Source organism: Falco cherrug, chromosome 4 (genome assembly GCF_023634085.1).
Source record: "Falco cherrug isolate bFalChe1 chromosome 4, bFalChe1.pri, whole genome shotgun sequence".
Lineage (NCBI taxonomy): Eukaryota > Metazoa > Chordata > Aves > Falconiformes > Falconidae > Falco > Falco cherrug.
This window is the reverse complement of record NC_073700.1, coordinates 47,342,365-47,480,433: the sequence shown is the minus strand read 5'-3', so window position 1 is coordinate 47,480,433 and position 138,069 is coordinate 47,342,365. Positions and strand designations below refer to the sequence as shown.

General features: G+C 53.7%; 4 protein-coding genes across 25 annotated transcripts; all 4 read left to right on the top strand.

Annotated features, from left to right (window-relative positions):
- Positions 1-25,542: 25,542 nt before the first annotated feature.
- TCF3 (transcription factor 3) lies at positions 25,543-105,702 on the top strand. Of its 17 annotated transcripts, none has more exons than XM_055707335.1 (20): positions 25,545-25,901; positions 28,156-28,257; positions 35,353-35,425; positions 66,880-66,953; positions 67,996-68,089; positions 76,433-76,500; positions 79,780-79,909; positions 81,586-81,635; positions 86,212-86,314; positions 86,597-86,736; positions 86,930-87,056; positions 87,935-87,993; positions 88,714-88,792; positions 89,543-89,616; positions 90,059-90,262; positions 91,616-91,739; positions 92,207-92,369; positions 93,172-93,410; positions 97,231-97,375; positions 98,177-105,702. In XM_055707335.1, exons 2-19 carry the CDS (start codon positions 28,183-28,185, stop codon positions 97,371-97,373), a joined length of 2,019 nt encoding a protein of 672 aa, XP_055563310.1. In that variant the 5' UTR covers positions 25,545-25,901; positions 28,156-28,182; the 3' UTR covers positions 97,374-97,375; positions 98,177-105,702. The 17 variants fall into 17 exon arrangements, with proteins under 17 accessions (XP_055563309.1, XP_055563308.1, XP_055563310.1 ...); XM_055707323.1 differs by having other exon boundaries at positions 25,546-25,901; positions 92,204-92,369; XM_055707328.1 differs by having other exon boundaries at positions 25,546-25,901; positions 67,993-68,089; positions 92,207-92,354.
- On the top strand, positions 98,999-105,702 carry LOC114014485 (uncharacterized). Its single transcript, XM_027798309.2, has one exon. The coding sequence runs from the start codon at positions 98,999-99,001 to the stop codon at positions 100,187-100,189; it is 1,191 nt and encodes a 396-aa protein (XP_027654110.2). The 3' UTR covers positions 100,190-105,702.
- Positions 105,703-108,274: 2,572 nt separating this feature from the next.
- LOC129736048 (cytochrome b-c1 complex subunit 10) lies at positions 108,275-110,901 on the top strand. Its single transcript, XM_055710017.1, has 3 exons — positions 108,275-108,378; positions 109,069-109,203; positions 110,632-110,901. The coding sequence occupies exons 1-2, from the start codon at positions 108,329-108,331 to the stop codon at positions 109,187-109,189; spliced, it is 171 nt and encodes a 56-aa protein (XP_055565992.1). The 5' UTR covers positions 108,275-108,328; the 3' UTR covers positions 109,190-109,203; positions 110,632-110,901.
- Positions 110,902-116,171: 5,270 nt separating this feature from the next.
- On the top strand, positions 116,172-134,246 carry MBD3 (methyl-CpG binding domain protein 3). 6 transcript variants are annotated; one of them, XM_055708871.1, is made up of 9 exons: positions 116,373-116,609; positions 117,581-117,695; positions 121,170-121,226; positions 123,932-124,091; positions 125,842-125,979; positions 128,462-128,552; positions 129,046-129,223; positions 130,485-130,682; positions 132,323-134,246. In XM_055708871.1, exons 4-8 carry the CDS (start codon positions 123,990-123,992, stop codon positions 130,675-130,677), a joined length of 702 nt encoding a protein of 233 aa, XP_055564846.1. In that variant the 5' UTR covers positions 116,373-116,609; positions 117,581-117,695; positions 121,170-121,226; positions 123,932-123,989; the 3' UTR covers positions 130,678-130,682; positions 132,323-134,246. The 6 variants fall into 6 exon arrangements, 5 of the variants coding, with proteins under 5 accessions (XP_055564849.1, XP_055564846.1, XP_055564848.1 ...); XM_055708873.1 differs by having other exon boundaries at positions 117,581-117,728; XM_055708874.1 differs by lacking the exons at positions 116,373-116,609; positions 117,581-117,695 and adding an exon at positions 116,172-116,191.
- The last annotated feature ends 3,823 nt before the right edge of the window (positions 134,247-138,069 follow it).

The window sequence follows — 138,069 nt, the reverse complement described above, 5'->3', positions numbered from 1 at the left end:
CCAGAGCTCCCCACGACCTCAGGACCAGCCTGGAGCTCCTGCCCATGGACCAAAGACAAGCAGCTCCTGGGACAGCACGGGGCTCCCTGGCTCTGACTCAAAGCCCGAGTTGGCAGCCTCATCCCTGCCTGTCCCCCCGAGAGCTGGGAGGTGCCATCGGGATGGAGATGGCGCAGCCGCTTCAGCCGCTGGCATTTTGGGCAGCCCCAGCGACTAAATCTGTCTCCCTCCCATCGCACGCATGCTCGGAGCACCCAGCTGAGTGATCGATAGGTTTTAATGTTACATTGGGAGGAAGAAAGGGGGTGGGGGGAGGGAAGGAAGGCGATGGAGGAGAAGACAGTGTATTTAGCACTGGAGCAAATGCTGATAACTGCTTGGAGTGCAATGGCTCAGTACCTGATGGCCGCAGGACCAGAGAACCCCGTCTCAGCGCCGAGTCGCCGGCTGTGAGCACTGGCACCAGACGCAGAAGGCAGCCCTGCAAGGTGCCAGAAAAAGCCTTGTTTCCCCCCTCCAGCCCCCTTGCCCCATCCCCAGCCAGCGTCCCACTGCCCCAGCACTCCACACCAACACCAACCCCTGCCCCAAGGGTTCTGTCCCCTTCCCTTTGCTCACTGTCCCCAGCACTTCCCTGTCTTTGGGCACAGCAGCTGTGGGTCACAGGACCACAGTGGGGATGGCTGGGGACCCTCACGCTGGCAGGGCCCCCCATGCAACAGCCGCTGCCCTGGGTCCAACTGCACCAGGAGCTGGGGTGGCCCCAGAGCAAAGGGGTGTCTTTAGGGCAGCTGGGAGTGGAAAAAAAGAGGGGAGCAAGGCACAGGTCCCACCCAAACACCAGGGCTGCTGCGGGGGCACCCCGAAGTACATCCCACCCCCCAGCAGCTCCACAATGTTCCCCTGGGCTGACGCCCCCTTCCCTTGGCTCCTCGGGCAGCTGCTTCTCCTCATCACCTTCCCCTCCCTCCCCACTTTTAAATGATTGCAAAGCCTCTCATTTTCCAAGCCCAATTACTCCGGCACAATAACCCCGACTGCGCTCTGAGCAGGGCGGCACGGTCCGCTGCCTTGCCAAGCTGCCCCGCGGCTGAGCCATGGTCAGCACCAAAAGGTGATGGTGAGAGGCCGGGATCAATGTGGCACCTTCATCCCTGCACACCTCTGGGATCTCCCTCGGAAAGTGCCCATCCAGCGGGAGCAGGATGAGCCCTGTCCTCTCCAACCAACCGGCTGGCGATGGAATGGGCACCGAGGGCTTTTACTGGGATTTGGGAGCTTTACCCCCCCCAAACAGGAGCTGCTCCCTCACGGCATTCCCAAGGGAGAGGTGTGGGTTGATCCACAGCTCCTCGCCTTGCTCCCATGGCTCTGCCCAGAGGCGTGGGGTGGGTCTGGAAGGAGCCCCCCCTGCAAACCTGGGGGATGCACCTGAGATGTGGAGCTGCAGAGCCTGGGCTCGCTGAGCAGCCTGGCTTGCGGGCAGCAGCTGGCTGGCAAAGGAGGGTTTTTGAGAAGCCCCCTTCCCTGGCAGCCCACCTCCCCGCTCTGTGCCCCAGCAATAGGAAAAATAATTGAGTTTTGCTAGCTCGTGCTAATAACCCAAAGCATAAAAATAAATAAACCTGGCAGACGGGCTGGAGAGGCTGGGCTGAACCCGAGCATCGTCCCCGGACTGTGTCAACGGGGCTGGGTCCTTCCCTGGGAGTTTCATCTTTCCCAAGGAAAACGGGAGGTGGGAGTCACTGGCAGCTGCTTTGGAAGGAAAGGGCCAGGCTGCGGGAATTTCCCATTTTTGACCAATTCCACAGGTACTCCCATCCATCTGACAATGCCCTTTTCAACACAAACTCTTCAGCATCCATCCCTGCGACCCAAAGCTGCCCCGGCCATGCCCCAGAGCAGCAGATCCCACGCTCCCACACGTGCACCGAGCGCTGCCCGTCCTCAGCTCCAGCTGAGCTGATGCGCTGCAGACCCTTCCCAACCCAAGCCCTCTGCAGGGAGCTGGTTTACAAGAAGAAGAGTGCTGGCTTCCCAAACAAGCCTCCCAGTCCACAACACATTTCCAGCCATACATAATCTAATATACGTTACCATAGCGCCAATCAATAACTCAGTAGGCCAGCTCCGAAATTATTCTCTTAAAGGGCCAGCACACCACTTTCTCCCCTTCCCCAGGTCCATCTGCCTTGTGCTATCCAGCGCTGGGGCCAGGGATGCCACTTGCCAGCAGGTCTCACATGCCAGGGCAGGACACACCGCCGGGCTGATAGTGACATCCTTCTTCACCCATCACACCCCCTTTGCAGCCCATCGCTGTTGGGAGCTTGGGATGGACACGGGGCACCCACCTCCAGGGCATGGCTCTGCCTTCGCCGCTCGGCAGCATCTACCCTGCTCTGCAGCTGCACCACCAACACAGCTTCTCCTTCCTCAGCGTGACCACAGCAGCCTCGAGAGCAGCCTCCCCACGTGCACACACGCGCTCGCACTAGCAGCGGTCAAAGCGTGCAAAAAGCGGGTCACGCTCTGCCAGTCCACCTGCTCCCCAGGATTTGATTTTCCCACCGCTCCAGTTCCTGGGAGCTGACAGCGTCCAGGCTGCGACTGCAGCACAGGATCAGGCAGCACCTAGAGCCACTCCAGCCCCTGCCCAGTGGCTCCCCGTGGCTGTCACCGTGGGCACGCTGCCCTGCAGGTATGGCAGGGGGGACCTCAGCACCCTACTGGCCACTGCCCGCAGGCAACCCCCTGGGTAGCTGCCCCTCTTGTGCCAAAGCACCTGAGACCCCCAGGTAGCACAGAAAGCCCCAGGGCAGGTGCCAGCATCACTAGCAATAGCTTTTTCTCTTGCTCCAACATCAAGGGGGGGAAAAAAAAAAAATAAGTTCCAAACACCCCAGAAATGACAAGTGCCCCCCCGCTCAGCCCCTGTTGGCTTTAATCCACCCCTGGGGAAAAGCCTCCCGAGAGCAGCCTTGCACTGGACTGCAACACAGGCATCGCCATAATGGGCCTCATCCTGCACCACAAACTACCAGACCCAACACTGCATCCTCAAGGCACCATCCTCCACCTCCTGCCAAAGCAGGTTTCCAGGCAGGTGCTGCTTTGCTCCCACTATAAAAGCGGAAAAAAAGAAGCAGCAGCAGCTGGACACAATTTCTCAGGTGGCCACGGTGCCTCCCCCAGGCCCTCACCACGCAGCCTGAGCAAAACAAGCCAGGCACCTCCTCCCTGAGTCTGTATGGGCGCGTTAACACTGAAACCTAATGATGCCATCCGAGGTTGCCTCCTCTATATCTCAATCCCAGCAAAGACATGTCAGAAAGAGGAAGACTAATTATTCCCTAAGACCCTAATGAGCCTCAGCAGGAGGCATGGCAAGTTGCCTCATCTGGGGTGAGGTCTGGGAGACTCCTGCACCCACCACGCGCTTGGCAGGTGGTTCTGTTTAACTTCCATGAGCAGGAGCAGGAGTTGCCCACCTGCACCCAGAGCAGAGCGGTGAAGGACCATGACCTGTGAAAGAGAGATGCTGCTGGGGGGGGGGGGGGCCTGTCCCACTGCTCCTGGTGTGCTGGTGCCTCAGTGCTGCGGGGAGCACTTTTTTGGGGGGGGAGGGATTTCTGAGGCTTTACATTTTTTCAAGCTTGCTGCCAAATGTTCTGCAAAGGCAGATGAGCTATTGGGAACTGGCGTGCCTGCTCCAGGCAGGTTGTAGGCAGGGTCCTGGTTACACCGGGCTGCTCTGGCTATGGGGAGCCCTCTTGAAAGAAGAGACAATAGATTTTAATTAGAAGCTGAGGGGGATTTTTCTCTCCTTTTATTATCAACGCACCCCACCAAATGCTTTCATGAAAATCCCGACCAAACAGCCTCCCCAAGAGCTTTTTGTTTGCCACAAGAAAATACTGGTTTTTACACCCAAGGTGCCTGGCTGCAGGGAAAGTGGCTACAGATGCTCTGGCACAGCTGAGCACCCTGCGGTGCCCTGGGCACCCTGCTGCCCTGGCAGCGGCTGGCAGAGTCAGGGCTTGGGCGCAAGGGGCTCCCTCAGGAATCAGGAGATCGCAAATCTCTTGTTGGGGAGAAGCTCTTAAAGCCACTGTCCCCTGCCCCGCTGGCGTCCCCCGGCCAGGATTGGAGCCAGGCTCCCCGGGGACCCCTCACGGCATTGCCAGCTGCCTTCAAGCAGCCCCCGAAGGGCAGCCCGGCCTCGGCAGCGCTGTCAGCCAGCCTCTACGTCTTCCATTAATTCACTTCACACTGTCCATATTGATCGGCTCTGCTCTCCCCCCCCCTGCTCCCCCTCCCTCGCACGCCCTCCCCCCCGCCGGCTGCTGCACCGCTGGGCAGCCCGGGCTGCATGCTGCATGATCCATACAAACTCACTTACTCAGGGAAATCAATGGGCTCGAAAGAGCACACGCAGCAAGGCGAGGAGTCTGTCTGGGGATCGACCGCACAACAAGGAGACACAGAGAGCAGCAGCCTGCACCCCGCCTGCGCCCGGCGCCCCGCAGGGCACCCAAGGGACCCGGCCACCCTCACCGCAGCCCTGGTCCCCCGTGGGATGGGGAGATGCTGCTTGGGAGCAGCAGTGATGGGATGTGGCCACCCTGGGGGGGCTTTCTTCCTTTTTCGACAAAGGCGAGGGGCTGGGGGGCAGGTGCAGGGGGGGATGATGGGGAGGGTCCACACCAGGACAGCTCTGCCTCCCCCCCAGATCTAAGAGGCAGCACATCCCAGACAGCACAGGCTCTCGTATCCTCCCTTCGGTTCTCTGTGGCTTTAGACAAGCCACGCTGCATCCGTGCCTCAGTTTCCCCATGTTTAACTAGCAGGATGCCTCCTTTCCATCTGGGTTTGGGGTGAGGGGAGGCCCTGCTCTGCCAGGCTGCCCAGGCTTGGGACCGAGCCTGTTCACAGCAGCGGTGAGTGGATCTGGGCTAAGGAGATAGCTAAAACCGAGGATTTTTTGTCCCCTCTTGGGGCACCGCCAGCCCTATTTGCCCAGGGAAATAGTTGCCACTGCACAAGCAGCACGGCAGGGTGATTAATAAATCCTGCCAGAAGAGCTGCTGCTGTGCTGAGTTCGCCCATCAAGGAAGGAAATCTTTATTTATATATATTCTATAAACTAATTTTTGCATCATTGCAATAAATCCATCTTCCAGCCGTCAGCTACAATCTGCCTTTGCTGCCGTTCACGTGCGGCTCTGCGCGGGGTGCTGGGGGTGAGGGGGAGCAGGTGCAGGAGCATCCAGTGCTGCCGGTCCCAGGAGGGGTCCCAGGGTCCCTGTTAGGGCTGGAGCCAAACTGGGAACTTGGGGCAATGTTAGGAGGGAAAAAAGCAACTGCTGGCACCCAGCTCCCACCCTGCTGGTGCATCACACCTCGGTTGAGGATGGAGGGGTCCTCAGGAGCATCGAGTGGCTGGGGTGTTGGGGCATGGGACCCCCAAGGGGCTCAGACCCGCTGCCTCCCTGGAGAGGCCCCGGAGGAACTGGGAAGGCCTGGAGACGGTGCTGTCAACCCAGTACCAGTAAATCCCGGCAATGCCCCTGCCTGCGGGCAACCCGGCAGAGGCGGGGGGAGCCTTTTCCCAGCAGCCCCCCTCCCCGAGGTGAGTGTGGTTGTGCGCTGGAGACGCCGTGTCTGTCCTTCGCAGGCTCCAGCCCCAGACCAGAGCAGCGGGGGAGCCGGGGGGTGGGGGTGGGGGGCATGCTGGGCAGTGGCAGAGCTCCAGGGATGGCCGGCTGCCCCCTCCCCAAAGCCCGCCCCCTCCACCCCCAAGCCCTGGGCTTCCCTTGGGGGTTCAGTTTGGGGGTTAGGAGGTGGCAATGCAGGGCCCAGTCATCCTGAGCATCTTCTGCTGGGACTTGGTGGCTTTTTCAGCTGAGGTTTGTCCGGGGGGGCTGCACCCCGAGGGCATCTCAAGATGGGAGGCTGCACAAGGAGTTGGGGTTCCCACCCGGTTGGCACCCGGACAGCCTTCAGGGATGCTCCCACATGCCCTGCCAGGGTGCTCCCGAGGAGCAGGACCCCATCTGGGGGAAGATTTTGGTGCCCCATCCCATCCCCTGCCTGGGAGGGGGCTCTGCTGCCCAGACCCACCCCTGCACTGCCTGGAGCCAGGGCCAGCCAGCAGCCGCTGATGGCACCCAGCCGAGGGCCGGGGCAGCGCAGGCAGGAGGTGTGGGCAAGGATCCCACCGCAGGCAGGAGGTGTGGGCAGGGATCCCACCGGGGAGATGAGTCTGCTGGGCCTCAGCCAGGCCAGGAGGCCCCACAGCCGCAGCCCCCAGCCCAGAGCTGGCATGGCAGGAGGGCGAGGAAGGCTCATTCGGCAAGCAGGGACCCCTATGCCCTCCCCAGGGTGGTTTCCCCATTACTGGGGGGCACATGGCTGCCTGCCCCCCTCCCCCTCCGGGACTGGGCAGGAGGAGGCTGGTGGGGTGCAGCAAAGCCCCCCCATCTCTGCTGCCCCTTCCCGCAGCCGCCTGCTGACGCTTTCCGGCAGGATGCGGTAACGCCGGTGGGAGTGGGCTCACCCCCACGGGCAGGGGGTTTCAGGAACTGGCAGCCCCCAGACGCCAGTGTACAGGGCAGCATGGCCTCCCTGCCACCTCAGCCTGACCCTGGACACCTAGACCCCCACCCTGCCTGGGGACACCCACCCCAGGCATGTCCCTGCCCGGCTGCAAGACCCCCACAGCCGCTTTGCCCTGGGGTCCCTGCAGGACCCACCTCAGGCTAATGGGGCGAGGGCTGGGAGGGGACAGGGGGGCTGAGGGCACCGTGAGTCACTCATCTATAATTCTTTTGCCCCGTTTTGTCCCTTTTCTCTCCTTTTCCTGTGCTTTGCCAGCCCTGGCACTCGCTGCGGCGGGGTAAGGAAGGGCGCTGTGCATAGCAATGAGATTGATTGACCCCAGTGACCTCGGCCAGGGCCAGGGCTCCCTCCAGGGCACCCAGGTCACCGGCTGCTGACCATCACTGGTTGCCACGGTGACACCAGCGGTCCCCACGGATGGCTGGGGTGCTCTGGGATGCAGGGGGGGGTGCCGGGGCAGGTCAGCATGTCAAAGCTGCTGCGTTAGTGGGATGCTGCTGGCTTGGGGTTAAATTCCCGGCCCGAGTGGCACCGAGGGGAGTGGGACAGGGGGTGCAGGGGGTGCCAGGAGCCCCCGCTGAGGGTCGCTGTAGTGTGTTCCTTGGGGAAACTGAGGCACGGAGGGCTGCCTGGGTGGTGCAGCAGGAACCCGGGAGTGCTGGCCCCGGATGGGAGCCCCGGGGTGTGGAGGGGGGAAGGGGTGGAGGAGGGGTGGGGAGGTGGGGGGTGCAGGGCAGGATAGAGGGGTGCCGGGTTGGGGGTGCAGAATTGGGGGTGCGGGACACAGTCCCGCCCGGGCCCCCCATTCCTGGGCTCCCGCTGCCCTCTAGCGGGCAGCTCCGCCCCGGCCCCGGCCCCGGCCCCGGCCCCGGCCCCGCGCCCCGGGCGCCCCCGGCAGCCGCCCCCGCCCCGTCCCGGGGGCCCGTGGGGGGGACACAGGGGCGCGCGCGTCGCGGCGCAGCCCCCCGCGCTGGGGGCCCGGCCCCGGCAGCCCAGCCCCCGGCGGCTCCGGCCCAGGAGCCCGGCGGACCGGGCCACCCCTGGGGCCGCCGTCCCCCCACGGGGGGACACGTCGCGGACACGCCCCCGGGGGAAGGGGCCGGAGGGAGGCGGGAGCTGCGGGCGGGGCCGGGGCTTAAACCGCCCGACGCGCCCTCGGGGGGCAGCGCCCCGGCGGCCTCGCACCCGCTACGGCCGCGCCAGGGGGCGCGGGGGCACCCACGGGGGTCCTGCCCCACGGGCCGCTGCTGGGGGTCCCCGTGCCCCCTCCCCGGGGCCCCTCCCCTCCCCCCAGGCCCCGCTGCCCCCGGCCCGCGCCTCCTGCAGTGCTCTCTCTGGACGCCAGGTGGCGCCACGAGCCCTCCAGGGCCGCGCCGCGGCCAGAACGGGGCGGGCTCAGCCCCGACCCCCGCCCGGCACCGGCACCGACCCCAGCCTGGTCCCTGTCCCTGTGCCCAGCCCCAGCCCTGTCCCAGTCCCCAGCCCTGTCTCAGTCCCCAGCCCTGCCGCTGTCCCTGTCCCCAGCCCTGTCCCTGTCCCAGTCCCCAGCCAGGTCGCTGTCCCTGTCCCCAGCCCCTGTTCCTGTCCCCAGCTCTGTCCCCGACCCAGTCCCCAGCCCCCAGCCCTGTCCCTGTCCCCAGCCCCCAGCTCTGTCCCTGTCCCCAGTCCTGTCGCTGTCCCCGACCCAGTCCCCAGCCCTGTCTCCAGCCCCAGCCCACTGCCCCATGCTGGGCTGATGCTCAGCATCCTGTAGGTGTGTGACACCCCCAGGCTCTCCCTGCACCAGCCCTTGGTGGCACCTGGCAGGCTGAGTCACCCTGGGCAGCCCCGGGTTGGTGGCACCTGGCTCAGCACACCAGGGATGTGTGACCGGGGCCGGGAAGTCCTGGGTTCTGCTTCTGCTCCGCTGACGTGGGGTGAGATATGGACGGGAGTGGAGAGAGGCCCAGGCCCAAGGGGTGGGGGCTGGGGCACATTTGGGACTGGGCAGTGGGTCCTGCCCGGTGGGTCCTGCCTGGGGTTCAGCTGGCTCCTGGCAGCCAGGACGTGAAGTGTAACCACCACCCTGTGACAGGGACACACAGGCTGGCGTCCGCTGCCACCAGGGAAGCTGGAACAGGGTCAATCCACGTCCAACCTGGGCAGCAGTGGGGTGCCCGGCACCCCAGGGCTGCCCTGCACCACGGGGCCTGGGGGGAGGCAAGGGGGGGCTCAGCCATCCTCCCCGGCCCCTGGATCCTTCCTCTTCCCATCAGTTATTCGGGGAGGTGGCACCTCCACGCCCAGCCCGGTGCCCTGCGCCATCCCGGGGTGCCAGCAGCAGCAGGGATGTGTGGGGCTGGCGAGGGGGGGACCAGGGGGAGGCCAGCACCCCTGCTCGTCCCTGCTTCTTGTCCCCCAGCCTGTTGCGGTTGGAGCCACGGAGTGGAAGTAACACGCGGTGACACCGCTGCCCAAAAAGCCACCACCAGAACAATAGTCGGGAGCGCGGAGGATGCAAGAGGCCATGCTGCCCCCAACGCTTGCCAAGGAGCCAGGCACAGCCCTGGGGACACCCTGCAAGGGCACCTGGCCTGGGCATCCCACCCAGAGGATGTCCCACCTTGCCGGGTGGCCACTGATGAGGGCACCGTGCTAATGAGGAAGGCCTGATGTTGCCAAGAGTGGGACCAGGGCTGTCGTGCTGGGGTCACAACCAAAGGGCTCTGTCCCCTCTGACCCTAATGGGGAGAGAGCGAGGGGAAGAGAAAATGGCAGGCGAGACAACGGAGGAGAGGGGTTGCTTTGCCTTTAAAATAATGCAGCAAAATTAGCAGCTCTGCAGTCATTAATATGCAAAAATGCAAATCAGGAGGTAATTAAGCTGCAGTCCTCCGGAGGATATTTCCATCATAATGAATTCTATTGTCAGGGAAAGAGCAGCCAGGCGGATTTATGTTGCTTACATGAATATAAAATATGAGTATCAAAGCGTTGTCCTTGCTGCCTGCTGCAGACCCCTGCCCCGGGTGGAGGAGGGCACAGGGCACGCAGGGCACAACGTCCCTGTCCCTTGTGCCGCCCCTTGCCCATCGCCAAGGCAAGGCAGCAGCCAGGGGACCTGGATACCTGCAATAAGGGTGGGGGGAGCCTCTCCCTGCCCCCTCCCTCTGCACCACATCCCCCAGCAAACCCTGCAACCACCCAGCAGTGCACCAGTGACATCCCCTGTGGTGCCCACCGGCGCTGAGCCCTGTGCTGGGGCTGTGCCGGCTCTCCATCTCCCCAAGGGCCAAAGAGGGACTGGGGACACCCAAGCCAGGGGTGACTCTTCCCCCCACGGTCCTCCGTGGGTCCCCCAGCAGCACCAGGGCTGTGTCTCCATGGGGACCCAGCATCCAAACCCACCAGGACCCCCTGCCCCGCTCCTGGCTGGACTCCCGGGAGAGTTTCTCTGTCTGTGCCTTCCCTGTGAGCACGCTGGGGGCTCGAGCCCACGTGAGGCTGGTGGTGGGGCGCACAGAGACTCTCGGACACCAGGATGGTGGGGACCTCAAGCTGTCAGGATGACATATGGGTACCCCCAGCGTTCGGGGTGGTGGGGGCAGCCGGACCGCTGTGCCATGCAAGAGATGGACCAGCCAAAAGGCCTCCGGGTTGGTCCCCATCTGCCGGGTCAAATCCCTCCCGCGAGCTGCCCATGGGTGTCACATCCCCTCAGCAGCCCCCGCCAGCACCCCGGGTGCGAGCCAGGGCACAGCCTTCCCCTTTCCATTCCCGCCAGCGGTGTCCGCCACGGAAAATAAACCGAAACCCACCCAAACCGAAATAGTTGGCTGGGTGCCACCCTGCAGCTGCCGTCTCCCGGCTCAGCCTGGCATTTTTCAAATGTCAAGGCGAAAGGCTGCGGGGCCGCCAGGCTCGGGGGGCTCGTCGCTGGGGCGGGGGGGGGGGGGGGGGGGGGGCTGGGGACTAGGAGGGGGGACGGGAAGGGGTGCGCAAGAGGGGGGAAGGGACACCCGCAACCCCTGCAGCTGTCATTGTCATCCCTGAGGTGGAGGTGGTGGGCTGGGGGAGGTGGGGGGAGCTGGTTATGGGTTAGATAGAAGGGAACCGGCTCCATCTTAGCGTTGCTGTGGTCGAGGCGAGAGAAGAAGATTCTCAAACACAAAAAAAAAGCTAAAAAAAAAAAAAAAGAAAAAAAAGAAAAAAGAAAAAAGCAGGAAAGGAGACAGGCAAACAGGAGCAGCTGCTCCCCGGAGATGAAGGGCTTTTTTCTTTCTTTCAAAGCCACAAAAGTTCTCGCTCTCAGGCTCAGGAGCCCCCTGCCATGGCCCCCCCTGCCCCGTGCCACCGAGGCAAGCGTGGCCAGACAGCTGGTGGCCAAAGGCTGAAGTTGTGCTTGCCATCCGAGGGCTCAGGGAGCCAGAGCTGAGCTCGTCCCACCCCAGGGCATCCCCTTGGCTTGCCCACAGGGAAGGGTCCTCCTGCCCGGGGCACCCGGCGTTTGGATGGACCTACCATTCCCAACAGGACCATCCTCATCCTCGGCGTGGCCAAGGGCTGGGTGACCCTGCCCAGGGTGGCATGCAGGTGCCTCACAGCCGAGCTGACAGACCTAACCCAGGGGTCTCCCCCGGTCGTCCCCCCCCCCCGCCGTGGCCCTGCCCCCCCCCCCCCACCATGCTCAGCCCCACCGTGCACCTGTGAAGCCGGAAACCTTCACCTCCCCAGTGGAGCCCGGAGCGGGGGCGCAGGGGGGCTGGGGAGGGGGCGCAGGCAGGGGGCTGCCTCCCTTTCCTCCTCCTCACGCTCACCCTCTCACCGAGAAATCGCTCCTTGTCCCAGGCGGGGCTCCTGGCTCTGACACCCCATCCCTAGGGAGGGGGGACCCCTCCTGGGTGCCTGCACATGCAGGTGCTGTGGGTGCTCTGTGGTTGGGTGCACAGGTGGGCACATTGGGTGCTCTGTGGGTGGGTGCACAGGTGGGTGCCCTCCCTGTGTGACACCTCCACCAAGCGGCATCAGAGCTGTGGAGCCATGATGGGCACCGTCCCCCTCCCTGCCACCCTCCTGAGCTCCACCAGGGCCATCAGGCGTGGGCAGGGTGCTGGGGGGCTCAGGGGAACCATGCACAGCCCCCCCCCCCGGCTGTGTCCCAGCCCCACACCCAGGGTCACAGAGCCCGATGCGGTCGGGGGTGCTGGGTTTCCCAACTTTTTGGGGGGCTTGTGCCCCAGGTGGGCTGCAGGGGGGGGTCAGAGGGTTGCACGGATGATGGATGAGCAAAAGGGGTTTGCAGTGGTGGTGGCTGACAAACTGAAATGGAACCAGCCCTTGAGGAGCCCAGAAATGGAGCAGGCTGAGGGTAGAGTCCCAGATTTACCCCCCCTAGCCCTGAGGACAGACACCCCCTCCTCCACCATGAACATAGGGGGTCACAGGGTCCCTGACCATTGTCCCAAAGCCACCAAATCCATCTCACAGCAGATGGCAGGGGCTGAGCTGTTGGGGTGCTATGAGAAGGGTACACCCACACGCCACCGCCCTGAGAGGGACCCCCGAGGGCATCGGGGCATTTTCTTCAGTCACCCCCATGGCAAGGTCCCAGTATGGTCCCAGCAAAGGCTCATGTCCCCATCCCTGTCCCGGGAGGGGGATGTGAGAGCCACACGGCCCCCACAGGGCTGGGAGGCTGCAGAAGAGGGCGGATGGGAGAGGAGCACCCGTGTTTACACACAGGGACTTGCAAATCCCCCCTGTCCCCCCACCCTCCCCCTCAGCAGCAGCTCCTCTTGAGGTTTGAGGTGACATCCTGCTTTCTGCATCTCGTTGTCACCCCAGCCCGGGGGGCCCCTGGAGCAGGTAGAGAAACCGCAGAGGCAGTGGAGGCAGGGCCGGGGGGGCACGTACCCCTGTCCAGCTCCAGCTGCACCCAAAAGATGATGACTACACCGAAGACGAGTCAAGTGCCAATGAGCCCCCCACCCTCCTTGCACGGCTTGTGGGGGGCACACCGTGGGGCAAGGAGCTCACAGGTGCCTTTCCCAAGCTCCCCATCCCTGTCTCCTTCCCCTGTTCTGGGGAAAAAACCTGCCAATGTTCAGGGCTACGAGCTACCAGGGAAGGAGAAGCATGAGCTATAAATCGGGGTGACATCCTCCTGCCCAGCAGCAGGTTGGAGCAGGTGAAGCCTTTTGCATCAGAGATTTATTTTGGGAGCACGTGTGCAGGGGCAGGATTGGAGGCAAGCAGCGAGATCTGCCCTGCAGCCCATCACCCAGCACCCCGGCTGCGCACACCTCAGCACCCACATGCCCTGGGCACCCCTGGACCCAGAGCGCAGCCGGTTGTAGCTTTACCGCTCATGAAAATAAATAGAAGGATGATACCTGTCATCTCAAACTGGGGGATGGAGGTGGGATGCGGGGAGGGGAGCACTCCCCGTTCCCCTGAATTAACCCCGGAGGAAAGCTGTAGTGCCAGCTCCAAGCACCCTGTGCGGGGCAGCTATGCCCCCCACCCCAATGACGAGCCCAGGGGTGCTGTGTGGGTGCCCCAGCAGGCAGGAGCAGGGGAAGCCAAGGCACTTGGCACTTGTTTAGCTGTGAGCACAGCTCGATGCAGAGATAAGATAAGGCGTCTGCCGGCTGCCAAGTTAAACTGAGGTCACTGCAAACCCAGGCAGGTGAACGTGCCCCTGCAGCCCCAGCTCACATACACACACATCCAGATGTATATTTTCATTTCAGGCAGATTTGTGTCCTTCCACATGGCTCTCCCGGCCAGTTTGGTAAAAAGGCCCCTTTTCCCACCATACCAAGCATTGAGGGCAGCTGATGGCAGTGCCAAGGGTTTCCCAGCACCTTGTTACCTGATTTTGCTCAAAATCTGAGCAGGTCGCTCTGTGGGAGATGAGCAGCTTCTTGGGCAGCCAGGCTTCTGCTTCACAGCTCGAGTTGGGTGTCGGGGGCTTCCCCTCCTGGTGTGGAGCTGGGGCTGGTGTGGGGCTCAGCTGTCAGGGCACGATCCTGCCAGCTCCCAGCCGCCTCGATGCACCGGCTACTCTGTGCCCCAGCTGGCAGCACCCCTGGCAACCCCTGGGGCTGGCAGCATCCCTGGCATCCCCTGGGGTGGCAGCATCCCTGGGGCTGGCAGCATCCCTGGCATCCCCTGGGGTGGCAGCACCCCCGACATCTCCAGGGGCTGGCAGCACCCCTGGCACCCTTGGGGGTGGCAGAGCTGGCTCCCTGTGCCCCCTCCCTGGCAGCTCCTGGGGGGGCTTTGACGCTGCTAGTCACTGAAAGTTTTGAAAGCATCTTCAAAAGCGGGGGCTGTCCGGGACCGCAGAGCCAGGGCTCGGCTGCATGTGTGGGCACTTCAGAGCCTTCGGCACAGCTAGGGTCACCTTCTGCCCTTTCCTCTCCCCTTTCCTAACGTGCTCTTTTCCTCCCTTAAGCTCCTGATTTGAAACAAAGCTATCACGAACCCCCCACTCTCCTGACTCGGAGCTTTCTGGAGGCCTCAAAAGAGGAGGAAGCCCCTGGGGATCTGAAAACTGGGTTGGAGGAGATCTGGGAGCCCGGGCCAGGGGCTGCCTGTTGCAGCAAAAGGCACATCCAGAGTTTATTAAGGGTAAAAAGTCCCTTCGCTACACTGAGGCCTCCTCTCCCCACCCGAGGATGCTCCCCGCAGCCCCCCCGGATGCAGGTTCACATTGTGGGGTGGGGAGGGGATGCAGGAGGTGGGGGCAATGCCGGGGGAAGCATCGCAGCTGGATTCAAATGGGAGACGCCTGACAGATGGGTCTGCCCTAGATTTCATGACTGGCTGCCGTTAATCTGGCTTCCTGCACCCTCCCCCCCCAGCCCACCTCCCCATGTCTTGGGGCTGCACCAGGGCTCCCCGCTGCTGGGGTGGGGGCTGGCAGGGCCCTGCGGGGACACAGGGTAGGGGCCACAGTGCAATGGGGGTCATCAGGTGCCCCCAGCTTTGGGCAGGGCTGCTGGGAACCCATCGGCCCATGGGCAGCATCACAGCACCCTGCTCCATCCTAAACATCCCCTGCCACTCGGGCACAGCCCGAAACCCAGCCCTGGGGTCCCCACATCCCCTTTCGCCCCCCTCACACTGGCAAACCCCTCTGCTGCCTGCTGGCCACGGCCAGGGGAGATGGGTTTTGCTGCCATGTCCTTTCACATGCCAAGGACAGAGTATCTCTTCCTCCTCCTCTTCCTCCTCTGGTGTCCCTTAACTCCCCTTTGGATTTTGTCCCATCTCCCTTCTGCACCTCCCTGTTCCCCAAAGACCCTGCAAAGCTGCACATGGGGGATGGGGGGGAGCACCCTGCAAAATGGCAGGGAGGGACCCAACAGCTTCAGAACAGGCTCCCACAGCTGGGCTGCGGGGTGTTCGGCTGCTCCCCCACGGAGACATCGCCCGGTGATGCCCTCCCGGCAGCAACCTCTGCCCCCACCATACAGGGCACAGCATGGGGAAGGATGCTCTGCTTCCCTCGGGCACCCCCAGACCACTGAAACGCAGCCCCCTCCCAGCCGCCTGCCAGCAGCTCAGCCTCCCCGGGAGTTTCTGTTTCTCCTTCCTCTCTGCTGAAGTGACGTGAAGCTCCCGGGGTTGCCGGTATCTAATTATACCACCGTGCCAGCGCGGTTGGCTCCCCCACCCACGCGCGGGGAAGCGAAAGAGAAGCGGTTCCACGGGCCGGGCCGGGTGGGGGGGACGCAGCAGACACACACCTGCAGCCGTGGGGCGAAGGATGGCCAACGCCGTCAGGTCAGAGCGATGCTGTCCCTGTGCCTGGCCCTTCCCGGAGAGACGGGTGCATTTCGGGGGGTGTCCTTTGGCTCCAGCCCCCGGCAGTGACCTGGGCTCCTGTGTTGTGCCCTGAGAAGCACATCCTGATCTCAGTCCCTTGCTGAGGTGCTGAGCTATACATTTAGGTCACTCAGGGCCACTTTCTCCAGGGCAGCAGGTCGGCTTTCGGGTGCCTGCTCACGGTCAGGTTGGTCTCCTGTGCCCAAGCCCAGATTTTGGGGGAGTTTTCAGCATCTTCCACCCATCCCAGAGCCACCTGCAGTGGGACGAGGACACGGTGCAGACAGAGAGGTCAAAGACTGGAGCAGTACAGAAGAGGATGGGGCCAGACTGGATGTCCCCCATGCCCATAGGGCTGGATCCAGCAGCGGGCAGGCAGCTGCGGGGCAGGTGGTGCCCAAACCTGGGCTAAGAGGAGGGAGGATGGAAAATGGGGCTGAGATGGGACCCACGGCAAACCCTTATTTTGCTGGAGCAGAGGCTTGAGCCCACCCCTGCTGCGGTGAGAGCTGTCCCCAGGATCTGGCACCCCCTCCCCTGGCCATGCCCCGTGGTGGGGAAGGAGCCTGGAGCAGGGTCTCACCTCACCGGGTTGGTTTCTATTACTCCTCAAATGATGCTGAAACTTGACATTGTATCACAACACCCAGGAAGGGAAGAAATCTGGGTATGGAAGGGAAATCCCCTGGCCGGTCCCAAAGAGGCACTGCCAATGTCTTCTCCTTCCCCCACGGAAAAGGCACAGAGGCCACCGAGGTCCCCGGTGTCCCGGCGTGCGGAGCAGCTCCGCTTTGGGTCACGTTTGCAAATTGAAACTTTCTGAGGCTCACACACGGCAATGACGACGTGTTTATTTAGCTGTTTAGCTTGAAGAGGCCGGGAAGGCACCCTGCTGATGACACATTTACATCCCAGCAGCCTTCAAACCCCCAGCTCAGCCAAGGCAAAAACCTGCCATCTCCTCCTGGCCCTTCCTCACCGGGGCTTTTGGGGGGGTGGAGGGGGCTTTTCCCACTGGCAGGGGCTATATTGGCAGTCCTTTAGATGGGTGCTGCCACTTTCCCTGTCCATGGGGAATATTTACCTCCAGGTTTGACAACTGCCCTCAGATCCTGCTGTTTTCACCTGTGAAGAGGTGCTGGACACCCTATTCGGCATCCTGGACAGCACCCATGGGCAAAGCTCCCGTCCCCATCCCCTGCTCCGCACCCAACCCCTGCGACAGCTGTTTCCTCCATCTTTCTCTTCTTTTCCCTCTCGCTCCTTCCCTCCTCTCCCTCTCCCTGTTCCCATCCCCCTTCCCTGGAGCCTCTGCCCAGACTGGGGCTGCCTGCTCAGCCGGGGACCAGGCTCCCTTCAACCTTTTCCCAGCAGGATCTTCCCCTGCCATTAACTTTCTCCCACCCACGGGCTGTCGCAGCCGCAGCAGCCTTCGCCCCTGCATCCTGGCAGGGGAAGACGGTCCCCACCGGCCCCCGCAGGGCACTGGGGTCAGGGCACCCTCGGAGATCCCCCACACCTTGCAGAAGGCGCAGAAATGGTCTCTGGGTGCGGGGGTGCCTTTTCTTTCCATTCAGAGGAGATTCCCTGGGCCCCCCGCCCCGGCAAACACATACAGAGGGTTTCCTGTTCGTAGGCGGATGCTATCCTGGGCCGCGGGCTGCAGTGGCACGGCGGGGGGGGAACTCCACCTGGGGTTGGGGGGCCGCCGCGCTGCCTCCTCCAGCACACCGTGCCAAGGGCTCTCTCATAACCCCAGCTGGGTTTTGGTTGGTTTTAAGGCAGCTTTTCCAAGCTCCCCCCAGGCAGCATCCCTAGGCTCTGCTGTGCTGGGGGGCTCTATCCTGCTGCCGGGGGGGCAAAAGGCACCCTTGACCTGGGGCACTCAGGGTGGGATTTCTTTACAACCGAGTTATCTAAGCATCACAGTTTGGGGAGCACTTTCCCCTGAGCCCCTGGGAGACCCCATGGGGCTGGGGTGTGCTGTGCAGCAGTGCAACCTCGCATTTCCCAGGGGTCCCATCAGCACCCAGTAGTCTCCAGATGACAGGCTGGAAAACGTGATTCTGGGTATAATCAGGGAGAGAAGGGGCAAGGGGTGGTGGGAGGCAGCCGGAGCGTTTGTCGTCGTCGTGGCAGTGTTTTGATGGAGCATGTTTGCATTTCCAACATTTGCATTTTGCGCACAGCAGAATTCCCCACTGAGTTTTCCAACGAGCTGCCCTGAAGCTTTTCAATGTGCAGTTGAGAAGTTTCTATCCCAGCTCTGCCCCAGGCTGGGAGGGGAGCAGACGTGGATGCTGTGTCTGTGCTGCTCTGCAGGGCTGGATCTGGCCAGTCCCACCACAACCTGGCTTCCCAGCAAGTCCCAAGTGAGGGCTGGGCTGTGCCCTGTTCCCCCCAGTGCCTCCCCCAGCCACTGATGTCTCTGCTCTATGCAGTGCCCAAAAGAGAGGATGAAAGAAGAGAGGGCCAAGAAGGTCCCTAATGCCCCCATGTGAAGGCAGGGAGGACGGTCATGCTCTCGGCATCACTTCTGTCCACACTGGAAGAAAAGGAGCAAAATAGGTCAGAGAAGAGGACCCATCACCGCCACTGGTGTCCCCCACCGCTGTGCCAAGGGCCAGTCCCCCGAGACATGCAGGCAGCCCATACTGATGGGTAGCCCCAGGGGTGAACTGGGATCTGCCATGCGACTCTAGAGTGTCCCACAGGAGATACCGACTGTCATGACTCAGCTGATGGGCTTGTAACAGCGGTGCATGTCATGGGGGGCTGTGGGGGCCGTCGCTGGTACCAAATGGCACCCGAAGGGATGCTCTCAGTGATGCCAGTGATGCTCTCGGGCAGCTGCCGGTGGCACTTGCTCACCCTTTGGCAGAAGAAGCAACCATACCCTGGGGCGAGTGGCACCCCTGCAGTGGCCAGGGGTGAAGGGTGCCCTGCTCTGCTGCATGGGTGGCCAGGAAGGAGGCAGCACCCTTGGAGGAGAGGGGCACAGCATGGCCAAAGGGTCCATAGCCACTGGCCAAGCGAGCGTGAGCCAAGCCCAAAGCCTGTCCTTGCCAAGAGCCCATCCCCGTGGAGTCCTGGCTGCTGCACTACCACACGGGCTGGGAGGGAGCTGGGGACCAAGTTGCTGTAATGTGAGAGATGGGCGGGTTTGAAAAAAGGAAAAAAAAAAAAAAAAGAGGTTTGAGGAAGTTTTTCTCTCTCCCTGTTGTTGTTGTTGTCCATAAATAATAATTAAACCACCGTTTCCAGCCCAGGCCACTTGTTTTAAATTTCCTGGCTAAAGTGATGTAACAGCTGTGCGTGATGCAACGCCATGTGGAATGCATCATTCAGGAAACCAAAAACAAAACTGCCTTTCTGTCCAAATACTCAGCATATCTCCTTCCCCCAGCCCTTGGCTCAGGGGGTCCAGCACCCCTAGGGCTGGGCTGGGCATCCCCAACGCTCCTGCAGGACCCGGATCCAGGTGCCCAGTGCCTGCAGGGGGGCAGCAAGGGGCAGCTGGCGGGTGGGGGGCAGGGGGGAGGCTGGTTGGATCCCTATTCCCTATTCCATGCCAACAGAGCTTTTTGAATTAAAAACGTTACGAATCAAGAACTGGCGCTTTGCTGAGGACAAATAAATCTGTGCAAGCCTGGCATGTATCCTGCAATGGCGTAGGGGGTCTGGTGGGCTTTTCCAGGGAGGGTCCCCGTTTCCTTCCCCTCTCCACTCCCCCCCCCCCCCAAGTTTTGCCCTGTCCTGGGCTCTTTCTGTGATGGCCGGGGTAGCCAAAAGCTACCGGTAGCTTCAGCAGGGCTCCTGCCACCCCCACATCCCACCCACAGTTGCTGGAGGGATGTGGGGGGGCTCCCTGGCTCAACCCCCTCCACAGCTGGACTGTCTGGCAGGGTTTAACCCCCTCCTTGGCTCCCCAATGCTACAGGGAAAAATAAATTTTCTGGGATGCCCATGACCACCCTGCTGCCCTGTCCTTTCTCCCCCGGCAGCATCATCGCTGCCCTGTGCCCAGTGCTGGCTCTGCTCCCACGGGAGCCTGACCTGCCTTCGAAAGGGGGCTGGCCAAAAAGGATAGGCTAGAAAGGGAAGAAAAAGAGGAGAAAGGGAAAGAGCAGGGGAAAAAAAAACCAATCAAAAAACCCCCCCGAGGTTGCAGTGGGAAATCAGAAGTCAGAGCTGAGGCATTTCGGCAGCCGGGGCTGGAATGTCTGACTCACACTGTGACTAAATGCAAATATGAACTCAAACTTGCTCCTTAAAGTCACTGGGATCCAGCACGAAACCCCAAGCTCCCACCGGCCCCCTGGCCCCGGGACTCCCAGCAAGGTGGCCACACGCTGGTCCACGTCTCCGTGGCTCCAGGGATGGGCACCTGTGGGAGCATCCTCCATGGTGCCAGCAACCAGCAATGCTCTGCACCTCCCAGTTTGTTTTACCTCCCTGAAACTGGAATGAAGTGGGGGCTGGGGGGCAGGATGGCACCCCCAACCCTCGGCTCTGGGCGGGAGTTGCTTGCCCAGTCCTGCCCCTCACTGTCCCTCTTGCAGAGGGGACCTCTTCAGTCTGCCTGGATTTTTAGGGGCAGGGGGGCTTTGCACAGGGACTTCATGCAGCCAGTGGCCTCGCTGGGTGGTCCTGGCCCATCCGTCTCATAAGGTCCCTCGCGGTGTGGGTGGCTGTCACACCATGTCCCCAGTCGTTAAAGGGGCAAGAGTCTGGGTCCCAAATGGGGGGCAGGTCCCAGCAAGCAGCGCCGTGCCCAAGGAATCACATCACGTCCTGGGAAAGCAGCCCTGCTCGAGGGAAATTCCAGGGAAATGGGGATTTTGCTCCAGTGTCTGTTTTTTTAAAGCCTGTTTTGTTGCCCAGCACTGACCTGAACTTTCATTAATTTTCAGTTTTGTAAGAGGGGGTGGGAGGCTCTGAGGGAAGCGGCGGTGGCCAGTGTCCCGCAGCCCCTGCTGGCGCTGGAGCCTCCCCCAGATATTGCCGCAATACTTGGACAGGACCAGCCCAGCACTCCCAGGCTCTCCTGGCCAAGGACCGCAGCGAGCCTTTCCCAGACCCTCCCAAGCCACCAGAAGGTGACATGGGGACAGTGACAGGCCAGGATGCAAGCCCAGAGGCAGAACAACCTGCCCCAAAGCCACCTTTGGGCAAGTGTCCATCCAGCCTGTTTCAGGTTCCAGCCTTTTCTGCTGCGCCAGCAGCCCCTTCCCTGCAGGCAGCAACGGGTCCTGTGCCTCCTCGGTGACAAGTTACATGGCTCGGCTGGTTTGGGCTCTGGGAATGTGGCTGGGATGCAGGGCAGGTTTCTGCCATGAGATTTCCAACACGGGGCTTGTTCGGTTCTCCCCTGCCCAGGGATGCTGGCGTGGGCTGACACACCACTGCCATATCCCCAACTGCACCTACAGAGACATCCAAGGGTTTCACACGAGTGGTTTGGTCCTGCTGTCACTGCACTGAGGGGGAACCAAGGCCACAGAAAAACAGAAAGACCCGACCAGAGTAATTTTCATCTTCTTGTGGAGAACGGTGCGTCTGCTGACTCCTGCCTTATTGCATGTCACAACCTGCCCGGGCCTCAGTGGCAAGGAGGCGGTGGCTGCGCCAGGAGCTGCAAAGCCTGCACCCAGCCCTGCCACGGCTGCACTGCGCACGTGGGGAGTGAGACCCGGGGCAGGGAGCGCGTCACGGCTGGAGCTCAGAGCTGGCCAAAGCCCCTGGACCTCAGTCAAGGGCTATAAGGGGATGTTGTTTCTCTGCAAAAATTGTAATGTGGGGAAATCCCCGGAGTGGGAAGCAGAAAACCCAGCACTGCGCAGGCTGGCGAAGGCACCACCACGCCACCGCCACCAGCACTGTTGCTTATTGATATTTTCCTGCTTGTTGTTTCTCCTGACATGCGCTGCCAACACGGCATTGTACTGGGGGGAGGTGACGGATGAACCTGGGTTTGGCTCCCCAGTGGGATTTGTTTGATTCTTGCAGAACTATTAACTCACCAGCACTTTCCAGGGCAGCCAGTGCCCTGCCCTGCTGCAGGGATGCAGGGATGGAGCTGGGGACCAGGAAGGGACCTTGGGAAGGGGACAGTGAGCAGTCCTGAAAGTAAAGCTGAGGGACATCGGCTGCATTATATACAGCAACCAAGGGACTTGTTTCCATGGGATTTGCCGGGATGATGGCCAACCCAGCGCGGGTGGAGCTGGAGGCTCTTTGCTGGGGGTCCAGCACTGGATGCCTGGAGAGTGGCTGGGCTGCTCTGGCCCCACCAGCAAGTGCTGGGTTCACCACTGGCTTCCAGGGCTGCAAAGCCCTTCTCAAAGGTAGCAAATGCTTTTGCAACAACAGCTGCTGTTCCTCCAAAGAGGGAGCATGGCACGAGTGGGCTCTTGCCCGAGTGGGCTCTTCCCCTTCCAGCAGGGCTCAGTCAGGAGCCGAGCCTTGGGCGATAACCCACCAGGGCCGGGGCGGGGGAGGGGGGCAAGGTCTCCATGCCATGTCCTCCTTTGACCAGTGCCTGCTCTGGAACCTGCAATGTTTTTTTTCCCCTGCCATCACCAGCTCTGAGTACCACAAGAGTCATTGTGAAACCGCATTTTATTTAAGCCACAGCTCTTGTTGTCGCAGGACTACGATACGATCTCAGTTCCATGGACGACTTAGCTGTATGCTATTAGTGCTAACAGTTGCGAAGATGATGAAGGCTGCCATCCCCACCCCAAAGATTCAGGGGGTGGAAGCAATGAGAACTCAAGCTGCCGCCCATGCCACACTGCTGTGTTTTATGCGCTACGCAAGGGCAAGGGGCTGGGGTTGGCCTGTATCTCACACCACATCATGAGTATTAATACAATCAGTATTAAAACACCAGGCAGGCAGGCTGGCAGCAAAGTCTTGTGGATTTTTTTTTTTTTTTTGAAATTGGTTGGAAACAGAAGTGCTGAGGTACTAATAGACTGACTCCTGTTCTTACCCCTGCCGTCAAGAGTAGTTCCAAAGAATGTTTATCAATATGGTGATAGGCGCTCCAGTGCATCTCCAGGCAGAGAATGTCACTGAAGCCCCTCCAGTGTCCTGGGAGGAGATGTCGGCACGGCATGCTGGTGGTACCCCTCTGTGTATTCCCCCCATCCCTTCTGCTTCCTCCTGTCTTGTGCCAAAATAGCCTGAAATAGGAAATTGAAGGGCCGTGCTGTGAACTGGAAGGGGGAACTTCTCAGCTTCAAGAAAAAACCCATGATGCCGAAGGACTTTTAAGCCTCCCTGGTTCCCCACAGGCAGGCCTGGGGACATGCTTCTTGCCACGATGCCACCAGGAAGATGAACACTTCAAAGTCGATTTTCAACATAGCCAAAGATGCACAGTGACCAAAACAGCTCAGAGCAAGAAAATCTCCCCTCGACTTTCACCTGCTGCTGTCCCGGCCGCGGATGCCCGGGGGATGCCTGCAAGGGTCCTGCCCGCCATGGCTCTGTGTCCTGTGGCTTTGCATGGCCACCAGCAGCAGGATAGCTGGGCTCTGAGGTTTAGTTATAATTGTTGACAGGGAAATGATGGCCACAGACGCAAAATTAGAATATAATTGTGTTAGGGAAATGTTTCATCTTCTCCTTGTCATCCCCAAGAGCGGAAGGCAGAGGGGGAGCGGAGGAAGAAGGGTGATGCTGGCGGGAGGTGCTGGCCCCACACCTCACGGTGGGGGAGAGCAGCTGGGCTTGGGGCGCCACAGGGTGGGCAGCCACCCGAGGGACATCATGCATGAAGGAAAAGGCAACTAGCCTCTTTCTGCAGAGCGGGGTGACGAGGCAGCGCTCCCTTTCCTTTGGGAGTAGGGGGAACACGTAGCACAGGCTGGGGGGTTGCATCTCTGCCATCTCATTAGGCCAAGGCTCAGCCCCATGCTGATTCCTGCCATCAGCTGCCTGTAGCGCCTTAGCCCCATCCCTGCCCTGCCCATCCTCCTGCCCTGAGCCAGGCAGCGATTCCCCTGGCTGGGGTCCTTGCCGGGGCTGGCTGCGGGCAGGGAAGCGGCAGTGCCAGAGCAATGCTCAGCCCACCGTGCCACACTGGGATCGGTGCGGGATGTGCCCAGGGCAGCTGGATCCCACCTTCCAGGGGAGCACGCTCCTCTTGGAGGGGCACAGTGGCCATGTGAGTGCCAGCCCCATGGCACACCTTGCCACGGGCCAGCCCAGGGACACCCCTGGCCTTGCCAAATCGGGGCGGGGGCTGCTCTCACCCCTGGGAAGGTCCATCCCCAAGGACAGGAGATGACTTTGGTCCATGACCCCATTTAAATGCAGACAATTCTTTCTGCTTAAAAAAATATAATTAAAAATTACAAAGCCAAATGGCCTGATGGTCCAGGTGACAGCTGGCCCAGGACCCTGGCTGTGGAGGGGGGGTCAGGCGAAGCAAAAAACGGGAGCAGCCTTGCTGACCCACAGCTCTGAAGCTGAGCAGGCAGGGCAGAGGCAGCAGGGGAGCAGGTAGCATCCATGCTAACCCTGCAACCCCCCCAGCAGATGCCGGTGAGGCTGGCTGAGGCAGCCCCCCACCCACACCACATGCTGCTGCCTCTGCGCTTGCACCATGGGGAGCCCCTGAGTCCCCAAACCCCACTCCCTTCTCCCCAGGTAGCATTTAAAAAAGCCACTGAAGAATCGAGCAGCCTCATGGGGGAAGCAGCTCCCCGGGCACTGGGGGAACCCCTGAGCAGTGGCTGCCCCTGGCCCAGCGAGCAGGACACTGGCATGGCACAGCACGGCACAGCCCCTATGGGCCCTGCCTGCTAGCAGCCCGCTGCACCGCCAAGCCGGGGGGAAAACGGGCCCAGAGCTGCAGAGGTAATATACAGTATGCATTATATAGATAATGTACAACACTGACTTTACATCACAATGCCTGCTGCGCTGCTGGGGAGCTAAGGCAGTGCTGGCAGGCAGGAGTGCAGGCAGCACAGGCAGGAGCATTGGCAGTGTGGGCAGGAGTGCAAGCAGGAGACAGGCAGTGCAGACGGGAGCATGGGCAGAAGCACAGGCAGCGCAGGCAGGAGTGTGGGTAGCATGGGCAGGAGTGCTGGCAGTGCAGGCAGGAGCATGGGCAGCATGCGCAGGAGCATGGGCAGAAGCACGGGCAACATGGGCAGAAGCACAAGCAGGAGCATGGGCAGCATGGCAGGAGCATGAGCAGGAGTGCAGGCAGCACGGGCAGGCCTTGCCGGCCCAGGCCCCGCAGTACTGCCCGCGTTACCCCACGCTGCTGGGCCTGGCCAGGCCCGGCGGGGCTGCCCTGTGGCGAGCTGACCCGACCGCCCCAGCACCACGAGGCTGCCGGGACACCCTGAGGGGATGGCGGGGCCAGGCCGCGGCCGCAGGGCCGGTCTCGCCGGGTCCTCGATCCCACGCGCGGGGCTGCCCCGAGCGATGCCACCCCACGGGGGGCACCGGGGGGGCGTCCAGCCGTAAGGCGGCTGCTGCCAGGCGGGGCGGGGGTAGGCCCGGGAGTGTCGCTGGGCCCGCGGCGGAACCCCTACCCAGGGCCGGCCCCGCCGGAGAAGCTGCGGGCGGCGACGTGAACCAGCGGCCACCCCCGGCCTCCCCCGCGCTCCGCCCCCGCGCTCGGTGGGCGGGGACCGGGACAGGGCGCACTCTGGTTGGCCAGACGGCCTGCCACTCGGAGCGGCGTAGCCCTCCTGTTGGACGGCGCCCTGCGGCCTTATCAGTCCATCTGCCGGAGGTCCCGCGTCGTCACGGCCGCGTCGCTCCGCCCCTCGGTACTATGTCTCTCCGTTCCCCTCCGCCAAGAAACATAGTCCCCCACGGAGCGGGGGACTGCCTCGCCTCCCCTCCCCCCCCTCCGCGCTGCCGTCGGGGCCCGCCCTGCCGCAACATCTGCCGCCCCGCTTACGCCCGCGGCCGCGAGGTACGCGTGGGGAAGCCTTTTTCCTCTCATCACCTGTGCGGAGGGATACAGCGGGGGGAGGCGGCGCGCCGCGCAGGGGCGGGCTGTGAGGCGGGGGGTGTGTGCGGGGGGTGTGTGCCGGGGGGGGGGGGGCCGTCGCGTCCGCCCCGCCGCCGCCGCCGCCGCGGGGGGACCATGCGGAGGCAGCGGTGCCGGCGGGGGCAGCAGCAGCGGCAAGAGCGGGAGGCGGAGCGGCGGCAGCAGCAGCGTTAGGGCCCGGCGGCCCGGGGCGGCCGGGGGGGGGGGGCGGGGGCGCGGGGCGGGCCGGGCCGGGGCGCACGCGCCGCCCGGTGCGGGGCGATCGCGCCGCTTCGCTACATTGTATCCGCCGGCGGCGCGAGAACAATAGGCGCCGCCGCCGCCGCCCGCCGGCCCTGGGCGCCAGGGCCGCCGCCCGCCCCGCTGCCCGCCCGCGGGACCTTCATGCGCTTCCCCTCCCCCGCGCACGCACGGGGGGGCCGCACCTGCCCCGGAACAGGTAAAAAAAAAAAGAATAAAAAATAATGATAATAAAGCGAATAATGCAGTACGGGAGCGTGCCCGCCGGTGTCGCGGGTGGTGGGGGTCCCGGCGCGGTGGCTGTGAGGCTGCCGGGCCGGGGCCGGGCCGGGCTCCATTGTCCCGGGCGCTGCCGGCTCCCGGCAAAGTTTGCCGGGGCGCGGGGGAGGGGGGGCCGGACGTGCTGGGGGGTCCGTACGGCGCGTTGAAGGGGGGTTCCCCCTTCCCTTCCCCGGCGTGGGGGGCCGGGCCGCGGTCGTGCTGCGAACTTCAGCCCGGTTTGGGCACACGGGGGCGGCGGGGGGCTGCAGAAGTTGGGGGAGCCAACGGGGCTGGGGAGGGGGGGGGGCGCTGCTTCGGCCTCCCCCCGTGGCGCGGCGGGCAGCCTGCTCCCACCCGCGGCAGCGAGGGAGCCCGTGGGGGCCCGAGTCGGCCTCCTCCCTCCGCCCTGGGCGGGGGCAGCCCGTTGTGCCCCCCCCCGGCCGGGGAGTCGGCGGGGGGCAGTGACCCACTTCGCCGTCCCCCCTGCAGTGGGGAGGGGGGAAGCAACGCGCGTCCCGTTCCCCCCGTCAGCCCCCCCGGCGGGGCTCGGCGAGGGGCGAGCGGGGCTCGGTCCGGCCTAGTTGGGCCCGGTCCGGCCTGGCCGGGCCCACGCGTGTCCCGGGGCGGCCGGGCCTTTGTCCGAGGCCGGGGGGAAGCGCGGACATCTGCCGCCTTACCCCGCTCCGCCGCGGGTCCTGCCCGGCCTTTGTGCCGCCGCGGCGGGGGGAGCCGGGCCGGGCCGGGGGGGGAGCCCTGCCGGGCCGGGGCCGGGCTCAGCCTGCCCGCGCTCTGCGGGGGCAGCTAAAAATAGGAGCGGGGAGAGGGGGGGTGGATGTAAAAATAACCTCCCGCGCTGAATTCGGGGTGTTGTTCAAGGGGTGGGGGGTTTGGGGGGGGCTGCTGAGGGGCTGCCCCCTCCCCCCGGCAGCACCGGGGGTCCCTCCGGGCTCTAACCGCATCTCCCCCCAGGCTGGGGCAGCGCGTTGGTAAAGTTGCTTTAAAAATACTGACCAGATGCATCGATGACACTTAAACGCTTTTTAAAGAAAAGAAGTTTAAAAAAAAAAAAATCCCCAGGCTGGTTGGTTGTTTTTTTTTTTTTTTTTTTTATATATACATAGTGGCCAAGGGTTTGTACATGCTGGGCTGATTTCAGCATTTTTTGGTTGTTTTTTGTTTTTTTTTTTTTTAAAAAAAAACTTCATTGAAATGTGGTGACTGAGCAGGCACAGCCTACAAACATTTTGGATTGCACAGAGTTTTCTCCCCCCCTTCTTTTTTTTTTTTTTTTTTTTTTTACCCTTATGATTAATGAGTTAAATTTATTGGCCAGCTGCCCTTTGTAACCATGAATGAGTTCCTAAAAAAAAAAAAAAAAAAAAAGGAAAAAAAAGGGAATCTTTTATCTCATCCCAGGCCTCCCTTCCTCCCTCCCAAAGAAATATTTTTCTATCATAGTGAGCTGGCCAAAAAGATCAGTCTCCCTTTAAAAAAAATAATCTGTAAAATTAGGAAGAATAATATTTACCTATCTCACAAGGTTGCCTGGAGGGCTTTATTTTTGCAAAACCCTCCGAAAACAAAATTTTTTTTTTTCCCAATCTCTTTTGGGAGCAGAGAGGTTCAGTTCTCACTGGGTACAGCCTGGCTGGGCATCCCCAAACTCAGCCCCTGAAAAAGCAGCTGCAGGTGCTCGGCAACCCAAAGGAAAGAGGCATAAGATCAGACTTTTTTTTTTTTTTTTTTTTAAACAAAACTAGGCAAGGACAAGAGAGCCTCCTGCGGGGAGTGAGAGTGTGGGGGAAGGAGTGGGGGCAAGCTGAGCCAGACAAGCGCCTGAGTGATAACTTGCCTGAACCCTTTGATAAATGAGTTGACTCTTCTTTTTTTTTTTTTTTTTCCCTTCATTTGCCACACGCCAGGAACAGAATTGGCCCGAACTAGTGGAATTGGCAGCAAAAAACTAACATACAAGTGTGTCTGGTCAATAGAGTGCTTGTTCCTGCCTTTGGGTGCTATGTGAGGACTCCGACTGTGCTCTCAGCGGAGGAGTTGGATGCTGGAGACACGCAAAGGATTTTTCTTTTCTCGCCCCTTTCTCTCTCTTGTCTTTTTAAAATATTCATCAATGGGGTGGGTAGTTTGCCGTAGTCATTAAAATATCTCTTTCCCCTCCCCCTCGCTTTCTCTAGGACTGCCACTGTTGAGTCTGTGGGAGTATGAATCAGCAGCAGCAGAGAATGGCTGCAGTTGGGACAGACAAAGAGCTCAGTGACCTGCTGGACTTCAGTATGGTAAGGGAGCGCGGCCGGGGGGCTTTAAAGGCCCCGGGGCTTTGCTTGTGCGCAGTGTTTTGGCACTGCAGAAGGGGAGGAAATGTGAGCCTGTAAATTGGACATGATGGGTTTCAGATGTGCCCTGTTTGTGTGCGTGCACATGTGCTGCAACTTGTTTATTTTCAAGTTAAAGCAAAGCTTCTGCCCCTCCTCTTCCCCCCCCCCCCCCCCCCCCAGCGTATATTGTTTCCTTGCAGGGAGCACTGAGAGGTGGGTTGGATTTGTTGGGATTTTTTTGGTGGGAAATTCTGGGGAAATGTGATGGAGTTGTGTGTTCTCTGTTTAAATGCTCACTGTGAAATGGGCTGGGTGGACTGTTTCTGAAGCCATGCAAAGATGTAACTTCAGTAGCTGATTAATCAAGCTTTTTTTCCTCTCCCCAGATCCAGACTATTAAACTTTTGCTCCCACAGGTTATTCTGTCACAGTTTCAAATGTCCAAGCTTTCCAGTGCATGATTTTTGCAGGAGTTGGACACTTGTGTTCCCCACACTCTGCTCTTCTGTATCCTGGAAACCTTTAGCTGCATTTAGGAGCTGTTGATTTTCAAAGAAACAGGACCTAAGAGTTCCCACAGAAGGGTGTGCACAGCTCAGAGGGAGGAGAAGCCCCTTGTAGTTGTAGCAGAGCGAGGGTTAGTCCCTATCTGTGCTGCCATCCAGGGTTGGCGATGTGTGTGCTGTGCGCTTGCTGCACCAGCGCTGGCTGTCGTTGGCAGCTGACTTGTGGAGGGGAGAGCTTACGTTCAAAAGAAAATAACTTTCTCTTGGGTTCCTCTGTTGTGTGTTGCACCCTCATGGCACTTGAAGTGTGCGTCTTGCTTTTTAGATAAGCAAACGTGCTGCAAAGATAGAAAAAACAGCTCCGCAAGGAGGAATAACCATGAGTGTCACTGCTGTGGCTCTGGGCTGTCCTGGGTCACCCAGCTCATGTCCCTGCTGGGCTGATTTTTCTGGCCCCTTGGAGAAGGAGTAAAGGGGGAAAAGCAGTGGCAGAGCTAGGGGCACCTGCTGTCCTGGTACCTGTGACACTCGTGGGAAGTGCTGAGACTCAGCTGCTGAGGTTTAACAATGGAACCAACCCAGGAAATAAACCTTTTTATACGGCTGGGGCTTGTACCTGTCCCAGCAGGGCTCCATGCTGGAGGTGGGGGTCAGTGGTGAGGTCTCTTTGTTCCCCAAAGAGCACTTCTGCAGGAGAGGCCCAGTTCTCCCAGTTTCCTGCTTCTATTGGGAGGCTGGTTCCATTAAATTACCAGTGATGTATTGTTACAGTAGTATGTTTTACAGTTGGCAGGGGGACTGCCCCGGTGGTGTGTGTTTGAAAATAGGAGCATGTTCAGGGCTTGCTGGGGAGTGGTGCGTGGTTATTTGTCCCTCTCTCATCTCAGAGGTCTGGTGGGTTGGCAGGAGCCCTGGAGCTTTCCAGGTCAGTAACCCATAATCTTGCTCCCTGGCCGGGACTGCAGTGGCTCCTGCTTTGCTTTTTCTCCCCCTTAGAAAAAAATCAATTCGCACTCACTGTTCAGAGCTTTAAAGAAAACGCCAAGAGCTTATTTTCAAATTTAGCAAACCATCCTTGTCTGCCTGCTGAGAGCTGTGTTCCCTGAAGGGATCCTGACCTGTTCCCTTTGTACACTAATGTTTCTGTTGTTGGAGGTTAATCTGAATGGTTGAATTTGGGTTCAATTCCAATGCTTTTTATGCTGGTCTCAACCTGGGAATGACCAGAACTTGTTCTGCGTTCGTGTAAGGCTCACGCATTCAGCGGCAGCACTGGGGGAGGCTGCTTGCAGGATCAAGGCCTGCAAATGTCATTTGCCAGCAAATAGTTTGAAGATGTTCCCTCCAGGATAAGTTGGCCGATGGGCTCCGACACAGTCTGGATTTGAGCCAGATCTGTTTCACAAACCCTCATCTCTGCACATGCACACTCTTCTCCTGAGTTTGCATAAGGGGAATATTAACATCTCTCCTGAAGGATGAGTGGCTAAACCGGGAAGCTTCCTAGTTAGCAGACTGTCTTCACCCTGGCATCGTCAGAGAGGCTGCTCCATGGGTTGCTCTCCCCGTGTCATTGGGATGCAGGCTTTTTGACCACAAAGCTCACCCTTTCAAGTGTATTTATATTTTTCTTTGAATAAGCAGGAGTAGAGCATCGGTCCACTAGTCCTCTCCAGGAGAGTAGATGGGAGGGAAGACTAGAGAGATTCAGAGCAGCTGGAAGCATTTGCTTCAGATCAGTATTTTAATTCCTTTTTTCTAGAGAAAATACGTTCAACCCCAGTAGTCTCTGCTTCAGGTCTGCGCTGTGTTTTTGCTGTGCAGCAAGTGAATTTTAAGGTCTGGCCCTAATGGGCTTGTGTAGTCAGGATGTGAGTTCGTGGGGTCAGTAAATGGCAGGGTGTGTGAGGTGCTATGAATTGAACTTATGGTCCTGAAAAGAAAGGCTGGTGCCTTTAATAATAAATAAATACATTGGGTAGTTATTGAGCTGCAAAGCACTCACCCAAAGCTTTGTGCCAATGCAATTTGCCAATAAGGGTGAAAATCAAAGGAACCTGTAACGTGTGTCTAAGTGAGGCAGAGCCAGACACCCAGCTGTGTAGTCTCATTGCTGCTTTGGGGTGTGCACGGCAGCGTGCTTACCTCTACCTCTGAACAAATTGCCTTTTATAATTGCCCCAAAGTACAGGTAATTTGTGAGCTTTCTTTCACCACCACTCCCTGGCAGTTGTCCAGGACGGGCTTGCAAATCTGGAGGAGAGCTTTCGAGAAAGCATCCTGCCTATAGATTTGAGTTGCCAGCTTAACTTATTAGGTGTGGGTTTGGGTGCATTGTCCTTTGAGCCTGGCTCGGCAGCTTGGCCTGGGCTGCGTACGGTATGGCGGGGGCTACCTTTGGTCTGTGCTGTCGGGAGATGCTCGGCCACGAGGACTCGCCATGGTTATCCTGGGTGGCATCTCGGCTGTGCCATGCTGCCCTAGTTGGTGTGTTGTGCGAAGGTATGGGCAGGTATCCCAGCTGGGCTGGGGTGCTCGGAGGGCAGAGGCACCCCGTGGCATGGGGGGAGCCGGGATGGAGCAGCCCAGGCAGGCGGACGGGGTTGGGGGCCTGTCCGTGCCACAGGGCACGCCTGCCAAGCTCGACAGAGAGGCAGGCGGCTCTGTGCCAGCCTAGGTCTCTGGCAGAAGTGAAATGCTGTTAACAGCCGTGATTATTAGCAGAGTATTAACCATATGCTGCAGGGATGCTAGTTGTCAGGGTGGGTTTCTAGCTTGATGAGATGCTGCAGGGTGGGCAGGGGCTTGAGCAGTCACATAGGACCTGCCGTCTGATTTCTCGGCAAGTGACTGCTCTTGTTGCATGCCAGCCCTTATAGCTCCAGCCATCAAACTGGGGGTGAAAGCCAAACTGTTACCAGCAAGCAGGGCTTGAGCAAGCTCCTTCTGCCCTTGCTGATGCTTCTGCCCTGCTGGAGGATGCTGAAGCTGTGCCCTGCACCCTGCTCCAACTGAGGTGCACCGCCTGTGTTTCCACGATAAAACTCTCACTTTTGTTCAGAGCGAAGCAGTTGTAAAGTTTGACTTTACGCCGTGGTGGATGTTTGGGGCTGTAGTCAGGAAGGTCTGTCTTAAATGAACACGTATAAAATATCCTGCTGGCAATGTTTATTGAGTCCAATTCCCTCTTCTCTCTGAATTAACAGCTGGATACTTTCCACACTGCAAAATAGATTTCAGGTTTTGAGTTCAGGCCTGAGGTTGGTTTAGCCTGGAGTTCATAAGGTGGAAGAGCGGAGAAAGTGAAAACAGCTATTTAATTTGAAAACACCGATGCACTGGTAGAAGTGCGCAATAAATGAAATGCTGCTGATACTGTACTTCTGTCTGGCAAATTCCCTTTCTTGCCTTAGGAGTTTGCTGTTGAAAGCATGGGGTCTCTTAGCTATAACCTCCCTGGTGGCAGGTGCAGGTGTTTGGATCTTCCCATGTGCTGGATTTGCATCTTTTAGCCAGGGAGAATAAATTCTTTGGGAGGGGTGGAAACTGAGCTCCAAGGGTACACAGAAGTTGTTGTGAGCTGTCAGGGAGGCTGGAGACAGGGCTTGAGGAACCAAATACAGAGACTTAAGAGGGGGGATTTTACCTAACTGTTTAAATCTACATTATTCAAATCCAACAAAGGCCAAGTAATGACCCAATTACAGCTGTTCAGATGCTCATGCCTGGGTCCCTCCTTGATGCCTGGGTCCCTCCGGTTTGTGCCAGCTCCCGTTGGCCTCCTCCCTCCACCCTGTATATTTTTAAAGCAGAAAGGAAATTCGCAGTGGCTGGGTGAACTTTGCCTGTGAGTGACATACGCCGGCAAAGGCAGCCGGCACTTCACATACGACTTGTGCCAGGCTTCTCGAGGCAGCGTACCAGGTCTGCTTCAGCCCACACCACAGTGGAAAAACAAGCTGGCAGTAAGAAAAAAACCCAAACAAAACATTTCCTGGAGCTGGCAAACGATAAATGTGTTTGGAGCCTGTATTGAGGCAAGGGGTAACCCAGGGTTCCCCCCTCCCCATCATCACCCTGCTTTAGCATCCCTGCTCGCCTCAGTGTGGAAAGGGGTCTGTGACTTCTTAATCCTTTGGGGAGGGAGAGCAGGAAGGAAGGTGTTGCATCAGTCTCGAAATATCTCTCGAAGCAGGCAAAGGCAGGCGAAGGGGAGCGGTGGGGAGGGCATCCCTGGTGGGGCCGGGTGCGGAGGCATGCTGGGGATTGCCGAGCGCGGTGGCGGGGGGGACACCACCTTTTTTGCAGAAGTAGAAAGCGTGCATTGCACAATGGAACAAGGTGGTTCATTTTCTCCACTCATGTTTGCTGCTCAAACCTTGGGCTTTTCAGCATCAGCGAGTATTAAGCAGAAGTGCTCGTAAAAAAGAACCAGCAGTGCTTTTTTTTCTCTTTTTCTTTTTTTTTTTTTTTTAATCCTCCTCTTGCTTCTTGCTGCTTGGTACCATTATGTTCATGCATTCCATCCCTCCCGCTTGCACATGCAGAATTGCCACTTGGAAAGGGGGTTTTGAACCACCTAATCTTTTTCCCTACCTTAAGAGGAGGGGAGTGAGCACGGGTTGAGTGGGATCAGCCCTGTAAATTCGTTTTTTAGTGATTTTGGTGATCTTTGCTGAAAACGACCCTGCCCTGCAAGGGTAGGGGGCAGGAGAAACCTGTAGCATCCCAGAGGAAGGTAGGCTGCAAGTCTTTGGTGTCCTCAGGGTTTGTTTTTGTTTTCTAGCCCAGCTTCCTTCCTGAGGAAACAAGGCATATTCCATGGTGGGGCTGCCGGCCCACCCCAGGTGACTCTGGAGCACACCCCGGGTGGGCAGCAGCCTCCTGGAGGTGGCAGCAGGAGCCCCCCCCCCCGAGCCGTGCCTGTCCCCGTCCGGTGGCTCTCGCTGCCCCGCTGTGTCTAGGGAGGGTGTAAGGAGAGGGGGGTTACGGCCGGGGGCGAAGCCATAGGAAGGCAGGTGTCTGCAGGCTGGCTGCTGGCGGGAGGGATTGTCCACACGCGAGCTGCATACTTAAATGCTGTTTACACCTTTATTTAAATGCATACATACAACATATGCATGACGTGTGTCTGTGCATACATATATATGATCCCAAATTTGTGTTGGTTTTTTTGAATGGCAGTTGGTTTCTTAACTGCTCTCTTTGCATCTCTACCACATTTAACTGTTGGTGTGGGGGTTTTTTTTCTTTTTTTTTTTTTTTTTCCTCCCCGGCATTTGTGAAAACAAAGCTGGGCAGACGGTTTTGTACAAAGGAATGTTTCTGACCACAGCCAGACATCAGCTATGTCAGGGCATGAAATGCTGCATTTCTGTAGGCTCTTGTGCCATTACATTGTTTAATCTTCAAAGCATTAAACTTTTGAGTTACTCAGACATTGCAAAGCTAAAAATAATAAAAATTCAAATGACTTGGTGGTGAAAGTATCTTGAGTTGAGTAGTAAAAGGATATTAAAATGTTAATTCACTAAGCGTTTTCCCACCAGTTGTTTTATTGGCTGGAGCTCCATTTGTGTGGAGAAGAATTAGTTTTCTTTTCTGCTGCACGCAGGTGCATATAAATTTTTAAATAACAGCTTCTGAAACCCTCCCAACTTATATTAAAAATATTTATACAGGTTAGCTGATGAGGTATGCAGTATTTTTGAGGAAGCTCCCTGGCAGGAGAAGATTAGTTGTGATACTGAAGCTGCAGCAGTATAGCAAACAAGTAGCCAGAATGACTGATACTGTAAAATACGTTAATCTTTCTAATTGTGTGTTAAAATACTTTTGCCCTTGGCGTAGCTTCTCCCACCAGACCCCAGGGCTGTGTTAGGTCATGGCACTGCCAGAGCCCCCGAAGCACCAGGGGCTGGAGGGCTCTTCCCTCACCATCGCCTGTGGCTCGGTCATTTCTGTCTGTGCCAGCCTGCATCCTCCTCACGCACTGCACGTTGCCAGAGATGGGCCTGGGGGTGTGCGAGACATAGGATGGGACCCAGACCACTGCGGGTGCTGGGGTGTTGAGAGATAAAATGAGCTCTGCTGGGTGCTGCAGTCTCGATGGGGTGCTGTTGTTTCCCTGCTAGCTTTTTATGAATGGAGTTGGTCTTTCTCCATGGCCCCAGGGACACCCTCTAGTCTGAGCCTCGGTGAATTAGTTAGGGAAGAAACTATTGGTTTTGACCACAGCAATGATGCTTCTTGGATGCTTTTCAGTTGTACCTAAGGAACCAGACACACTGTGTACACAGGAGAAGTTCGTGCACGTAGGAATGCATGTGTATGTTAGCGCACAGCTGTGCTGCTCTCCTGTCCCTCCTGCAGCTGATCTATGTAGCAGGGACCCAAGGAGAGGAAAGTTTTTTGCATCAATAAAGTGCTTCTCTTCCCCCTTTCCTCCCCCACTGCCTGCCCATCTGACCCCTTTTGCAGCAGCACAGTAAAACTAACATACTGAAATCTCTTTTCTCTTCCCTTCTCTCTCATCTTCTTGTTTTTCTAGATGTTTCCCCTGCCAGTGGCTAATGGAAAAAACAGACCCACGACCCTAGCGAGCACTCAGTTTGGAGGATCAGGTACTGTCATCTTAAATTTTTTTTCCTCTTAACACCATAATGTTTCTTGCAATAAATTTGTGTTTGCTTCCAGAGATCCAAAAGGAGGAATTTCTGTAGTTTTGTGTTAAGTATTTTTCTGGTGGTGGTCTGCTACTATTTTTCTGGATGATGTTCTTGTTGCTCCACGTGCCTCTGGGTAGGCAAAGCTGCTCTTTGCCGATCTGTCTCCAGTTAAGAAGTCACTGCGTGAGCTAAAGGTGGTTGTCTCATCACTCTGATTGAAGCAGTCTGAGAGCAGACAGTCAGTGCTGTTCTCTTAAGCTGCTTAGGTGTGCGCTCTGGAAGACTTTTGCTGTACGTCACCGAGAAGACATACATGGTCTGGGGCTCAGCTGCCCAGAGGGAGACTCTGGTGTGCAGTTTGGGTGTCTGCTCCATTCAACCCTTCCAGCAGCTCCCTGCTGTTGGGTGGGATCTCGGCATTCCCAGAAGAACCTTTGCAGAGCCCTCCTGGCCAGGTGCCTCCAGGCAGCGCAGCCACCCCAGAGAGGCTGACAGCAAGGGTGGCTGGAGCTGTTTCACCAGCCTCTAAGGTGTGGACCCTGCTGTGGCTTTGGGGTGCTGTCAAGCAGAGCCTCCCTTGTTCCACCTTGCTGCAGTGTCCCCAAAGCCAGCAGCTGGCCCTGCTCCCTGGGAGCGCTGCATGGCCGCATCTGCTGGCCGGGGTGCAGAGGAGAGGGCAGGGGTGCCAGCATCAAAGGGCTTTGGGAGCAGGGCGTCTGCAGGGAGCCTGGCGATCCAGCTGCGATAGGAGACTCTCTGAAGGGCGCGTAGCTTTAGATGTCTGATTGGGAAATGTGCCGCTGCTTCGTTTGAGGCTGAAGCAGAGAATTCCCCGGCCAGGCGGACGGCGCGGTGTTGTGCCAGGCTTTTGATGCCTGGGGAAGCCGCTTTGTGCAGGGCTCGCTGCAGCCCCTGGCGTGCAGGAAGTTCAGTTAATTTGCCCTTCTTGCTGAAACATGCTGAATGCTTTGTGGATGGTTAAAATTTGACCTTCTCTACCCTGGGCTGACTCACGCTGTCCAGGGAAACTCCTGGCCATGTGGAACAGCCGTGCCCCAACACCAGGAGGCATCCCAGAGATCAGGGTGGGGTTTCTGGATAGCAGCTTTGGTGCCACAACGTGCTGTGGGGCAGCTCTTGGGGAAACCTGCAGAAGCAGGACAGGAGGAGTATACTCTTTCCTGCCCCACTCCTGCCCTTTTTGGCCAGGGAAATTTGTTGCTTTCAGATGGGGCTGTTAGCTGCATGTCAAGATGGTTTTGAGCAAATATTTTTATAGGGAGGGAAGCTGTTGAGTGGGTGCTGGAGGAAATTGGAGGGGAGAAAACTCTCAGGTTAACCCAGATGGAAGCTGATCTCTCCAGCGAGTGTTCCCGTGTGTGGCTTCTGCTGTTAAAATAATCCACAAAAGACGCGCTACATGCTAGTGAGAGAATAGTAATGGAGCAGCTCACATTAATTTGTTTCCTGCTCAGAGGCTGGCTTGGCTGCTGGGTTTATAGTGCTGGCCAGCAAGGAGAGGTTGCGAGCGGGGCTCTGCGGTGCAGCCGGTGCAGTGACCGGTCCCCCCCCCCCCGCCTCTGCTTGGCTGTGCAACAGCCGAAATGACACAAAATCTTTTACTTTCCCCCCGCTCGGCTTCTTTTCTTTCGGGTGAATGAAAGGTAATGTTGACACCACCCTTCCTCTGGGCTGCTGCTTTTTGCGTCTGGCTGTGAGCAGTTCATAAAAGCAGTGCACTGATGTTATACAACTGCACTGAAGGCATTGCACAATCGCTGCTGTCCCAGTCCCGGGCCTCTGCATTCAGTCTTTTGTCCTGCCGTGGACGTCCTGGGTTTGAAACACAGCTTGGGGTTTGTTTAGGGGAAGCCTTTTGCTCCAGCAGCAGTCATCCCTTGGCCAGCTGTCCTTGGCCTCACCTTTGGAGCATGGGGGGCATGTTTTATTTGTGTGTTGGCTTGGTGACTCCTCTCTGGTCCTAAATGTTTGGCAATTGATTTTTGCTGGGTGAGGTGAATAATTGCATTAAGATGTTAACGAGATGTGCCATGCACAGGGGTGCACTGTGTCTATTAGAAGGACTTAAGGTGTATAAACTAGGTCCTAGATAGTGGCGAGTGGTTGTTTCCACAGTTGTTTGATGTTGGTTTAGCCTAATTCACTAATTGACGTGCTGTACAATCAGATACTAGTTCATCCCCAAAGGCATAGCCAGCCATCCGGCTAAGAATTTAATTTGAAGTCGAATTGTCACCAACCCTGATGTGGTCAGAGGGTGAGGAGCAGATGGCCCTTGGATTTGGGGACCTGGACTTGCTGAGGAAGCAGAGAGCCTTGCAGCCACGCCGTAATCTGGACCTGGAGATTAGCTCCCTAAATCTTCTTGCCTTGCAGGAAGGCCTAGGCTTCATCTTGAATGCGCCTCGTGTTTTTCAGATACCTGTTCCATCAGTGTCCTGTAGCCCTGGTAAAGGTAGTGCAGCGTTTCCCCTCCACTGCCATCCTGCTGCCTGGAAAGGGGGAGCAAACATAACTTCATTTAGTTTTTAGTTTTGTAATGTGCACCTTGGTGCCAGTGTCTCATTATTTGGGGTTATTGTAGTAACCCCAAGATAATAAACTGTTGTTGTCTTGAGCCAGAAAAATTAGGGTTTCAGGCTTCTGCCCACCCTTGGATGTGTGAATTCGTGGCCTCCCAGTTTTCATCTTTCTCCTCCTTGGGAAAATTCTGGGGCAGTACATAGCTTGTATATTTTTTTCCCCTCTGGAGGAGCTATTAACTTGAGGCTCTTTCCTGCCCAGGCGAAGTTAGGAGTGGAGGGAGCAAGGCAGTGACTCTTAGGACTCCTGGCCAAAATGCCTCACTTGCCAAGATGAGGTTCTTGCTTCCAAAGTCCAACTGGTAAATAAGGGAGTGCAGTAATTTGAAACAGTCCTACTAGAAAATCACAGTGATAAAATTGCCCCAAATCCAAATCCTTTTCAAATCCTAATTAATATTTGCCCTGGCCAAGCTGCTGGTGCTCGTGTGGGCGGCCCCTTCATGAAGGGGAACCCATTTCTCTTTCCCAGGCCAGGAAAATTCAAAGTGTCAATGCAAGTCCTCCAGCTTTGAGATCCCTTTGCTTTTATATTTGTCTTCTGATTTTATTTTAAGCTCTGCCACTGTTTCCCTTATTTCTGTCCTTAAATGCACCAGGGAGGAACTGGTTTAGTTACCCTGCCGCATGGACAATTCAGCACCTCCGCTTTGCGTTTTCTTGGCAAGGCGAAACCCAACAATTGCCACTAGGATGGAGTTTACGTCATGCAGACTGTGTCTGCAGCATTTATAGCACATATAGGTCACCACGGGGAAGTTGGTCTTCCTGGGGCTTTGAGCTGCAACTTGTGTTTTCCAGCTTAAGCCATGTCATTTGCTGCTAGTATTTTATTTTAGCCGGAACATTCAGCATATGCCTATTGTCCTGGTCCTAGAAGGCAGCAGTTTCATTGTCCCCTTGCCAAACTGTTTGTTTATTATTTGCAGCAGCAAACCATTTTACACCCTGCCCTCCATCCTCCCTGTGTCACAGCTTGTAAATGACAACTCTGATCAGAAACGCGCTCCCTCCCAGCGCACCATATTGAACTGTGTCTCTAGCAGGAAACCACTTGTGCTAAATTTCACATGGAAGTAACCATTTTTAATTGACATTAAGACAGTATGAGTGGCAGGAGGCAAAGAAGTTTTGTTGTCTCTTCCCAGCCTGGGGCATGGCATTGCTGCAGGGGCATGGGGCTGTCGTCTTGTGGTTGTTGCATTTTCGGTAGGGTCACTGCGTGCCAGTTGTTTGTTTGCTTCAGCAAATAAGCTGGGGCTCTGTGGAGCAGGGAAATGGAGGCAAATGGCTGTGCGAGGTAATGCATCTCCTGGAGTAGCTCATGAGCAGCACTTTGCATCCATGGTTAATACGGAGGGTGTGCAGCCATCTCCCCTTTGTGTCGGAAACAGTGCACGATGCCAGGTTTGTGTCCTATTGAAATAGGAGCATGGGCAGTCTCCTGCTGGCAGATGATTCTGCTTGCAACACATAAAAGCTCTGAGAAAAAAATAGCTTCCCCCCCCACTTTGAGTAAGTGAATTCATCATTAAATGTCTTTTCCTTCTTGCTTTGTGCTGAAGGGAGCTCCCTTGCTTGGGATCTCTTAGGTGGGTTGGGAAGGGAGAGTCCCCTCCTGCTCTGTGCTGTGATTTCCACCACCAAAATTTGATCGGTGCTTTTTTGCTAGTGAGATGGTGAGATGAGGCTCATTGTTGAGGGAATTGCTTTGATCGAGGGAAGTTAATAAAATACATTTGAAGCTGGCGGACTGGGGAGTTTTTCAAAGAGTTACAAGCTGGTGCATGTAACAAATTTTAAGTTATAGTCTACTGAACAAAGTAAATGCATTCTCCCTGGAGGTAGGTGAGTCTGTATCCCCTTTGAAAGCCTGCTTTAAACAACGTTCAAACTTGGATACCTGTGGCAACAGCACTGAAAGTAATAAATTCTATGAAAGATGAGGTTGTCTCTTTAATTGGTGCTATGGGAGAGCTGTTTGAAGATTTAATTATTTTGTGTGTGCATGCAGCCCTGTATTAGGAAGCTCCAAGGTGGGGAAGGGAGGATCTGGCGCATGGGCTGGGAGCGTGGTGCCTGCCCCGGCAGCTCTGCAAACGCAGGAGCGGCGCTGGGCTCCGCTTTGCTCATGGAGCAGCCGGCTGGGTAGTTTGCAATAAAAACATCTTAAGTTAGAGAGCTGCGAAGAGCTAAGCGCAGCGTTTCAGTTGCCATGCTGTCAGCAATTGAGTTTCAGGCTGCAGAAACGCATTTGCAACTGTTTACCATAGTGAGGAAAGCAGGAGCTTTTATTAGTAAGGATGTATCACGTTTTCCTACTAACTGCCTCTAGTTCCCACGTGTTTTGCTTATGGTGAAGTGGGAGTGATGGGCTTTGCTTGCTATTTTGATAGATGATGAAAGGCAGACATGAGGTGTGCAATATGGGACTTGATATTTAAAACTGGCACTTTCCATTAAAGTACATACTTAAGGCTGCTTGTTTATGTTGCGGTTGCATGCGTGCCCGTACAGCAGGCTTGCAAAACTGTCACTAAACACAAAGCCACCACAACAAAAAAGTCAAAGCAAGAAAAATCTACTTGCCTGTCTATTGGCGTGACTGTTTCTTTCAAAGTAAATATTACTTTTTAGTTGTTATCAAAGGAGAAAAAAGAAAAAAAAAAAAAGCCTTGCCACGGGTAAGTCAAGCTTGCAAAGCTGTGAGGTCTTGCTCGCCTGGGAAGAGACAATCCCTGCAGCCCTCCGCAGCCCTGGAGCGTTTCCATTCCTGCTGCTGGCTCCTGGGGTGTAGGAGGATGCTGTGGGTGCGCTGAGGGCACTGCAGGGAAGCAGCCGGGGTGCTGCAGTCCCAACCTTTCCAGTAACGAAGCCTGGAGGACTTCCAGTGAAGTTCATTCGTCTCCCACGTGCTAGTCAAGTGCGTTAGACAGCTTTCTGCTTTGTTTTCCCCTCTGCCTTCGGGAAGGTCCTGTTCTCCTTCCTCTCCCCTTTCTGCTCCCTGTTTTTCCCATGGGGTGGGTCCCATTAACCAGGATACAGAAAGCAGGGTTTGGAAAAAAAGGCTTGGGGGGCCTGAAAGCTGGGGCCAGTGAGTGTGGGTCGGCAGGAGATAGCAAGCATGGGGGAGCAAATGGCAGGGGAAGGTCTTCACTCCTGGCTGCCTTAGTCCAGCATCGCATCCCAGTTGCATCTCTGATCCTTGCGCCCTGGGGTGCGTGTTCCTGCTTCCAAGGCTTCCCCACCTGGGCGGCTGTTTCTCCTGCACCTTTGCAGTGAGGTTGAAACGTGAAGGCCTTCCTCTTTATTCTCCCGCTCCTCTCCCTCTTCTATCCCTCCCTCCCTCTCTCGCCTCTTCCTTGAATTTTTGGGCAAGGCTGAGAGCAAGGGTGCCCTGCCGGAGCCACTGCCGGTTTCTAAACGGACATATGAGGACTGAGCCTGGGAAGAGCAGGAAAAGGGTGTCTGGGCTGTTGGGGCAGTGGGGATGCTCTGACAGCAGCTCGGTGCTTCTCCAGCAGTTAAGGGAGAGGCAAATATAGCCTGGTCCCTGTCGTAGTGTGTGTTTAACTTCAGGGGGTGAAAGGTGTCCGTTTCCAGGGGATGGATTTTAGGGTTTTTGGGGTGGGGGGTTGTTCTTCTCCCACCTCACGAAGAGTCCTCCTGCCTGGGTTTGAGATTTTGAACTAGGGAAGAGCACTGAGAGTGCTGGGGGTGCCAGAGAGCCGAAGCTGTAGCGAGATGAGTGACAGCTTATGTTTAGAAACTGCAAGTTTGACACAGACCTTGTTTAAGCACACGGTTTTAACTTTGCCAGAAGAGCTCAAGCCGTACAGCTCTCCTGCCGGCAGAGCTTTTTTCTCCCCTAGGTGAGGCAATTCAGTGCTAGTGTAACTGTGCCTGCTCGAGGGGTTATGATGAGACGAGTGTATCTTATGTAAAAATCACGTGCCTTGCCTGGATTAAGGCTGACGTGAAGCTGGGCTAGGAGTGAACCTTCTGTGTTTCAGAAGAACGTGTACAAGCTCAAGCACCTGCTTTTATTTTAATAAGAGGAGCTGGCTGTGTATTAATTGCATGCCTAATGTATGTTGCTTTGCTCCGTACCGCTGTCTTCTCAGTTGAAAGGGCCAGGGTCTCCTTACAAATGATGATCTGGAGGGCAGCACACTTCGGGTTTGGCGCTGGGATGCAGCAGCTCTGCCTCAGCCCACCTCAAATCCTGCTCATACAGGACTGTCTGAGCTGTATGTGTTGGTGCGGTGCTGAGTCTTCGGCTCAGCATCCCAGCTCAAGGCCTTGCACGCTTGTTGTGCCCTTTCCAAAGGGGAGAGATGGCTTTGGAAGGGACCCAGCAGGGCTGGCAAGCATTTCTGCTGGACCTTGCTGCTGCTAATTTCAAATTCTGCATGCTCTGTAGGGTGCCCTACTCCAGCACGTGTCCCGCGTGTGACCAGTTACTCTGCCTATTGCATCTCCATTGTTAATGCTTACATGCAGTGAAACTCAAAGTGGAATTACTTTTTTTTTTTTTTTTTAATTTGAGACAGCAAATGGGTGTCTTAAGGGCGTGGATATAATACATAGTGCTATTCTGTTACTCTGCATGGCCTCGTCTCTAACCTGGCACTACATTCTCTGGTGTTAACACAGCTGAAGGATGCTATAAATGCCGTGCTCACAAGCACCCAAAATCACTGGTAAAGGTGATATTTTTGATGCTTTTCTAACACAAGAGCAGACTCTGAACCTGGCTGGATAATGATCTTATTCACAAGCGACATTTTCGCAAGTAGAAAAATGATGGTGATCTACCACTTTAGCTGGAAGAAGGGAATGTTGACACAAGGCTCCTTGTGGTCATCGGAGTGAAGTAGTGGGAGTTTCCCGAGCACTTCGAGCTGCGGTCCGAGAGCACGAGCAGAGACCGTTGAACTTGATGGGCAGGTGCAGCCCTCTGGGGAAATGCCGCATCCCCTCATTGATGAGGCTGATGTGAGATGGTGGTGGTCTAAGCTGGGCTGCCTGTTGGCAGCAATGTGGCATGGTCGGCTAACAGTGGGAGCGGAGGTGATCTGGCTGCATCAGCTGGAAAACCTGCCCCAGGAGCAGTGTGAGCCAGACTGTGCCTGAAAAACACGCAGCGCTCCTGGGAGCGGGCTTGGTGCTTGGTACCTCTCTGCCGTGGTGCAGCTGAACTCCCAGTTGCTGATTGTGGGCTGTCATTTCTCTTTTTTGTCTTGGTGCTTTGCTTCCCAGCGAGGCTCCTTGCTGCTTCTGATTGGCTTATTTTACCTGTGGCGGGTACAGGAGCGGAGGGGTTCAGCTGCCCAGAGCCCCACCAGAGCGTGGAGGGCTGCCGAGTGGTGGGCCAGTGGTGAATGTGCAGCTGATGCAACTGTCTGAGTAATGCCAAAAAGTTTGCCCATATCTGCCTCTCGGATTCTCAGCTGCGTGGGTTGGGATTATCCTGCCCTCTCCCAGCACCTCCAAATAGCTGAGAAATCCTAGGAGCATGGCAAGGGGGTGGCAGCCTGCGGGCTCGGAGGAGAAGCAGCAGCTCCACCCGCCTGTTCCTGTGTGGCAAGGACAAGGGACCTGGGCAGTGTCAGGACTGGGTGCTGGGGTTTCCCTGGCACATCCCCAGGCCACCAGCCCAGCTGGATACGTGCCATTGCCTGAACCTGATCAACTTGGGAGGCGAGGATGGGCAGTGACCCACTTGGTGTCATGCTTCCTGGCTAGCGAGCAGCTTGGAGGCTGCAGAAAACCCCTAAGATGCTGTGCTGGCCTCAATGCAGGCACCTGTTGGGGAAGGGATTACAGTTTTAGAGAGTGGGGCTTTTCCAGAGGGTGGTTGCGGACAGCCTGTTGTCAGTCCGTTGATGCCTGTGCCCTGCCGGACCTCGGAGCAGAGACCAGCCAGCACGGAGAGCATCTCGCTGCGTGCTTTGGAGGCCCTTCTGCCAAAAGGTTCCCAAATACTTTGCAAGTCTTGATTAGCGCATTAGCTTAAACAAATTGAGTTATATATGCCATGGAGGGAAGAAAGGTACTGCACTCGTTCAGTGTTGACTTAAAGTTTAATTAATTTTGTTGCCAAATGAGGCATGAAATAGAGTGTGAAATATATTGTGGTGCTGAATGTGTAATTGCACGGGGGACTGGGAGCGCAGTGAGCGCTGAGGATAGATCACCTGAGGCAAGCTGGGGCACAGAGCCTTCGTGGCACCAAGACGTGTGCCTGTAGCAGCGGCGGTGCAGCCAGGCTTTCTGCCCGCAGCAGCAAGCCAATGGGGGACACACACCCCAGCACTATTCCCCAGGGGAACTGGGACCGGAGCAACCTTCCCACCCGAAGTGGAAGTGATGTCTGAAGACGCTGTCATGCCCAGGGGTTTGTCGCTGTATTTTTTTTTGTTTGCTGGAGGATCCAACCCTGAGCAAGATTCAAGCAGCTGGACAAGACTCGTGCCTGTGGCTCACTGGGGGCTGTCCCTCCAGGACGCAGCAGCCGCCACCGTGGCCTCTGCGTCTTTGCCATCTTAAATCTGATTTGACCTGGGTTTGGGGTAGGATGGTAGTTTTGTCATCTGCTTATAGAGATAGAGATTATGGGGTTGTCGGTCCTGGGTGGAAATATATGTGAAGAAACATCAGAAGAGGAAAAAGCTGAACTGTGCATGAAGACGATTTCTGTAGCAGCTGTTATGATGCTCTCCTTGTTGCCAGTTAACATTTCTGGAGGAAAGATGTCTTCACAGCACCTTGCTCCCCCACTAAAAGAGGGAAAGAGTCAATCCAGGACGTCTGCCCCTGCCCCATGCCCCCCCCCCCCCCCCTTATTTTTATTTTTTTTTAATAATCTTGAATTTTTCAATTAACTCTCCAGGTAGCCCAGCTCCAAAGCCAGCAGGGAGGAAAATCTAAAAAGTACTGTCCGTCCACCTGTTAACCCTAAGAAGCACATCCCTCCCTCCAAAGTGACCTCATGCAACGTCTTTCTCTAAATTTAGCTGGAGATTCCATCAGGAGCAAGAGAGGTGACATTAAGATGACACAAGCTTTTTCTAGCAGGGGAGTCTTCCTGGTTAGACAGAGACTGAAAATAAATAAACAGTCCTTGTTTCGGAGCATCTGGGGATGAGGCTGGGAGGAAGGGCAGCCTCCAGCACCCCAGTATATGTGTGGAGGTGGCTTGTTTCATACCAAGAGGGGCAAAGACAATAATCTACTAAATCTTGGCTGGTCCTAAAAGGAAAGAACCTTCCAGGAAAGCAGGTGATCCTGTCTATGGGGTGCTGGGGGCTGCCAGTGAGCCGTGGGGTCTCCTTAGGTGGCAGCACTTGCCTCTCCTGGGAAGCGGTGGGCAGCAGGTTTGGCTGGCCACCACTCGAGGTGTAGCTGTTCCTCTCCTCAAAGAGTTTTCAAGCCCATCCTTTGTCCCTGACCCCTCGGGATGAGGAATCAGCAAGGTTTTTCCCCCTCCAAAAGCCCTCCTGGGTCTCCATTGTGGTGCTCTTTGGTCGCAGACATGGTGGCATCCAGGAATGTCCCAGCAGACAACCCATCGTGGCCCTAGCCTGGAAGGGGACCCAGCCACAGTCCTGCAGGACAAGCCTTGGAGGACACTGGTGTTGTCAGTCGCCTTTCTGCCTTGTCCAGCACAACTAGGGGGATAGGTGGCTTGGCTGTGACAAGTGACAAAACCCGTCCTTGTGGTGGTGAGTGTGTGACCACTCTTCAGGCAGAGGGGAGGGGGAGTTACAGGGCCCCTTCTGCATTCTGGGACTTTTTTTTTTTTTTTTTTTTTTTTTTGAAGTGAGGTGGTCTCTCTTCCAAAGGCTTCTTAATGCCCCGTTAACATTGTTATACAAAACAGCAGTATGCCATTTAATTAGGAAAAATACGTACTAACCTCTACCATATGTTGCTCTTCTCCTTGTATTTGCATTTGAAAGTCCAGCTGAATTTCAATGTGAAACTGGATTTTATCCAAATGATGAATGGCCTGAGAGGCTGTGGGAAGGTGGACGTGCCTCCCTATCGCATATGGTTGGGTTTGGTTTGGGGTTTTTTTTCGCCTTTTTAAAGAAAAAATTTTAAAGCAGGGTTCCTTTATTTCTTGTACTGTGGTTCAAACTGCACCTTTCCTCTAAAACATTATCTGAAACGCAGAGGCTTCAGACCCTGGGGGAGCGGGACTAGATTTACTCTTAAGCAACACATTTTCAGCAGCAGCTCCACTCATGGGCCAGGAGATGAGCCTGCTGCCGAGCCTCCCCATGTTTCTGGGTTTTACCTGGGGCTGCTCTGTACCTCATAGGTTTGTAACCTCCTTTGCTGGCTTAAAAAAGGCTTTGGTATCGACAGGCGCCTTTTCTTTCAAGAGGCAAGTCAATGGCCTGACCGTGCAGGCTCCAAGTTGCTTTTGCCTCCGCAGCAGGAGCATGGTGAGGGTTATTGGCTTTGTTTTCCCAGCCTGATGTTGGATGGGGTTTGTGCACATGTGCCTCGTGTGCAGGGCTTTGCTAAAAGTGCAGTGGCCACAGCTTTCTAACCGGGCCTGAAGCTTTTGGGCTTTTTATTTTTAGTTTGTTGGAGTGGTGGCAGCTCCAAGCGCTTTCCCAGCTGGGGCCATGGTTTCTCTGGGGACATTGCTCCACCAGCAGCGTTCCCCAGCTGCTGTAGAACAGGAGCAGTGGCATCTTGCTGCTGCTTGGACTGCTGGAAGACAACCTGGTTTAGGGGCTGTATGGTGGCTGGGTCTGTGGCAGCACATCCCCGCAGTCCCTTGGAGCTGCCTGGACTCTCCACTTGGCTGCAGGCTGGATTTTTCTCCTTGTCTGAGATACATTTAAACTGAGTTAAGCTCCGTAACAAGCTCAGCATTATGTTGTTGAGCTGGGTGTGCTCACATAGCTCTTAGTGACCTTTTACCTCACCTACCTGGCAAAAAACCCCCTTAAAAATCACTTTATAGCCTGATTATTTCACATCCTCTGCCTCTGTGAATCTGTCTTCAGAGGATCACTTGGGTGCCGGGCTGGCCGTGGTGCTCACAGGGGGAGCTGGTTGCCTCAGGTTTCTGACTTTTGTTCTCCTTTCTCCTGGCCCCTTGGAGATCAGTTCAATCTTTAAGAGAGTTTTTGTTGGGTTTTTTTGTTGTGTTAATGCAGCTGAACTAATATGATTACATTTCCAGATTTGGGTAATGGAAAACAAGTCAGGAAGCTCTTCCCCCCCCCCCCCCAATTTTTTTTTTGTGTTTTTTTTGTGGGTTTTTTTTTTTTTTTTTTTAAAGAAAGGGAATTTTATGTCACTTCCAAATTATCCAGATCTTCAGATCTTCAGTTGGGAAGTTCTTCCCCTTTCTCAGTTACTCTTGACACAAGGGCTCCTTGCTACTGTGGCCATGTATGCGGCACTCTGGTCCTGGTGTAAAGGCTGCTGCACTTCATGCTCCATGTTGTGGTCGGCCACGAACCCAGAGCAACCACAGGGTTGTCCTGGATGCCCAGAAAGGTGAATCTTCCCTTCCCCAAGAGAGCTGCCAGGCCAAAGGGGCCGTGTATGACCCCCAGTGCCACTTTCGGGGCAGAGACCCTTGCACGCGTGCCCTTCCCTGGGGCAGTTTCACCAGCTTTTCAAGGTGTGTTGGCTTTGCGCATCTCTCCGTGCTCTCCTCTCTCAGATTTCGGAGGAGCGATCTGGAAAACAGCTCAGACAAACCGTCTCGTGATGGCAGCTTCCTTTCTAAAAAGAGAAGGATGTTGCGGGGTCAGTGGCTTCCCACTATTTTCCCCATTTTAAGCGTTTTCTCGCCATTGGTGCCCCAGTGTTGGGCTGTGTGGTCTGCTTTGGTTTGGAGACAGCCTTGCCACGGCGAGGGCGTGCTGTGGTGCGGGATACCCGTGTCTCGGAGCCATGTGGGCTTTGGCTTCCCAAAGCACCGAGCTGCTCCTCTGCTCCCAGGGCAGAGGTACCGGCCAGCCGAGCCCCGGCACCACTGAATTTGCCCTTCTTTGGGTATGCTGTAAGAAGGTAATGAGTCACTTTCCATCAAGCCGATAGTTACCCTGCTCCTGTCTTGTATTTGTGTTGTGTAGCCAGCAGGATTATTTATAACTTAGCCAGCATCCCGAGTCTATTGTTTCAGCAAAGAGCAGGAATGACTAGATGACTTCCTGAGATATTTTTTTTTTTACCACCCCCTCATTTTTTATTTTTTTTTAAATCTGCTTTTCCTTCCAAGTATTATATTCGCCAGTTGGATGCTTTCCCCCCACATCTTCCCCTCCTGATTGTGCATTTGTGCTGCTGACAATCCCACTACCGGTGTTGCTTTAACTCTTAGAAAGACTCCCAGGAAAAGGCAGGGTCCGTGCCCTGGGAGGGCTGGGGCACCTGCATGCAGGTGGCATGAGCAGCTCTTGCCAGACCTGGAGCCGGACTCACAGGTGCTGAGAACCGAGGCAGAAGGCTCTGGCAGTGCTGTTAACGGGAGGGCGAGTGCCTCTGCACCTGCAGGGGTTACCTTGTGCTGTGGATGCCTCAGGATGTGCGCCCCAGGGATGTGGCAGCGATGGGTGTGGAAGAAACAGGTCCTGAGCTCCTTCCCTGCACGTGCAGCCACTTGCCCAGTCGCGGTGGTGCCATCTGAGCAGGGTTCACCCTAAATCCTGAAGCTCTCCTGGTTCTTGTCCTCCTTCTCTCTGTCCAGCTGCCTCCAGTTAAATTACCGTTGGTATTGCAAGACTCAGCAGTCGTCATGGTTTTAAAGCCCTTCCCTGGAAATCAGTGGGTAGTAAAGGTGTGCAGAATGGAGAGAGGGGCAGAGTGGGTGGTTTGGTGAGCTGATCTGAACCTTTGTGGGGGATCTGCAGGTTGAGCTTCCTTGGGGAGCAACACCCAGGGCCCTGACAGCTGCTGTCCGCAGCTCCTCCTTGCACAGACAGCCTAGGTCCGCTTTGGATGTTCTTGCTTGAAATTGGGGCATAAGACTCCCGCTTTGGGTTTGGTTTGGTCAAATTCTCCTTCTGGCTGAGTGGGATGCTCTGAGGTGGAGCCTCGGTGGCGCCCATCTCGGCTGCGTTTCCTTCGTTAGCTTCTTCTCAGTCGTGATGTAACGAGCAGCCTCTGAGGTTTGAGCGGCTGCAGCCACAACCTTGCAAAAGCGACCTGAGGGTGAAACAGCTGAAGAGGAAGAAGTCTTTGCTGCCTTGTGGTCAGCAGAGATCCTGCAGAAGTCCTCTCGGTTTCTATTAGTTCAGAACTCAAAACTTAGTGCTCATTTATTTTTAAGCTGCTGTTTCTAGCCAAGGTGCCTGCAAGCCCTCGCTTGTCCTTGCCGTGTTGGTAAAAGCTGCCTCGTAGCCCCTCTGGCTCTGGACCCTTCCAGGCAGGGCTGCAGGGAAGCAGTGGAAGGGGCTGGCAGTTGCCTGGCCTGTCCCCACTTCTCCCCCTCGTCAGGGCTCGTGGCACAATGGTGTTGCTCTCCTGGCGTTGACTTTCCAGGAACTGCCTGGCTCCGCAGGGAAGCATGAAGTTGATCCAAATGGAGCTGCGCTGCACTGGAAAGGCCACTTGGATGTGAGCAGGAAAAGAAGTCTTGACTTCTGTCCTGTAGGGTTTTTACAGTTTTTGTAGCTGGTTTTGGTTTTCCAGGTTTCTTGTGGTGCAGAGCACTAGGTGCGGGTCAGAAACTGGAGGAGGGTTGCATGAGATCTTGGGCTCAGGGGAGGAGGTGATGCTCTGAGAAGGGCCTGGGAATGGAGGCATCTCAGGGAACTGCTGCCTGGAGCCCTGAGCTCACAGCAGACTCCTAGGGTCCTCTCTAGATGCCTTGTTGCAGTCAAATTGGAATTCCTTTGAGCCCCGCACTTAACTCGCTTCTTGTAAGAGCTGGTCCCAAAGCCTTTACAGCCTAAGCGAAGCGGTTCCAGGTCGCACAGGAGCTCGTGCATCCACAAGGATGCTTGTGGCAGCTGCTAGGCTGCTTCCCACTGCTGATCGCTTTCATTTCTAGGAGGTTTTCAAGCTGCGGTTCCCCTAGCTAGGGCACCCGTGTGCTGGCTCCTTCCCATCCCAAGTGCTGGGTTATTTCGGTTTTCTCCCCTAGCTGGAGTCTGCAGGCAGTGATCTCCCAAGTAAGGCACTGGTATGATTCCTGTACCATCCAGCTCACCGCAGCGTTTCCCTGGAGTGGTGGGAAAAGCCAAGCCTGGATGGCATTGACTTCCCACATCCTACTGCGCTTCAGGGTCCTTTCAACTGAAATGCACGGGAAATAAAGCTGAGGAAAAAGATGGGGAGCTGCAACTTACGCTCCCCACTGTGAAACCACTGCAGCTTAGGACTTGTGACAGCAGGACATGCACCACATGGCAGGGAGAGCCAGGCATGAGCATCTCCTACAGCCCGCTGCCTCTTCCAGCCCTTCTGGGTCAGCTCAAAAATAGAGAACAGCACTTCTCCCCCAGCTTGCTTTGTATTTTTAAAGGCATTGTGGGTTTTTGTTCTGTTTTCTTTAAATAATTCTCTAAAAAGTTGAAACTGTAGGACTGGTGCTTTTTTACCCAAAGAAGAAAACTGAAAGATTAGTGAGACATTGTGGTTTTGGATTGCCAGTTGTAAAGATGTTTGTGTGCTCTGGCGTGCAAGGCTTTTCAACCCTGGTGAGTGCGAGTGCTTGTTCCCAGAGGTGGCTCGACAACATGTGGGTTAATAGCCGGAGATGTGTTTGTCCACACAGGTATTTAAGGGATAATCTGTGTGGCTTTATATTGTGCCGAGAGTCTGTCTCCGCTTTGGTCTCTGCTGCTGTGTTTCCAGCTCTGCCCTAATTTTTGGGCAAGTCTCTCCATATGTACAATAGCTAGAAACAGTTTTGTTCCCTAGAGAGGCTTTGAGGTTTAACATTTATAAAATGCTTTGAGATCTGCAGATAAAGGAAAGCAAGACAATAAACAGCGACCAGGGCTGTGCCAAAGAAATACCCGGTATCACCACAACAGAGCCACGCAGGATTGGGTGGAGATGGCTTTTGCTAGAGGGCAAACAACTGCTCCAGAAGGCACTGCTGCAGACTCGGTTGGGAGCCCGGCTAGCAGGAGAGGGGCAGCTAAGCCCTGACCCCGGCCTTGATAACATGTGTGGGTAAAAGCACGAATAAGACACGTAGGTGGGTTTTTCCTCATGCTTCACATTGCCTGGGGTGCTCTCGGGCTGTCCCAGCGCTTCCTGGGAGCAAACCTGCTCTGGGAGAGATGCTGCCGAGTTGCTCTTTGCTCTCCGGACGGTGCATCATAAAATCCCCTGGTAAACTTAATCCACTCCATAAACCTTGCTAACTTTCTTTTAACTGCCTTTGCTTGTCCTTAGAGTGAACTCCTTTATAGTCCCCCAAACAAAGGCAGGCAGGAGTGGGCAGGGACGGAGGAACCGGGAGCTGTGCTCCTCCCCGGCGCTACTGGCTGGGTGGGAGGAGCGGGCTGTGGCTGGGGCGCTCAGCACCGGGGTGCTGGGCTCCTCCGCTGCCAGCTACTCAATGGACATGGCATCCCAGAACAAGCTGGTTTGGGGTAGGTCTTCCTGCCAGGCATCTGGTGACACTGGGATTTTTTTGGCAGAGGGTGGGAGGATGGGAGCGCAAAGGAATAATTTTTAATGGATCAGTTGGGAATTCTCCTCTTGAGGGATTTGGAGGCAGATGGGCTGGAGTGTCAGGCTGGAAGTCTTCAGGGATCCTTCTCTCTTCCTCCCCACACTCTTGAGTACCTGCCTTTCAGTACCCTTCTGCTTTTGGGCAGGAGCAGAGAGTATTAATGCTGCTTGAGGACACATGATCCTGTTTTGGGAGCAAGATGCGTGGCTCTGCAAGAATAGCTCGTCTTTTTCTGCTGCTTCCCCCATAATGTATACGTAAGTCCCTGAAAACCTATTAAAGCACACCGTGGCGAGTGGCATGGTGAGAAGAGAAGGGTACATAGCTGGGGGCTGGCTCCAGCACACAACAAAGTTAATTGCTAGCCGAGGGTTTCTTGGGTGAGATGGTGACCTGTGGTCCCTGTGCCCTGAGCCGGTAGCTGGCACGGTTACTGCTCTGGCTGGGTGGGAAACGTGACCTGGGTGCGGGGTTTCCTCACCCTACATGGGGCTGGTGGGATTGTTTTCATTTCAACTGGTTTTAGAAATGAATCAAACTAGCTCTCTGAAGATGGTCTTCCTTGAATTCAAGTGGCTTGTGCATATCTAGTTTTTAACTTAAGAGAAACCGGTTTACCTGAATCACTACAAATGCTGCCTGCTTTGAAATGAGGTGGGCTACAGGGGCTCTTGCTCTTCCTGGGGGACTTGTACCTCTTAGTTTTAAATAACCGTGGCTTGTGTTTTGAGTGAGGCAGCATGCTGTATGCTACATAGTGGGCAGGGTTCTCCCTGGGATGCTGGGGAGCAACTGAGGCTTTGGGATGCTGCTGAGATGAGGGGGAATGTGCAGGATGGACAAAACTGTGGAAGCCCAGAATTGGCTTCCCTTGAGAGAGTTAAACCTCCATGCCCGAGGTCACTGGAGGTGAATGTGTGCTTCTGGTCCTCATCAGATTGTTGTGGGCAGGAGTGGACAGCCAAACCCTCGAGTGTGGCGGAACCTGGGCACCAGAGAGGTTTACAAGCAGCTTGTTTTCCCCTCAGTTCTGTCTGGGGTTGAGGGGTCCAGTGGAGCTGCTGAGGCAGCTTGCATGGAGGTGGTGTCACGTCCAGCCGCTGACCCGCTCCCCCTGCCACGGTGGCAGAAGCAAATGGGGCTCTCAGAGGTGTGGAGCTGTAGTTTTGCAAACAGCTGATCTGCTGGTCGCTTGCTGCTGGCTGAGGTCTTCCTCTTCCCTTACATCCTGGCCTGCCCCATCTTGGGGGCTTCTGGGGCATGTTTTGCTCCAAATGGGGAACTGGTTTTTATTGGGTTTCCTGCTGTCTTACACATTCAGCAGCCCCTGCAAAGTCCGGTGAGCCCCAGAACTTGCTCAAGATAAATGCAGAGCAAGAAGGGCCCTTTCCTTCCAGAGCAGCGAGTACTGCAGTGCCTTGCATCATCTCATGAACTTGGTGCAGCGAGGAACAGGAGGGAGCTTGGTCCATGGCTGGTGTGGGAGCTGCCAGCAGAGGTTGTGCGCTGGGGGCAGTCCGGTTGTTTGGTGATGACTTTGGTCCTTCACATTTTCCTTGCAGCACTGAGGCTAGGAGTCACTGCTTTTATTTTAATTTTTTCACTCCTTTTCTCCCCCTGTCCTCATTTTTATACATACATACATACATACCTATTCCTTCTGAAGTTGCATTTGAAAATGCAGCCGCTTTTCTGTGGTGCAGCAGCTTCTCACCCTGAGCACACAGGGTCTCCCCCACGTGGCTCAGCTCTTACCATCCCAACAAACTGTGGAGCTCCAAGTTTTTAACCCTCTTCAGACAACCCAGAGCTTCTGCACTTTACAACTTGGGCACTGATGCAGCTTTTCTTGTTCATGGAGGAAAAAATTCCTTTGAACTTCCCGTAGTTAAAAGAAAGCAAGCTTTGAGCAAAATATCAGAGAAACTTCTTAATGGTCAATTTTCCTAGACATTTATATTAGTATTCCTGATAAGAAGTGTCACTGCTTGTCTAGACAAAAGCACTAGAAAACGAAACAAGGTGTAGAGGAGATGCAGACAAGGTAATCTAACAGGTTGCTTTTTCTCTGCATCTTGTTCCCCTGAATAGCACACAGCCCTGATGTGAAAAGCACTTAAGGGCCTTGGACATGGAGTGTGAAGCCAGGCTGGAAGCACGCATGGGTTGGCCACACTGGCTGCAGAGCAGGGCGAGAAACCCCACTCCCACCCTTCCCAGCAGCGCCGCATCACCTGTCCACAACCCAAATGATGGGTCGGTGCGTGCCCAGGGTAATGTGAAAGATGTAAATTAGGTGAAATGTTAACGCCGTCGTGTTCTGATCGTCAGAAGAATAAAACCCACTTTCATGAGGTCTTCGTGGAGCCTTCCTGAGAACTGTGTGGTGGGTTTTTCGTGGGGCTGTTTTTTGTTGTTCATCGTGAGAGATCAGAGCAAGGAGGACCAGCTCCTGCTGGCCATCGATAAGTGATGCTAAAGCTGCACCCAGGAAATGGTTTGAAATGCACACGCTGGAAAAAAATGTTGGTTAGTCTTAGAAAACTGAGGAGCCGGGCTACACGTTGAGTGCCATCTGCTGGCACCTCATCCATGTTCTTGGCGTGTTTGCCCGGGGAGAGCGATTGTGCAGGTTGGCAGCGTGGGACCTGCTGTGGCACTTACAGAGGGAGGGCTTGGTGTGCCGGCCTGTGGATGAAGGGGCGGTAAGGGTGGGCTTCCCCTCCGCTCCTTGAGCGATGTCCTCATTGTCCAAGCAAGTTGTAGTCCTACCCAGTGTAGGAGGAGCCCAGAAGTAGGTATCTGCTGAGGCTGACACATCCCAGCCTGAGCTGGATGTTTTGTACCGTACAAACTGATCTAACATGGGATGCATCCAGGCTGCTCTTGGCAGAAGCTGTGCCACCCTCCATTCTTATCCTCTCCCTTCAGCTGGCCCCAGATACTTGTCTACATACCGAACCAGACCAGGTGGCAGGTCATGATTTTCAAAGAAAACCAGCCCACCACCTCCAACTCTGTCCCTTAATCTCTTTACCAGCATCTGGGCAAATGCACTGCTTGGTGACAAGTGTCGTGATCTGGTTGTACAGACAAGGGCAACCAGGGCATGAGGGGCTGGAGCAACTTTTTGGTGTCTTCTGCTGACGTGTGATTAGAAACAGGGTCTCGGAGGTTAATTGACAGCCCAAACCCTCAGTGCAACACATGATTGATTTCTAGAGGTCAAGAGGCTGACAGACCTTGCCTGATGGACTCTACACCATAAGCCTCTGCAGACCTTAAAACAAAGCTAATGATTTTATATTTTTTTTTCAGGTAAGCTCTTCCTATGAATTGTCCTTTTGGCTTTAGGGTTACAATGGGAATTTGGGGCACGGAGTATGGGTATGCAAAGACGTGGATTCTTTACAGGGGAAGGGGACAAGTGAACATCTTGAAGTGTTTATATTTAAGGGGGGGGGGGGGAAAGAGTCGTGGTTCTTGGAAATGGTGCTTCTTAGCAGCAAGTAGATGAAATACAGCCCTTTTTAATGCAATTTAAATAATCAATGGTATATTCAATTACAGAAATATTTGGCAGAGCTCTAAATAGGTCACATCTGTCCTTAAACTGTTCTTAAGGTAAATATCTCCCCGTGCTGTGTCATGTTGACCAAATTCTGTAAGAACTAGTGCCTGGGAGGGCAAACTCCTTGGCTGTATGTGCAGTTATCCCCCAAAGTCTGCACCTTGTATATGTATAAACTACTGGCGCTTGGTTTTGCTTTAGGGATGCCTTAGTTAAGCCTGGTTTGTATGTTTTGGTCCCATTCAGCTACTGAAGTTTGCACCGTAACAGGGCCTGGCCGGGGTTTTGGCAACAGCCAGGTGTTGGTGGCTTGCATTGCCCACCGGCTTGCTCTCTGGGGGCAGGATGGCAGCCGTGAGCTCGCGGTGCACGCAGCGATGCTGGCCTTGGGAAAGGAGAAAGCAAAAAGACAAACCTTTGTTGTGGTGACCATAGTCTTGAAGTTATTTGCAAACAAAAGCTGGAGCTGAGGGCTTGCCCCAGCCCCGCGGAGGGAGGCAGGCAGGCAGGTGGTGTTGAGAACACTTTGTTTGGGAAAGTTTTTCTCATTGTGTCGAACAATTCTTCTTAGATGATCCTTCCTGTGGGCTGAATCATCGTCTCGGCGAATGTGTTGGCTATCCTAGCCAGCCCCACGGCCGCATCCTGTGCGGTCTGGGGCATCCTGTGCTGCTGGCAGAGCTGCCAGGTGCTGGGCTGCCCAGCACTCAGCAGGATTGCAGCCCCTGCATTTTGGGTCAGAATAAACGCTCCTAGATGTGCGTTTGCTTCAGCCTTCCTCTCCCCTTTGAGATCTGTTTTTTTTTTCCCTTTGCTCCAAGGAACTTTGCAGGGTAAGGGCTGGCTTGTTAGCAGTAGATCGTATAAGTCATTAACCACCATCCCTCTCCCTGGTAAGAGAAGACTTACAAATAAACTACCAAGGCCACTGTGGTTGTGCGTGCGTGTGTTGGGCCATTTCCCTGCGTAATTTCCACATTATTTGGAAAAGGTCTTTAATTTGTTTAATTTTTAACTGCCTCCAGCCTCCCTACCTGCTGGCTTTGGAGCCTGGCAGTGGCGGTGGGATGGATGGGCTCACGTACGCACGGCTGGCACTGCTGTCTAACACGGCCTGGGGAAACCACCAAGGAAAGCCTTTTTGTTTGATCTAAAATGCCTCTCTTGCAACGTTTTGGGTTTCTTTTGGTCAAGTATAAGTAAACAGGCTTTTGTCCCCTGTTTTCTGGCTTGCTGAGTAACAGAAAACAAGTGGGAAAAGGTTTCTATTCCCCAGCAAAAGGACTCTGGTTGCATCACTGATACCGTAATTTTATTTTACATTGCAAATTAAACAATACTTGGAAAGATGCAAATCAGATCGGAAATAGAGGTATATGCTTCTAAGTAAAGTAGCGGGGGTGTATGCACCTATTCTGTGCATCTGCGTCTCTGCGCAAAATACACAATTGCCTGCGAAATACGAAAGGTCAAGAAGTGGTGTCTCGGGGGACCCGCAGCCGTCATATTTCATTCCTCACTGGCATCGAGCTGCTGTGCGCGCTCAGCAAAATGAATTCTTTCTTTGGACAACAATACATGCGTTAGTGTCGAGTGTCTGCATCTTTCATGAGTGTGCAACTTTGTGGTAAAATAAATGAGCTGGAAAAAACAGGATGTGGATTTACCGTTGCTCTTCGCCCCAAAGCTTTCTGTTTAATGGAATATAACCCCTTGCTTTGCGAATAAGCCTGTATCTACTGATTTTAAATTGTTTTGTGCTAGCAAACATGTTGATCTTGTTGAATGCGTGTGATGCAGAACATGAGGAGAAGTTCTCTACAGGGCTGTCGTTGCGTTTCGGTTTGCTGGCAAGATTGCAGCTCCCAGGAGCCCTCGGAGCTCCTGTAGACACACGTTACGATTTTCAAGCTGGGAGCTCCTGCGTGGCATGAGTCTGATGTTCAGGTCAAGGAGATAACTCCTTGTAGCTCCGTGGGTTTTAATCTTTAGTTAATTCAACATTTTCCAATTGCGTGCCTGGATGTGCCAAGGATGGTAAAGGCAGAGGATGGCAAGTCACTGCAGTTGCTGGAACTTGTAATCTTATTCTGGTTGTTCTGGATGTGCTGAAACCCCTTGATCACAAAAAAATCCTAGAGAATGAATGGGAGGGATTTGGAATTTGTCTGAATAGCAAGCCCCCCAATATTTGCTTTAAAAAAAAAAAGGATAAAGGAGGCATTAATCTTATCCCATGAGTACCTGGATGAGTGGTGTGTGTGGGTCTGGGAATGGTGGGGAGCAGCGTGTGGGCCGTGCTGGGGAGTGGGGGTGGGGGGGCTGCCGGAGAGGTGCTGGGGTCCAGCGCTGTGTTTCTCCCCACTGACGTTTAGCAGCCCTGTGCTAGAGCTGGCTTTCAAGGCATGGGGGTGTTCCCCAGCCTCCTGTCAAAAAGCACTTTGGGGAGGGCTGAGGTGCTTGGTGGCAGCCTCCTGGGAAGGGGGTCCCGCCGTGGTCGGGTCTGAGCCGCTTCTTTGCTCTTCTGTCAGGTTGGGTTTATCCCCAGCTGCTCCCGGCAGCTGTGGGTGGCTCATCGCAGGTGTAGGCTCATCCCCAGGGCTCAGGGCAGCCCCTCCATGCTTCTTCCCTCCCCTGCAGTCCCTGCAGCCCTGCTTTGCCGATGTCACGATGCGGTGGGACCACAGGGCTGGCCGGCCAGTGGCAATGGGGTTCCCACTGTTGCCTCTTGCTGGGCCTCTTGTTTCCATCTGCAAGGCGGGTGGCAGGGCTGCTCCTTCGAAACATGCGTTGACCTGAGGTGCTAGCAGATAAAAGGGAATTCTCTGACACCTGTTACCAGTTTTGACTCAGAGCAATGTTATTCTTGGTCCATTTCCCTGCACTTCTGTGCCTTAGACCTTCCTTGACATCCTGCTTCTTGCAGAGCGTGGATGGGCTGTTGGATTTCGATGGAGGCTGGAGACAAGGGACATGGGTAGGCTCATCCCAGAGAGGCTGGGGACAAGGGACGCGGGGGGTTCACCCCGCAGGCTGCTGACCTTTCGAAAGCACTGACTGGTTGAGCCTTGTGTTACCCTCCGTCCCCTTTTCATGCTGCTCCTTTGTGCTCTTGTTTGGTCATTGCTGTGCCTTTGTTTTCACAGCTGGGGGAAGTGTTTTGAGCTTTAAAGTTTATTTTCTTCCCTCTGGTTGTCGTCACAGGTTTGTTTTCTTTCTCCCTGTGGCATCTTGCTGGCTTTCCGAGGGGCTGGGAGGCAGGACCATCTCTGCTCTCTGTGCCTTTCTGCTGGAGGGAGCGGGCTTCTTCCCTGCACTGGGCAGAGCTGATGGCTTCGCTGTCTTTGCTGCCTTTGCTTGGTCTCACTGGCTTTTCGTTCATTTAATAAACGCTGTCCAGTTCAGCCAACCCTCCAGGAAGAGGGTAGCCCAGGAGTTTGCCAGCGACATGAAGCACGGGGCTCTGGGTCCGGTCCTTGGCCGAGCTATGGGCACTGGTGGTGGTGGCCGTGCCGAGGTGCAATGCTCTCCTGCCACTGGCGCTGCGTGCAGTTGTTTTGCAAGTCCTTGATGAGGTTTGGGCTGGTCCACATGATTTATTTCCTTAATTGTTACTTTAAGCAGGCAGGCTTTCATTTTGATTACCAAAAAGCCACCCCACAGAATGCAGTGGGGACCTGCCTGTAGGGCCTGCAAGTAACACTTGTTTCTAAAGTGAAAGGTGGTTGAATTTGCTTGTTGGGGTTTCTTGTTTTCCTCTTTTGTTTCTTTTCCCCAAACCTTCCTCGCGCCTGTGCTGGGCCCTGTTTCATACACTTAATTTTTCTTCTGGGGCATTTCTGGGATGTCACCCCAGCACCCCTGAAACCAGCCTGGGGGAGCTGCCTTGGAGCCTGCTCCATCCTTTGAGAGTGGTTGCAGCCACCCACCCAGGGGCTGTGACATGCAAGTGAAGCAGCATCCTGACCCACAGCAGAAGCTGAGAATGCAGCTTTGTTTTGAAACGCCTTGTGCATCATCTCCCAGACCATCTTCCAAAAGACCAGGATTAACTAAATACTTCTTTGGCTCCCTTTTCCCCCTCTTTCTGGCTTTTTTTTGTTGTTGGCTGTAGATGTAATTTCTCTCCATACTCATCCAAAGCCAGTAGGGAATGCATCATCTCCCTGTCTGGTACCGCTCCCATCTTTCACCAGCCCCAGACTTTTCCTAAACCCCAGCTCTGAGTGTGGATTGTGCAGAAACTGCTGAACCAGAATACGGTGCAGGAGATGCCAGAGCAGATGCTAAGTAGAGGAATTAATGATCACTGAAGTGGTGGCATCAGCTTTTTTTTAAGTCTAAAATTATCCCTGAGTGTGCATTTGGGGAGGCAGCAGTAGCGGCGCTTCCCTGGGGACAGGGGCACGGGGACCTGTGCGGGGTGGATGGGATGTGCGTGTCTTGGCTTTGAATTCTCGGTACATCCGTCACCACAAAGATAAATGGGCCAAGTCTGCCCTGTAAATCTTGCAGGGCTCTGTGTTAATGGGCTCTGAGATGATGTGTTTGTTTAATGTGTTGGCACAGTTGCATGTGTTCCCTCTTTGGGCACGTCACCTGGAGGATGGCATTGCTTCCCTCCGCTTCACCAGGCTGTCATGGTCTAGAGCATCCACTTGTGCCGCCTGGCCCGCTTGCCTCTCCTGGATGGGCTGGGAAGTGGCAGCATGGAGGGGCAGGGGACAAGACCAAGCTGGGGCCTGAGAAGCTGTGAGCTTCTTCGGCAGTTTGGCTCCATCCCCTTCTTGGGGCACAATGCAGTGGCTTTGGGTCCCTCTGCTCAGGGCTGGCACCTTGCCCCGTCTGGGGGGGAGTGACACAGCAGTGCTCATCCTTGAGGATCACCCCCATGCCCCTCACTCAAATTGTGGGCCTTGGGGAGCGCATCCCAGCAAGCAGTGATCTTTAAGCCGTCCCATCCTGCATCCATCCTGCATCCCGCCACGCTGCATCCCTCCCCGAGGACCAGCTGGGCTGCAGCTACCAGCACGGCAGCACAGGCTCTGCGGTCGAGGCACAAAACCACCCACTCTCAAGCCAGATCCACCGAAATCCGTGCTTGCTTCCCAGGCAGCAGAGTGCTGGCTGTCTTGGCCAGCCGGCTGTGGTCCAACCTCATGTTTGAAAGCTGTGGAGGGGATGAAACGGGGCTCCCCTACCTAGGTGAGGAGTCCCCGTCTGCCCCGTGGGGAGGGACCTCCAGGGGGGTATTGCCAAGGCCCCCGTGCTGCCCTCCAGGTGTTCGGCACCACTTGCTTTTGGGGGATTTTTTTTGCCTTTTTTTTTTTTTTTGAAATTGTTTTGTCGTGCGCCAGGAAAAGGAAGTGAACAAATTGTATAGTCCCATCCACAATCGACGTCCTGTAAACAGCTACCGGCTGCCTTCCATTCACAGCTGTTTTTTCCTATTCGGGGGTGGACAGGGCTGGTAAATAAACAGGCAGAGCTGGTGGCCGCTCCCAGCGCCCACTTTGCCCTTCACTGGGGCTCTGCTTCTGCCCAGGAGCTTTTCCCCAGGGATACCAAGGTGACGAGGTGTGTCGGTGGGATTTGCCTTGCTGAGCGATGTGCGGGTCTGGGGAGCCAACTCTCCCAGGAAAAACAACTTTGCTGGTTTGACTGGGACTAAAGCTAATTACTAGTCGACTAATTTTATTGATTTCAAATCCCTTTTAGCAGAGATTTTGCTGTGAGGCTGATCGCCAGAGCGATTAGGACACAAAGCCGCTTAATTTGGAAGTGTTTATCAAGCAGCCTTCTGTCACCTGGGTTTCAAATCAAATTACGGTGGCACTAGTGTGTCTATCTGTGGTGGCTCGTGCTGTCCCACCTCCGATGGAGGCAGGCAGAGAGCAGGGTTCCCCGTGCTTCTCCTGGGGTAGCTTTGGGGCTAGCAGAAGTTAAGTGTGTTTGTAACATAAGTGTGGTGTGCCGCTGCCTGCGGGGTTTTTATTCCCAGCTGTCACCACGTCCCTGTCCTGCTGTGGCCCGTGGGTGCTGCTGCGGCTGCAGAGCTGGATTTGCTGCCCGGCTTTCAGAGCCTCGCTGTGGGCACCTTGTGGTCAGTAGACCCTTGAAGATGGAAGGTGCCATCTTCATGGCAGCTACGGCTGCTCCCCAGCCTTGCCCAGCCACACAAAGGGTTTGGCCTAAATGTTTTTAATAGACTTAAAAAAAAAATAAATAAAAAAATGCCTAGCCTAGTCATTTTGATGGGAATCAGATTAGGGAGGGTGCTTTGATGCTGGCAGATTGCAGGGGCAGGGGCGGCCTGGGGGAGGGAGATGCTCAGCCCAGCTCAGCCACAGCTCAAGCAGCAGCAGCATCCCCAGCAGTGACCCCCACTGTCACCCGTGGGGCTGCCGTGATAGACCCCTCGCTGCATCCTCCTGACACCAAAATCTAGGTACCTTCAAGCCACCTGAGCCTGCTGGGTCGCAGCTTTGCAGTGGTTCATGTTCTCCTGCGGGTATCCCTTTGTGCAGGATTTCAGAGCAAAAACTCTGGATCTTGCTGTACAAACAGGGTCTGAGAGGTCTCAGGAGCTCTGTGTGCTGCTCTGCATCCTTGCATGTCCTCCAGGTCTGAAGGCATGGCTGCCCACCCCTTGAGCTTTGCTCGCAAAGGAATCAGTAGGGATTGAGCTTGTTTGGAAAGACCTTGGCCTGAATGCAAAGCCCCTGCATTGGGGAGTCTCCAGGTGGGCAGAGCAGGGGCTGGCACTGATACCATGCTCCCTCCCAAGCCACATCCCAGTGCTGTGCTCACGTTGAGGGGCTCAGAGCTACAAAACACCTCGGGGCTTAGGGCTGGCTTGAGGACCAGCAAGTGTGCCCAGGGAGCTTTTGGGGCTCGGGTTATTGAAACCAGAGCAGCATCTCTGGGTGCAGCATCTCTGGGTGCAGCATCTCTTGGACCATTTTTGGCTTCAGGGACCCGGGGGGGGGAGCTGGAAGCCACAGATGAAACTGAGCAGGAGGGACCGCAAGTGGCTGCTGGGGTGTGGGGACGGGGCAGAAAACTGTGCACCCTCCTTAATGCCTTTTATTGGTTCAGAGTTGTGTGTTTGAACTGGTTTTGTTCCTCCTGGGTGAGGAATGGCTCCCAGTGCCTTGTGTCGCTGGTCACCTGTGTGTCACCTTTTACTATGCCTCGCTGTTGGATGAAGGGCTTTTTTTTGCGGAGACTAAATCTGGGCAAATTATTTTTACCCATGCTGAGAGCTTAGGACGGTTCTTGTCTATCAGCTCTTCCTAGCTACGGCACAAAAATCGTAAGGGGAAAAAAAATTACTGTCTGACAGCTACATCTTATTCTATTAGTATGTTTTAATTAGAACATGAGCAAGAAATGTGTTATGAATATTCATGATCAAGGTTATTAAAATGCACAATTAGTCTGTACGCTTTTTAATAACTGTATTAATGGAGAGAGGAGGTAGTTCCTATTTTCATAATTTCTGAATTGGAAAGTGTGCCTTAACTTGGTTAGTTGGAAAACGGGTTTATTTTAAAATAAAGTTGGCTCCCAACAGCTGCGTGCACACGTGGGCGTCTCTAAAACTGCACACACGCCCTGCGCTGGAAGAGAGTTGTAAATGTTGCAAAGCCAAGCACTCCAGAGCTGGGCTATGCCAGAATTAAGCTCACTTGTGCAAACGTAATTCACCTCCGTGCCACGTGAGTTTTGACCCGATCTCGGTTGGTGACTTGGATTTATGATATTTTTTTTGCCTGGGACTGTGGATGCTTTAACACAGGAAACCTGTGCCCAGGGATGAGGCAGAGTTGGGGGGCGAGGGGGATGCCTGCAGGATCTCCATCTCACCCGGGGGAGCCCAGCAGCACGTGAGCCATGCCCGTAGGCAGGAGACACATCGCCAGGTGCCCCAAGGTGCTCCTGACCGTGCCCTGGGTGCCTGGCCTCGCTTCCCGAGCTGCTGGGACAGAAGGGTCTGGGTGGGACGCTTGGGTGTCCTTGGGCGAGCGCTCGGGGAGAGCCCTGGGGCTGCCGGCATGGGGCTGACCCTTCTCACCCCAGGCTCCCCTGTCTTCTGCTCCTTCCTCTTCCTCCCTTTGGGTTGAGCTTGGCTGCTGGGTGCCAGGCAGTGCCCACGGGAAGATGGGGCTCAAGGGCATGGCCGGTGAGTGCTGCAGGCTGGGGAATGCATGACAACCTTGGTTGGTGGCACCGTCTTGGTGGATTTTATGGTGTGAGTGGAGCAAAACCCTGCTGGTGGGGGCTTTTCCAGAAGCACCTCCCTTTGGCCAGGCTTTGGGGTTTTGCAGGGTTGGCAGAGGGCATTTGCTGCCAAATTTTTAGACCCTGACTTGGCTACGAAGGGAGGGAAGAGCAGGTTGGCGCTGGATGTGGGACAGATGCCAGGAGTTGAAAGCGGGCAGTCTGTTTTTTCCTGGCTTCATCCCAGAAATCCCTGAATTCTTAAAACACCTGCAGGCTGAGAATGGGACATTTTCGCCAGCACCTTTCATGCTAGTGACTGCAACTCAGGGAAGGCGTGAGACCTTGTTTGCCAGCAGGTATTGGCCAGCAGGCTGGCCGTGCGGTGCTGTGCTGGCACGGGCATGTTCGGGGGTGGCCGAGCCTTGAGGGGGCTGCTTCCAGAGCCGTGGGCTGCTTTCCATGCTGCTCGGGTGGGAGAGCGATAACCTTGCTTCACCTTGGCAGCTGTGCGACCACATGAACACGGGCGCCTGGGGGGACAAAAAAAACCCTTTTGGGTTTGCTGTTGCAGGATTTGGCCGCTGTGGAGCTGATGGGAGAAGATCAGGGTTTCCCTGGTTGTTGTGGGGAGGGTGGCAGGGGGCTGCTTGTCCCCAGCTCTGCACCTCCCCAAGAGCAGGGGGAGGGAAGGAGTGGTGCCCGGGACTCGCACACATTCGGGGAGAGCGGTTCGTCCTCCCAGCCTGCCATGGTGCCTGGGTGCTGTTGGAGCACCTGGGACGGTTCTGACCCCTCTTTGGGGTGTGCTGGTGACACCGCAGCAGGGCTTGTACAGAGGGTTTCCCCGTTTCTAGGGGACTATTGGCCCCAGCTGTTGTCACCCGTAACACCTGCCATCTCCTCTCCCCTCCTTCCTTGGGGAGACCTGGCAGTGATATGTTTTTTTTTCTTTCAGGAATTTTGGCTAAAAATTAATTCTGGGCTTCTGGGCACCTGAACTCCTTCCAGAGCCCCCCTGCAGCTTGTCCCACTGAGCATCCTCACCCAGTGCATCCTGGCCTGGGGATGCTCCTCTGCTGTGGGTGGCTTAGAGACAGGACCGGGTGGCTCTGCAGGAGGGCAGGGTGACACAGGGCCTGCGAATGCCTGTCCTACATGGTACAGGGGTGGGCACGGAGATCAGGACCCCCCTGTGCCTCAGCTGTCCCCTCTGGCTCCAGGGCTCCTGAAGCACCTCGTGGGGACGCTGGCCGAAGTCCTTGCCCCTCTGCGCTGGAAGGACAGGTTTGCCAAGGATGTCTGAGGCTGCAGTTCCTGCTCATGTCTTCACCCTGAACCGTTGGGGAGCTTTAAAAATACCCGTGAAAGCAAAATGAATAGAAGGAGCATTTCTGCCTCCTGATCTCCGTTGGTGTTTGCAGGGTATGCAGATGAATTGCTTTAGAAAAACACATTAGCAAAGCAAAAGTTTATTCTAGGAAGTAGGAGGTGGGAGAATTGGCAGTAATTCTCCCTAGTATCCAAGGTATTATTAGAGGCTTATCCCTGCTCTGCACAGTAATCACATTGGAAATTTTTGATTAGAAAACAAAATCTAAATGAGAATTATGAATATTCATTAGGTGTATAGATTAATATGCATAATTATGCAAATTAGACAGCAATTAAACACCAATTCTCTGGGGAAATGATTAACACAAAGGCACAGAAATAGAAGGATGTAATTTGAAAGAAGTTTCTGGTTAAATGAACAGTAAGGGGAGCGGAGGAGACAAATACACGGCGTGTTTGCCATAATAATCAGCTTTGCTAAAATGAAATTGGAGTGTGCTCTGCAGCCTCGGCCCCTCCATGTCCTTGCTCCTGCATGCACCCCTGTCCCTGCCGCTGTCCCACGCCACCGCTGGCACCACTGCTGCGAGCAGGTCTCTGCTCCTCAAACAAAATCTCCTGAAAGGCCCTGCTGGCACCGTGGCTGCCATTGGAAGAGCCACTGCAGAGGGGTCCGCAGAGAGCCCCTGGGGCTGGGGGTGACACAGGGTGATGCTGGGTGCTGCCAGCAGTTGCTGCAAGAGGTTTCTCGTGCTGCCCTGTGGCAAGTGTGGCCATAGACCCCCTGAGTGGGGCTGGGGGTTCCATGGGACGAGGCAGAGAGGTGGCTCTGGCCAATGCCACCCGCGCTGCTCAGCCCCCTGCTGATCTGGGATTTCTCCATGTCCGCCCTGGCTGAGCTCGCAGTGTCTTCATAGCATCTCCAGGGGCTGGCCGTGGGGCAGAGCGATGGACCTGCCCTGTCTGGCCTCCTCTCAGATTGCCAGCTTTACTTACCCCGTGAGCCTCTGAACGGGGAAATGCTGACTGCTGCCCCCTGAACCCCGGTCACTTCCTGGAGTGGAGGAGATGGACCAGCACAGCTGGAAATCCTGATGCTGAGTCGAGTCAAGGCTCGTCTTCCAGGAAAGGTTTCATCTGTGCAGTCATGGTACCAGCTTGAACGGCAAGAGCCTTGCGGATGCGACTCCCCAGGCTTTTAGTGTCCAGGTGGATGTTCACCATCTTCCGTGGGTGCTTCTTGTGCTGGTAGCCCATGGGGCACAGCCTGTGTGGAGCTGGCAGACCATGAAAGGAGATGATTTCCTACCGCAGTCTGTGTGCAGGCACATTGCAAAACACTCCTGTTTGGTCCCTTGCCATTTGGGGTCAGATACACTTTGCCAGGGATAGGCTTGGGAGGACTAAAAATGAGATGGACAGGAGTGTGCTCTGATCAGCCCCCTGTGGGACCCCAGCTTCCTCCGTGGGACTGTGGGGGGCTTAAATAAGAAATGCCCTTGAACCAGTACAGGTAACATTGTAACCCCAGCAATTCTCATCTCAGGCTTTCAGTTCTTTTAATCTGCTTGGTTGCAATGAAGGCCAGAGTTTGGTCCATGACCTAGCAGCACCATGGGCAAAAATCAGGTCCTGCTGGAGCACTGGGATGGGTGCGATGAGTTTGGAATTCATAGTCCTCTTCAATGTCGGTCTCCGGGGAGAAGAGGTGCATGGGTGCTGTTTGGAATAAAGCGAGTTAAAATACTTGTTTCTCCTCTTCCCACTGTCCCGTGTTTTGAAGCATTTCCAGGCTGTGGTGGGATTTGCTTTGAAGTTTGTGGAATAAACTCCCAGCTGGAGTGGGAAGGTGAGGAGGGAGAGGGGAGGATCAGTCACGCCAAGTGGAAGTGGTTTATTAATGAAAATACTGTTTTGTTTGTAGAAGGAAGAGTTAATATTGCGAGAACACCTTTGAGGCTTTGCTGATAAAGCAAGAGTAACCTTTGTTCTTCCTGTTTTTCGGTAGGTTTGGATGAAAGACCGGGATCAGGTTCCTGGGGAACGGGAGATCAAAACAGCTCCACATTTGACCAAGGAAGGGTAAGGATAAAGCACAAACACTGAACTCCAACCAAAATAAACGGGGGCTTTAACCGTGGCTTCTCGGCGTGTGCGTTTGTGCCCAGGTTGGGTCTAAACCTGAAACAGCTTTTCTTGCCCTGTTTCAGATGTCAGTTCTGTAACCCTGTGGGGACGACAGCAGGGAGAGGGATCGACACACACCCCCAGTCCCTATCTCCTCAGGCTTTGCTGCCTTGAGGTCCCCCTGGAGAAGGCTTTTCCTCCAAAAAGCTCCCCTAGGCCCACCCCCCCATGTGGGCTCCCCTCCCGGCCCTCGGCTGTTGCGTGGGGAGTGGGGGGGCTCCTGGCCACGGGCTGGGAGAGGTCCCCACGTGGGGCTGTGGCCGAGCAGGTTGAGGGGTCTCACCTGATGAGCTGTGCCTTCAGCAACGCTTGCTGGGCGCCTACTGTGCACTGGTGCGCTGCCGGGAGGGGATCTACCACCCCAGCCAGCTGAGGAGCCCGAGGTGGGGATGGAGATCCTGGGAAGGGTTTCTCAGGGAAGGAGTCGAGGCTGCAACAGTGCGTAACTGGGGCCTGGGGAGGGAAGAGACATTAACTTAATTGAAACGGTGTTATTTTGACAGATGCTCATGTTTTATTGGGTTTGTGTGATTCGTTTTTGCAATGGTACCTTTCCCTTCCCTTAGGTCAGTGGCAGAGCAGGCGCTGCGGTGTCATTTCTCATTTTTATAGACCTTCACCTCACACCCTTGCCCCCCTCCCCGGCTTGGGGAGGGGCTGCCTGGCTCTCACCTGCCGGGCAAAGGCAGAAGCTGCCCCAGCACAGGGCAAACGTCCCTGCTTTGGTGCTATAACCCCTCCCAATGCCATGGCCTCATGGCTGCACTGCCTTGCTCACCCTCGCTGTGAGGATAAAATCATTTCTATGCCCTTTTTATGAGGAACCTTTGACTTTGACACTTCCTGCTATCAGAGAGACTGAGCTCCGCTTGCGTTCTGGCATTGGGTTCAGCATCCCCAGATGCCCCGTGGTAACTCTCCCTTGTTGCTTCAGCAGAGCTATGGGGAAGGCCCCCACTACAGCGAGCACAGGGACCTGCCGTCTCACAACAGCATATCTTCATCGCCATTCCTGGGAGCTGGACTAGTGGGTAAGAGCCTTTCAGCTGCCTGGTGGGTGCCTGGGCAGAGCAGGGGAAACCTCCCGCAGAATGGCACGCTGTGGTGGGAGCATTTGCACCGGCCGGTGTTGCTGTTCCCCATGTTGGACCTGCTCCAGGTGTTACCAAAGCTGTGGTTGAAGGAGCTGCTGTACAGAGGGTCTCCTCAGCGCTTGATGTGTGTGACAGCTGCTGTATTTTATGTGTGTGATTATTTTTCCCTGCTTTACAGTAGCACCCAAAGGCAATAGCGGAGATTGACGCCTGCCGTGCTGGCACGGGGTGGGCTGAGTTTGCTCCTGGGAGCTGGTAATCAAGGGTGGAAAAAGCGCCAGGAGAGAGGGGGAGAAAAGACACGTTCATCGTAAGGTCTTCCAAGAGGCTGGTGGCTGCTTTGCTTTCCAGCCTGGCAGCCCCAGGGCAGTGCAGTCTCCAAAGAGAGCTGGTGTTGCTCCCCCTGAGAGCTGGAGTTGCTCCCCCTCGTTGCAGTGGGATTTGGAGGGCCTCTGCTCGTGTCCTGCAAAGGCTCCATCTGGCTCCTCCATCCCTTGCTGCAACGGAGCAGCACAAGGAGCTGGTGGGGACTGGCGAGTGCCAGAGGTGGTGATCGTGCGTGACCAGATACCTGCCACAATTTACCCAGTTACCTCTCCCAGCTCGGGGGTGGGAGGAGAGATTAAGAGCAAAAAATAGCCATCCTGAAGGGCTTAGAGAGCTCTAATGATGTTAGGAGCTGGGGTTAGTCCTCCCCACCTTTGCCCACGCAGTGGTGGTTAAAATCCTGCAGCAAGCGTGGCAGGAGCAGTGCTGGGGCAGGGTCCTGTAGCTTCGCGGCGTGTGGTGGTGGTTTGAAGGGTGGGGATGGAAGAGGGAGTTGTGTTCAAAACAGAAAATCCCCACCAGGAGGTTCTTCCTGCGGAGCTGGTCGGAAAGGGGAAGAGAGGAGCGGGGTCATGCTGGGAAGCGAGTGGCCACACGTTTGCCCCACCTGGCTGGGTGTCTGGGGTGAAGGGCTCACTCTTAGCTCTGCTCGCCACCGTCGTTCCTCTTGCTGTTGAGAGACAACAACGTTTAATTGCCCCTTGGGGGTCCTGCACAGGCGTGGAAGAGCGTTTCCAAGTGGCTCGTCCCGTCCCTCTGCAAGGACGGTTATTCCTTCTCATTTTCTGCCCCAGGACGATGTAACCAAAGCAGAGGAGACGTATCTTAATAAGACAGGCTACCCTTGATGCAGTTCAGCAGGGTTTCTTGGGGGTGTGCGTGGGGGGGACCCATCCCAACCCATCCCACACCTGGGGCCAAGGCAGCCTTGAGAGTTTCCAGCTGAGAAGGAGCTGCCCGGGGAGGAACACGGAGGTTTCCCCTTTGATGTGTGCAGGGAAGACGCGTTTGGCTTCCTCTCAAAGACAGGGCTCCCAGTCTTTGGCAAGCGCGGCGGCACTCCCCGGCAAGGCTGCGAGCCCAACCAGTCCCCAGCACGTGGAGTTGCAGCTCTGCCGCCCCGGCGGGTCATTTCCACCAGCTGTCTGGGCCTAAAGGACAAGCTGCAGCTCAGTGGCCGGCAGGACGGAGTTGTGCACTGTGTCCGAGGCTCCAGTCCCTGCTGGGACTGCATCCCCCTGTGCTGGTGCAAGGTTTTGGCCACCAGCCTGGCTGGTTGGGTGCAGCACTATAGCTCTGCTGCTTGAAACAGGGGCTGGGGAGGCCAGGAGGGAGCAGCCAGGAGGGGCAGGGGGCTCCTCACGTTTCAGAGATGCTTTTGTTCCTAAAATTGAATGTGGTTAAAGTAGAAAACATCAATTCCTGGAGCAGGTTCCAAAATACATAAATAAGCTTTACTTTGCCTCTGTGCTTATGTGCTGAGAAGGATGGACTGGAGGAAGACCATGGGTGGGATTTTCTCTTCCTCTTTCCCAAGCTGCTTCTGGAAACTTTTCTAGTGGCAAAATGAGTGGAAAAGGAGAGAAAGGAGAGCAGAAAGAAGATAAATAATGGCTTTTGCATACAATAGCCTAAAAGCAGTGGCAAAGTGGGAGGGAAGGGTGAGTTTTAGAGATATGTCACTTCAGCTGCCAGTCCCTGGTGTCCAGCAAGGTCCCCCCTGGGGGCAGTGGGCTGGGCAGGCTCGTGTTAATGAAGCAATTGAGTGGAACCTGTGGGGTTTAAAATGTGAGGTGATGGAAGGAGCAGATTAGTATGGACATGTCCAGTGGTACCAGGTGGACAAAAGGTGTGTGTGAGACGATCGTCTAAGTCCTTCTCCAAAATCAGAATTTATGTCTCCTTCCTACTCAACCTTTTATTTCTTCAAGGAGGATCAGAAACTGCTGTAAGAAACATTTCAGGAGGAACGTGATCTGTGCTGGAAATGCTGGATTTGGCCAGCTAGAATGGGAGGCTGAGCTGAAAGGGCCCCACCAGGAAAAGGTGCACCTTGGCTTCCCCCTTGGCGTGGGCTCTGAGCACTGGTCTGTGCCAGCTACCACTCCGTTGGGGTGGGGCTGGCCTCCTCCAGGAACCTGTGTCCTCCAGCTTTTGTGTTTCTTGAGTCAGGGCAGTGTCCCCTCTTAACGGTGTGCACTGGGGCACTGAGCAGCCTTCCCGCAGCGAAGGGACACTGCTCCCCAGGCAGCGCTTGTTGAAGAAATGGAGGTAAACTGATTTTTTGGGCTCTTATTTTCTACATGCATACAAATGGAAAGGAGGCTCCACTGGCACCAGCCTTCGGTGGCCTGGGGAGCTCCTGACAGCCTGGGCTTTGAAACTGGTGGCATCCTTTTGAGGACGGAGACTTCACCTGCCCCTGAAGACTGGCAGTGTTTCGGGGCTGTGGTGTATGGGGAGAGGAGCAGGGGTGCAGCTGAGCGCTCCCCTTCCCACATGAGGCATCTTGGCACTCACAAACTGATCTGACACAAGCAGGGGGGGTGAGGAGAGATATTCAGGAACTGCAGAGTGTAGTGGCTGTTTGGATAAAGGAGCAGCAGAATGTGCGAGCTTGTTCATCCCAATCTCTTCCCGGCGCGTCCCTGGGAGCTGGCTTTGCAGTGCCGGCCAGGGGAGCTCTGGCTGCAGGTGGGTCTGGCTTGCGAGCGGTGATGATGATGGTGCGTGGAAGCTGTGCAGAGCCTTGGTGTCAGGTGTATTTTAGCTAGAGGGGTGGAAAATTGGGAGTAGTGCCAGGGCAGCAAACAAACTGCATGAGAAGGGCTGGGCTAGAGGGAGTTGTGTAGCCCAGAAGAGAAGGAAAGCAGGTCTGTGTTTGATGGGAGGAGGGCACTGCCAGCACATCCCTGAAAGCCCTGCAAGGCTCTGTGCCATCGCTCCAGCCCGTGCCCTTGTCCCCTGCCCAGGGTCCCCCTCCCAAGTGCAGTGTGGAGGGGGCTGCTCCGCTCCCAGGGTGGAACTGGGTGAGCACAAAGCTCTGTGCAAAGTGCCGGGCAGATTTAATCCCAGAGGGACAGCGTGCCTGTTGTTTCCCGCGAGCAGCAGCAGTCCTGGCAGCAGGAGACACCATCGCTGGAGGGATGGCTGCTGCCTGCTCACCTGGAGGCAGCCCCAGTCCAGCCCACAGTCCAACCCATCCCCACTGGGATGATGGCCCTGCGGATTGCTTGGTGCACACCTAGTCCAAAACCGGTTTGAATTCAGACACCGTGCTTTGAAAAGTCCTGGCTTCTAGTCAGGTGGGACAGAGGGATGTGGTATTTGGGGCTTATGGATGTTCTTTTAGATGAACATACGGCATCCGGCACGATGGGAGCTTGGCTTTGGGAGACACTTTGGATGCAGAGCAGGAGAGGGGCTGCTGGGACCTGTGGGTGCTGCTGCCAGAGCTGGCCTTCCCTTGTCCTCTGGGCTCCCCAGGAGCTGCAGGTGAGGCTGCTCATGCCCTTGATGAAGGGGATGGTGCAAGGGCAATGTTTTGTCAGCTTTCCAAAGCTCAGGTTCCTTCCCTGCCACAACTTCAGCTCCACGAGGTGATGGGGAAAACCAGAGCTGTCTGCAAGGCTAACTGGGCAAAGAGGTCTGGCCTGTGTTGCACTGGACAGGATAACCTAAATTTAAAAAAAAAAAAAAGAAAAAGCAAGTAAGTCCCTGAATGGAAATACCTTCAGTGCTTTGAATAAAAATCACCCCAGGCTGCTGGGCAGGGGTCACTGAACCTGATGAGCAGGGTGCAGTAGCAATGCCTGCGAGCTCCATCGCTCCGCGCTGATCCCTTGGTGCTGTTCCCCAGAGGACACGTGGAGAAAGGTGATGGGGACCATCCCTGGCCACCTGGGGTGCTGCCAGGACACTGCACGGTGACAAACTGGCTTGTCCCAGAGGGTGAGGAGGGCTTTTCTCTTTTAAATCACTAGTCTTCAAAATCTGCCACTATTTTACCATTCATCTCCAGTGGAAGGAGGGGGAGGGGGATTGCTCAAACAGCAGGGGAAACTGATAAGCCATAACAGATTTCTTTCTAGTAATTATTTCTAGTAATTAGCTTCTTTTCAGAGGAGTGTTTCTAATCTTGTGTGTATTGTGAGCTGTTAGGGATTGGGTTCCTCCTGGACAATGGTTTTAATCTGCCCACCAACAGGGTTTGCTGCTCCTGTTTTTTTAACATTTTTTTTTTTTTCTTCTCCTCCCTTTTAATCCCCGGCTGTGTTTTTACTCCCCTTTTTCCCCAGGCCGTAACTCTAATGGAATTACCGGCAGAGCTGGGGGGCAGAGCTGGGGGGAGGAGGTGCGTGGTGGGTGGCTGGGGCGGTGGGTGCCGGGGGGGCTGCACTGGGGCTCCGTTTTGGAGCAGGGACGGGGTGATGCAGGGGCACCGGTGTGAACTCCCCGCAGGCTGGCAGCAGCGTGGGGCACTGCACCTCGGCCAGGCACCTGCCTTCCTCCCGGCAGGCACCGGCAAAACCTGTAGGCAGCATTGAATCACCTCTTCTTGGCTGATTTGTATGCACCTTGGGGAGAGAAATGGTAAAACCACAAGTTTATTTCAAAGCACGGTTTGCTCCCGTGGAGGTGAGATGCTGCCACGGTCCTGGGCGCCAAGGCCAAACCCGGCCACTGCCAGAGCTGGCAGCGAGCTCGGGAAAGCGGAGTTTTTATTCTGCTATCTTGTCTCTGAGCCCGGGAGCAAATCTGCTCTTGGGAGGAGAGAGCACAGCCGGCGTGTGTGGGTTTCTCTGCAGAAGCCCAGGGTGAAGGCAGACATGGGAGAGGCTTCGTCTGAGCCCGGCACAGCCAGATCCTGCAAGAGAGAACATGCTGGGAGAGGAGGGAGGTTGGGAAATGGCTTGTTAAGCAGGGTTGAAGGCAGGGGTAGGAGCCGGCAGGGGTGGGAAAGGCAGGGGGTGCCAGAACTCGCAGCGAAGCAACGCTGTAAGGAGCTGGATATGCCAAATGCTCCCAGCCAGTCTCTGGGTGCACCTTGCTCGAGGTGCCATCCGCTGCGCTTCACCTTTGCACGCTAAAATCGGCAGAGGTAAATCCAAAGATAGGATTTCCAAGGGAAACCCCTGTCCTGTTCAAGGGATTTTATTCCCAGTATCTCCTGACTTTTTATTTCCCCCTCCTCCTCCAAGATCCCTTAGCACCTCTCTGCAGGATTTCAGTAACTGGCTCAGGAGCAAGATGGCATTCGGGGAGATTCCTGGCATTTTCTGCTGAGCCCTGCCTGTGCCCTGGTCCTTGCTGTGGCTCTGGGGTCTCGCCACCTTTCCTGGTCGGTGCCCCTGGGTTGTGCTTGTGAAGGGGTGACTCGGGTGAGTCCCAGTGCAGCTGGGTTTGCTGCCTGTGCCCAGGGGGCATCTCCTGGCAGCCGAAAGCAGCACCTTCTGCTGGCACGTTCCGATTTTCTTGCCCAACTCGTGAACTTTTTTTTTTATATTTCAGTAGGCTAGATACATTGTGATCCAGAAAACTCTGTTCTTCCTTCTGCCTTGTTTTCTTAGACAACAAAATAAAATTTTCTACTGCTGAGGGTTTTGCTGCTTTTTCCCCTGCCTGCGTGATGACAAAGGAGGGCGCAGGGGCTGGGGGTTGCCCCCCCTTTCCCAACCTCCCCCATCCCGTGAGATGCCCGAGTGTGCAGCAGCCTGCAGGTGCCAGGCCATGCTCGCTGTCCCACAAAAGACCATCAGTCGAGGGCAGCGGGATGAGGAGCAGTGTGGCACAGAGCTGGCACTGGGTTGCCGGTCCTTCTTGCCGCGCACAAGCCAGGAGCCCTGTTGGTTCAGCGTCTGATTGATCTGGTGAGGGCAGAGGCACTTGGCTCGGTGCTTCACCGCTCAAGCCACGCGTGGAAGCGGCGGTTTATGATCAGATGGGAGGCCTGGCAGTTGCTGACCAGATAAACTAGCGTGACATTACCCTGGCTTTCCTCTGGTTTAGGAGTAATTGTGATCTGCCTGATGCCACAACCTGTTGAGTTATTTGTGTAACGTTGCTGGCACTGCGGCAAATAGAGCTGCTAAGCTCTTTTAAAAATTAGGTCATTTAGGAGATCCATCCTCTGACATTTTGACCTTTGTTTACTTAACGTTTAAGCCTCTGAAGCGAAACGGCAGCGGATGGTGCCCGGTGCATACGGCTGTCGCTGGAGGTGAGGGGTGCCAGGGTGCTGGCGTGCCGTGTTGGGACCCCCGGCATCATTGGGAAGGGGAGTGTCTCAGGTTTGGGGGTTGTAGTGGGGGAACCCACTGCGATACCTGGGTTGTGTTCAAAGCCCCTGTGCTAAGGCTGCAAAGCCAAGCAGCCTTCCCTCTCTTCCCGTCTCTGCCCAGCCCTTCAGGGGAGCTGGTTTGGGGAATTGCGTTCCCCCCCTGCCTTCATCTGCACCCCAAAACCTCCTAGCCGTGTGTGGAGCTGCCTGCCAGCCCAAATGTCGCCCCAGTGCATTAACCTGCATCTCAGCAGGCTTCAGTGATGGCTTTGGGTTAAGCAGATTGGCAAAATCCTCCCCCTCCCAATTTTGCTTACTAAGCCGGAGTGGAGGCAGGATGCGATCACCCCTTTTCAGGGAAGGGCCTTTGCCTGCGCAGGGGGGTGCTGGCAGAGCCCAGCACCGGAGCGGTGCCATCCTGCCATGGGTTCAAAGCCTTTTGGATCATCATCTCCTGTTTCCCTCTTTATTCCTGGTTTCCCTGGTGGTGCCATTAATAGGCCGTACCTAACACCAGGGGAAGATGCCTCATACATTTTCTGTCCAGTTTTTCTTCTTTTTTTCTTTTTTCTTCAATGAAAACATGTCTGTTCCCCACTAGAAAAATGCCTAGTTTTCCTTTGGATGGGAGGGAAACACCAAAGCAGACTGTTGTGCTTCTGGCTGCCCTGGACAGACAGTGTAGAACCATTCCCTTTCTCCCTGGCCTGGGGTTCTTCCCCAGGGCTGCAGCACTGCCCAGGCACCCATGGGTGCTGCTTGCTGGGGGACCACCGTGTATTCCGGGGCTGTGACCGCAAAGGAAGAGACTGCAAGGGCATTTCAGAATGGAAACATTTCACCATGTGTGTTGGGTGGTTTTTTTCCTCCCTCCCCCCGTGAAAACACTATTTTCAGCAGCGTGTGGGCAGGGTGAGGTTGAGCATGTTTGATAAAAGCCGTCGCTGGGTGCTAAAGTTCATGTGGTAGCGCTGGGGCACGTGGGCTTGGCTGTATGGGGCGGCATCCCGGGCAACGGGGATGCTCGGCTGCAAGGAGCCCTACGGTCCAGGAGGAACCTGCCGGGTGGGATCTAAAGGAGGGGGCTTGGAAAGGAAGGAAAGGGTTTTCTATCCAATGCCTGCTCTTTAGATCTGGATGGGGGTTTGGAAAGTTGAATCTCCACCAGGAAAGGGGAAGAAGGTAATCCCTGCGCCGTATGGAGCAGGAGCTCAGCTCCACACGCTGCTGCTCAGCACGTGCTGGAATTGTATTTCCTATTGTATGGAAAGCGCCCACAGAGTCTGGTCACTCATGCCTGGCTTTGCTCTGTCATTGCCTCTGCCAAATTTGCCTGGCTTTTTTTAATATGTCTGGAGGGAGATTTTTTATTTTTTTTCCTCTGGTCTGACACGGCCAGTTTCCATGGCCACAAGCACTTCCCTGCATTGCTGCAGTTTTGGGGTTTTGCTGTTTACGGACCAGCCGATCCCTGCTGTCTGTGAACTTAAAAAGAGCCTCCTGTTTTAGCCATGAGCTATTACGGGAGGCAGTCACCTCTGCAGACGGGTGGAGGAAGCTGCATTATGAGAGCAGGCTTCGCACCTCGGCGGGACAGCCCGCACCCCGAGGGACACACACAACCTCCCCTTCCCTCTTACACAAAACCTTGTCTTTTCTTTTTTGCACTGTAGGGAAGAGCAGTGAAAGAGCCTCGTACTCCACGTTTGGAAGAGACGCAGGAATGCCAGGACTAAACCAGGTAACGATAAAAGGCATTGAGATTTTTTGCTTCGTTTACTGGCTAAGCTGCTAGGAGCCTGGGAATGAAAAGCAACCTGGCGATATGCATCTTGCCCCTCTGCACGAGGTCCTGGAAAGCCTCTGCTCTGCTCAGAAACGTCTGTTGAGTGTCAGTGGTTTATGCAGGCATGTGTTGCTGGCTCAGAGGAGTTGTCAGAATTTAGAAAATGGGGTTGTAGCAGCTTCTCAGTTCTTTTAAAAACCTCTTCAGGCTCACTTCTTCTGTTATTGCTAATCCTGCTTCTAGCTGATTTGTATTTAATCAGATATGACCTAGCCACGCTGCCCTCGGAGGGGGTGTCAATGAGTCGGATCCAAGCAACACCTTTCCTTGTGACAGGGTGGCTGCAGGCAGAGGAGCGCTCCAGGAGGCACTTTCTCCCTCTGGCTACTTGCCTTGAGGCTCTCGCTTTGCCTCCAAGCCCCACGCCTGGTGCTGCATGCTCCCCCTCCCTGACCAGCGTCCCCATGTCCCCCCACTCGCCGGATGAGGGAAGGAAGAATCTGCGAGATGGTTTCTGTGCCGTTGTAGCATCGGTTTGGTCGATATTGGGTGGCGTTTTGGTTTTATAGTGGTTCTGTTGCTGCAGGACCCGCATATCCACAATATGGGGGGAGACACGGCATGGGAGAGATCCGCCTCTTGCAGCAACATCCCTGCCCTGTTGGGTCACCCCATGTGAACCCTGGCAGGAGGACCAGGGCTGTGCCGTGGGGAAAAACTTGCTTCCTGTGGGGAATACCACAGGCATCAATCAGAGCCCGGGAACGCAGTTGACCAGCCCTGAGATAATCTAGCCTGCTGCCACCAGCATCCAGAAATAGTTTTTTGGGAAGGAGCGAGCACCTCCGCTTTGATGTGTTGCTGCAACTGCCCCGTCAGTGCCCGAGCGTGGCCCCGGGGAAACAGTCCCACCATTTTATTCAAGGGAGCAGCTTTTGGCTGGACAGCTTTTTATTTTATACATGTACACACACACATATTACAAGTTTTAATTTTACACAAATTTGTCATAATTTCCTCTTCTCTGAACTGAGGATGTTTCCTTTGCTGAAACAGCTGTGCTGGCTGTCTGTGCCAGAGTGGATTTAATTTACCACTGAAGCTGCTAAAACAAAAATGGGACAGATGCCAAGCCTTGCTTTTTAATGTTATGGTTTTGCTGGGGTTTCATGGAGGAGGGGGAGATATAAAGTAACAGAAATGGGGTGGGCAAGTGGTGCTGGGGGCTGGGAGAGGCCCTGGCGTGGGCACGGGGGTCCGGATCAGGTGGCAGAGCGGGAGACTGAGACCGTTTGATGTGGAGGGGGAGACAAAACCCCTCTTGTGTGGGGTGGTGGGAGGCGAGTGGGGCTGTCTGCACACTTCACTGTGGCCCCCAGAACAGTTGTTGCTTCTGGCTCCAGGTTTTTTTTTTCCCGGGGGGTGGGGCATTGACCTGTTGGGGTTTTTTTTTTTTTTTCCTTTCTGAAAAAGAGCTGGAAAATTGTCCAGTGGCAGATGCCCTGGATGGGGAGCAGTTCCTCCCCAAAATGCCTTCCTCGGGGGCAGAGCTGCAGCTCCCCCCTTGTTTAACCCTTCACCATCTCCGGAGGCATCCCCAGGGAGAGGGAACAGGAAGAAAATCCCTTTCGTTGGGAAATTGCTTTATAATCTCAGTGCTGCTCCAGAGATACCTGCTGGAGGAACCGGGCAGCAGCAACCCAGCCCTCCGGGATCTCCTCCAGGGTGCTGTGCCGCTTGCTTTTCTTGGCCACGCAGCTCCGTGGCGCGTAGCGGTTTCAGTGCAAAGGTAATATGACCGGTGGAACAGATTGCAGGAATTTCACCAGCTGTGAATACATGAGCTCCTCTTTCCCTCCCCAACCCCTTTCTGGAGGAGACAGTTTTAAAGCAGTGGGTTTTAATTTCCAGTTTCTCAAAAGCCTGAAATCCTCCTTTATTTCAATGTGTTGCCCTCGGAAGATGGGTCAAAGCGAAGCTTTTGTTACTTAAAGGCTGTTTGCCAGCCCTCTTAAATTCCGTGCAAATACATTTAACTTGCTTCTGAGGTGAAAGGGGCGATGCTGACGGGTGTGCTCCTGGAGGTCAAGGCATACTTGCTCCATCCCAGGAGCCAGCGAGCACCCTGGGCTCCGGCTCCTGCTGCTTCCCAGCGTGCCCAAGGTCAGCTGGGATAAACACGAGGGAGGAATTTCCTCTTTTTAGAAAGAGGGATTCGACTTTTCCCTGATAAAATGCAAGAGAAAACCACCCCCCCAGAGGCATTGCAGCTCTGGACCCGCAGTGGGTCTGGCTGCACAGCACTGGGATGGGAGAGGAACCATCCGTGCCGGCTCTCTGGGCTGGGCTTTGCGGCTGGGAGGGCACTGGGAGAAGCACGGGGGGGCACTGGGAGAAGCATGGTCAGGTGGGCTGCTGGCTGCGTGACCTCCTGTCTCTTGTGTTTAGGTGGTGGAGGGATGTGACAGCCTCAGGGGCTCCTGCGTTTGCTGGTGGGCGAGCACTGTGTTTGTCCTCTGCCCCGGCGGGGTCCCCAGCAGTGTCGCGAGGGGCAGGATTGGGGCTGTCTGGGGGTCCCCAGCAGCGTCGCGGAAGCGAGGGGCGAGATTGGGGCTGTCTGGGGGTCCCCAGCAGTGTCGCGGAGGCGAGGGGCGGGATTGGGGCTGTTTGGTCAGATGAACCTTTTGAAGATGGGTGGACGTGCTGTGCCCGCAGGCACCAAAGCACTGGTTGCATCAGAAACTGTAATCCCTTGTAAACTCTTTGTAGGAGTTTTGTCCTGAGTAAGTCCACGAGGCAGAGCAGGGAGCGCTGTGTAACGAGCCCCTCAGCCCGACAGTTGCCTCCTCTTTGGTTTTAGCAGACTGGGCCGATAGAACGGTCGGCAGGGTCTCATCCTGCCCCCGTGTCAGCGAGGTGAGTGTGGGACCACGGTGCTCCCCGCAATGACACCTGCCAGTTTGCATCCTTGGTTTGTAGGGAGGTTCCTTGCTGGGGTCCAGCAAGAAAACACAGCTTGAAAGACCCTTTTTTTTGCTGCATATATATTCCCCCACTGCTACCCCCATATTTATATATTTGTTTTTCCTTCTGGCCCCTTGGCTTGTCTTTTCTATTTTCCCCTCAGCTGAATTTGTATGAAGGTGGCTCAAGGCAGCTCTGTTCTCTCCCAGTCACCATGGTGGTTTTCCAGCGTAATTATATGGAAGGGCTTTTCTGTCTCCTTGTTTGCAGACTGGTTTCCTGCCCAGTGAAATGGGAATCGCAAGTCCGAGCACGCTTTCCCCCACTGGGGTGAAAGGGGGGTCTCAGTACTTTTCTTACCCCAACAATCCTCGCAGGAGAGGTGCTGACAGCAGCATAGGTAAGTCGCTTCGTGTCACCTTCGGGTGCCACTGCTCTGGTTTGTGCCACCGCTTGGTCAAGCAACCGCAGGGGCTGTTGGTTGGGCAGGAGCCCGTGTGGGATCTGCCTTCAGGAATGAAAGCGCTGATGTTGCCATATGTGCACGTAGGTGTGAATTTGGCATTTGCTTTTTCGGGGGGGGGGAGGGGGGGGCAATAAAATATAAATATATAGAATATATATTAAAAAAAAAATTAAAATGGGTGTTTGGGCTCGGAGTCGTGTAGAATTTCCTTCTTTCTGGAAAATGTCAGATTAGGTGGAAGCAGCACAGGGCTTGAGGTTCTTCTAAAAACGCCTTCAGCCACGCTGCACATCAGTAGTCATTCCTGGAAAACCTTGGGCCACCTTTGGGGCTGGTTTTATGGCCGGTGGCCCTCCTGGGAGCCCCTGACCTGCTGCAAGCGAACAGGGCTGCCAGGAACAAGTCGCTCAGAAGCGGAGTGAGGTGGGGGTGCTCTGCCGGGGCTGGGGGAGCTGTGCCCTGGGACACTGCGTTTGCTCCAGCACCTCTCCTTGCCTACCTGCCGGCTTTGGTGTTCCACAGCAGGAGTTGCCCGTATCTGGATCTACATGGGAATAAGCCATTTTGCTTTTAATGAAAGCTAAGGTTGGATGTGAATTTAACTTCCGAGTGAAGACAAAAGCCCCAGTTCTCCAGAACTTGTGTTTCTTGTCATAGTTCCTCTCCGCACCCTCCAAAGTCACTTTCTTGCTGTTATTTTGGGCTTTCCCCAACAAATGAAACCAGAAGTGACGTATGTTACATGTATTTTTTCCAGTGCTTTTCAGAAAAAGGCATCCACTTTGATACTGGCACTTTAAAACATTGCGGCTTTATATTATCAGCCAGGAAAACGATTCTTTTGCATCAGGTGATGAATTTCTCCTCCTGAGCTGCAACCTGGCAGAGTCCCTGGCTTGGCAGACTTGCTGTGTTAGCAGCCTGCACCCCCCGCACCTGGGGCTTTCCTTAATTACGAACTGAAAAAAAGCCCTCAAATTTTTAACCGGTGCTTCTTCCCCCCTGAGCCACTCAGCTGGGTGTTTACTCCCCCCACCTCCCTCTGAGCTGTCTTCCCCCCCAGGACCATGTGTCCTCCTGCGTGGGAGCTGGACCTGGAGAGAAGGGCAGGGGAGGGACTGGCCCAGGGCAAGCGCCATCCGCCTTCCTGCAGCAGTGACGCTTTGCAAATGAAAATGCAACCCCATCCCTGCATTTGTTCTCTCACTGCAAACCCACTTCAAGTTAAATTGTTTCAAAAAAAAACCAAAAAAAAAAAAACAAACCCCCAAACAACTGAGGGGTTACTTATGGGCTCAGTCTCTTCCAAAGAGCAAGCTCAGCCCTTCTTTACACGGTGAGTGCCTCTTACCGTGGTGTTTTGGGAAGGGCTGCCCTGTGAACTCCGGTTTTGGGTGAAACCCACCCTTGAAGGGTGCAGATGAGATGAGGAGGAGAATTTCATCCTCAGACATTCTCACTGTTGATGATTCCTTGGCTATGGGGCATTTGGGATCTGAGCCCTGTTTGTACCTGTGTCTTCCATCCTTGGAGACTCGAAGCTGTAGCTTGTTTTCCCTCCTGCTGACCCCCTTCAAAAATTAGATCCTCTCTTCTTTTCTTTAAACCAGATGGACAGCCCAAAAAGGTTCGGAAGGTGCCTCCTGGACTCCCCTCCTCGGTAAGTGGCAGGAGCGTTTCCCCCACAAGTATCTCCTCCCCATTCCTCCATCCCCTGGGTGTCCTGGCTCCCTCTGCCACCAGAGCTGCTGGCCCTACGGGTCCAGCCACCCCAAACATTGAGGGCTTGGATTTTAGCAGGACGGGGGAAGGGTTTTCCCAACTCCAGCTTCCTATGTAGGAGAAATGGGGAAGCCCTGTGGGACTGCAGTGCCGGGGGACTGACTGGAGAGGTGGAGCGGCTGGTGGTGGCACCTCCCTGGCCAGAGCCCGCACCCACCACCTCCTGCCCTTGCTGGCTCTCGTCTGTTTGATGTTATGTCGTGAGTGCCCGAGTGAAATGTAATATTTTATGCGATCAGATTTCACTCCAGAAGGGAAACCAAACCAGTTGTAATGCGGGCAGGCAGCTGGGGCTGCTCCAGGTGTGTGCACTGCCTGGGCTGTTTTATAAGAAAGCCGAGCAGCCTGTAGGAATATCTTAGCCATGCTCTTGCGGCTGTTACAGGGGAATAAACTGAACAATGTCTTTGTGGCTAGAAGTAATGGGATCTCCAGAAAAGCTAATTGGAGTGGGCTGGAGGGTTCCTGCAGGAATATGGGAGCTGTCTGGCTGCGCGGCAGCCGAGGCTGCATTCCTCGCTGGAGCGTTTGCGTGCTTGCAGGGGGACGGGCAGGCTCTATCCTGCGGGCGAGCTGGAGCCCAGGCTGGGGCGGTGCTGGAGACGTGCCCTTGCCCGAGCACGTCGTGCTGCTGGCTGCCAAAGTTGCCGCTGATGCGATGTGAAGCGGGTGCCCGCTCCCCCAGTCCTGGGGGAAAACCCGTGTGCGTCCACCCGTGGGGGAGGTCTCGTGCCATGCTGTTCCCTGCTGTTCCCTCGCTGCTCGCACAAAGCTTGGTCTGTAACCTCCGCTGTGGTTCTGCCTTTGGAAATGCCCCCCGAGATGCTGCTCTTGGGAGGATGGAGGGAGAGGAGGGTGCAGAGGGCTGCCCAGATGGGGTTTGCAGGCTGGAGGGTCCGTGTGGACCCTCGTTGTGCAGAAACCAGCCCCAGCCAGCAGCGCTCAGTTGCTCCAGCAATCTGCGTTTTAACAGGGAAAACCTGCGCCAAGCAGAATCTGTCGCGTTGCGTCGAGTTGGTGTGTGAAACGCAGGGCTTTTACATCCTGGTCGACATGTGGGGAAAACATCGCTCCCAACAAATGGCCCTTTATTGGCCTCCGATTTCAAAAGGTGAAGGGGCTCGCTGCCCCCTGTGCTGGCAGCGCCCTAAAGGGCCACGATTCCCAGAGGAAGAGCCAGAGCTCAGCGCCTTCCCTGTGCCTGAGCCAATGCTGCACAGCGGCTTTTCCAGCCCAGAAAGCGCTGGCTGTCGCCTCGGCTGCCCCTTGACCGCAGAGCTCCAGTTGTTGGTGGATGGGCTGGTGCTTGCTGCCCTCTCTTTGCTGTGACCTCCGGCTTCTCGGTTTGGTTTTTGACTTCCACACCTGGGGAGCAAAATCCGTACCGAGGCAGTGCCAGAAGTGCAGAGCAAAAGGAGTTGCCGGCCTCAAAGGCAGCGGATCAAAGGCTCTTTCTTGTCTGACTCGCCTGCGCAGGAGCCCGCCCCATGTTATCGCTGGACCCTGTGCAAAATAAATAGGTTAATCAGCATCTTATTAAAATAAAATGCTTTAATCTGTAATTCCCTCGCTGCTTTGAAACTCGGAGAGGTCAGTGGATGGAATAGTTGGGGGTGGCTGAAAGAGGAGTGATTCTGCCAAAGGCACCAAGAGGCACTGGCGGCGTTGGAGGCGGTTGAAGAGGGATGTGAAAGCGATGCCGGGGCTACGGGCAGGGGCACTGGGCTTGTAACCCACGGCCCTTTGGGGTTAGTTAGTGTGAAACACACAATGCGGAGCTGGAGAGCAGGGTTAGTGCTCGTGGCCATGCTCCCCTGCAGGCTGGCATGTCCAGGCACAGGACCTGGGGCTGGATGAGGCCCCCGAGCCCCCGCTGCACGTCGTCTGGCTTTGCCGGAGGAAGCTGGGGAGGGATTTTGTGCAAGTTGATTCCTGTAGGATTTTGTTGCCACAGTGAGTGTGGTGGCTGGGAGCCGTTTCAGCCTGTGAATTCACAGTCTGGTCACTGCTCTGTTTAGCTTTAGTCTGCCTGAAGTCCCACCCCAGTTCATGCATTTAAGCAAGAAAAGCAGGGAGGGGAAAAACAACCCAACACCACAAAGCCCTGCGAATCCCAGCACTGGGGCTTTTCATGCAGCTCTCTCGCCGCGCTGGCAATTTTAACCGGAGGAAATGACCTCACCTGGAGGTCCCCAAGGCCACCGCCGGCTCGGCCGGAGCTGCCGGCGCAAGGGCTGGGGCCACGGGGTGGGGAGGGGGGGACCTGGCACTGATTTACTGTTTCCTGCAGCGCTTGGCCGGCGGCCCCCGGCTCGGCCGGCTCCCCCACACGCGGCGGGGCTGGGATGCTCTTGGCCGGTGTGGGGAAGAGCACAGTTGGCTTTTCACAGCCTCCCCCCGCACCGAGTGGGGAAATGAAAGATTTGGAGGGGCCAGAGCCACTCCTGGAGTGAAACCTGGCCCCTGGGGGCCCAACAGGAGATGGGGGTGGGGGTGTATCTGCGGATGGGGGAGCAGGGTGGCGACGCAGCAAGGGGAACTCCCCCCTGCTTTGCAATCCTGGTCCGCTCATCCCTGCTGTTTTATTCTTCTTATTTTCGCTCTGGATTTATTAAATGGATGTTGCAGCTCACCGTGGCCCCCCCGCGCCAGCTCCGCTGCCGCACAGCTGCCTCGCGTGCTGGCCAGGTGCCAGCCCCTGGCAGATGGCGCGGGGCTATTAGACGTGCTTCATTCGATTCCCTGTCCCAGCTCCCGCTATTTAATCAAATTATAGGAAAAGTCAATTTACTGGATTCTTGTTCTTTGCAGCCTCCTCCATTCCCCTGCTCTCCCCGGCCGCACGCGCTGCCCACGCGCTGCTCCGTGTGCCCGCAGCACCCCAGCACCATCCTGCGATGCCACGCAAAGGCCGAGTGCCCTGATTTTTCTTTCTTAAGCGAGGGGTGAAGGGCAGCTGCCATCGTCTGTCAGGTTTTTCCCTTCCCCCTCTTTTCTTTTTATTTCTTCTTTATTTTCCAAGTTGCCCAGTCTCGGTCTGTAGCACCAGTGGCTTCCAGCTCCCCCTCGCCCCGCGGGGTCCAGTTGCCTGCTGCCCTAGAGCTGATGGGTGGCGAGGGGCTGGGGCTGCCCCTGGGGCTCTGAACCCCCCCAGCTTAGAGAGAAGCTGCTCTGAGAAGCAGGAACCTCGGCTGCCAGGGGGAAAATGAAGTTATAAAATGAAGTTACATATTTAAGTGTGATTGCTGGTGCTTTGCAGAGCTTTTTGTTTTGCTTTGGTTTTAACCAGATAGGCTAAAGACCCCTATTTTCTATTATCACCACTGCCCCCCCAAAAAAAAGAAAAAATCCTGATGTTTGGGGCAGTTACAGAAATAAAGAGCGATTTTGCCCCTTCTTGCTAGGTGAGGACAAGTGGTCAGAAGAAGCTGGCTGGGTGTGGGGAAAGAGAAACTGGGGGCAGGTTTCCTTTCCAAAGAGAGCTGTGTCTTCCAGGCAGAGCTGGCAGAGCATGCCCGGCTGGCCCCTGCACCCTCCTCTGCTTTCGTGTCTACTTAAAAAAACACGATTAGTGGTTTCAGAATGAATCAATGGGTATGAAAATAAGCTGTAACAAAAGTTCTCACGTAATTTTGAGTGGCATTTCAGTTTCTTTGTGTATTGAATTTCTGAGTTTAAAAAAAAAAAAAGTGTTTTTGCACTGGCAGAAGATGGTTTTCGGTAAGGGCTTTCTAGGATGGGTTTGGTTAATTTAGAAGAAAAAAAAAAGCTTTTATTTTGCTCGATATGCTGTTAAATAACATAGCTGAATTAATTAAATAACATAGCTGGAGAAATCCGGTCAGAAGCTGTCTGAGAGCCATCCCTTCCCATGTGACATCCCCTCTGAGGAACCTGCTCAGCCCTCAGCTTCCCCCGTGCCTCAGTTTCCCCTCAAGCAGGACGGGCTGATTTCGGTGAAGGGTTTGAGCAGAGGCAGCTGCTGCCGTCACGGTGCATGCAGCAGGGCCGGTGTGGGGGTGAGCAGGTCCCGAAGCCTAGCTGGTCCCCGTCGGCACCTTCCTTGGGTGCGGGGTTATAGCACAGAGAAACGATGGCTTTTGTGGTTACCCATAAAAAGTTACAACCGCAGAAAAAGGAACTAGAGCAGAGAGTTGAAACTTCTGCTGGCACTGCGGTGCGTCTTCTGCCGGAGGGGGCTGCGGGGATCCGCGCGGTTCCGGGAAGGCAGACGGGCTGTGTCTGCACCATGGCCCCGTCCCCTGTGCTGCTGCCGTGACTTTGGCTGAGCTGCTTTGGTGTCCTTGCCCCCCCCGCCTCGGCTTTGCTGTGGGACTCTGTCATCTGCTATAATGAATGAAAGCGAAGCAGCGTGGAGCGGGGTGGCCCATGGGGAGGATGTGGGGCCGTGGAGCGGCCGAGCACTTCTCTTCAACCTCTTCCGTGCCCCACAGGTGTATCCATCCAACTCAGGTGATGACTACAGCAGGGATCCAGCTGGATATACTCCCTCGAAACCTCCCAGCACTGTGTATCCCGGAGCCTTTTATATGGCAGGTGAGTTGTTACCAGCCCCGGTGTCCTGCGGGCTGCTCAGAGCAGGGGCTGCCTGGCCCATTGCAAACAGCAGGAAGAATTGCACAGCACTTGAGATGCAGGGAGCTTGGGGCAGGAGTGTTTGAGACACAAAGCAGCCCCAAAATGGCTCCGATCTGCTCGGTGGGTGATGCTTGGCATAGGCGGGATGTGGTGGGGACAGACGTGGCTTCTCAGCCTGGGTGGACTTGTCCCTGTGCGGGCTGCTGCCTCTGCCCTGCTCAGCTCTGCTTTTCCTTCCAGACGGGCTCCATAACTCGCCAGACCTGTGGAGTTCACCGGGTGCCATGAGCCAGTCGAGTTACGGTGCCATGCTGGGCAGCTCCTCCTCCCCGCTCCCACAGTCCAGCGGCTTCAACAGTTTACATCAGCACGAACGCATGGTAACGCGTCCCCGCGCTGCCCCGCGGGCGGGCTGGGGGGCTCCGCTTGGCTGGCCAGTGGCAGTGTTGTCACCTCGTCCCGGAGCTGTCGGCTCAGGGCGGCTGCCGACAGGGAGGACCTGGGTCCTGGCCAGATGCCGAAGCCTGGCAGCCTTTCGAGGGCACTTCTCACCCCTCTCCCCCTCTCTGCCAGAACTACCAGCTTCATTCAGGAGAGGTTAACGGCGGACTCCCCTCTGTGTCTGGCTTTTCCTCTGCCTCCACGCCGTACGGTGTCTCCAGTCATACGCCCCCGATCAGTGGCACGGACAGCATGATGGGTACGTACGGCCCCCGGGCGCGTGGTGGTCCCCAGCGTGACCCCCCTCGCTCTGCTGCCTTGCAGAGCCTTAACTGGAAAATGCAAACCTCAGCTGCCCGAGCCTGTGATGCCTGTGTCTGACGTACCAGGCACTATTTATCCCTTGCGTGTCGCCCGTGCATGGGGTGACTGCGTGGGGAAGAGGCACGGCGAGGTTATTGCTGCCGGACAGCTGGGCAGGCTGTAGGAGACAGGGTGCTGGCTTGAGGGTTTACACCTCGCTGGGTGGATCTGGGAGGAGACCAGGAGCTGTGACATTATCTCCGGGAGGTGCTGTGGCTTGAATGAGTTGCGGGAACAATTTGCACCTGCGTTGCGGGAAGGCGGGGGTATGTGTGAAGCTGTTTGGCTAAAACCGGAACAGGAATGCTTGTGCTGCATTTGGATACCATGTTAAACCCCCGAGTGCTTTAATCTCTAACCCTGCTGAACCTGTTACAAAACCTGTTATTGAAATGGATTCGTGTTCCCCAGGAAATGAGGATCTTGACCTTGATTCATAGAAAACCCCTTGTTTAGAGGAGGGGAAGCAAGTTGGGCATTGTAGGGGCTTAAGATGCCCTGTGAAAATGGGCTGTGCTGCAGCAGAGATACCTGATCGCTGTTGATGGTATGGCAGTTTTGACCCAGTGTCTTATAAAGACGTTCCTGCAGCCCCGTGGGTGCCCTCATCTAGGCTGCTCTGAGCTGGGCATCCGTTTAATTTTCAAGCAAAGCAGTAAGAGCAAGAAATTTCAGTCTCAGAGCAGGTGACCCCGGAGAAGGGCTTGTTATGAGTGCCTTGTCCTGCTGGGTTTCTGGCACCCTGGCAGTGATGTCTTTGTCCTCTCTCGGCAGGTAACAGAGGAACCACAGCTGGGAGCTCAGGAGATGCGCTCGGGAAGGCACTAGCTTCAGTAAGTGTTTCTGCCGATCCTTGACGCTGATCCCTGTCCTGTTGCAGTGTTGGACCTCCCCTCTGTAACAGGGACCCCCTAGGCAGCAGGGAAGATGGACATATTGAGAAGTTTGGGTGAATTCACCCCAAAACCACAGCAGCCTCTGAGGAGGGAGGGTTTTCCCTGCTGTGTGCGCTGCCACCCTGTGTCCTGGCGCTGTGCAAAAGCACCTTTGGGCAGCTGGGGAAATTATGGTGGCCCCACAGACCCATGCCATGGACCCTGCTACTCATCTCGCAAGATGCAGCCCTCGTAGCAGGACTTGCAGGTCCCAGTAGTCCCGGCCCTGCATGTGCTAGTTCAGACTGGAAGGCACTGGTCCCACGGGGCTATCAGAACTTGAAGTTGCCTCTGTCCCATTCAGTGCAGGGACCTTTGCTTCGCCAGCACTATACCCTGCAGCAATTTTTTGGAGCTCTTGCTTCCTTCCAAGGTGGGACCTTAAGAACAAAGGCTGTAGCTGCAGGGGTGGCAGCAGTGGGGACAGAGAGAGACCCCAGCATTAATGGGGGAGCTGTGGGGGGACTGGTGGGCTGGGAGCTGCTGTGGATCTAGGAAGGGTCCTGTGGTCCCATCGTGTGGTCCTCACTGCACCTGGGCTCGGCGATGCTGCTGGGGAGGGGGAGAGCCATCGCAGGGGTGGGCGCTGCTGACCATGCCTTGCTTCTCTCGCTCCAGATTTATTCCCCCGATCACTCTAGCAATAACTTCTCGTCAAACCCCTCTACACCGGTCGGCTCCCCTCAGGGCCTTGCAGGTAGGTAAAAAACGTTGCTCTTTATGTAAAGGGGGATGTCAGGTTTGCCTTTGGGGGGGTCCAAGGCAGCGTACATCCCAGGTCAGCCCCAGACCCTCATTAAAGACACTTTTGGCAATCTTGCCAAATCCGGTTTATTTTTAAAAGCAGGAGAGTGAAGGGTAAGGACAAGCAAACTTGTAGAACTTGACTTAAACGTCTCCTGTGAAACTGTGCGTCCCTTTGCTGTAGTCGGTTGTAGCTTTGCCCCCATTCAGAGCTGTTCAGATGGACCCTGTCCACGAGTGTCCCGTCCCAGGGAGGCTGGGGGGGCTTGTCCCTGGTTTTGTCTCCCATGGAAGGAGCACGGTGGGAACTGTGAAGCAGCCAACTAGTTAAAAACCATTTTCAGCACCCCTAGAAAGCTCTGCTGCCATCCAGCAGGAGAGGTCTCCTTTCTGCCCAGCACAGCTGGCACCAAAGGTCCTCGGTGCCCGGGGTGCGGAGCACTTTGCACCCCCCAGCCCGCTGCTCCCCTGGGGTGGGAGCAAGCACAGCGTGTGTGCTGGCTGCCCGCTCCCGGGGGTGACAGAAATTTAGAAACCTCTTGAGGTCTGAGGACCTGAGCTCAGTTTCCTGCTGAGGCAGAGCAAAGGCCAGCCCGTTGCGCCGTGCGGTGCCGTGGTGGCCTGTGCCCAGCTTGGTGGCCCAGCTTCCAGCCCCATCTAGCGGCAGCCAAGCCTGGTCCCAAGCTTTCCCGTTTGTTTGCAGGCACATCCCAGTGGTCGCGAGCGAGCGGACAGGGTGCCTTATCTCCCAGCTATGAAGGGAGCCTCCACACTTTAGTAAGTGATGCTGCAAGACTTCTTTGCTCTTCCGTCCCTTGTGCACCTGGCAGTAAAGGACTTTGGGGTACATTCCTCTCCCCTAAACATCTGGGGCCTGAAGGAGGGTGGCCGGTCAATAGATGGACATGGTTAGAAGCAGCTGAGCGAGTTGGGCTCTGCTTCCCTGAGCCTCGATGGAGCTTCGCTGCCCTGCACCCACCCCCTGTGTATGGCCCGTGTACGTCACGTCTGGCCCAGCCGAACAGATTTGTGGCTGGGTTCTGCCTCCCTGTGCTGGGCAGTTCCACTTGTGTGACCCCTTGTGCCTTTGGGGGACAGCACTGCCTCGCAATAGCTGAGCACACGATTGCCCCCGGCCGTTCCGTGGTGCAGAGAGCTGCAGCAGGCGCCGGCTTTACAGGCGTTAACGCAGACCTGTTTCTCTGTCCTGTCCTTCAAGCAAAACAAAATGGAAGACAGGTTGGACGAAGCCATCCATGTGCTGAGGAATCACGCCGTGGGCCAGACAGCCGCCATGCCGAGCAACCATGGGGACATGCATGGGCTCCTGGGCTCGGCACCAGCCCACAGTGCCACCGTGGGCAGCCTGGGCCAGGCCTTCCCCGCCTCGGTCATGTCCCTGGGGAACAGGCACCCGAGTCTGGTAAGTGCGGAGGCCTCGTGGCAGCTGGCAGGGACATGCCAGGGACAGATGTCATGGGGTGCCCTGGCATCTGACGATGTTGCCCTTGGTGTGAGAATAGCTCGGTGTGGACCAGCTTGGGTCAGCTGTGACAGCTTTGAGCAGGTGACGTGCCCAGAGGTGCAGTGGCTTGCCACGTTCGTGCAGGGAGGGTTGAATCCGCACTCAGCGCAGTGGTGGCTCTAAGGCACAAGCCCACGTGCAGTTCATTCATGCCCCTTCTCAGGACAGGCAAAGGTGGTGAAAGCTCTTCTTTCCCTGCAACGTGTATGGAAATCCCTCAGGACAGCTTCAAGCCATCCCTGGGGGATACAGGGAGAAGGAGGAGAGGGATCTGGCGCAGGGCAGGACTGCGGGTATAGAGCACCAGGTATCGCCAGGACTTCTCTGCTCTGAACTGTTCGGGCAGGCACCGCATCCTTCCGTGCATTTGGGGGGTGCTGATATGTGGGGGCTCATTCAGGCTCCAGGGAGCGTGGCAGGTCAGGTCCTGGGTGCCCTGAGCACGTGGATGCTGGGTTCCCGTGCTGGGCCACCACAGTACCCCTCTTGTCCAGAGGCTGATGACCACAGAAGCGCATTTTTGGCAGAGCTGGTTGCCTGCTGCAACAAACAGTAACTGGTCTCTAGTCTCCCTAGAGAACCAGATGTGCTTCCTTTCCAAACTCCCCAGACTCTGCTACTAAGCGATGAATTACCCGTGTCCTCTGTTGCAAACTGCTGCCGTCTGCATGCAGAAACAGGAGTGTTTGCGGCAGGGCTGGCTCCATCCTGCTGGTCCCTGGCCAGCGTAGTGCAGCCGGGGGGGGTGGGCTCAGAGGGACTGCCTGATGCTCCCCCTTTTCATCCAGGCCCTTCGGAGCGAAGGTCACGCTACTGGGATGTCCCTTGCTCTGGTGGCACTGGGGAAGTGGCAGAAACCTTGGTGCTTGATGGAGATGGGATATGTGCAGCCCAGGCAGGGTGTCCTCTCCAGTGTGCCAGCCTCATGTCCAGGCAGAGAGAGGCTTTTCCATGGTGGGGGGAGACAGCACTGATGGGGGCTTTCTGTTTGGTCCAGCTGATGTGCGGGGCACGGAGCTGCTTTCTGCAGTGCCCCCGCCGTGGCCCCGGGGGAGAGCTGGTGCTGGAGCAGGTTGGCTCTTCCCTCCGGCATGTCCACGCTCCGGGTGGTGGGAGTGTGCGAGGGGACACGCGGTGCCACCTCAGCCTGGTCTGCTGAGTCCTGCCCCTGTGCTCGGGGTGACCATGCCTGTGCCCACCGGCCGTGACACTCCCACCCCCTCAAGGCTTGCTTTGCTTGTTCTGCTGTAGGTGGGAGGAGGTCACCCCGAAGATGGGTTGTCCAGCAACCCCAGCATGCTCCACAACCACGTCGCGCTTCCGTCACAGCCCAGCTCGCTCCCTGACCTCAACAGGCAGCAAGACACGTACAGCGGTAAGGCAGCTCTGCACGCATGCGCGGTTGGGGCTCGCCTGCTGCGGGGGTGATGCAGGGCACCGTTAGGTCCAGCCCTGGGGGGAGATGGGTGCTCTTGCAAGGTCAGGGCTTCCTTGCAGCACCTGCAGGGCACTTTCTACCTTGAGCTTTTTCCAGAGGTTTGAGCTACATGTTCCTGTCCCTCCTGCCAGCTGTGGGTGCACAGAGCCCCTGGGCCCTGCTCTGCTGGGGGAGGTTGAGTTGTCATTCTGGAGGGCCTGGGAGGCGTGGGGAAGAACAGGGAGTGGTGGCAGGGCAGAGGCAGCATCCCTCCAGCTCCTCTGGCTGCAGACAGGCGATGCAGGATGAGTCAGGGTGGCCACACACTGGCAGTGCAGCACAGCAGGAGCAGGGCCTGGGGAACCCCGAGCCTTCCGTGTGGGTTTGGCCCCTCCAACCATCGTCTGGCTCTGCTTCCTCAGCAGGCTTGTCAGGGGGTCTGGGACGAAGCAGCGTCTCCACAGGAACCAGCGAAATAAAGAGGGAAGAGAAGGAGGATGAAGAGAACACATCAGTAGCAGATAACTCGGAAGAGGAGAAGAAGGAGCTGAAACCCTCCCGGAACAGAACAAGGTGCTCTTTGAACAGGTCTCTCCCTTCACTTACTCTGTTACCAGGCTGGGGGCGTTTGGGCTGGGGTACAGCCATGGTGACCCACCAGGCGCTGGTAAAGCAGAGGGCTTGCGCCTGACCTGCACAAACTGCACCCCCCTGCGTGGTCACTCAGGGCGTTGCTTGTGGCTGTGCATGGGAGGGACGGACCGAACGCTCAGCTTCCCTCAGCCAGGGGTGGGGAAGGCTTTGACCTCCTCCCTGCTCCAGGTCATCTCCGCGGTCTGCTTCAGGCTGCTGTATCCTCTGTCACATCCAACCAGATCTGTGGCAGTGGATCAGGTAGAGTCCTTCCAGCGTGTGGGCTTGTCTGCAACCTCGCCATCGGCTCGGAGACCTCACCAGGGTGATGCTGCCCGGAGGGGCAGCGCCAGCTCCACTCCTGCCAGACCGCAGCCACCTCCTACCCTGGTGGTCTTCCCAAAACGCCAGCTTGGGACACCGGTGTTGGCCCCCTCACCTTCTCCAGGCCACCCTGCAACCTCCTGGCAACAAGCTCAGGCCTTAATCACATTGTTGTGGTTTCTATCCTTGCTGTTTGCAAAGAGGCAGAAGAAGGGCCTTAACTGCTTCTCTCCAAAGTCACTGCGTGTCCCCGTGTCTGAGTGTGGGGCACTGGGCCAGCATGTCCTGGTGGGAGCACGCAGGGTGCAGCGCCCCGGCTTGCACGGGGCTTGGCATCTCGGTGCCTCAACATGTGTTTCTTTTCTGTGAGTTGACCAGTGCTGAGAGTGCACGCGAGGAATGTCCCTGTCTCGTTCTTATTTTAAACCATTAGTCAAGATGAGGATGAGGAGGACGATCTTCTTCCCCCAGAGCAAAAAGCCGAGAGAGAGAGAGAAAGGAGGGTCGCCAATAATGCCCGTGAGCGCCTGCGGGTCCGTGACATCAACGAGGCCTTTAAAGAGCTCGGACGCATGTGCCAACTCCACCTAAACAGCGAAAAACCGCAGACCAAACTGCTAATCCTACACCAGGCCGTATCAGTCATACTGAACCTGGAGCAACAAGTTAGAGGTCAGTGAGGGTCCCGGAGTGGTGATATTTTACGTATCTGATCGGCACGGGGCTGTCTGTCTGTCTGTCTCCTGTGACGTGCTGTGGTGCCTCGCACTGTCTGTCTCCCCTGTGTCCTTGAGTTCCCAAGGCTGTTGATGTCTTTTTTTTTTTTTTTTCTCTCCTTTTTTTTTTCTTTCTCCCCCGTTCCCCCCCCCCCCATCCTCCCCCGTCCCCCCCTTTTTTGCATCCCTGCTGTTCTTTGTTCCCCACTGCCACTCTGCGTGCTGCATGCTGGTCCCAGAGGGGGCACCTGCGCCGTCCTTGCTTTCCTGCAGCCAGGCATTTTGCTCAGCTGCTTGGCCAACAGAATGAGGGGGGCGGCGGGGAGGGGGGGGCGGCAGTTCAAACCCCAAACCCAGCAAATCTGCCAGAGGGGCCCAGATCTGACGTCTCTCCGAGGGCTGCTCCAAGCACAGAGCCCATCTCTGCCTGCAGCTGCAGCAGCAGTGAGTGACGCCCTGTCCTCCCTGCCCGCTCTGCGCTCCTGTCCCCACCGCTGCACCCTAGGTTGGTGGGCACCCGGCAGACCCCTGGGGATCGCTGGAGCCGTGCGAGGGGCAGGGGACGGAGACGCTGAGCCCAGGGTTGAGCAGCCCTTGCTGCCTGTACAGCCAGGGCTCCGGTGCAAGCTGGGAGCGCTGCCCATCGCTAGCAGAGCCCGGAGCTGCAGGCGTGCGCACGCAGGGTCTCCCCCCGGCCGGGGCATGCTCGCTCCCTTCCCCGGCGCGTGTGCCCATCTCTGCCACTGGTGCTTGTCCTGGGTGCTGCGTCCCAGCGGGAGGGGAAGCGGAGGCCTTGGCTTCCTGCTCTGGAGGACTTTGCTGCTTTGTTCCTGCATCCCGCAGTGCATGCTCCCGCTCCTGGCCCGCTGCTGCTGGGGTGCCGTGGCAGGTTAACCCCCTTTCTCTCTGCAGAGGCTGTTGTAACACGCATCGGTGGTTTGTGCCTGGCTGTGCTTCTCTCTGCTGGCCTCTGCTGTTGCATTGATGTTGGAGTCCTTTGTGCCTCTCTTCAGTTTGTAATTTTTTGCCTTTCATAACATGTATATTTTTTCCTGTCTCTTTTTTAATTTCCCTTTCCTTTTTTTTTTTTTTGAGTTTTTATTTTTTGGTTCTGTTCTTTCCGATCTCCTACAGACAGTCCCCAGCCGTGACCTCTCGGTGGTCCCACTCTCTACCTTGTACTTGCTGCTTGCGGATCGAGGCAGGAGCCGAGGGGCGGCGGGGGGGCAGGGGCTAGACAGAGTTGGCACCGTGTTCACTTTGGTCTCCCACGCTTGTCCCTTTTTAAACCCTTCTTGGACACAGTCGGGGAAGCGAGCCGAGCCCCACGTGCTGCCGGCAGCAGGCAGATAGGGTGCCCCTTCTCTGGTGGTTTTGGCCTTTGGGCTGCTTTGCAGGAGAGAAGCCGACCCCCACGTCCCCTCCTGCAGGGCTGCTGTGGGAGGGGGTCATCGGTCCCCGTGTGCCATGGGCTGCCAGGATCCTCCTGCTGCCATCAGCGGCTAATGGGGTGTGAAGGGACAGGTGAAGATTGAGGGGTGTTGTGGGGGTCAGTGCCCCCTTTGAGCAGGGCACAAGCCAGCCAAGGCACCGCACGTCCCTGTAACCCAGAGGACCCCGCACGGCAGCGCAGACCACCAGCAGCAGTTGGTGGTGGCAGGGAGACGGCTCCATCCTGCCCCGCTGTGGCGTGCAAAGCGCTGCTGGAGCTGTGTCTGCACTGCGGGGAGCCGCCAGCCTGTGTTCGGAGGAACGAGCAGGGCAGGCTCAGGTGCTGGGGTGGCTGGTGGCTCCGCTCCCCCTGGCCACCCTGGGCGCGCTGGAGAGAAAGTAGCGGTGCCGGTCGGGGCACCAAGGCAGTGAGGAGGGGACACGGGCAGGGACAAGGTAGCAAGGAGAGGAGGCAGGCAGGGGCAGTGAGCACAGGCACATGCTTGCCTGGGGAGCCCTTGCTTTGCTCCACGCAATCGGGCACCGCCTGGAGGCTCTCCAGCCCCCCCGGCACACCCAGGAAGGCTCTGATGCTGCGGCCCCTCTTCGCTGAAGGCTTATCCCCGTAGGGCTCCCCTGGAGCCAAAGGCCAGTCTGTCCCAGTTCCAGGTCTCACCCAAGGACCCTCCTCAGATAGGTGTCTTTCCTGCAAGAATTTTTGCTCTGGGGGAGAAGGTCGTCTGTACAGTAAATTGGGGTTTGGAGGAGATGGGCTGCAGGTGAGGCCATGGTTTAAGATGCTGCCAGCACGACTCTGCCTTCTGCCCTTGTCACTGCGTGTTTTGGACACCCCTGGGGTGCTGCCAGTGGTGGGGGCTCTCCCAAAGCTCCTGGCCGTGCCTGGAAAAGAAAATCGCCCCCTTCCAGGGTGATTTTAGCTGTGGTGAAAGACCTGGATTCAGTGTCTGTGCATCTGAGACTGACCCTCAGCAGCAGCCAGGGCACTTGGTTCCTGCCCCTGGTGCTGCCCCCCAACCCGTAAGAGGGTGCCAGGCCAGGCCGCCTCGCACGGCTGCCCCAGGTGCCTTCCTTGGGAGGATTTTGCTGCAGATGGGATTTTTGAAGGAAATCTTACAAAGAGGGATTTGCTTTCTGTCAAAAAGTCTTCCCTTGGGGGATGAACCCGATGTTTTTGGCTGAGACCACCCCCGGAACTTATAGTTTCAAAGCAAAAATGAACAGGAAGGCAAAGTTTTGCAGAGGGGAGAAGGTGTCGGTGTCGATCCTGCATCCACTGCCCACCCTCACCCCCGGCAGCACCCTCTGGCCCCGTGGCCGCCTGGCCCCGTACTGGCAGCACCTTCACGTGGCTCGCAGAGGCAACACGCAGCCCAGAGAGCCTGGGCTGCTCCAGAAAGCACCTGAGACCAATTGGCTTTGCAAAGTGAGGCTGTTTGAGCCGTTTCCAGTGGACACCAGAAGCACTACCAGCACGGCAACGTATAGCCCCCCTCCTTGGTACCACCCCCCCTGACTAATCCCTGTGGTGCTATGAACCCAGCAGTACAGACGAGGCCTTGTCACTGGAGGACAAAGATCTGAGGGACCGGGAGAGGAGAATGGCCAATAACGCCAGGGAAAGGGTGCGTGTGCGGGACATTAACGAGGCCTTTAAAGAACTGGGACGCATGTGTCAGATGCACTTAAAAACGGACAAAGCACAGACCAAACTGATCATCCTACAGCAAGCGGTGCAGGTCATTCTGGGCCTGGAGCAGCAAGTACGAGGTATGGTACCAGCTGGCAGGTGCATTTCGGGGCCTTTCTCTTCCCCCCACATCTCTGTGTGCGTGTGCATCTCTGTTGTGACTCCTGCTTTCGGCGTGAGGTTGTGTGTTTGCATTGCCAGCAGCACCCTCGGCTGCACCACGTGGCAAGCTGAGCTTTCCAAAGCCCCGGCCTGGGGTAGATTTGAGGCTGCTCTGTCCGTCTCCCCTCATGCTTAATGGGGAATTTGGCACCTGGATCCCATTAAGCAGCTTTGGAAAACTCAGTCCTGGGCCCCGAGAGCTGGCTGAGGCACTTGGGGGTTTTCTGTAAGCAAGCACATGTTTAAATTGGCACGGTGTTTCAGCTGGGCAGGGGGTTTTGCTCTAGCAGGGGTCCAGCCAAGTTACTGCAGCCGCTGCAAGGAGCAGCTTGCACTGAGGTTGTTTCCTCGCATGGTCCCGTGTGTCTGTCCTGGGACTCTGTCCTCGCTCTCTCTTTGGGATGCTGTTACCATGCGCGATGCTGTTGCCCAAACTGAGGTTGCTTCCTTCCCTCCCTTGCTGTTTTTGGCATAGAGCGCAATCTGAACCCTAAAGCAGCCTGCCTGAAGCGTCGGGAAGAGGAGAAAGTGTCCGGAGTAGTAGGAGATCCCCAGATGACACTTTCAGCTTCACATCCTGGTCTAGGAGATGGTCACAACCCTGTTGGACACATGTAAAGGTACCGTCCCCCATCGCATGATCCCAGCACCCTGTTGCAGCTCCAGCCTGCTGCCAACGCACGCTGCTCTGCTTTGGCTGCTCAGCCCCATGTGCTCAGCACCAGCCAAGTCCTTCTTAATTTACTATAAGTAAATGACTTGCACACGCATGTCACTTGCTCATCCGTGGACATCCAGAGCCTCTGCCCCACAGGAGAGGTGCAGCCATGTAGCCAGGACGGAGGGTTTCGGTGCTCCCACCATCCTGAGTGAGCTCAGCTCAGCTCTGCTCTGCACCTCCCAGCCCTGCCACAGCTGGCTACTGGAAACCAGCAACTCCTTTGTCCGATGGCTCTATGGGAGGGAATGGGCAGGTCCTAGAAATGCCAAGAGAGACAGAAGGTGACATTCCCCACCCCCCAGCAAAACCGTGGCAGGTGCTGCTGGGCTGTCTGCATTTGAAAGGGAACATGGTGCGTGGCCAGGAGCAGCTGAGCCTGTTGGGCTGTGACAGGGGTGTCAGCAAGGGACTGAGCAGACCCACAGCGGTGGGGCAGAGGCTGACCCCCTCAGGCACGTGGAGGGGCTGTGGTCCCCTGACATCCCCTGTGCTGGTGGCTGCCTGGGGCTGCCCTGGAAAAAAAAAAAGGCAAAGCTGTTGTCTCAGCAGAATAGCGAGCTCATGTCTGGGCTCTGCTGCAGCCACATCGAGCCTTGGGGCTTTCTTGGGGCTTGCGACACCCCCCACCCTTGCAGGGAGCAAAGTTTTATTCTCATTTGGGTTTCTCTCACTTCAGGCTTTTGGTTTTTTTTATTTGTAGATCTTCTTGTTCCTCTGGATATGGAGATCTGTAGGAAGAAAACCCTCGGTGTGACCTGCAACCTTCTCGAACCATAAACTTTAGTACTGCTAATACTGACACACATGGACGGATCCTGGCATGACGTAAGGGGTGGAAAAAACACTTTGTCAAAAACAAAATGAAAACAAAAAAAATTGCCTTAAGTATAAAGTGCAGAACAGTCAATACATATCACTCAGTTAGGAGGGGGTGGCGTGTTCTCTTGGCTTGTTCACAAGCAGCCAGCAGCAAAATTGTGCCTAAGCTTGATATTTCTTTTTTAAAAAAAAAGAACATTAGTTATGAGATTTTTTATGTAGAACAAATAGCAATGCCTTTTGGTTTTTTTTAGCTTCTTTTGCATATGTTTTGTAAGCAACAAAAAGAATTTTTTTTTGTATAAAAAAAATGTCTTGTACCCCATGCTTTTCTGCTGCTGTTTCTATAGTTAACGTTGCATCTTTAGGATCAACCAGAATATTAAAATTGTATTAAGAGAGACTGGATATAAAGAGAGGAATTCTCAGATTCGGCTCTGAAAGCCACTAAAAGCGAATGTAGCCACAGCGAGGGGATGTTCTTCCTTGCCTGGCTTGTACCTTCCATTATAAAAAAAACAAACTCGTGCTGAATTCACCATCTCTTTGCTTTGGCCGCTTCTGATTTGAGAAAAGGAAGTTAAACAGCAAAGCAAGTAGCAGCAGTATCCCTCAGCGGTGCTCCCGCTCCCCCTGGGAGGTGACCGAGGTCCATCGAGGGTCTCTGCAAGATTTGCTTTACTGTCGGAGGATCCTGGAGGCCATGGTCCCACCTGGGAGAGGAGGTGCCCCACGGCTGTCCCAGAGCATCGTGATGGGGAGGACGAACTGCCGGGAGAGAGTGGGCCTTGGGGGGTGGAAGAGAACCGAGGGACTAGGGCGCTTCCAAGGTAAGCAACGAAGCCACACGGATGCAAGAGGAAAGCTGGGGCTGGAGGAAGGCACCTCTTGCCCACGCAAGAGCAAATGCCGCTGTCAGGGCAGCACTGAACAAAGAGGAACTGAACAAAGCTGGAGGAGTGGGAAGAGGCAGAGGCGGACAAAGCAAAGGCAGCAGCAGGACACCAAGCCCCCTGCCCCTGCAGCAGACGGACCCGCAGATGCTGGCAGCGGGAAGGGGAGGCATTGCTGCGCTCGCTCCAGCCCTCAGCAAGCCGCCACCGGCAGCAGGATCCCAGTCTTGACGCGGCTGCTCCCCGCACTGGAGCCACCACCATCGGCAGTGCAAGATGCTGCAGGCTTGGGGAGAGGGGTGGTGTCGCACGCCACCTTCGCCCGCTGTCCTATCTCCAAAGCGTCCTTGGAGGCAAACTGGGCTCGGCATGCTGCCTGGCATGCTGTGGGGACGCAGAGTGGCCGCTCTCACCTGAACGTGGGCTCCCCTCTCTGTGCTGGAAAGGAGGGGAGCAGCGAGCGCCCATCCTGTGGAAGATGCTCCAGCAGCCAAGCTGGGCCAACGATCCCTTTGCTCCAAGGGCTTCCCAGAGTCACTCCAGACCGCTCCAGTGTGCTCAGCGGGAGGAAGACCCCTGGCAGCCCCACCGCAAGGCAGGGTGCCCCAGAGATGTGGGATCAAACAAAGAGGTGCTTGGTGGTGCTGAGCTGCGGCAGCCATTCTGGAGTTGGCAATAGAAAAGCGTCCATTGGGAATTTATTCTTGTTTCTTCCTTCTCCTTCCCCTTCCGAAACATTTTGTCTGTGGTTCTTCCGAGCTGTGCCGGCGGACAGGGGATGTTACATCCCATGTCAGCGGTGTCAGTGGTGCTGTCGATGTGGGGCCGGCTGCTGCCCAGAGCTGCCTGGCAGAGCCCAGGCAGGCAGGATAGCTTGTGGGGCACAGGTACGGGCCTGGGGGTACGTGGGGATGGTGAGCACGGCAGGACCACCAGCCGCAGGGTCCATTTCCCCCCTCTGCTTCTCTGGCCTGTGCTCCTGGGGAAGCTGTGTTGTTTAGGCACAGGGAAAGGGAAGGACTGGCAAACAGGATTAGGTCCTGTGGCACTTCCTAGCAACCTCAGGCTTCGGCAGAACCTCCTGGTGCTCCTCTGTGCTTGTAGCTATACTTTGTACTCCAGCAAAGCCTGCGGGAAATGCTCAGGACATCGCTCATCTCCCACCTACACCGGGTACCGTGGGCTCGGCCCCTGTAGCATCTCAGAGAGGAGCCACTTCCAAGTGCCAGAGCTGTACGGGACCATCTCTCCCTGCTGCCCCTGGCATTGCCCTGGGGCTCTGCAACATCCAGCTGTAGCTCTGAGGCTTTTGGGTGCTTCTGGCTTTCCCTGCCCACAGCCCACCGCTCCCACCATTGCTTCTGTGTGGTGAGACCTGAGACCGCAGCAGGCTCCAGCTCTGTCCCCAGAAAGGCTTGGAAAGGTCAGTGGCTGTGGTCCCTGCAGCCCAGGAACACGTGTTCTTCTTGCCTGTGTCAACAGACATATTTCAGCCTAATTAGCTCGTCAGGTTATGACACTCTTCCCCTCCCTTGGGTTATTCTGCCTGCTTAAGCACTGAGCAGTGTGAGACGGATGAGGTTTTCCACCGTGTGTGACAGCCTTGCCCCTGTGGAGCTCCCCTGCAGCAAAAGCCATGTCTTCCTGAAGCATCCTGCTGGGTTGGGTCGTGCTTCAGATGCTGGAGCGAGTTTGGTTTTCGGGGATGGTAAAACACGCAGGGAGGGGGGCAGTGCCCCTCCATAGCCTGCCAGCTGGGCCCAGATGCTCAGACAGCCCCGACTGATGCTCTGGGGTAGGAACTGGGGACGCATCGGCTGCTCTCTGCAGCCTTAAGAGGCTGCTTCATCCCGCAAACATTTCTGCTTCATCAGCAGGATGGTGCTGGACCCAGCAGGGCGCTCGCTGCTTGGGGTTTTCTGCTGCCTCAGTGCTGCTGCCCCAGGACCAGGGAGGGATGGAGCAATGTCCCAGCCCTGGCAAGCTTGAAATGGTATAAAAAAATTTGAAAGTGCTTCCCCAACACTTCCATTTTGCAACAAGAATTTGAGTAGCAGTCGTACAACTGGATTTAAAGACAAGAGATTGTAGTCAACAAAAGTCCAGAAAGTCAGCAAAATTGGAAAATTGAGAAGATTTATGATTTGTTCAAAATTTTGCTGAACTCCTTCATCCCTTCCGAGTCCTGGCTGATGCTCTGCAGGCCAGGGGCGACTCCTGATGAGATGCAGCCTTTCCCGTCATCCCCAAGCCACCAGGCTTTGCAACAGAGATGGGGCTTTTCATCTGCATTGAGGTGATTTAGGTGCTGTTTACTCGACAACAAAACCAGCTGACTTCTGTGGCGAGGCTTGGATGAAGGTCCTTGAGCTTAAAGCCCCAGTGCCAGGGTTTGGAGGAGATCTTAGATCCTCCAGCAGGGAAGTGTGATGTCAGGGGCTGGTGGTGCTGTGCCCGGGAGCTGCCTCCATGCCACAGGGTGCTTTGGGTGCTGTCGTGCTTGCTGTGGGTGCCTCGGTGGCATCTCTGCTCTCCAGGTGCACAGGGAGCAATTTTGGAGTGCAGCAAGGAAAAAAATAACTTTGGCTTGCCCAGTGTGTTTGGCGCAGTGTGAATGTGGTGCCTGTAACCTGCTAGGGAAAGTGGCTTTTCTGAAAATGATCAGTCAGGTGCTGTCCCAAAATACCACCCTGAAATACCAGCCTGTTGCAATGAAACTCTCCTCTTCAGGTGTCACGGTCAGGGGGGGCCAGGGTCTGCGCCCTCCCCAGCCCCCGGCTCTGCTGACATTCAGCCCTGCAATCTTAAGGATCACTTTTCTCTCCAAACCGCTTCTCTTGTGTCCCTTGCACCAGTGCTTCTGCAAAGAGAGGTGTCGCGGCTGGGTGACGTGCTGCGGGGTGGCATTCAGCTTTCTGCTTCCTCTCTCAGCCTTGCATGCGTGGGGCCTCCTGGGCTGTGCGCCCCTCGTCGCTGGGGGCCACAGAGCCTCCACAAAGGGTCCTTCATCAGAGAGAGAATTGGCAGAGGGGCCGCCTTCCCCTGAGTGCATTGTCCTGTTTCTCCTTTCCCAGGCTGCAGTAGCTGAGCTGCATCGTGGTCAAACAGCAGAACTGGGGTCTGTGGTGCAAGGGACCTCCTCTTTCCCCCCTCCCGAGCTGCTCCCTGTCTCCCTGCACATCCTACCCGAGAGCTCTGCATGCCACCAGGTGCTGGGGAGTGTCTGGAATCCAGTTTATTAACAGTAAAAATTGCAGATTTTTGTTCGGGTTTTTCCCCCCCCCCCTTCTTCACCTGCTTTTGCCCCAGAGCAAAACAGCTGCAGCCTCCCAGAGACTGCACCTTTATGGTCTCGTACCGGCCGCGCTCGGCATTGTCGGGAGGCGGTGGCAGTCTGCCTGCTCCCGCTGCCAGCGCCCCTGGGGAGCAAAATTCCAGCTAACCCCCTGCTTTGGCAGTTGCTCCCCTGCCTGCGACCCACTAGTCAGACCTACTGGCTTGAGTTCAGCTCCAGCTCTTTGCCAACATTTCCTCGGGCTCTCTGCTTGTACGGCTCGCGCTGGTGTCCTCTGGAGGTGTGCTGGCAGGAGGGACAGGACCTGGGACATCAGGGTCCCAGTCTGTGCCCCTCCTGCCTGTGCTGAGTGGCAGCCTGGGAGCAAGGGGTGCAGCAGTGGCTGGGCAGACGGTTTGCAGGCGTCGGGGCAGTTGATCTGGCTGTTGGGGGGCAGGTCCCTGCCAGCCCCCCATGGTGGGGTTGACTTGCTGCCCCATCCCTGTGCGCCGTCGCGCCAGGGCCAGGGATCTGGATGCTTTGCAGTTGGGGTTTTTGCCGTCTCCAGCAGCGAAGTGCAGAAGCACGATGTGAAACCTCCCCGGCTGTGGCTTCAGCGAGCCGGTTTCCCCCCTAGCCCCTCTGTCGGTGATGAGCCCGTTTCCTAGAGGTTTTGCACTCTCTGCCTGGTAGCAGTTGAGCAGGAAGGGCAGAAGCAGGCTGGGATTTCCCCAGGAGTCTACAATTTCAGGTTCAGTGCAGAAGCCGCTCTCAAAGGTCCTTTGTGTCTCATGCGTGTACCCAGTGAAGCCAGCAGAGCCTTTGGGCCCTGGACGCTTGCAGCGTGCTTCAGCGCATCCTCCCCGTGGGCAGGCAGGAGGCCCTTGAGAGACAGGAGGCTTCTGAAGCCCCCAGTCCCCTGCACCCCTGAGCTTTGGTGCCATGGGGAGGCTGCCAGCTCCAGTGCCTGCGGCCCTGTTGTGTGCTGTGCTGGTGACTGGGCCAGCTCCAGTTAAAGCGAGCCCCTGGTGTGGGGTTTGAGCAAAGAGCTGAGAATGGGGAGGTGAGGCAAAGCTGGCACTGGAGTTGGGCCAGGGCAAGCCATCAGCCCCCGAGGTGCAGCGCTGGCTAACCTGGAGCCAGCTGTGGCCGCTGGATTCCCCTGTTCCTGCTCGACACCAGCAATAGCAAGACCTGCTTTCCATATCACAAGCTTGCACAAGTTCTTTACCCTGTTAAATCCTATGCAACCCCCTCTCCTCTCCCCTGGGACTCTCCAGATCCCATCCCATCCCATTCTCTGTGCTCTTGCCCATGACAAGTTCCCACTGCCTGCTGCTCTCAGGGTCCAGCTTGATTTCTAGCAGCTCTGAAAGCATTTCAAGACTTGTGCCCTGGAGCTGGGCGGGTGGTGGGGTGGACGAGGGCTGAGATGGTGGGAACACTCCTTCCAGCTCATGCTGCAGGAGCTGAGCACTGAATTGGAGAAGGCAAGGCCTGGTCCTAGGGCTCCTCCATGCACCCTTCACCCTCCTGTGCCTTCTGCTCAACGCTTGGTGGCTCGCTGCCAGCACCCTTCATCTCACCCAGCACCCCTGAACGGAGATGCTGTGTCCCACCTTGTTGCTCCCGGGTTCTGTGGACTGTTTTGCTTATGCCTAAGCCTCAGGCTTGGCTTGGCTGCCCTTCCTTCAGCTGCCTCAAGCCTGACGGTGTGTTTCCCTTCCTCCTGTGCTCCCCAGTCTCTCCAGCACCTCTGAGCCATTTTCCTTCTCATGCAACCACCGTGGGTTTCTTCGTGGCTGGGGCAGAGCCTTGCCACCAGCTGCCCGGAGGTGGGAGGGTTTGGGAGGTGGACACTGCGGGTCAGTCCTGCGGCACAGCTGTCCTTGGGGCAGGCGGGGGGGGAACAGGGTGCTCGGTGCAGAGGTTCAATGATCTTCAGGGTGATGCCCCCCCTCTGGGGAGCCAGCAGCTGCAGTGCCTTTACCTGCGGGACTCCCGCGTGAGCCGAGCGTGGAGGTGGGCTCTGGGCAGGAGGGGGGTGCAGGCTGCAGGTGTCCTTTCTGCTGGACCTTCTGCGTCCATCCTGCATCCCACCCTCAGGGGCAAGAGGCAGCCCTGCCATGGGCCTCTGTGCTGGTATTTCTATTCCTCTTGCTTTTGTACGCCTCTTGCTCCTCAGGTCTTGCAATACCCACCCCGGTCCAGCCAAGCACCCACCACGGAATAAAATTTGTGCCCCGTTTCTTGGCACAGCGCAGCTGCCGGCACCAGTACGGGAGTGCAGAGGAGTTTGTGCTTCAAAATGGGGTGTCCTTTGCTGAAGAGCATCCCAGAGCCCCACATCCCTGGGCTGTGCCCGGGGGGACCGTGGAGCTCCCTGCAGCAGCGAGCTGGGAACGCCGCGATTCCCCCTTCCTGGTGCCACGTCTTCCCAAATCACTTGAAACCCACCAGCTTTTTTGAGGAAACCTGGTAACACGGGGCCTCTTGGGGAGGGAGGTAGCTGTGGGAAGCCGTGCACCCTCCAACCGGCGGTGCTTAATGTGTCGGGAGAGGAGAAAGAGGCACCTGGTGAAGTGGAGCAGGGATGACCCCAACCACATGCTTGGACCTCGTGGTCTGCAGAAATGACCCATTTTTATGGAGGGCTCCAGCTTGTTGGGGAAACAAAGTGTTACTGGGTTGCTCTTTCTATATATTTTTGTAGGACGGGGCGGGGGGTGGGAGAGCAGATGGGAGATGCCTGCGGAAGTTTATTTTTAACCCCGTAGAAAGTTTTGGGTTGTTTTTGGGTTTGGGTTTTTGGCCTTTAAAAAAATGGTCCTTGCTTTTGATGTTTATGCTGCCTACCTGTAAATCCAGATGTACTTAAGTGGCTGAAATCCTTGTTCTTAAATCAGATACACATTATAGTTTTGAACTATATATATAGTAAATATATATATATATATGCCTAACCCAGCAAAAAAAAAAACATTAAAAAAATAAAGTATTTGGGGGTGGGGAAATGTGTTGTTCTTTGAAATGAATCACAATTGGGGGATAAAATTGTGTTTCTGAGTGCCTCAAGATATGAATTGTTTTCATTTTTTTAAATAATTTTATACAAGTGTCAAAACAGCTGGCTGGATTATTTGGAATTTTTAAATAATCCTAACTTTTTTAAAGTAGATTTTGAGAACTGTCCTGTATATAACAGTAATGTAGCAATAAATGTGACATTTTATAACAATATTACTTTTTTTCCCCATATCTGTTTTTCAGATGTTGTATACCTATGAATGAAAAGTTGTAATAAAGGTTTTACCTTGTACTAAAAAAAAAAAAAAAAAAAAAAACAACGACGAGACAGGTTTTCCGACACTGTCCACTCTCGCTGCTCCTGTGCTCTGGGCACAGGTCTTGCCCACCCAAAACCATGAACTCGTGCACTGCGAGTGCTTCTGACCCCCCTGCACGTGGCCTCTGGTGAGGGTCTCCAGCGCGCTGCCCATCACCGTGGGATTTGGGCACTTACCCCTGCTGTGCTCAGTGGGGTCCTTTACTGCCTCTGGGTGCTGCTCTCGTGGGGCAGGGTGCCTTTTAGCCCGGGTTACACGTGGCAGGGATCTCTTCTTAATTTTTATTGCTGGAAAAATGTGCGTTGAGAGTGCGGCCCCTGCCTGGCTGGAAGGAGGGGGTGCTGCAGCACGGCGGCTTGGGCAGCATCCAGTGAGGGTGGTACTGGCAGGGCGCAATTTGGAAATCGGGTCAAACTCACCCAGCCTGTACCAGGAGCCCAGCACAGACTGGTAATGCGGGAGACAACGTGGCAGAGCATTGACGAGGGTTTAAACCTTGCAAGAAGGGGCTGGATCCAGTACCAGGAGACAGCCCAGCCTCGTAGGTGCTCACCCTCCCAGACTCATCCATGGGGGGAGGCTCTGCCATGGCGGGGATGAATCATGTGGGATCTCCATCACCTTCTGCCAAGGGCTCAGCCCTGGCCACAGCATCTTCAAACCACTGCTGTGGGGCTGAATCATGTGGGGTCTCTCTCCATCACCTTCTGCCGAGGGCTCAGCCTCGGCCACAGCATCTTCACACCACTGTTGTGGGGCTGAATCATGTGGGATCTCTCGCCATCACCCTCTGCCGAGGGCTCAGCCTCGGCCACAGCATCTTCAAACCACTGCTGCGCTGTGCTGCCCGGCCAGGCTCTCCCTGCTCTCAGCCTCCAAGCTTCACCGCGCAGGTGTTGCCCCCCTCATCGGCAGGTATTCCCCCCCAAATCATCATAGCATCAGCCCTCGTGGTGGCTGGGTTAGCCCTCCACCAGCAGCTCGCTCAGTGCGTTAGAGACAAACTTTCGGGGGGAACCAGAGCTGCATCCAGGAGCACCGAGCCCTCGCGGATCCTCTGGGAGACCCTGGTTCTGAAGAGGAGATGCTGCCTGGGAGCATCCCTCCTTTCTCCCTTTTGTTGCCTGTGCTGCTGCAACTTGGGACTTGTCAGCATAGGGCTGAGCTGGAAAACCAGTCCAATAACTGGGCAGTGGCTCTGGCCACCAGTTGAATCTCCCTAAACCCTGGCTGCCCTTCTCTTGGCAGCGAGCAGCTCTGAGGCCGGGCACTGCCCTTCCCGAGCTGCACCGAGTTCATGGAATGAGGGTCCTTTCGATTCTGTGTCTCCTGGTCTGGGCTGACCCTCATCCTCTTCGCCTTCGCTGCCTTGATTTAAAGAATCAATTAGCAATATTCGAGTGAGCGGAGGTTATCTTTATTCGGCAGCGCTGGGTGCATGGGGGATCGCTCCACCAAAGTCATGCACCCCGAGGGGATTTTTCAGTCCCCTCTTTATACAAGCAACTCATACATATTCATTAATTTCCCATGAATTCATTTACATATTCATTACAATTCCAGGAAGTCATTTACATAGCTCACTAAACTAGTGACCATGATTTAATTCCTTGTCTTTGCCACGTTGTATAAACAACAGGAACTTAGGACCAGATAGCCTTTTTAAAGGTGACAAATCCAAGGACTTAGCAATTAGTACATCCCTCATGTTAGCAAGAAGGGCCCTTGGATGTTTCCCAACTTTCAGATAAACGTAAGTACATCATCCTATAGATAAGTGATACATCATTCATCATTCACCCTCCCTTGCGCCTCGGTGGCAGTGGCAGCCCAGCCGCAGGCAGCCCAGCGCTGCAGGATCCCGTGTCCCCCGGGATTTTCTGGAGGTTCACGAGGGGCTGAGTGGCCCCGGAGCGAGGCCTGGGGAATGTTGTGGGATTGGTGGTGGGTTTAGGACCCTCTGCTGAAAAAGCTGGCTCAAAACCCCCGGCCCTGCTGGGAGAGGCTGGGCCGCAGCCGGGAGGGTTTGCAGAGATACTGGGGGGCTCAGCGTGGGGGATGAGGGGCAGCCCCAGTGCCATGCGGGGCCAGTCCCACCCTCTGGGCTCCTGTCCCCCCTCCACCATGTGGACAGCCTGTCTGAGGGCTCCTGTCCCCCCACCACCATGGGGACAGCCTGTCTGAAGGTTCATGTCCCCTCTTCAGTGTAGGGACAGCCCGTCTGAAGGCTCCTGTCACCCCACCACCATGGGGACAGCCCCTCTGAGGGTTCCTGTCCCCCCTCCAGCACGGAGACAGCCCGTCTGAAGGTTCATGTCCCCTCTCCACCGTGGGGACAGCCTGTCCCGGCTCCGGCCGGGGCCGCACGCCTGCGGGCCGAGGCGCGGGCGGGGCCGTTGCCATGGCAACGCCGCCCGGCTCAGGCAGCGCCGCGGGCACCCGGCCCAGCTCCCGGGGTCCTTCGAGGCGCGGCAGCGCGGCCGCGCGTGCGCAGCGGGGGTGACTTTGAGGGCGGCGGGATGCTGAGCAAGCTGGTGGGGCCGCGCTACGTGCAGCTGCTGCAGAACTGGTGAGGCCCGGGCCGGGCTGCGCCCCCCGCTGCGGCCTGCGCTGTCCCGTCCCCTCCCCCGGCCGCGGCCTGCAGCCCGCGCTGTGTCGTGTGTGTCGTCGCGTCCCCACTTCCCCGCCCGGTGCTGCTGTCGTGTCGTGTGTCGCCCCCCCCCCCCCCCCCCCGCCCGGCGCTGTCGTGTTGTCTCCGAGCCCCCCCCCCCTCCCCGGAGCTGTCCGTCTCCCCCTGCCCTGTCCCCAGCCCCCCGCGCACTGAAGGGACATCCCGAGCTCCTTGCCACCCCCTGCGGCTGGTGCCCCCCACCCGGGTCCCCGTGAGGGCCGCTGGCCCCGGGCTGGGGGGGGGGCGCAGGGGTCCTCCCCCGTGCTCCGGCTGCTTGAGTGTGGCAGGCCAGGGCAGCCTGCAGGCCGAGTGAGGGGACACGGGCTGTCACAGTGGGATAGTTAAATAAGTGTCTTTTCTTACCTTGGCAATGCCCTTTTAAATAAAAGCATATTAGCCTCTTCCTGTTAAGTGTCTTGACCACTCTGGGCACTAATACTTTTCTCTGTGTGAGATTCAAGACATCTGCCGGGCATTTTTCTCGATGGCAATGACTTTCCCCGGTACCTCCTTCAGCACTTGCCCAACCTTTCCCAGTGGAGAATTAATGTCGTTTACCTGCACGTGTGTGTGTCTCTCTCTTTTTAGGACTCCCACCCTCATTACATGGGGTGGTGTAGCTGGTACTGGTTTAATATGGTTCACAGACTGGAAGCTGGTTCTTCAATATGTTCCCTACATCAGTGGCAAGTTTAAAACTGAAGACTAAGCTTCCCTCTAATGGTAAGTTTTGTTTGTGCATCTCTTTGCTTAAGCGGTAGCATGACATTAATGTGTCCTCTTTGGCCAGGGCACAATCTTATTGTTGGTCCAAACCAGACCTGCTCAGTTTGATTGTTCAGGGCATTTTTTAGGGATTTGTTTTGTCGTTTTTTTTTCATCTGGCCTTACAGAGCACCAGGAGGATGCAAGAATATGTTTTTCAAGTGATTATTTTGCAAGCAATGGATTTTTCACAACTTTAATAGGTTCTTGAAGTTAAATCAGGTGTTCTGCAGTAATTTGGAACTTGGCCGGTCTGTTTACTTCTGTTCCCTTCCGTTCCTAGGTAGAACAGCTTCAAGCTCATGACTAGTTTTGTTGCTAGGCAAATTCAGACTCCTTTCTGTTCTTTGTAACTGTTATCAAAAGTTGAACGTTCAGAGCTGGTTGCTGTGTACCACAAATTAATTGGAAAATTGGCTTTCTCACAGTTTTTTTTCCCCCTTCTTTAATTGCATATGAAATGTGCTGTTCTGAATCTTCTATAAGACTGACCATCCACAGAGCTAGAGCAGCTGTTGGACAATACCTTGCTGGGCTTCTAAATGCGTATCTGTGTGGTAGGCAGGCTTAAAACTTTTTTATTCCTTGCCACAGATAGAAGGCAGTTTGGAAGATTTTTGCTTTGCATTAAAGGCTGCTGATGGGTAAAAGGTCCGGAGGAAACTGCATACATTTCAATACTTGTTTTTTCTGGTCAAAATAACAGTTACATTTAAATGCTGATAAAGTAAGATACTCGCCTTCAAGCTACACGGGATTTTATAGGGAAATTAGTGTGTCTGGAAGTCACAGAGCAAATTGTTAGTACTTTTGTAAGTCTCTTTTTCCAGAGATACTTGCTGCAGTTTAAACAATTTACTGTGTCTTCCCCATTTTCAAAATACATATCACACAGATCATTTGTGTAACCAAAGGATGAAAGAAACCTTTTGTGAAAGTCAGCTGCACTTGTAGCATCTGGAATGACTGTAGATGTTTACAGACCAGTCAGTGGAAAAGCTTTTGAGTTATGTAGAGGCAATTAAATTCTCTAGTAAGGGCTTTCTGTACTTAAAAATTGTCTTAGCCAGTAGTAAGTTGGATCAGGGATACATTCCTGAGAGCACAGCTTGTGTTCTGTGTTTTGAAGCAAGAGCTTTGTTGTGTCATTGTGCATAAATCATCTGGGAAGAGGCGTAGAGAAAAAGGATGTTTCTTTGGTGGCCTGTGATTTCTTCCAAAGAGACTATGGGCCTGCATGCCTGCGTTCTGCTGCGCCTGTACTAGCTTCTGTCACAGAAACTTCTTGCCTGGATACTGGAGGCTTTTGAAATCTGCCTGTTAGTGTTGGCTGCTGTAGCACTTTGCAGGAAGCACTGCTTAATGATTGCTTTGTGTTTATTGTAGGAAATTTATTGCTGGATAGAATGTTTTGGAGCCATCCGTCCGCTGAGATCCTGCTTTGAGGTGAACTTGAAATGCCCAGTACAGATTCTGCAACAGGTTGTGGTGTCCCCCTCTCTCCCATGAACAGCTGTGACCGCTTGATTGTGAACGAATTTAATTTTACTGACCAGCCTGTCTAGTACTTTTCCTCTGATCACTTTCACAGCAGATCTTTGTCCTAATGGGAGTTACTTATAAACCTGATGTACAAAATAAACCAAGTCAATGATATTTTGGGGGTTTTTGTGTTACCTTCGTAGTTCACATTCTTTAGACTAGACTCCTGGTTTGGGTTATGTCTTTTTTTGGATGTGTGCCTGAAGGAAGGCCTGCTGCGTGTTTGCGTCTTCCTGGGCAGGTTTCTCAGGCATCAGCCAGTGGCTGCTGGATTTGATGAGCCTTTTGTTTGTCCTCAGATCCTTGTTGCTCATCGCTGTTAATACTGCTGTAGTTCTTCATCTGTTCTTGGGGACGTGTTGATTTTAAGCTAATCGTTCCTAGATCGGTAGCAACTGTGGGCTCAAGTGTGCAACCAGTATCGCGGAATTTCGTGGTAATGCACATTCCTGAGGTTTGTTTCTTTTTAACATCAATCTGTGGACCGCGTAAACTGTCTGAATGGGTACACACCATTTTAAAGCAGTGTGCGCTGTCTGAAGAATGGCTAGCTTTTCTGACTTAATCTAGGACTCAAGGAAGGCAGTCTGCAAACCCTGGGAGGTTTTCTGTCTACCAGGGTGAAAACCAGTGGTTTAGAGAGCTGCTCAGTTACTTTCTTAATGTGGGTTTTGAGTAGGAAAAGAGTATGTATCAATACTTTATAGGTGTAGTTATATTTGCCAACGTAAATTGGTGATGAAACAACCCACTACCAATACCCTTTAGATGAAAAAGTTTTTAGCTGTTAGGAAAAGGAAGTACAAGGATTATTTTTGATCTGGTCTCTGCATCTAAGTCACGGCAGATTACTTGGATTTAGGGGGGAGGGTGCATCCCTTTCTGCAAAGACCAGAATTTGCAAATAAACCTCTCTCTGTGTAAGAACAGGATCACTTGTTTTCTCTCTGTTTAGTGCCAAACTTCACCTTGTTATAATTTTCTGGTTGTAATAAAAGGTTTGAATCTCTTTAGGGAAAAATCTCAGTTGTAGCAGCTGTGGTGCTCGGGTGTCACCTTCAGGGCTGAAGGTTTCTGAGTGATGTTTCTATGGAAAACTCATGGAAAACTCTTGTAAAACCTGCCTAAACAGTGGCACTGTGCAGGATGCTTGAACTACTTTTTAGCAAAATAATTTCTTTAGCATTGCTTCAACAGCACCACCAATAATTAATTGGGGAGGGCAGGGAATATAATTTTCACGTGCAAAACTCACCTTGCTGCCCTGCTGTGTCCCATAAGATGGGACAAAAGCTTATGGCTGAATGGGATAAGCGTGCCATTTCCTCAGGCTGTCCCACTGCCCTGCTGCAGCAGTGGTCCTGAACTCCTGGCTGACTCCCAGGAAGTTTTTCTCGGTGGCAATGCTTGACAGCAACAGCCTTACGCTATTTATAGCGATATTGATCCATTTTCAGCCAAAGTACGCCTTGGAAGTGGTCATTATATTAGCTTGCGCTTGCATGTCATCAGGGTTGCGAGTTCAGAATCGAACAATTAGAGTCTCTGCTCTTACTTTCCTGTTTAACATGTCTAGACAGGATGGGCATAATATGCTGCTGCCTTTAGAAATGACCTAGTTTTGGCTTGTTCCTGTGGGGTGGGAGAGCCTCTCTGCTCGCATGGCTGAGAGCTTTTCAGGCCTTGAGCCGAGGGTCTGTCTGTGTTGCCTGTTCCTCTAGGGACCCTGATCTCATCTGGCTGCAGTCCTCGTTAGTGAGAGTTACCTTTAGTGAAGCCCCAGCGATAACATCGTGCACGGCAGATAAGATTAGAAGATACTTAAAGGAGAAAAACATGCCTAAAATACCAACCTGCACAGGCAGGCACTGCAAGAACCGTACAGGCTTTAGATTTGTTTGCCCTTTGGCGATTGTTTAGCTGCTTGTGTTTTCTGCAGCATTTCAAATGATAGCTTTGTCTCTAACGCTAGGATTAGTGTATAACTGATTTAATTTCTAGTATTTCTCCTTCCACAAGACCAAGCACACTTCAGAAATATGCTATTACAAGTATCTTGTGCATTCTTGGGCAAATTTCTGTTAAAATTCAGATAACTACTGTTCAAGCATCATGAGTGATCTTTCTCATTTTTAATATTGTAGCATTGCCTCTTTTCTGACAGTTAAATATTTTTCAGAATGAGCTAACCAAATGTCACATACATTTGTTAAAAGACAATGACCCGACAGAGAAGCTTCTCCTGCAAAACCTGGCGAGTTCCACTGGAGGGCACAGTGGCAGCTGAGCTCACAGGGCTTTGGATTTGCAGAAATCAAAAAGCATCTTCAACTCTGGGTTAACGATGTAACTTCAAACCCAACTCCAAGAAAAGGAAAGCTCGCATTCCTGCCTGCCGTTCTGGGGCATCTGTCCATGCTGGTACCTCCACTGTACTTTCATCAGGAGGGGTATGAGTGGAGATGGGACAGGGCAGTTGTCATTGCAACCACCTCAGCACTGTCCATCTGCTACATTCAGCCCTTGTCTGTCTCTTCTCCTGGACCAGCCTCAGATTATGCCCCTCTCCAGGGGCTGGTAGGTTGGGAACTCCCCAGTGAATCCTGCTCTGGAATAGGCTCCTCTCTTGGGCCTGGGATATGTGGCTGCGGAGTGGGAAGCTTTCAGCTGGTTACCTGCAGGGCTAAATTGGGGTGTTTCTCCTGTCAGGATATCCTGTGGCATGCTTCCATGGCTGACGACAACTGACCTGGGTGATTTTTGGATTATCTACTAGTTCTGGAACAACTTGGGCTTTCTGGCAGCTGTATGCGCTTTCAGCTGGTGGCAGTGTCTGCAAGTACCTTCGTGTCTGTACCTTGGGCTCAAGGGAGAGTTCCTACTCAAACATTTCATGTGGTCGTAGGCGAGTAAATGTTTTCCTTCTATAAGCTGTTGCTGAGCCAATTATCAGTGAAAACTGATTTTCGAACTCCTGCTACCCTGAGCTTGAGGTTCAGTGGATGTTTAAGAGGTCACCTTCTCCATTCCTACCCCACAACGGGATCCGCTCCCCAGCTTTTCCAGTTTATTCTTATTATTCTGCCATTGAGGCACATTTCACGGTCCCTCTACATCATCTGTTTCTGTGCTTGACTTCTCAGTTCATATGTCTGGAAAAAAAGAAATTCGCCTCCCCTCCTGCAATACAAGCCCAGTAATTCTTTCCCTTTTATGTATTTGAAGGCTATTATGAGATCTCAGCTGTTTTCTTGAGACTAAACAACCCTTTTCCATCACAGGTAATTTTGTAGACAGCCGATGATTTTCATCACTCTCCTCTTGGCTTGCTTCCAGTCACTCCCTGTCTTTCTCAGAATGCAGCATCCCAACGTGAATGGTGTCTTGCACGATCTCATTTCTTAGTGAAAGGTTTGCTCTTTTTGGGGGCTTTAATTTTTATTTAGCAAAAGAGGATTAAAAAGAAAATAGTGGTTCGTGTGAAAGAGAGGGCTACCAGGTTTCCATCCCTGGTGGCTTGGAGCAGGGGGGTGAGATATGGGCAGGACTCTGCTTCTGCTTTTGCTCCCAGGTGTAGTTGCCAGTGGGATTGAGGGGAACCCTGCAGCATGTGGGGGGTGCTGCAGTCTCGTCCTTACTGAGGTCTGCGCCCAGTTTGGCTGTTTGCTGTGCTCAACAAGAGCTAACTGCATCCCTCTCTGCCTCGCTTTGCCTTTAGAGGCTCATTTTTAATCAAGCTGTATTTCACTAGAAGTTTTTGGCTAAAATAGTATGAGTTTGGCTGGGTTACAAGGTGTTGGTTTTGGGGGTTTTTTTGGGGTGTGTGTGTGTGGTTTTTTGGTTTTACAAAAAGGGAAAGTGGATTTACAAAAAATAACGTGCTTTTGAGCAATACTGGCAATTGGAACTTTTCTGACCTGTGTGTTCGAGATTGCAGGATATAACAGTGGTAGCAGAGCAAAGTATTTCATAAGTGTGAGCCCAGGAGACCAAGTTAAACACAAACCATCAAAACCAAAACAGAAAACAAGCGAGAGAGATGGAGTGCCTTCAGGGCAACAGAAAACTGTATTGATTAAATTAAAGACAAAATTCCCACCATCCCATATCTTAAATATAAAAATCTTCCTGTACAAAGCAAATGTAACCCAGCACCTACAGGCGCACCCAGCTCTTGGAAGTAGTTTTCAATTTGCACCCCAGAGTCTGTCCAACTTGCACCCTGTGCGTGGGGGCTCTGGGTTTTCTCCCACCCACGACACGTTGGCGTATCTTTCCTCGCACTCCCTGCTGTTTTCCAAATTTTGGAGCTTGGGACAAATGAGCAAGCCCTGTTTTAAAGAAAAAAATAAACCCGAACAAGTAAATACACCAACAGCTTATCGCACAGGTGAGGGCCGGAGGAAGCAGCGGAGGTTCAAATGGACTAAAGAAAAAGTTGGAAAAGCGGAGCGGTGCCTGTGGCCAGGATCCCTGGCATCGCCGCTGTTTGGAAGCCTGATGGTGATCGCTTTGGCACTGTTGGTCGGTGCAGGGTTCTTAAAAAAAATAATTACTATTATGTCATTCCTTCTTTGGGGGAAATTACAGACTCTGACATGCTTTGGCCACTCTGGTGTTTTCCAGCACGTGGGTTCGGAGAGGGTGAGCGATGCCGGACACTCCGGGTGCTGTGGTGGGGTTTGGCCATCCGCCGTAGGTTGTGGTTTGCATTTTTTCTTGGAAAAACTTGTCATTGCTTTGTCTTTGCATCATCTCCTCCGGAGCAGGTTTCCCTCTTTCTTGTTGGACTTCCTTTTGGACACTGTTCCAGGAGAGAGGGTTCCGTGCGCTGCGTGGAGCCACTGCTGTGGAGGAGCCCCCGCGAGGGGCCGTGGTGCGGAGCCCACCGGCCCGGGGGAAGGTAACACCGGGCGAGGCCTGGCTCTGCCAGTGGCCCCTCCGTGGGGCCACATGCCCATGGGGCCGTGTGCCCTGGGGGCTCCCTTCCATGGGGCCGTGTGCCTGTGGGATCCCTCTGTGGGGCCGTGTGCCCATAGGGTTACCTCTGGGGGGCCACGCAGCCAGGGGTCCCTTCTGGGGCTGTGCCCCTTCCGGGGGGCCATGCGCCTGGGGTCCCCCCTCTGGGGCCGTACAGCCCTGGGGTCCCCGTGGGGTCGTGTGCGCCCGTGGGCTCCCCTCCGTGTGCCCCCCTCCGTGGGGCCGTGTGCCCGGGGGTGCCGCCTCCAGCCGTGCCCCGGTGCCCCTGGAGCGGGCCGGGCTGCCGCGCCGGTGCGGGGCTGCAGGGGGCGCCAGCGGAGCCGCGGGCCGAGCCGCCGCCAGTCCGGCCGGGGCGGGCGCGGGGAAGATGCCCAAAGCGGCGCTGCCGGGACACCGGGGGGGGGCCGCGGCGCCCGGCGCTGGAGTAGGGCGGGGGCCGAGGGGGAGGGGGGCGCCGGGGCTGGCTTCCCGCCGAGCGGGGCGGGGGGGAGGGACTATATTGCCGCGGCGCGCGCGGGCGGAGGGATCCAGCGGAGGCGGAGCGGTGGCAGGGGCGGGAGCGGAACCGTGGGGGCGGGCGGAGCTCAGCGGCCGCCTTCGGCGCGGGGAGGCGGGAGTGCCGCGGCGGAGCGCGGAGCCAGGGCCCGGCGGAGGCCGCGCTCGGCGAGGGCGGCGGGCGGGAGCGGGACGAGCCGCGGCCCCGGCGCCGCCTCCCGGGGCGGGGGGGGAGCGGGGAGCAGCCGCCGGCGGGAGGAGAGCGCGGCGGCCGGGAAGAGCCGGCGGAGGCGACCGGAGCCCGGAGGGAGCGGCGGGCCGGGCCGCGCCGCGATGGAGCGGAAGAGGTGGGAGCGCCGGGCCGGGCCGCGCTGCCCCCGGGGGTCCGGGCCGCGCTGCCGGGGGGCGGGGCGGGAGGCCGCGGCGGGGGGGTCGCTGGGCCCTGCCTGTCGCTACAGGTGGACGTGCTGGGGGGGCTGCTGAGGGGACACTGGGGCGGGGGAGGGAGCACAGCTGGGGGGTACTGAAGCCCGGGGGTCTGCTGCTGGGGGGGACACTGCTGAGGGGACACTGGGGCTGGGGAGGGGGCACGGCTGGGGGTTACTGAAGCCCGGGGGTCTACTGCTGGGGGGGGAGGGCACGGCTGAGGGGACACTGGGGCTGGGGCGGGGGGCAGTGGGGCTCAATGGAGACACTGCTGGGGGGACACTGAGTCTCGGGGGGGACACTGCTGGGGGGCGGCACTGAGGCTCGGGGGTCTGTTGCTGGGGGGGCCACTGCTGACGGGACACTGGGGCTGGGGGGAGGGGGGGAACCACTGGGGCCCGGTGGGGGCACTGCTGGGGGGACACTGAGGCCCGGGGGGGCACTGCTGGGGGTGCACCACCGTGGGGGGCTCTGCGCTACCCCCCGTCGGCCCAGCTGTCAGCCACCCAGTGTGGAGGGGCAGCGGCCTTTGGGGGCACCCCGATCATCCGCTTCGGGGGGCTGCTGCCAGGCCAGCACAGGTGGGTTATTTTAACGGCAGCCGGGCGAGGTGTGTGTGAAGTAGCCCCAGGCGCGAGTGGCCGCCCCGTGGCTCCGTCCGCTGCTTTTTCTGTCCGTTGAGGAATTTGGGGGAGCATCAGAATTTGGGGGAGCATCAAAAAGAAGCATCTGCCCGCGGTGGTGGCTGTTGCTGTAGGTGGGAGTCGAGGGGCTGGGCTCAGGATGCGCTATCCTGAAAGTATTGCTGGTGGGGGAAGCATGTGGCTGGGGAGCCACTTGCTCTGCCTGCAGGATTGCTATTAATACCCGTGTGTGTCTCATATGGCTGTAGGTGGGCCATATGGATCCTTCCTGCACCCATAAGAAGCAGCCTCAGTGCACCCGTGAGCTGATGTGTGAAACTTAGGTCCGTCGGGAGCTGCAGGAGCGTCGCAGAAGTTATCCAGGTGTCCTTATCTGGCCTTTCTAGTCAGCAAAATGTATGCGATCAACTCCTGCGCGTGTTAGATTGCATGGGGTTTTTTTTAAAAAAATCAGATTATGGTGGTGAGGCAAGCGTGCCATGCTGGGTGGCGGGTGAACCAGCAAACATCATCCTGCAGAGTGTAAAGCTGGAGGTGCTGGCTCCGTCACTGCAGCTAGGAGTCTGCAGGGAGAAGAAAAGACCACCAGCAGCAACTAGAGGAGGTGCAGCTGAAAGCTTTAAAGATGTCTGTTTTGCCAAGAACTTACTTCATTTGTAAAGTTGTGGTCTTGGAGCTGAACTTAAAAAAGAGGGGGAGAGGGGATGTTTTTTAGCATATTTGTTGTTCCTGAGTTATAATGGATTTTCCCTTTATATCAATTTGGACAGAGATCAAAGGTATAATAGGGCCCTGCTGCACTAATTTTTGGTTACTGTTGCATTTTGCTGTACCTTAGAGCAGAAAAAATGTGTGTGGCAATTTATTAATCCCTCTGCTATTTCTGCCTGTTGTTTACCTGGATGATTTTTTTTGTCTGGCTACCCTGAATGTACAGATGCAGTAAGTGCTTGTGGAAAATTGCATGCATGGTTTGGAAACGAGCGCTCATGTCTGCAATAACCAGCCTTGAGAATTAATGCTGAGCCGAGGTGGTCAGCAGCGGGGTGGCGGTTACTGCTTTTTTCCGAACCGTTGTTTAGGGCTGCTGTGCTCGTTGTTTGGAGATTTCCTTCTGTAACCCTGAGTACTAGCAGCACGTGCTTTCTGCGTGAATGTTTCTGTCGAGTTCTGCTTTGGGGGTGGCAAGACAAATGGGGTTGTGCCGAGTATGTTCAGCCCGTGAGATTTGAGGCTGTGCGAGCCGATCACTGGCTGGAAATTAAACCCTCCTTGAGGTGTAAGTCTCTGGGCAGATTTTTAGGAACAGGCCTATAACCTTGTGCTTACCAGCTGTTGATTGTGCAGAAGTTTTTCAGCTGGAGTGTGTTCTCTCATCTGCCTTTGGCTTGTTGGGAAGCCCAGGAGTGCGGTGGGGCTTGTGGGCCAAATTCGGAGCGAGCAGGAAACATGCAGGGATGCAGGATTTCAGGAGGGGAAGTGTATCAAGGATGTTGTTGAAGTGGTGGGTCATCTTTGAGAGAGTTTTAGCTACAAAGGCTCTCTTCAAACTCAGTGTTCTCAGCTAGGGGAAGGAGAATTTAGTGCTGCTTTGTGTGGCTTTTCTTCATAGTGTTTTTCTGCTGAAGGTTTGATGGCAAAGTGTCTGAGAAGTTTGGGATTGCTGCTCATCTCTACTTCAAGGAGTTGCTGATAATTGGTGTTCTGGAAGACTTGACTAATCTCTTGGGTGAAGCTTATTTTGTTGTGAATTTCTTACCTATGTAGCACCTACCTAAAAAGTTGAAGAAAGTGTTTTTAACACAATCAAAGTGTATTTTGGTCTATATACTTTTTTTTTCAAAAAAAAAAAAATTGTGAAGGAGAATGCTTTTACTGGGCCTGTACTTTGGTCCTTTTTGGTTGTTCTGTTTTACCTGCAGCACCCCCAGGGAAGTTGTTATGATACTCGAGATGAGCCTTATAAAAATGTCTGGTTATATTTGGGCTGGTTCCTGTGTTATGGGACTGCCACTCAGGTTCTTGTTTGGGGGTGAGGTGCTTCTGGAAATCTGAGAGAGTTTGTGTGTATCAAAGTTCTTTGTTCTGGTGGGTTTTGTGTGGTTGGAGCCCAAGTTGCTGAACAAAGACAACCCCATTGCCCTGTGGGGCAGGGAGCATCCCTTACACGCCACTGCTGGCAGCGGTGTGGGGCCTCCATGTGCATGTAAATATTGCTTGGGACAGCTGTGCTGGCAAGGGACAGCTCGATTCCCCACGGCTGCTCCATGCAGGGCACCTGTTTATGGAGGGATGGGGAGATGCTGCTGTTCAGATTTGTGAAGTTGTGGGGTGGGTTATGGCAACTGGAGATGTCGCCTGGTCTTGCTTGTTCACACCAATGCTTTTTATGTGCTCTGGTGAAAGCTGCGAGTGTCTGTGCTGGCCTGTCCCGGGATAACAGAATTGTTGGAGTGTGGGACCACTGAGGCAGGACTTGGCGCAGATGCTGCAGGAAGGGGGGACCAGCAGTGGCAGTCTGTCAGGTGTCCCAGGGTACACATCTCTCCGTAGGAAGCAGTGTTGTGCGCATACAGTACCCAAAGGGCCCCCCACGCCGCACTTTGCCTGGAGTAGAGATGGGGAGAGAAGTGCAGTGGGGGGGAGGCTGGGGTGGGCTGTGACTCCCCAGCTCTGTGCAGGAGGAAGCACGATTGAAAGAGGGAAGGAAAAAACATTTTGCATTATACCCATCACCCCTCCACCGAGGAGATGAGGCTTTGAGTATATGCTGTTGATCACCCTTTTTACCTAGGCTGTTCCTCTCTCCATTTTTTGTAAAAGGCAGGCGACATCTGGGTTTGTTCATGGCTTTTTTTTTTTTTTTTTTTGTCTTTTGTCCTTTGCTTTCTAAGTTGTGCAGATCCTGTGTAGGCTAAACGGGGAGAGCGGAGGGGAGGAGACTTGTGTAATGAGGGAGGAGGGGAGAGGGCCTGGGCTTGCGGTCGGTCTCCCCTTAAGAATATAAGGCAGGAAACAAAGGCTGAGCTGCACATGGAGAGCAGCAGGCACCTGGCAGCTCCTGGCCTTTCAATAGGCTGCCAAGCATTCAGCTTAGTCTGCGCCCAAAAAGTCTGTGAATAATAAATGAGGGTGGCTTGGGTCTGCTCATACCACCCCTCAGTCCTCTTCGGTTCGTTTTGTTAGGCGGGCTGTGCCAGCAGATAATGTGTTGGAGCTTTTGATGGACGAGCATGTAAAATCGTTTGCAACTTTGCAGTTGCCTTGCTTTTCGTAACGTGTTGAAGTGTGAAAGACCTTAATTCAGGAACCAAGTACAAGGCGATCGCAGTATCAGCGTTGTTCAGAAGAGGTTGGCTTTTGCAGCTTCATACCAAGGTGTGTCTCTTCAAAGTCTTTGCATATCAAAAACACGAGTGCAGAGCAAAGCTTTTGCTCTGGAGTGGAAGGGGGTAAATTTTCTATTTTGTGACATTTAAAGGGCATGTAAGCATTTGAACAATGTTCAGAATCCGTAAGTGCTGGTTTACTGTTTCTGTGCCTTGTGGTGTGCAGCAGGCAATCGCAGCTGCTCAAGTTTTGTGGGTTTTTGGCTGCCCCCACCCTGCCCTTTGACCCTCTCCGGTGTCTGTAGGTGCCCTCAGTGGTGGTGTCCTACCAAGCACGCTGCTGCCGGCGGGGACCCCAGGAGCTCCAGAGCACACCGGCTGCTTCCTTTCTGCTTGTGTTTACTGAGCAACTTTACTGTCTGCTTTGAGTTCTAGCTTTGTTCCCCATTGTTCCAGAAATTATGCCTTTTTCAAGACATAATAAAAATTTTTCTTCTGAACATTTCAGTGCTTTTCCTTTGGGCCAAGCTTCCCCAGGAAGAGACAGGACTCTGAGTCATTTCAGGTGGGTTTTTTCAGATGTATGTGGACTTTGAGCAGCTTTTCAGATTTGTTGCAAAAATTACTAGAACACATACTAAACCAAAAAGCTGAAGGGCTATGTTCATTTAATATACTGTCTCTGAGCATGTCTGGCTCTGTTCTGAAAGTTACACTGTGCTTCTGAGTGCACGATTCACTGTAATGTATTGTTTTTAAAACTATTAAGACACTAAACCATAAACTGGAGCTGCAGATCTTGGAAGAGGAAGCAGTGTCACGTTGTTCATATAGCAGGGTTTTCTCCTGATGGCAGCGATGGCTCTGGCCTGAAAGCTGCTGGAGTTGGTTATTATTACTTTTTCTGGACAGAGGCATATAACTCCCTTTACATTTTTAAAAAGTGGTTTCAGATTTGAGTCTGGATCCAGTCTCTGTTCCTCTCTGCTTATTCCTACTCTGTGTGTCATCTTCTGGCCTGAGTATTTGTGCAGTTCTGCAGTGAACTGGTCCAGCTGAGGAATAACCAGTAATAAAGTGTTTCTTCCTCTTCTCCCTACCTTCTAAAGATGGATTATTCTCCCCATCTGGGTAACTGTACATTTGCATGAATGCTTTCATGCTTGAGCAGCGGTGGTGGCAGGGAGCAGATACACGGCAGGATAAGCAGCTTGGGAGCAACTGCGGCCAGGAGCTTCCTGAGCAGATGCTGTATGGGGGGTGATCACAACCTTTTGGTTATTAAGTCCTTTGAGAGACTTTTTCAGTTTTAGTATTATTTGTATTAACCTTGGCTTTCAGGTTTTTTGAGAGCATTTAATACTTTGGTTCTCTCTGTTGTTTTGGGGTTTTTGTAATTATTTTTTTTTTTTTTTTTTTGCATATACAGTCTGACTTGAACTAATTGGTCTACCAATGTCCCGTGCTAGAAATTGTATGCTTATGCTGTTTTTTCAGACCTTTCCCCTAATAAAGGCTTTGGGGAAGCAGCTAATGTGTGGAAAAGAGGCTTTTTCCTTTGAGTTTTTTTTTTCCATTGAGAAGACCCCAGAGAGACCGTTGGTATCTTACCAATGGGAACACCACCCCTGTGGCAGAGCAGAGTCTATGCTGCTGAGATAGTAATGCTTCTTTCCTCTCATCCTGTGAGGACTTTACTATTTCAAGTTATTCCTGGCCTTCAAGTAGAAACCTTGCAACAAATAGCCTGCATTTCTGACTTCAGGAGTGACAGAAGGTAACCTTAATTACAGAGCTCCAGCTGTCCTTAGAAAGCATCTGAACCTCATTGGCATTAATTTGTCTCTGGCAGGTCTAAGTTGCATTGATATAATTTCTCTCCTCAGTAGAAAAACCAGGTAGAGACTCTAATATGTAGGTGTTGCTTCCAGTCACCTGAAGTTCAACGCTTGGCATTTTGTGAAGTTACGAGTTGAGTTGTTGAACTTGCAGGTACCACCACGGCGTACGGTGGGTACCTGTCAGTGAGGTCTCCCTGGGAAGTGGCCTTACCTCTTCTCAGTGGTGGTACACCGAGAGCGGAGGGTGTTTGTAGGCGAGGGAGGAGATCACCCTGCTGCCATGCAGTATGGCTGAAAAAAATATTCAAACGCTACTAACAGCTCTTTAAAAGAAGAAAATGGATAAATAGGAGTGGGGTGGTAACTGGCATTTCTGGTTTTAAAATGCCTTTCACCCAACTAACCTGTGCTTGGTGTGTGGAGTAAGCTTCTCCTAGATGGGTACCAAGACTGAATATGCAAGTAGCAAGATGCAGAAAAACAGAAATGAGAGAAATTAAGGGAATAAAAAGAGGCATTGTTATGATGCTAAATGAGAATGTGAAGAATACTTCATGCTTACAGTTCTATACTGCAATCATAACACATTAATTTATTTTTGCTTTATGCATAAAAAAATAAAGAGCTTACCTAGCAGTGCTTTTTGAAGTAGTGCAAAAGGTCATGTTCTATTATTAAAAAAAACCAAAAAAACCCAAACACAAAACCAGCAACAGTGAGGAGCTGGAGTAACTGTGCCTCCTTGCCAGGTTGTAGTCTTTCCTGTGAAACCAGGTGTTTAAAAAGAATCTCTCTTCCATTTTGCCGCTAACGGAAAGTTTTCCAAGGTTTTGACCTCTATCTTTGCATCGCTGGAGCTTTGTAATTCTTTGCTTTGCAGCTTGTCAGCAGTTAACATCAGTTCTTCCTCCTCGCTCCTGTGTAATCCTGAAGTGTTCAGAATGCTTCCAAAGACTTGTGGTCAGCCCTGAATGTACTATTCAGGGCAGAGGGGGAAGGAGTCCAAGATGTTTGTGGTGCTACTCAAACTTAACACCCCTGGGAGAAGAAGTTAGACTTGAAATGGGCATTTATTTTTTGAGACAACTGAGTGATAAGTGCATCAGTGCTGGTAATCTCCCGTGGCACTTACTGTGTGAATTATGCTATGTTTGTTTATACCTGGTCTGAATCTTTCTTTTCATGTATAAAAACATTTTAACATGACCTGCACTTAAGTTGCCTCTTCCACAGTAATCGTGAGAAGGAGTTATATGAAAGCAGTAATATCCATTTAGAGTTTAATGTGAGCTTTATTCTGGGAAGTTCAGCTTGTGTTGTTTTTCATGAAGGAAATAAAATTTGCCTCTCCTGAGTTGCAGCGAGTGCTGGTATTGAAGTCCCAGAGGGTTTTAATTTTCCTCCTTGTTTCTCTTCTGTGTTTTTTCAGCCCAAGTGGTAAAAAGTTCCGAAGTAAGCCCCAGCTGGCACGCTACCTGGGGAGCTCGATGGACCTGAGCACTTTTGACTTCCGCACAGGAAAAATGTTGATGAATAAAATGAACAAGAACAGGCAGAGGATGCGCTATGACTGTTCCAACCAAGCCAAAGTAAGATTAAGAGGCAGTGGCAGCTTTCTCCTTTCTGTCTTCTATTGTTCTGGCCTGACTGCCTCTCAGAACAGTATCTGTGATAGCGTGAAAATTAAGCATTTTGTAATTAATGTGTGTAACTCGAGTTGTATGAGATAACATCTCTGTTACGAGGTGTTGGACAAATACTGCAATTCACTGATTCTTCCAGGGTACTGACACCGTGGAAGAATATTGCGGAACTGCTAAATCTTCTGTACAGAAGGGCTGGAGGGAGGGCTGGCATCTTTCTCTCTTCCCCTTCCTGGAGTGTGAGATCACCTTCTCCAGCAGGATCTTCTCCAGAGCCCCAGATCTCCAGCTGACTCCTGTGTCTGTGCAGTGGCTCCGCTCTGTGCTAGCGTTTGCTCTGGGGGAGAGGAGTGGTGTGGGGCAGGAGGGATGAGGAGATAACGCAGCCTCCTGCAAGCAGCTCCCTGGAACTCTCCATAGGCCATGCTGGTGTCTCTGCTTTGGAATTGAGCTAAGGAGGGCATGCATTGCGGGCAAAAAGCTGAAGCGGCAAGAGGGTGGCAAGGCCTGTTTGTAGAACAAAATAAGAGTCCAATTGCCACCTGGTAATTTTGATTGCTCAGGTTTAGTCAGGATTACAGTGACATTGGTATACTGCTTGTCTGGATAGATGGGCTCAAGGCATTCTTGAGTATCTTCCTTGGATGCTAAAAGCTTTTTCAGAACCCAAAAGCTTATTCCTGTGCACCTAAACGTTAAATGTGGAAAACAGCCTAATGCTTGTTTTCTAAATATGTCAACCAGTCAAGAATCATCATCATCAGAGTGATTAGAGCATTTTCTTATAGCGCTAGGAGCTGTGGTGGTATTTTAAAAGAAGCATGCCTTCGCTGCAGAGACCAGCAGCTAACACACATCTCACAGGCTAAAAATTCTGGCCAGGCCTTCTAATAAATGTATGAATAGTTATCATTGGCTTATAAATGGATTAGCACACAGATGGTTCAGAATATTTGTCCTGAATACATCTTTTCTACATCTCATGAATAAATATGTTAAGCAGATGCGGTGTCTGCATCCTCAAGAACAAAGTGTGTCCTACAGCCATTTCAAGATTTGCATGTTAGATCTTGGGAATGCGGAACAGTCTTCCTATGTTTCCACTAACATAAAACGCAGTCATGTAGTGAAAAATTGATTGTTATAAGCTCCATTTAAAAACTTGAGGTTTGTTAAGAACTGAAGGTAGAAAAAGTGATCAAGGTTCCACCTGTATTGATTTGCTTGTTGGTGTCCACAACTGGATTTAAACAGAATGGTTCAGAAACTCTGGATTCACAAAACGCTTTCTAAATCAGACTTCATGATTTTTTTGATTATTACAAATATCATGTCAAAATCCTTTGTTCTAGTGTTCTACAAGTGGCTCATCAACGTGCAAACTCAGTGTTCTGACTTCTAAATTCTTTCAAATTTGTGTTAAAACCTGTGTGTATAAACTAGAAAGAGAGGAGGCTAGCATTTTAAGTAGAATGTGAAAGAGTGGAAAATGTTTGATTTTGATAGGTCTAAGGCAAGATTTGAATGTAGTTATGCATTTTTAGCAGTCTATCTCACATGGCTTGAGATCAGACAAGTTTTCAAGTCCATGTTCTCTGCTCTTCCCTGCTGTATATCTTTATGGCTGTAGTAGTATTTCAAAAACTTGAAAATATTTTTTGTGGGCTCTCCCCCTCCTTTTGTTTGAAATTTTTAGGGCAAGCCTGATTTGAACACAGCACTGCCTGTTAGGCAGACAGCCTCCATATTCAAACAACCCGTCACAAAGATCACAAACCATCCCAGCAATAAGGTGAAGAGTGATCCTCAGAAAGCTGTGGACCAGCCCCGGCAGGTAAGGCGTGCAGCTTAGTAACTTCTCCAGGACTACCAAACTCCAGATTTTGCTGCTGGGAGGGTCCCAAAATAAACTGCTTTAATTTGTGATGCTGAACAGATAGTCCGTGGCAATCTGAAGTCTCTCATATTTCAGAAACAATAACTTACAGCGCTCCCAGCTTTTACAATTGAGCCAGACCCCATTTCCAATATATAGTCGATGTGCTGTCTGCACTGTGATTTACAACTAGACTCCAGCCTTCGTTTAGATTACAATTCTGTTGCAGTTAAGCCTTCATTTCCTTAATGCTGAAATCAAGTGTTATCGTACAAATTTAGACAGACATCATAACTACTTTAGGGGACACTCACATTGTGATTAGAATCACTATCAAATGTTCCAGTTGTATAGGAATTCTGTGTTTCAAGAAATTCCTGTTCCTGTACAGACCACATACAATGTGGTGTTTGTGATGTAGTGCAAGGGATTGTGACCCCTGCGTGGGCCTTTTTTTTTAGATGCGTGTATCATTAGTAGTTAACTCTACGTGTATGAATAAGGTCATAAATCCACTTGGGATGTTGTTACAATACAAAATCAAAGTGGTTTTCTTATCATACTGTGATGCTGTGTCCTGTGCAAAGCTCACACCAAAGGGTTCTGTGAATCCTTTCCTGTAACGAGTCCATCTTTATGACTTATGGAAACGAGATGTTCAGCTTTATTAGTCTGTTCAGATGCTGTCATCGGTCTCGATTATCAGTACATTTCAAACTCTTGTGGGTCTAGCGGAATTAAAAACACATCAATCCAAGAAGGAAGGTGATTTTAACAAAATAGATTTCAAAAATACCCTATAAACTACCCCACCTCTCACACTGAAAACTTCTTCTGCGTACTTAAACTCTACCTTTGTGAAATGTGTGATAGGTTCCATTTGAAATGGAGTTGGGTGGTTGGTTTTGTCGTGGTTTTTGGTGGGGTTTTTTTATGTGTTTTGGGACAGGGGTTTTTTTGGTAGGGTTTTAGCATGGTTTCCTAAGGAGGTAGAGCGTACATGTTCATAACATCATTGCTATTCCTTGGCTAGTTAAGACAATACAAGATGACACTAAAGATACAGTGTTGATATGCAAAACTTTTGAGCTGAATAGAGATTTGTATCCCTGTTGTGGAAGATATTGCTATGTGAGTACAGATTGGTGTGTGAATGCGATCTGTTAGACAGCAGAGATCAGCTCCAGTAGCAAAAGTGTTGTAACCTGACCTGTGTGCTTTCGCTGCTCCCGTTACTACTTGTTGTAATGCAGCTTCCTAGACTCTGCTTGTGCTTTCCTTATGTAGTCTTTCCTTGTTTATGGTGGCACTGGAGTCCCTTTTCTGAGAAAAGGTCCTTTAGAAGTTTTTATCTGTATATGTATGTAGATATAACAAATATATCTATATACACTGTATTGTAATATATATACACGTACTGGTTTGTATATTTCATTTTCTGTGATATAGCATAGAATAGGGCAAAATTGCTCTTTTTTGTGTCCTTCTCTGCATTATACATCTAAGGGTCTGTTGAATTACAGCTTTGAAATATTTTACCAGACTGCAGCATATTGTAACCTGATCAGCACAACTCCCAATGTTTCTTCAGAATTTGAAAGCAGTGCTGAGTCCCGTCATGTGCTGGCTTAAAATTCACCTGTTTGAAAGGTGTGGCTAGAGAATATCCAGCCCGTGTGCTTTAGCTGGGACTGTCCCTGTTCCACTTGTTGGGAACTGGTGATCGGAAAAATAGTGTGGGTTCGGTTGATTTTGGCAGGATCAAAGAGGATGTTTGTGGACTGCTTGGGGTAAATTGTTGGTTTCTCAATGCCTAGATAAAATTGCTTTCCTGCAAGAGGAATGGTACTGTAGCTACTCATTTGTCATCCTTACACACATAAGTTAAAGAGTTGAAGGTGTATCTAGGTAAAGTATCTTGACTTCCCACCAGGCCATCCACTCACACGTGCCTAAGCTTGAGGAGAACCTGTGATTCAAAATACAGTAAAGGATCAGACATGGTTGTTGTCGTGAGAAACAGCTGGGGAGGAATGAAGTAACGCTTTACCTTGGGAAGAGCTTGGATACAATTCTTGCATTCCTTAACTTCTGTGGTGTATGTGGGACAGCAAGAGAGGAACGGGAGTGTAAAAAGGGCTGTCCGACACTACGTGCACTGACATGAAAGCCAGCAAGCCTTGCCTTGCTGTTCCAGTTCAGAAGCAGTGAAAGTACTGGTCCCTGCAGAAAAGAAAGTCTTTTTCAAGGCAGCAGATGAGGACAGAGTTGTTGTGAGCATAGTTCCCTGCCATCAGACGTGGCAGACCCCTTCTGTAGTAAATCCAATATAAAATTGTCTGCAGCAGTGTTCTTCCCTCTTTTGATACTAAGCAGGTGCTTTGTGCAGTTGTCGATTCCATTTCTGTTTTGTGCCAATAAACACTTTCTTTGATGTCAGCTCTTCTGGGAGAAGAAATTAAGTGGACTGAATGCTTTTGACATTGCAGAGGAGCTGGTGAAAACAATGGACCTTCCAAAAGGTTTACAAGGTAATCAAGAGTCTGCCCTTAACTCCAGGGGTGGCGTTTTGATACCAATCAGCAGTGATCTGAAGGTATTGTGTTTGACCTCCTTGTTCTCCAGTGCTTGTCAGTGCTGGGGCCCGTTCCTGCTTCAGCAGGAACTGTTAGTGCTTTGGCTGGAAGGCTCGGTGCCCTTCATCCTGAGGAGATGCTGAAACAAAGCTTCTTGACTTTTTTTTGTTGTTGTTGTTCATTTTGCAGAAGGAAAATGGAAACGGCTTCCATTCCCCATTATTTTTTTTATTTGTTGTAACAAAATCAGTAATTCATCTGATTTAAACAACATCGGAGAGAGTTGTACAGCTGCTGTTAGAAATGTTTAGGAGTGGGATTTCATTGTGTTAGATTTCTAAATGACGGTGCGTGCTTTGCCATTAAAACTAAAATAATGCCCGTTGTCCTGATGCGCTGTTCTTTTGTCTTGTGCAAAGCTGATCACGGCTCTTCCTCCTGCTTGCAGGGGTTGGACCTGGTTGCACTGATGAAACCCTTCTCTCTGCCATCGCTAGTGCTCTGCACACTAGCACGATGCCGATCACTGGACAGCTGTCTGCGGCCGTAGAGAAGAATCCTGGAGTTTGGCTAAATACCTCACAGCCACTTTGCAAAGCATTTATGGTGACAGATGAAGATATTAGGTATTAACTAGAAATATCGCTTACTGTCTTGGAACAAGATTTCTTGTGGTAAAACAGTACCCTTTTTTATTTTTCTTTTGTTTTCCCCAATGGCAAGTTATAAATATCCGATGGAGCACTGTGGCTTGCTGAATTAATTTGGATGCCTCTTTATCAGTAGAGTAGAAAAAAATTGTTACACAAAGCTGCTGTCATACAGGCATGTACTTGAAGCCCATTCTTTTTTATTTTGACTGTGCTCAGTTACTCTGAGGTTTCAGGTTCATGTTTGTTTTTCATGTCAGAGTACGTCTCCTTTTAATGAAAAAGGCGTCTGAATTGGAGTAACCTTGATTAAGGCACCTCTAAGCCAAGAAGGGATTGGAGAAATCCTGAGGAGTGCGATTCGATTCTCTTCACCTTACTGTGTCAGCACAGGACCAAATAAAAGCACTAACTGCTGCGGTGGCAGCGAACAAGGATGCAATGTATTTAGGTATAGCTTGCTTTCAGTAATTAATTATATTGCTAAATCAAGCCTGGTCAAATCTAGCTTTAAGCACTTGATAGAGAGCTGAATATAGCAAAGACACTAACCTGAAAGCACGCTACTTTGCATTCATTAACAGCATTTAAAGGTAGTACTTGTTTTGGCTGTTTGACTGATAAATAGGATGCCTTTTTTTGTGCTGGATTTATACATGAATGGCCAGGGAAAATGGTCTTTTTGTAACTTTATGATTTCCTGTGGCTGAGATGAACCAGGAGTCCCGTGAGCCACTGACTGTTGATCACTTCTTTACGATGACTTTGACACAAAAGGAGCTGTAAAATTTAAGATTGTGGCCCAAAAGGGAAATGAGCAAAAAGATTGAAATGGTCAGAAACTTAATTTTCTCCAGTTTCATTATTGGAAATCTGAGCAGGGTAGGTTGACTTTTTCTTGTTTAAATTAATATTAGTACTAGGAGTTTAAAAAAAAAAAAAAAAAAAAGCCTCGAGTCAGCTGCTAGATTAAGCAAATTTCAGCCAGAATTAAAAATGCTGCAATCAATGCTAAGGACTTGTAACGGGAAATATTGGACAACCTTTTTTAAAGTGTTTATTTCATCTTCACTTATAGTATAATGCCAGGCAATTTTTTTAAATATGCATTTCTTACAGAGGGCTCTTTCAAAGCCGTGCTTGTCTGCTGAGCCTCATGCATGAGTGATTTAAGATTAATTTCCCTTGAAAGAGCCAGCTTTGAGGGTTGATGTTGGTGTTCGTTGATTTGGGGCAGGAAGCAAGAGGAACTGGTGCAGCAGGTGCGGAAGAGGCTGGAGGAAGCCCTGATGGCTGACATGCTTGCCCACGTAGAGGAAATAGCAAGAGATGGGGAAGCTCCTTCAGAGAAAGAAGGAGGCGAGGAAGAAGGAGAAGAGGAAGAGGAGGAGGAGGAGCAGGACCATGACCAGGAGATGGAGAATGTATAGTCCAGGTAACGTGGCAGCATCCTTTCTCACCTTAAACTGTACTACATTAAAGGCAGAAGTGTTTTCAGAAGGGCCTGTAGTATATATTGACAGATCTGCTTTTTATCGTGCACTTTTAAAGGTGTAGTAGCCATGCTTTCAGCTACAAATCAAGTATTTTGATGAGTAATGTCTGGTGAGTGCTTGTGTGGTCACGGAGTGTTCTGGGCCTTAGGGCTGTGTCAGATGGGCTGAAAGCGTAACCAGTGCGTGCCCGTAAACACTTGAAAGATTCTGTCTTGAAAGTGGATCAGTTCTTAAAAATTCATTTACTTGTGATGTCATTTTTTACCCCCCTATTTATTTATTTATTCCTGCCTGTGATAGGCAAGAGGACACTGTGGGCAGAAAGGACAGCTGACATCTCGTGGACTCAGATTCTCCCTCTGCCTGCCTTTTTCTCTCACTTTTGCATTTTCTTGCAGGGTATATTAGAGGGCATGTTTATGGAATTTTCTAAATCATATTTACAGAAAGTTAGAAAAAAGGCAAGCTGATTACCAAAAGAGGGAAGTTGCTAAAAAACTTATGCGTGGTGGGAATTTCTAAACTGAAAGCAACAGAAGAATATATATGTTTAAACTCTGGAAATGTCTGAAAAGTTTAAAGTTGTGTAACGATATAACTGCAGGATGCACAGAAACGTGCCTTTACGTTCTGCATCCTTTGAAAGTATCACAGGGGGCTTGCTGCTTGTTCTCAGGTGTGTCTCTGACTTGCACTTCTGCAGTGGAACTTTTTAAAGGTGCAATTAGAGTCTTTTTTTATTGTCTTGTAAGCCAAAATAGCTCTGAATAATGAATTTTTACAGTGTAGCCATGCAGAAAAAGGCAGATCTGTAAGGCCAAGTCAAGATACACCAACAGGAGTTCCCTTCGCTGCTGCGTGTTGCGCTGGGCAGGGACAGCACCCCATGCTACGAAGCAGTTTTTCCTTGCTGTGTTCCTTTGATGTAACCCTAGCCAGGAGCGCTGTGCGTGTCGTCAGCGGAGCTCATGCAGTGAGATGAAAACAGAACTTGCTGATTTGAATTTTTGATCGTTTTAAGTTTTAGCCTAAGAAAAGCAATTAGTGTTCTGTCACTGAAATGGGGTAGCCGGTACCCTGGGTGCTTCCATTATGCACATCCAAGAGCCTGTGAGGCAAGAGTCAAGAATGTGGAGGGGGGGGGAAAAGAAAAGGAATTTTTAGCACGAATAGCAGAGGAAAAGAAAAGCCTCTTTGGAGGGAGTGGCAGCTGTATTTCAGGTAGAAGGAAGAGTGATTTATGTTAAGTAATCCTTCAAGCTGGAAGGTCGATTATAACATGAAATCTGTTTGGCCTTTGGGAGATACCATCTTATATCTTGGGCTTTCTATTTTCCTGTTTTACCACACCATGAACGGTAGCTTTATTTGGACAGTGAGTATCTTGCATTCCTTTCTACTACAAAGGTCTGGCAACAGCAAAGAACCAGAACAAACTGCTGAAGGTGAAAACCAGGAGATAAAGAAATGAATGGATATGTTATGGCAGTGGTGCCTTATTCATTTAAAGGCCGACTTTCTATAAAGGTATAAAAAGTTCATACTGACTTACAAGCTCTTTTTTTCCTCTTTCTTCTAGGGAGTTCCATCTAAGAATTCCCAGTATAAACCCTATCAGCAGGGTCAGCACAACTATTTACAGAGCCAAGAGTGTCTGCCGAGTAAATTGCACCAACAATCCAACTGTACCTGTGACCATTTTGATGTACACTTCAGGAAACGTTGAGAAGCTGATGGTTCATTAATTGCTGGGTAGTTTTGAAGATGGAACCTGACTAAACTCTACTCCCCTTCCTTTTTCTAAAGGGGTAGGGTAATCGGAAATGCAAAAGTGGGAGGGAATAAAGGAATATAAAATAGTGGGAGGGAAAATACAAGGAACCAAATTTCCTGTCTTTTTTTTTTTTTCTTTTTTTGTTGTGGGTCAGTGATAGGTGATACATTTTTAAACTTTTCTATCAAAGTACCTTTTAACAATGACCCATAGAAACACTTTTCTCTCTTAACACAAGTGAGAGAGATGCTGTTTCACTCCTTGGCTACTCTGCTGTAGGCTACCTGTTTGTACCAGACTGTAGGGAGGTCATTTTATGTTGTGGGTTGTCATTCCATGTGTCAATTTGGGTCACTGAATTTCCTTTTCCTCGCAAGACCACATTGGTCTTGGAAGCGTAGTCTCAGAGATGAACTGCCAGTGCCTCCTCCACCTTTGGTGAGTAGGGGGAGTTACGCTTGAGGAATTGGTCTTACATCAATGGCAATCAGTTTTGTAGTTAGTTCCAGCACCACACTGAAGGCACTACCGTGCACGTTTTTGATATGGAGCTGTGTGGATGTCTTGAGTGTAGCCGAATAAAGTTCGAAGATAAATATACCCACTTTGTGGTATATTTTACTTTGGGTTAAGTCCAGTCAGAAGGACCTTCTCAACTCAGAATGGAAGGATGCCTCATTTCTGACTGACAATGAGGAAAACTTCCTCCTTTCTCTTCTGGTGCCAAGAACCCTGACCTCTGTTTCTGTGTGTGTGGAGGGAAGGGGATCCATTCCAATAGGTGTGTCTACACATCTACTTCTGTGTGCAGTAATGTTCTGACCTCTTTTAAAACAAGAAAGGAAAAAGTTTGATTTTTCTATAATTGATATCTTAAAAACGAATTTAAAGCTTTTTATTAAGTATTAAATCTTTCTTATTTGCATGTGCAGTGAAGTGACCAGCATTTTGTGTCCAAAAATGAAATGATGTGAAACCTGCCTTAATGTGTTTATAAGTATTTGGCTTCACCGTGGGTACCTTGATTGATTCTTCAGTCTCTTCTAGTACATCTGTGAGCACATTGGGGTAACTTGTGGCTAAAAATGAGTTTACCTGGGGAGGGAGGATAGGGAGAGGGGAGGAGAAGATGGGGAGGAGGTGAGAGTTTATAGCTTGGAGGATGTGCTGACTAGGTTGCAAAAGTTATTTTAGTCTTAGGGTATCCATTGCATAATTCATGCGTGGACGTCTCAGCTGAGAGTACAGTATAAACTGGTGGATTAAATATTGTGCCACTAACCAATTGTACAAGTTGTTGGTATCCCAAAACTTGGGGAAGAAAGTAGCTCCCAGAGCCTTTATCATGTAAGAATGATTAGCAGTGACAGCAAGGGACCAGGGGGATTGCCTGGAAAGTAATAGCCTTTGGGAGTAGTTCAGCTTAGTGATCTGAATAGGTTTTTGCTCCTTGAAAAATATCCCATGGCAAAGTGATTGATACTATATGAACTCTTTTCTTAAAGATTTGAAAATACAAAATTCTTTGCTATTGCTCATTTGGAGTACTGCAAGAAGACTGAATTGTACTTTGCTGCTGCTCTACCAAGTCTTGCTTTGGGGAACATTACCTGGTACTGCAGCCAGTGAAAATTATTTTCCTTTTTGAACAGTCTGTTACGGTTATTATTCTGTAAATCTGTCCTCTTGTAATTCATTGTGTTGAATTAAATGTTTCTCACAAAGCGGAGATTCTCCTAGTCTGCATCAAGCCCCTACCCGGAGTTTTTGTGCTATGCCCCTTCCAGTGATTTCAGCGGACACGCTCTTGCATTTTTTTGCTGAGGGCTCCATTCTGAGATTGGGATCTTGAGATCTGGGACCTGGCAGAGGGGCGTACAGAGTGGAACTTGTGGAAAGCCAGTCCATTCTTGCTGTAGAGCCATCCTGTGTCCTCACCAAGGAAGAGGCTGCCAGGGTGTCCCGTCTAGGGGGCAAGTTGCTGATACAGTCCTTGGAATCTCAACTCTAGCGGTTTTTAAGCCGTACTAGGGGTGTTCTTTTGACCATGGCAATCTCATTCTGACACGACTTCCTTTTTAAAACTTGTTTAGTATCTAGTGATGGCTTTGCTTACTTTTATTTGAACCTGAATATATTCAAAGCATATGTAGCACCAGAACTTAGATGACTGAGATGTTGATACTAATATTGTGATGCGTTGAATATCAAGTTTAAACTGCTGGCAGCTTTATGTGCCAACTCCTGCGTTTTCACCACTCTACTTTCCCTGTCAAGCTCTCTTTCTTTCCTTCAGTCCTTTAAAAAGTTTGTTAATGTTTTCATTCGTGTGGAGGAGTTGATTGTTCAGTGTACCAAAAAGGGCCCCAGGACTCTGTCGCATCCAAAGAAACATAAATAACTACCTGCTTATCAAGACAGGTAAGTAAATAAAATATTCCTTTTAAATGAACCTGATTTCTTTCTGGCCTTGCTGCCATAATAACTGGATTAGTTTGTCTTACCACAGCCTGCTGCCGTGGACGTGACTGATGGGCTTAGAGTGGTCTGCCATCATTGACTGTGTCCCCAAGATGAAGAAAGCACTTGTTACTTGAGGTATATCTTGTTAAGCAGATGATTAGTAGAGAACATACTTAAGAAAAGTACTTGAGTGGAATTAGGGCAAAACTCTACCTTCTGTTAATATCCAGCAGTCGTTACATGGGAACTCGTTAACATGTTGGTGTCCGTTGTTCCGTTGGAGGAGTGCTAGTGAGGGGATGCTTTTGAAACTGGGAGTTCTTTCCATCGATGATAATGGCACCTTCCTGTTGCCCTCAGATACTATAAATGTAAGTACTAAGGAGCTGCAGTGTGAAATAGCCTTAGGGTTGTCCTGCACGCTGTTTGCACTGGTAAGCTATTCTGATTTTTTTTTCCCTACTAAAACAATAGCACCAGTATCAATAGTTACATTGATACGGTTTAATCCTCTTTGGAGGGAATAGATAAGAACATTTTAATGGTCCTTATGCAGCTTCACTAAGGGGTAGGATCTTGTCCAGTACAGCTAAGGTTTTGCATCTTTTTCTGTAGACTGTAATTTTGGATGCATACCACCCAAGTTCAAAAAGCTACATTTCTTATGCTGTGTCATGCTCAGTCAGGTTTTTCTTGTTTTATCTGGAAACAGCAGCCTGCCTCATTCTAGAGGGCACTGGTTGGAGGAGATGCGGAGGTGGTTTCGTTGATGTTGGTAGATAGGATGAAAACCCTCAAAATGCCGTTTTACTCTTCAAAGGGAACTTTGTAAAAAGCGACTCCTTGTTGTTTAAAACTTCCGATTTTATCTTGTGCAAAGTGTGTTGGAGCTGTTTCATTAAGATGGCTCAACTATTTTTTTTTCTCTGCTTTGTTTTGCAAAACTAACATAGTTAAAGGGAATGTAACTGTCTCCCTGTTTGTATTACCGGCGTTATTTTTACTGAATTTGAGTCGGATGAAATTTTGTGCAGTCAAAAAAAAGTAATGAATTTACATGGATATTGGTACAGTCTGGATTTGGCCTGCAAAACTTTTGTAGGTGGTTCTGCCCAGGAAAAGTTAGCTTGATTCACATCTGAAATTGAACTTGCTGAACTGGCTGTTGAGCAAGAAAAGGGAGGAGTTTTCTTGCTTGTAAACTGAGCACATCAGGAAAGGAAAACAGTCATGAGTGACATGGCTGGACTCCGGGAATGTAGGCATGTTAAACCCTGTCTATGGAGGCTTCGGTGTCATGGCTGCGAGTTGTTTTCTAGTGATAATATTACATCCAAAATATTTTTGAAGTTAGAATTCATGGGTAAGAGTACACTCCCATGTGAAAGGAGGCTAGCTGAAATGAACTTCCCAAATCAGAAATGTGTTTTCACCAGTAAACTGGTAAGTGTGGGAACTGAAAACACCCGCTGCGTACGAGGCAGACTGCTGAATGAAAGCTTTTCATCAATGCCGGTTTATCAGCTCCTGGTTGAGGTAGTTTTGCTTCTTTATAGCTTTAAGAGATTGTCCTGCTGCTCTTTTCTGTAAAGTACAAAAATGTTGAATGCGAGTACGAGTGAAGAGATTTTCTAAGAAAAAAAAAAAACAAAACGTATTTTGCAGCTGTCTTGTTGAAAACTAGTCTTGTACAAGCTGGCCATGGTGATTTGAGGAAGGGAGGGAAGTGACAGCAAGCTATCCTGTTAGTGAAATGTTTCCTTGTGTCAAATGAGTCCTGCAAAAGGCGCCCGTTTGCACAGCTCAAGGCTGCATCAGCATATGTTCAAAAGGCTTCAAATCTAGGGATGCTGCTGCACCTTGTACAGAGTGGCAGGGCCGTTCTGTCTCTGTGCTATGTGTTGTGTAGCCCTGTAGTAGCGGTCTCCCTGGCTTAAGACTTTATCCTTCAGAACAGACAAGCTAGCTGTTCACCTGAAGCTTTCTTTCCAGCCTTATTTCTGTTGTTGGATATTACTTCTAATCCTCTCCCCTTAAATTTCCTGACCTAATACGTATTCATCCCTGTCTAACTTTGTCTTAGCTCCTGCATGTCAACTTCTAATTGTTCTTTTAAGATCATTATGAAATATGTTCTTGCCTTTCTTCTCTGCTGTTTGCCGTTGACAGTTGCCTTAGAGGTAACATTCCCACTGCTGTATGTGGGAGCGTGTTTTAGCATCTTACCCCCTCGATAGCTCTCTCCGATGATCGACAGCGTGCCCAACCCAGCGGCTCCTTCCAGGCTCCCCAGCAGGACTTGCAGGGTCAGAGCAGCTGCTGCAAATGGCAGGAGGCCCTGGGACCTCGAATGCAAAGTCTCGCACTTAAAGGAAGTGTGGCCGTGTCATCTGCGCCTGGATTTTTTGCTGCCTTCTGTTTAGATCTCTTCCTGGGGTCTGAGGTCTGATAACCTGCCTGTGCATTCGGTTCTTCCTTTGATTCTATGCCTGGTGGCCTGGGTTTGGGGTTTCCCCTCACCTCTGCTCTTTACTACCTGCAGGAGGTAGATGAAGCAGAACATCGGAAAGGATAACTAGTCTTTCATCACTCTTGAGTCATGTCCTTTTTGTCATGGAGAGCCCATTCTACCTAGACTGACTCTCCCGGTCCTCAAAAAGGAGGTACGATAACATGTTTCAAGGGGGAGGCAACAGGAGGATATTTGTTTAATGAAGAAAAAGTAAGTTTGTCAGGATTAACTCTCCAGTCAGACAATCCCGTTTATTTGGGATCATGCCCATAAGAATAGTCTTTAAGAGTCCGGATGCCCGTGCAAATCTTTGGATGATACCACTTCCTCACTATCAGATAAAATGCATATTCTTAGCTGTTGGCACCCTGAACAGACATTTCTGCGTACGCTTGGAGCTGCTTCGTAACAGACTTTTCCTTTGTCATTCGTCAAGGTTCCTAGTGTTGCACGTTTTAACTCCCCGCTTTAGATAAGCCATGAGAAGGCGCCTACTACTGATTCTGCAGCACAGAAAATAATGTCCTGTATGTGATGGAGTGAGCTAAAAACTTGGATTTGTTCTCAGATTAGCAGG

Coding starts and splice junctions, on each gene's coding strand:
- MBD3 (XM_055708870.1), top strand. Junction 125,980..128,461: donor CTGTGGACCAGCCCCGGCAG/GTAAGGCGTGCA, acceptor CTTTGATGTCAG/CTCTTCTGGGAGAAGAAATT. Junction 128,553..129,045: donor CCTTCCAAAAGGTTTACAAG/GTAATCAAGAGT, acceptor TCCTGCTTGCAG/GGGTTGGACCTGGTTGCACT.
- TCF3 (XM_055707321.1), top strand. CDS start 28,183: ATGAATCAGCAGCAGCAGAGAATGGCTGCAGTTGGGACAGACAAAGAG. Junction 88,793..89,542: donor CTCCCCTCAGGGCCTTGCAG/GTAGGTAAAAAA, acceptor GTTTGTTTGCAG/GCACATCCCAGTGGTCGCGA. Junction 92,370..93,171: donor ACAAGGTGCTCTTTGAACAG/GTCTCTCCCTTC, acceptor TTAAACCATTAG/TCAAGATGAGGATGAGGAGG.
- LOC114014485 (XM_027798309.2), top strand. CDS start 98,999: ATGGTCCCACCTGGGAGAGGAGGTGCCCCACGGCTGTCCCAGAGCATC.
- LOC129736048 (XM_055710017.1), top strand. CDS start 108,329: ATGCTGAGCAAGCTGGTGGGGCCGCGCTACGTGCAGCTGCTGCAGAAC. Junction 108,379..109,068: donor GTGCAGCTGCTGCAGAACTG/GTGAGGCCCGGG, acceptor CTCTCTTTTTAG/GACTCCCACCCTCATTACAT.